The 144179-nt window shown below is 46.3% G+C and overlaps 1 protein-coding gene and 1 non-coding gene across 2 annotated transcripts; both read right to left on the bottom strand.

Moving 5' to 3' along the window:
- Nucleotides 1-29203: 29203 nt before the first annotated feature.
- LOC138526218 (lysozyme g-like) lies at nt 29204-143134 on the bottom strand. Its single transcript, XM_069636685.1, has 5 exons — nt 142998-143134; nt 91089-91169; nt 82961-83157; nt 72710-72848; nt 29204-30099 (listed from the first exon to the last, which is right to left on the bottom strand). Exons 1-5 carry the CDS (start codon nt 142999-143001, stop codon nt 29966-29968), a joined length of 555 nt encoding a protein of 184 aa, XP_069492786.1. The 5' UTR covers nt 143002-143134; the 3' UTR covers nt 29204-29965.
- LOC138526653 (U6 spliceosomal RNA) lies at nt 48320-48427 on the bottom strand. Its single transcript, XR_011283686.1, has one exon. It is a non-coding gene; the product is annotated as a U6 spliceosomal RNA (small nuclear RNA).
- Nucleotides 143135-144179: the final 1045 nt, after the last annotated feature.

Below are 144179 nucleotides of genomic sequence, written 5' to 3'. Positions count from 1 at the left end.
TGTAATTCGAGGAAAGGCCCTTAGCGCGTAAGCGCGTAAGCACGCATACGCAATTTCATTGGACAGAAGGCCCCTCAAGCGCACAGGCGTGCATGGGCATTTCAGCGTGCGTGAAAAACTGCACGTCCGCGTGTAATACGAGGAAAGGGCCCATGCGCGTAAGTGACGTGACGCGCGCGTGCGTTTCCCTCAGCACGGGTTAAAGGTGAGCGGGCCCAGCCGTTTGCTGTACATGCCTATCGTGGAGACCGACGTGTGTTGCTGCTTCCTGTTGTTTCGTGCGCCATCACAACTTCACAGCTATCAAGGACGTATCTCTTCTTTTGGCGGGGGTATTGGCTACGCGTGTTTTTCTGCATCGCGCTAGTCAGACGGTGAGTCGCACACGCTCTTTTTCCCACTGCGGGTGCCCCTGTGTATCGCACCCATTTTCGATGTCATAGTAGCCTGCGTGTCCCACGCGTACGCGTTATTCGTGTTACTGGGTGCCACCGCGTACTGCAGGAGGTTGAATCCACGCACGTAGGTTGCAAGGTTGCGTGCACGGTTTTACTGCAGTTTTGGGGTGCCTGAGCCTTGCGTGACCCGTCACTACATCACCGGGGTCACATACAGCCTTGCAGGTGCAGGGGGGCTGTTAACATCTTGCTTCCCACCCCCTTCACCCCAATTGCCCAGGTCAATTGTGGTGTACACCTCCCATTGGCCCCACTCCATCTGTGCCGGCACTACTACATCTGTGCCATGGTTGGGAGGCCACCAAAGGTGAGGGGCGCCTCAGCTGGGCGTCCTCCTCGTGGCAGGCGTGGTCGGGGACGTGGCCTTGGTGACCAGGGAATAGAGGGACTCCAGGGTGTCCAGGGCGGCCACAGAGGGGGAAGAGGCAGGGGTGCGCCACTTGAGCACAATGTTGTGCCATGTGTCGGTGCATTCATGCCACCACCCACTGTGGTTCCGGGGGATGCAGCTTCTGCATCTGGCACTGGCGCCCGTGTGACCAGGCAGTCCGTTCCATCGACTGCCACGGGCCCAAGGGTAGTGGTAGCTGCAGGTGCAGCTGTGGACACCGCCACCCAGGCTCGGGGTCTGCCAGCGCAGGCTGCGTTGGCACTTGAGGAGCCCTTGGTAGATCTCCAACAGGCCAGGAGGGAAACCATAGGAGCAGGCCGGACTGCTCAGGCCAAGACACATGTCCCTGGGGCAGTCATGTCATCTGCTGCTCCGAACAGCCGGGTGTTGGCAAGTTCAGGGGCAGATGCACCCAACAGCACCCCGGTTGTGAGTCTGCCAACCAGGACTTTGTGGTCAATGACCCTGCCACAGCTGATGTTGCTGCGCAGGGTCCATTAGTGGGCACCCAGCTGCCACTGACACAAGTCAGGCCTTTGGTCATCCCTCCACCTGCCACTCCCTTGGCTCAATCCACCGAACCCACTGGCCATACTGGTCAGGGCGGCATTAGCCAGCCAGGGTCTGCGCCACAGTCCAAGAGGAGGAAGGTTGCACCTGCAGCACAGGCTGGGAACCCACACACAGCCACGACCTCCTGCACGTCGAGGAAGAAGCCTTTCTGTAAGCAGGAACTGGACTTCCTCGTGGACTACGTGCGGGGCCACAGCCGTGACATGCTAGTGGGTGCCAATAGTCAGACTACGGCTGCCCAACGTGACACCCACTGGAAGCATGTTGCGGAACATGTCAGTTCATTCAGCCATGAGGTGCGCACAGCGCAAGAGTGCAAAAAGCGTTGGAATGACATCAAACGCAGCACTAAGGCTAAGCGTGCCTCTAATTACAACTTGACTCTGGTGACTGGCAGTGGGCCTGCACCAGAGGAGGAAGAGCTCACTCCTCATGAGGCACTCGTTGCGGAGTTCATACCACCTGAATTGTTCGAAGGAGTGGGAGAGATGCTGGACTTTGATGCCCAGTCCAGTCAGTGTTGATGCGTGTTTGTTGAGGACGTGTGTGTTTCACTTGTGGGATGTGTTGTGCATGATTGCCGCTACATGTGACGTGTACATGGTTCTGATGTGTAAGTAATGCAATGCGTCCGTCATGCATGTCTCCTCTGCCTGCATGCGGGGACTCCATGTAGGCATGCTCCCTTGCCCCTCCTCCGCCACTCTGCACCCCAGTTCCACCTTTGCACTTGTGTTCTTCAATCTTGCCAATGTGTACTTTCTTGTTCATGCGTCCTGTGTAGATGCTAACTTCCAGCGTAGAATCTGCAAAACATATGCTATGTGGTACAGCCTTAGTACTTGATGCAGGGTATCTCACTTGTACTGTGCATAGGTCAGATGTCCCACAGGGACATGAGTGCCCATTCATGCTCAATGTGCATTGCACGCATGCCCCTATGTGTCCTTGACTGGATGATCAATGTAATACAAGTCCTTGGTTACATACATTGCCTGCCATCTCATCAGCCTTCCCATGTAAACTGTGGCTCAGTCCTGCGTTGCACACATGTTTAGGGTCTGACAAACTGTGTGGCTCACAGGCCTCAGCCTGTTCAATGGCCAATGACTCTGTCCGACTGTTGTTGTGTCTTCTTCACACATGGGCGGAATCCAGAGTTTTCATCATGTGTCCTGCTTACTGTCCCAGCATCATTTGCAGTGTTGTCACTTGAATCACATTAAGCTGTTGATGCCAGTCAACACTGCCTGTCAATACACAGGTGTATGGTCAGCCTTTTGATACCATCCTAGGCATCCCTGCTTTGGTACTGGGGTGGAGGGGTGCTTGGCTTCTAGATATGGTACACATTGAATGCACAATGCACGTGATGTCTAAATTTAACATTGCACTGCCTTCACATTTCCTGGCACACACCATGGAGTCCTTGTACATGTAGGTAGTGAGTGGCATACACATTTTCTGCACTGCATAGACCCACTTCCATGTAAACTGCCACCTTTCAACATGTCTGATCACAGAAGCAATTCAAAGTTGACCCAGCATGCATGCCAGGTTATATGTTGTGTGTCACATGTCTGCCTGATGCGTTTGCTGTCGGTGTGTGTGTGTGTTGTGTGCTTCTGACATGTGTAGTGACCTTTTTTCTCTCTATTTTTCAGGTGATGACGCAATGGAGGCGGAGGATGGTGTTGTCATGCCAGACACAGGGTTGTTACCACTACATCAACCCGGCACTAGTGGGGGTCGTGGGGTGGTAGGCCACGAAAACCCCCAAGTGCTACAGTCCATCTTGTCTCTGGCTGCCTATGAGTCCAGCCTTGATGACTCTGACGTCCATGTTGAGTTGGATGAGCATCAAGTCCATGTGTCAGGGGTGAGTGATTCTGATGTGGACACTCCTCTGTCTGCAACCCCTGCACTGAGGGATCAGACAGTCTTGGTTCCTCCGCCCGTGGTGGATCGGGAAGCAGGTCCACCCTCCACACCAGTCACTGATGTGCCTGGGACATCACTACGACGGGGGCATGTAGTCTTGCAGCCGCGGGCGGTGCCAACACAGCGAGGACCCCCGGTCCTTGGGTCCCACAGGGGTCACGCCCGGCAACGCGGTCGCCGCGCGCAACCGCAGTATACTGAGTGGGAGCAAGACATGACTGCCAATTCAGAACGGCCGCTGAGAGCATGGAGCGTGTGGCCCGATCTGTGCTCCCCCCTGCTAGGCAGGTGCTTCTCCAGCAGCAGGCGGCACGGTCCACGGCCCGCTCGCTTAGGCTGGGCATGGCGGCCTCAGACAGGGCACGCCAGGCTGAAATGTCGTCTCTGCGTCAAGCAATTACTGCTCACGCAGAGGCGCACATGGATGCCCTGAGGGAGGAGTATGCTTCCCTCATATCCACTCTGGGTGTCCTTATGATGTCCCAGAGGCAGCAGGCAGAGGAGAGGTTTGCACAGCTTGAGCGTACCATCTCGGCTGAGCTACAGGCTCGCCGGAAGGGGCAGCGGTTTTCCAGCCAGGCCTTGCAGGAGGAACTCCGTGTTACACATGCTACCTTGCAAGAGGAAGCACGTGTATCACGTGAGGTTCTGCATGCAGACCTACGTCACATCGCCACATAGAACCAGGCTCACCCGTCCGGCAGACTTGCTGCCGACGAGGGGCAAGCTGCGGCTAGGCGTGGCCAGGCTACTGTGCCACGTCCTCCTTTACAGGATGAGCCAGACTCGGACGACCATCTATCTCCCACATAGGTCGGGCTGGGCAGGCGTTGAGCCCATGGAGGTTTTTTTTTTGGCTCAGCATCATCGCATGTGGATGTTGAGCAGCACCCTGTACCTCCCCCATCCTGGGTGCTTCCCCTCCCCCCTGGGTCGTATGTGGCCAGTTTTGATTTTTCTTTTAGTTTAGTTAGTTAAGTTTCTGTTTGATAGTTAGTTTAATTAGGTAATGTAGGTTTTCCATAGTTAGTGTAATTAGTTAATATAGTTTAAAATTGCTTGTCTATTGTGCTTTCATGTGACAGTGCGGTGCTTTGTGGCTTTTGAAGGCATCCACTGTCTGTTCCAGCTGGGCCCTTCAGGCTTGTCTTGTGTATGTGTTTGCTGCTTGGGGTCCTTGACTCACATATGCCACTCCTGCCTCCCTTATCCATGGGCTCGCAAGGATGGTTCGGTGTCACAAACTTTTACAAAAGGGCTTTGGACTGTCATATCTGTGGCATGTCTGGTGCTGTGTGACTTGTGTTTACACCCCTAGTGGGGATGATTTTGGGGTTATTGTCCACTGTTCAGCTTTTGCTAGATGGGGTGTTTCATGATTAATGTGTACATTAATTGCTATGCATTGTGCAGTATGTTTCTTATCTTTACTGTACACGTGCTTGTTGCAATTCATGCTGTAGATAGTGTTCCACACTTTGGGTGTGAAAGACGGACTGATGGTTTGATTTCTGATGTGACTCTCTGACATGGTCAAGTAATGAGATGCCTGAAGAGACACACACAGATGACTTTGAAGCATTAATCATGTGTTTCATGCCCTTTCTGCAGGGGGATGAGCCTCCAGATCACCTTTGCCAGCAGACATGGCCCATTGTACGATGGAATTCTGGACACGTTTGTTGGTGCCCACATGCACATGTGTGCACAAGCAGAGGCACAGGGATTGCAGACCTACATCCTAGAACTGCTGACGTGTTCCAAGGAACTCCAGGCAAGGTAAGCAGCACAGGGGGGCCACAACACAGCAAAGCTTGCACCAGGCGAGTTGCACATGCAGGCTTAGTCACAGCACTGAGGGTGAGCTTGGACGAATATTGGTGTTGAAGCACACAATGCAGCTCAGATGTGTTGGTGGACTGATGGCTGTTGATTGTGAGGTTGTCTGGGACACCTGCAGGGACAGTGGCACATACCCTCCGGTACACCAAGGTCCATCGAGACACTTGTATCAACCATGTAGCCTTCAGAGACATGGAAAGGGGCAGCTCACAGGGACATACAGCAAGGGACATACTCGGGTGCAGTGCATTTAATTTCCATGTACTTTATGATGAATGCACTGCCAACTTTGTTTCGGTCATGGTGGTACGCAACTTGCTCTGAAGTCATGGCTTGCTATATGGGTCTGTCTGCTTACCCAGGGAACATTGCATGCTCTGTGAATTGTGACACATTGGTGTTCCATTTGCCACGCACCCACCGGCGGCTGACTTACTGCATTGACTGTGTATGACCCGTCACAGGGGTAATGTTATATATGGGTACGGAGCATCAACCACAGATTGTCTGTTTGTAGAGTAGTTTGTTGCTATGGGGCATGTTTTATGGTGTGTTTTTGTGTAACTGGCGCATACAGGTTGTTGACTGTGGCTCTCTTTGCAGCATTGCAGTGCTCCTGTAACCGGACCTGATAGTGCGCAGGCAGGAGGCCAGCACTCAAAACCAGAGCTAAGTGTCTTGTTGTTTTTCTTTCAAACTGCTCTGCATAGGCCTGCTGGGGGGTGCACTAATGCATGGATGTATGTGTGATTCAATTTGGTATGTTTTTTTCCCCCTAATCACCCGGAATCCTATGCAATTTTGAACCCTGTACCCTCTACCCGGTGTTTCTGCTTCCCGTACCTATCCAAGCAATGTTCCCTAACCCTTTTTCCCCGCTGGGGTTGCGGATGCCTGTGTAAGCCCCGAACTTGCAGGCGCCAAAACCCTAGAGGGGGTGGTTGGTTCGTACCACTCCTAAGCCTGGACTGCAGAAGGCCATGACAATGATGTCCAGGTTTGTTTGGATTGTGTATGTGTTCATGCAGGTAGTACATTTTCGTGCATTACCTACTTTCATGTGTCATTCCTCCTCCCCTCTCGTGCCACTCATTCCAGTTATCCAGTGTGCCAACACCTGTCCCGACTGCATATCCCTGATCCTCCTTCCCCACCAGGGTCTCAGGGGCCTGTGTGAGTTTGACCTTGCAGGCACCCGGGACACAGTGGGGGTGGATGTTTCGTGACACTCCCGCGCCTGTACACGGGACCTGTGACAGTACACATCCGTTCATGGTGCATCATCCTATGTTATGTGCCACACATGGTTCACATCCTGTTGTGACATTATTTTACTGTGCTACATTGGTTGTTGCATCATTGTGGTAGTACTTGGCTTTTGTGAGGTACTGCTACGTCAAGTCTTCTACTGGAGGGTGTTCTGTTTCGTTTTTATGGCTTGGATTTTGTGATTTTGGAAATGAGTGTGGATTCTGAGGGTGCAGGCACCCTTTTACACACAAGGTGGGAGATGGTGACGAAGGGTAAAGGTGATCCTGTGGCCAGGTGGAATTGAGGGTTGAAGGCTCCATGACCCAGGTGCAGTTGTTCAGTGGGTCATGGTCATTTGTGAGGGGGGGGGGGTTGTTGTTGATAGTTGCCTTGCCCTGCAGTGTGATGGGAACCCTGACATTGTAATGGTGGTATCCTATGTACATGTTGTGTTCTGCTGATCAATGCCTGTTCATGTGTTGTGTTTACCTTTCAGGTGCAAGGGGATAGTTATGGTTTGACATGCTGGGGTGTACACATGGTGAATGTTCACATGTGATGTGTAGAGAACACTGATGGTCACTTGATTGCACATGCATATGTTGAGTGCATGTCCTTGCTGACCCACACACTTGCACTCTGATGCACTACATGTACTCCCACCCTTGCATATCCACGTGTACACTGTTTGCCTTCTGGTGCCCACTGTGTCCCTGCAGCACATGTTCTGTGACCAATTATGGATCCTGTACATGCCTAATTTGCTTTTTGATGTGGTCTGTCGCTTAGATGTGATGCTCAGGGTGTGCATCACACACAATGGCTGTTCACTGTGCTGTGCACCGAGCAGTGTGTTGCAGGAGTAGGACACAGCACACAGAAGCTGCAGTGTTGATTTTGCAATGCACAATGTGCATGTAGACAGGCATTCATTGTTATGTTACGTCTACAACTCTTGTAATGCATTTGGAAATGACTTATTTTGGGTGGGAGGTTGTTGGTCTGTCATTTCATCTGATTCCAGGTCAGCCATCATTGTCTGATGCCACTGTACATTTTGGACATGGCAATGTGTACCTTATTGTTACTGTGTTGGTGTATGGGTATTGCTTGCCATGTCATGTTGTGGTTTGGGAGGGTTTGAGTGACATAACAGTGATGGCCATGACCTGTTTTGCAGTTGTATGTGATGCACACCTTGCATGTCAGGGTCATCCGCTTCTCAGAGCAACTAGCTGGGGGTAGATCTCTCTCCGCGGCAGGGCCCTCCCTCTGGAACAGCCTTCCTGCCTCACTGGAACTTGAGGGGAACCATCTCCGGTTCGGGAAGCACCTCAAGACCTTCCTCTTTGCTTCTGCTTTCTCTCTGCCTCTCCCTTGCAAAATTCTTCACTGGAACTGCACTGGATCTGCAACTGGGCCACTCTCACCGACCTCAGTCCCTGGCCCAGCCACTCTCCACTTGCACTGCCTCCCTGGCAACCCCTGCACTGCGGTACTGTCTCTCTATCCCTACAGCCCCCCCTTCCCAGCACTTGTCTGCACTTACCTTTGCAGTTGCCACCAGCTGGCCTATGTATTTGTTTTTTGGTCTACTTCCCCTGTACTGCACTCCCCCCTCCCCTTCCCCTTGCACTTTTCCCTTCCCCCTACCCCTGCACTTGCACAATCTCAATGACACCTGGCCTAGTAGTACCGTTGTCTGTCTTCCCGTGTTCCCCCCTCCCTGCCTCATCGCACCTTGAAATACTTGTGTATAGGCCATATCATGTCATGTCATATGTGTGCCTTTTGGTCACACAGGAGAGCTTGTGTTTAAGTAGCTAGGGATGCAGACGATGCGGCACTTCCATGGCAACTATCTCAGGGTGGTAGGGTTGTGACAGTTGACTGTCTCTTTGTCATCATCGATTGTCACCTGGTATGTGCCAGGCCTGTGTGCACTCCGCATGGGTGGGAGTTTAGGTGAAATATGTGGCCACAAGCTGGGTCCGGGCTTCCTCGCCACGTGCCCTGTCCCCTCCCATGGGCAGCGCCTGTGCCTGTGGTTGGGGATGTGGGGGCACCACCATGCCCACCGGGACGCCCTGCCGTGTTGCAACATTGTGCAGGACACATGCTGCCACAATGATCCTGCACACTACTGGTGGTGCATAGAGTAGATGCCCGCCAGAGCGGTCAAGGGAGCGGAAACGTGACTTGAGCACTCCGAATGTGCGCTCCACTATGGCCCTGGTTGCAATATGGGCGGCGTTGTATCTTACCTGGGGTGGTGTGGTGGGGTTCCGGATTGGCGTCATCATGTGGTTGCTCAGAGGGTAGGCACTGTCCCCTGGGGAGGTGTAAATGGTTGTGATTATTGTGGTTTGTTTATTTGTGTGTGCCTGTGTGACATGCATGCATGTGCAAGGGCATTTGTACTCACCTAGGAGCCATGTGTCGCCATGCTGCCCAGCTTCCAGGGCCCGGCTCAGGGCGGACATTCTGTATATGAAACTGTCATGGGTGGAGCCAGGGTAGTTTGCATAGACAGAGGTGATGATTCCCTTTGCATCGCATAACACCTGTACATTGATGGAATGCCAGTGCTTGCGGTTTCGGTAGATGTGCTCAGTGGCCCTAGGTGGACGTAGGGCCACATGTGTGCAATCTATGGCACCGAGCACTTTGGGGAAGTGTGCCACCCTGAAAAAATCCAGGACAACGGCCTGCCTTTATGCAGGTGTTCTGGGCGTGTATATGTGCCTGCAGACTGAGGGGCGCGCTGTCATGATTGCCAGTACCTGGTGTAGGCAGCGTGACTGCGTGGCCTGTGAGACCTCCCCACTATGGCAGTAGTCCGCTGAAATGACCCAGTGGCCAAAAAATGCAGGACATTGAGCAGCTTCTCCAAGGGGCTCAATGCTTGGGAGCAAAGGGTGGGGGATGTAAGGTCATCTTCCCACTCCCAGACCAGGTATAGGATGATGTGGGGTGGAAACCTATACCTGCCATAGACCTGTTCGTCAGGCATCCCAAAAAGGCTTGTCCGTGGTGCGAAAATGCGTGCCCTGGCTATTCTCCTCCTCCTGCGGTGTCCCACGATCAGTGCTGCGACAAATGGGGCATTCATCGTAGCTGCATATACGTGTTTGTTGTTTGCGCGCACTTTTATACTGTGCGCGGGGACGCTTCCGCCTGCCTTTGTGTGGCGGATGAGTTGACGCCTGTGCGCGTCTTTTGCCGTGCGCGGGTTTCCCGTATTCGGATCCATGAATACGGGTTGTTCGCGTGCGTGTGGGCGTTCCGTGTAGTTCCCTGCAGTACGTCCCCAGTTACGCCTTCTTTTTCACGCGTTGTTCCCCGTGTTACGCCCACTGTTCCGCCCACTTTGGTTTTGTGCACTGCGCTATGTGCGCTTTTGCTGTGTGCGTAACGCACGCCGTGTATGCCTGCGTGCACCATGGCTGGATTGGGCGCACGGACAGCGGGAAACACGCGCAGCGTCTTCCTTGAATCGCACGCGTGCTCTGCGTTTCTCACGCTTGCGCTACCTTGCGCCTGCTTGCGCATGGATTTTCGGCGCACGTTTGTTCCATGAATCGGCCCCTAAATGTTGTATAGTGTTTATTTATAAATAGTATACCTGTTTAAGTAGGGGATAGTACAGTGGGGGATTATTTAGGGGGACATGGTAAGTAAGTATAGTATGTTAAGGTTATATGAAAGGAGTAGAGGGGATGCGCCCTGGCGTTAGGTAGCAGGAGGAAGTGGCAGCCGCCTGCCTGAGGCCATCTAGGTGGTGGCTGGGGGAGGGGTAATCCACGGAGACCATCACCTGGCTTCACACTTCATCGTGTGTTACCAGGAATTTTCTAGGGGAGCTGTGTTGCGTCAATCTCACCCTATGGGTCCTGAGACCCCTTTAAGAAAGGATTGGCTGATGGAGAAGGTCCGCATTTAGCTGGAACTGATGTCAGGGGAATTTTAGTAATGCAATAGGAAATTAGTTTAAAAGTGAATACATGGTTTTATAAATAAAGAGTGGCGTCCCTGTTGGGATCCCCTATGAAATTCACCTTTGTGTCTGTGTTCATTCAGTAAGGTAAGAATTCGGGGTACAGCTGATCTCCTGCAATTTTAATTTTAGGTGCAGCGGCCCTCCCTATCCAGCTGGCCTGTAGGGGTGGGCAAAAGCAGAGCACTCCCTGGCCCAGGTTAGGACCAGAAATCAAGGGCCAAATTTTAATCTGTGTTTAATTGTTTATAACTTTGTGCCTCCAAGATTTGCCCGTTGAAAAACTGGAGGCTACCCATAATAGCATGATAGGCTGCTATCTGCATCTTCGGTTGAACACCTGACAGAAGTTTCACTATAATCTCCATCTTTTGTGCTTCATGTTTTAATAAATAGCACAGCGTAAGATGATAATTGAAATCGTGGTGGAGATAGGTTTACTGCAAGTGAAGAAGTTCCCGAATCTTCACCGTTAATTCTGCTTTACCATCTCTAGAACAATATGTTTCTGTTAATTGTAACAAGCTCTTTCTTCTGGTTCCTTGTATTAAGACCTTCTGTCTTCGACACCAAGTGTGGTGTTCATTACATTAACAAATTAAATACATTTTAAATAAAAATATTTAAAAAAAACATCTGTCAGGATGTAGGGCCTGATTCACAGAAGCATTTTATCATTGATATTGATATTTTATTTCTATCGCGCTCGTACACAAGTGTTTCAAAGCGCGACAAGGCAGGGGAGGGGAACAGGGGAGAACAAAACAGCGATCTTACTAGGCCCAGTGACATTGAGAACGCGCAAGTGCATGGGAGAGGGGGAGGGGAAAAGTGCAGGAAGGGGGGAAAGTGGAAAGTGCGAAGCAGAGGAGAAACAGATAAATAATAAATAATAAAGGCAACAAACAGTGGTAGTGCAGCCAGCAATTTGCAAGTGCTAGGTTTAAGGCAGCAGACAGGGTAGCTCTGATAACTGCAGGAATTAAAAGGGGGGGGGGCTGTATGGGTACAGATACAGACCCTAGTGCAAGGGGTGGCCCGGAGGCAGTTTGGGAGGGTGGCAGGGGGAGCAGGTACCTGGGCCCCGGAGGACAGAGGGTGGCCAGGTGCACGGTGCCAAGAGAGAACAGATCAGCAGGGGATAGGGGGAGCGTAGGCAGAAGAAAAGAGGAAGGTCTTGAGGTGCTTCCAGAACCAGAGATCAGTCTCCTCATTGAATCGGGCCCAAAGTCTCAATCTACTGTGTTTGGGAATTTCGTATTTTGTTATTGATCTTTATATTACTTCAGATTTCAGCCCCAGAACAGTTTCTTCCATTCCACGCTCTTATGGTTGGTACATCCTGTGTTATTTTATCTTCGAGCATTATCAGCTGTATTAAACTTGCTAATATAGTTGCTCTACCTTGTCATTCCCCCTTGCACCTTCCTCTGGAGAGAACTGGAAGTTCATTTTCCGGTGAGGTTGCTGTCCCACCTGTTCTAAGATATTGGTTACACTCAGTATCACATTGGTTTAGTCAATGTTTCACAACTCCCTCCAGAATGATGGCCTTCTTTATACTTCATGAAATGTTTTGGGACTTGGGGCTCCTTCCCAAATTTTAAGAATGGACTTTGGTCTTGTTTTTCAAAAAAAGTCTTTCTTATCAAAATATATACTTGCAAATGCTTCCAATAAAAGCAGTGTGACCCTTCACATCCCCTTTCCCAGGTTGCCACTGGTTCTGGAATGAAGTATCAGTGGGTCATCCTCCTATCTCCTCTGGTACACAGTAAACAGACACATTGGGCTTCATTACAAGTTTGCCGGTCCGGTAACACCGGTGCTGGTAAGCTACCGGCACCGTTGCTACCGGAACGGTAAACTACGAGGTCTGCAAGAGGATGCCTTTTCGTCCACCAGGTCTGACCTGGCAGGCGGAACAGCACCCGCTCGCAGACCATGTCGGATGCACCGGCACCATTCACGAATGGTGCCGGTGTATCCAATCTCCCCATTCCCATTGACTCCAACGGGACTCAAATGGGAATGGGAAGTAATACTTTCCGTCGCCCGGGAATGGGCAATTACCGGGTCTGCAATGCCCCAGTAATTGCCCATTCCAGGGTGCTGGGAAAATAAATGACTCTGGCGGCAGCTCTGCCGTTTTTACTGGCACAGCTACCGCTGAACTCATAATGAGGCGCATTATCACCAGAGAGTGTGTTCTCTGGTTTCCCAGTTTCTCAGTGCTGCCGCTCTCAGAATTTTACTGTGGGTCTAGTAAGCCTCTCAGATCAGTGGACTACCTTTGACATCAAAGTCGACAGATGGACCTCCAAGATTCGTTGGATCTCCGTATCACTTGTCTTTTGCCCACACTCCACCATGGCGCACCCCTCTACTTGGATTCTTGAATAAGGACCTAACTGACGGGCAGTGCAATTATGAGGGGAGAAAAAAAAGACGGGTGTTCCTAGTCTGCTTTCCTGGCCAAGCATCCATAACACTATTGGTGAAGAGCAATTTTGTTACGAAACTCTTTCACTCTCAGAGGGATTCAGAGTTCCGAAGCCATATGTGAAAGTGGGCCAGCGACAGAGAACAAGATAACAAGATCATGCTCCACCATTTTGGACTTCTAAGACAAGCCCCTTATCCAGTAGTCCTGAAGACAGGCAAAATCTTGTTCCATAGTATCGTTAATATATTGTGTAGCTGGGTCTTTTCCCAGCAATCTTTCCTTCACTGTGCAGCCATGGCAGAGCACCCTGGCATCACTGAATTCCTGCATACTGACACTTGTGTCACATCTGGAGTTTAGAGATGGCAATATCTCTGCTGCCCTTCATTTGGCACTTCTGAGCATCTGAAGGTAGGCAATCCACAAAGGGCCAACAAGCTAAATGGCAACCAGGGCCTAGTTGAAACTAGTTTCCAACCATCCTCGAATGTGAACCTATCAGCAAAGCCAGTTTGCAGGAAGACTTCAGTGTGTTGCCTAGGCTCGCATACTGTCTCCCAAGGCAACATCCATTCACATGCACCCAAGGGCTGAGCTGTCGATATTTCCAAGGAATCCATCAAGGTTGTATGCGGTTGACCCGAAATACAGGGCACAATATCTTATGAATGCCCGGGTGTGAGACACTCCACATGATTTCCACTCTATGTGTACACATGGAGTGACATAGATGATACATTCAACTGTAGCACACTGGCAAAACAATAAATGCACACAATAGCACATCTATTTCTGATGAAATTACTAGTTATCACACTCAGATATGATGTCATTATTTTAGGACAGTGTTGCAAAAGGATTTCCCTTCATTAAAAAAAAAAACAAAATACAAGTATATGGTAAATATATATATGTATGTATATATTACACAGCCACGCTAGTGGCTGTGTAGTTATGGTTAAGTTGCTAATCCCATAGGAAGAGCACCTGAACGAATCCTCACCAAACTTTGCAAAAAAAGTATATGGCCCACTCTGAATTTTTTTGCAAGGTTTAGTAAGGTTTGGTCCAGGGGGGGAACTTATAGGGGGCCTCCCAAAATGTCTTTGTTTTCCATAGAGTGAATGGGGAAAAAACTTTGCGCACGCCTACAGCCCAAACCTCTGGACGGATTTTCACCAAATTTGCGGCAGGAGCAGCGGATTGGTCCCGAAAGCGTGCTTTTGTAAATTTGGTGACAATCCGTCCAGTAGTTTTTTTTTAAACGATCAAAAAGTAGGTCTACAAAAATTAGTGATATCTATGTCCACTCTGCAGACACACTTCCCTGTTCGCTCTGCGGACAGGACACCGATTGGTTGATTGGCTTGCGTCATGTCCGCGGACATGCGACGCATTCGCTGATTGGATGGTGAAGAGCGTGAAGTGCGTCAGATTGTTCCGATGCGCCCGCCATCTTGAATCCGTGTTTGGGTGTCCGTGGACATTGCAGCAAAAAAATATTAAAAAACACAACATTGCACTTGTTAAATTTATCAAATAATCTCTGGGGAGGTGAGATTTGATGAGGATGGGATGGGATATGGTTGCAAGAAGCAAAAAACGGATGTTTTTTGTCACGAAAGTCACACGGTACATTTGGAGGTGTTCCACAATATAATGTGCCTAAAGTACAGGCAAAAGAGATTGCATTTTGGCTTTCAAGGGATGGAGATGTATAATCATGGAATTCTGGACTTGTAAATATAGATTGTTGCTTCTGTAGTCTGCAACCTCTACTTTATCTTGTGGTATTACAGAGCAATACTACATTCCAAATGCCCGTTACTCTATTTTGTTTATATTGATTGCCGAATATTTATGAATATTAAATAGAAGCAATTTTGCGTTATTTTACACTCTTAATTAAAACGTTTGATGTTTATAAATTGATGTGCTGGTGGTACAATCAGAGCATGGCAAATAAAGGACTAATGTGTCTTTGTTAAAATGTAATTAAAATAATAATGGAGTCAGACTGGCGGCCCCTAGAGTCTGGCATCTGAGGCAGCCACGTGCAGTGTCTGATGCAAAGAGCGGCCCTGCATGTGTATGAGAATAACAATTGTTATGGATGCGGTGAGCAAGTTGTTGCAAAGTGAGAATGTATTTTGATTCTGAGTGAAGGTCACCAGCTTTGAATTTTTGGTTGCGAGCTAAGGAAGCCAACGCATGGGACACACAGTATAAGGTTCAATTGTTTTTTGACCTTGAGAGAAAGGGACCATTCCGTAAGGAATGCAATGAGAGGAGGTTTGTAATAGTGAAGATTTGATAAGGTTATGCATTCCAAGGTGTGTAAGGAACATGTACATTCAGTTTATGAAGAATCTTTGGTGCGAACGCTGTGAGCGTTACAATCTGACTTACGCCAAGAGAATGGAAATGGTGAATATAATGGAAGTTTGATTTTCGACGATTGTATACCGGAACAAGCATCACCTTATTATTATCTGAAGATTATTTTTGGGTTATATTCCATTCGTCTGTTCTGTGTTGCTTATTGCAATGAATCGCAAGTACTATCTTTGTGTATAGATGTCTTTTTGACGTAGTTATGGGGAGTACAGCATTGAGGAGCATGTAGCCCACCACTAGGTTCACCCAGGTTCAACACTAATATTTCATTAAAATGTCATGTATGACCATATCGAATTGTGCATCAGTTTCCACGTTGTTTTCTCTTTGTTGAGATTGTTTGATGTCTGTGCTAATCGTTAGTTTAAACTCTATGCCGAATTAATAAGTCAATAGATACATTGTAATAAAGTTTGGGTATTGAGACACATTTTCTGTTATGTTTTCGAAACAGATATATTCTGCCTTTCTGCGATTGTCATAGATTCCAGATGCCAACTGACGGCATCTTCAATCAGCAGCTGAACGTAGCTGTCAACGCCTGGATGACAGTGACTCTTTTTTGGGACGATCGGCCAGAGCCAATATGCACTTATGCTGTACATAGCGATTAGGAGTAACATAACATCCTTTACAGTGGTCTAGCCCCAAGTTGATGCAGAAGCACTGGAATTCACTGTGCGACCCAAGCAGTTGTGTATGCAAAAAGAACAACGTGTGCCTCACGATAAACATTTTGGATCGCGAGTGAAGAAACACATTTTTAATTTGATTGAATATGGCAATAGTCGTCTGTTCTCGGAGCGTTTCTTGTGAAATAATAGTACTTTACAAATTCTACAGTGTTATTGTTTTCTTTTAAAGTACGGTTTAATATTGCGAATTGTGACGTGCTGTGTTGTTAGTCGATGTGTGTTGATTTTCAGGTTCTGCGTCACGTCACTTAGGTGATTATGGGCGTGTTTGGCTACGCTGAGGAGGAATGTCACTGAGAAAGGTGTAGAATATCACTAGGTTTGGTGATGTGAGGTTCAGAGGCGGGGCATATGATTTAGTGACGTCAGGGCAGTTTTACCTTAGGCAGATGCAGCAATGGATAAGAATAGCAGAAGATGGACGCGCCCTGCTGCCGGATTTCGTTTTTTTTAAAAGAGGAAAAGTGAGGTAAGGTGAATTGGAAATGTTTCCGATAGATCAACGTATGCATAAAAATACATGTCCGAAGCCTCGGGACAATAATATTTTCTGACCATTGCACTTGTGAAACTTATGAAATAATGTCTGGGGAGGTGAGGGGTTATGAAGATGGGTGGGATATTTCTGACCTGATTTCGAATGAGTTTACAAAGTTTGGTGGTATTTTGTGAACAGGGGGTAGTTTATATGATGATTGTATGTGCATTCATTTGACACTTTTGCAAAAATAAAACGTGGGTGGATTTCCAGCAAACTTGCATAAGGCGTATTGGCAAGGATCTACAAGCATGGTTTTGCAAATGTGGCAGTGTTTTCTTATTTGACAAGTGTCATAATGTAGTTAAAAAAATAGCGGTGTAGATTTAGTGACTGAGGGGTAGCCTGTGGCCATGGGCAGTGGCCAGAATGTCCGGTTCATGATATAAGGTCATGATCCGGACAATCTGGCTACTGGCCATGACCAGAAGGGACAAAACATCGGATTAAAGTGGCCATGTCCACCTGGGACTGGCTTTGTGGTAAAGTTATTCGAAATTAGGATAGATTTGAAAGGGAAGAAAAATGTGTTCGTGGTAATATAGTCATAGACTGTTCTTTTTGCTCTCTGCAGGCTGCCATGGAAAGCGAAGAGAAGGGCCCTGTATGGAACCCCCGCCTTCCCTTTCCATGGTGGCCATATTGGAAAAGGCGTCCCGGTGTAGGACAAAAAATCCTCTTTTTTAGTACCACGGGTTCCCGCTTTGGGAACCTAGGCTGCTAATGGCCTTCACCCCCCATTTCAGGGGCTGGAATGGGGGGATTATGGTCCAGAGACCTCATTATCTACCCTTGCTTCGCTTGGGCTGATAACTTGGGCTGCTGGGGCCGGTGTCCACCGTTCCAGTCCCTGGAACAGAGGATGAACCCCCCAATATTGCCATTAGTATATCACAAAATGCAAATGGAAATGTTGGAAAATCTTATTGAGTCTATGTACTTTACAGAGAAATATAAAGTAGACAGAGTCTATACGTTTCTTTTAGTTCTATTTTTTAACTGTGAAAGCTGGTTCCTAAAGGAACATTTCTTTTGTTGTTTTTGGATGTATTTTTTTTTTTTGGAAGGAGAGCTAAGAACTAAAGGTGGGGAGGGAAATGAGAGAAGGGGCACCAAACACTATTATGGAGGGGCAGGTGGACAGGGGACAATGTTGCACATGCGTTATTTCTAGGGTAGGGGGCAGTGTTTGTTATGCCCCTTGATTACAGCAGTGGTGGTGTCTCTTGGGGAGGAGGGATGGCCTTAGCTGAGCAGTTTTGCTAAAAGTATGTGTACTAGATTGTTAATGGATGAGTAGGAATAGGTGTTGGAGCTGTGCAAGGGACATGTTGAAGTTGAAAGTTCCTAGATCAGTAGAAAATGCAGTTCCAAACTGTCCACGAAGCACAGATCTTATTGTGAAGTGCGTACGGGTTCTCGGACACGTCATCATGCTGCGCGTCAGCATATGGTCATGTGGTACTCTCCGGAAGGTCTGCAATGAAGTCAGACGTTCGTAAACATTATGGTTAAGTTGCACTAATAAAAACCTATGAAATTCAGTAAAAAAACTTTGTTAAAGGGATGTTATGGTTCCAAGTAAAACCGAAAACCCCCTCAAATTCGCCAGTTATGGTAAGCTAAGCAACCATAACTCGCGCCACCACTGTGCACTGCTAAGACTAACACCCATGACATCAAAGTTGACATCACAAATGTCATTGATGACATCACTGATGACATCACATGTCTAGCTCCCTCTTTTTTTGTTCACTGACATATCTAAGTCAGGTGGCTTTCTTCGCTGTCAGTAAGGAATTAAAAAAGTAAAAAGTACTATATTTGTACACCTTACCCTTCTCATATGTTCTTAAAATGCTTTCCTTAGGGTACAGTTACATCATATGATACATATAGATAGGAGAAGAAGGAATCCTGAAAAACAAGAATCTTTTCTGTGCATGAAGTTAATTAGTTCGGTTATGAACACTTTCTGGTAATACTGCAGTTTTTTTTTGCTTACTTTACGTTCCCTGTAAATGCTTCTATTTGTATGCATTGTGGTCTCTTTATGTTTTGTGTGTAATAGTACAATTATGCAGTAAGGGAAGCATTCGTAGATACTTATGTTTCACAGTATGTAAAATTCTGTAATGGAAGCATTTATCAATTTAGTATCCAACATTGGAAGATTTCGAATATTGCACCTCTATAGTGCATGTTGCAGACAATGCCTACATTTCTTTATGATTTCGTTCATGTACTGAAAGAACTCAGTAATGCAATGGAATTTATAGCAATGCATTGCTTAATGAACTATTTGGCATATGATAGTTCTTCAATGATCTCTGATACTTTTCTGCCAATATTATAATGACAATCCCTTGTGGAGGCTGTGCATGAAAACTAAATGCACATGTGATGTCATCAGTGATGTCATCAATGACATTTGTGATGTCATCTTTGATTTCCTGGGTGTTAGTCTTAGCAGTGCATGGTGGTGGCGCGAGTTATGGTTGCTTAGCTTACCATAACTGGCAAATTTCAGGGGGTTTTCAGTTTTACCTGGAACCATAACGTCCCTTTAACAACGTTTTTTTACTGAATTTCCTAGGTTTTTAGTAGCGCAACTTAACCATAACGTCCCTTTAACAAAGTGTTTTTACTGATATATATATATATAGCTGCCGAAAAAGTGCTCTTCCTATGGGATTAGCAATTTAACCATAACTACACAGCTGTGTAATATATGTATGTGTGTATATGGGCTCGCTTTGTTCGCACCCCCCATTTGGGGAATTGGAAAGTTGGACAGTATACCAGCAAAGTTTGATAAATGTGGGACTAAAACTCCAGCCAGTTACAACCAGACTGCCCTTCTATCACTAGAGTGGGTCATCAATATCTTGCATTCTACCTTACCTCCAATTGGACAACTAATCTTTAGACCACCAATGTTTTCCGGGGCAATACTACAAATCACATTTGGGGCTCAATGAATTATGCCTCTTGCTACTATACCTGCGCTTCTCATTGTTGAGCATTGAAGGGGAGACCACCTGGATGGCATAGCCGATCTTCTGAAGAGCATAGGACTGTTCCATTAACCAACACAACACATCCTTGGCTTTAAAAGTGAATTCTAGAGTATGAGAGGTTTACAGGGTCTGAAAACCCAACCTGCTCAATACTCTATGATGTTATCAGTCACAATTCAGGTAGGTTATAGAATCTTTCTAAGGCAGCTTCTCCTCAGAAAAGGGATTTTCACTGAGTCCTTAAATATGTCCTTTGTCACAATCAAGGAGTACAATCAACAAGGACAATACACTTTCCCACAAATAGGAGATTTGCAAGGGGATATTGTCAGATTTCGCTCTCACCTTTCTAGGCTTAAACCTCCGGATCTGTGTCTTCTTTCTTTTGGGGTCACCACGAGTTTGGCAGTAACCCTTAAATGCGGCAGTAACGCTATTACTGCTGCATGTAAGGGTCTGCTAAATCACGGGTTTGGCAGGATTTACCCTCACCTCAGTTACAAGTGTTCTGTGATGGATTAAAAACGTGACCACAGGACCAGTCTGGCAGTGCATGTTAAGTGGCAATATGGCGTTGCCCGTGGGGGAATTCTGCTTGTGAATTACTCCATAGGCGGCTCACCCCGTGTATAAACAGAGCGCCGGAGCATCGGTCATGAAACAATTGCATGGTTTAAAGCACAGGTTAAGGCAAAGCATTCTTACGTGAGCGGACTCCTATAACAGATGGGGAGCAGACTGCCGTCTCCCTCTATGATGGATGAAAAGTCTAAAAAAAAAGCTCCTATGGGAGACATGTCAAATATTAGTACCTCCAACACTCTACATATGCTCATCAATCTCACATCCTCATGTACTGCTTCTTTTCTTGCATAGACAAAACCCGTGCTCTATGTTTAGAAAAATAAATTTTAATTATATCATAAGAATATCAAAATATCTCAAAATACTACTTCACAGTTTCCTGTCTACTCCTAGGTGGACTGATTTTCACACACGTTTTGCGATGGGGGTAGGTAAAAAGGTAACACATTTTACACAGAGCACAATATTCAAGTACAGTACACTTTTCAATAACACATGTGGGAGTCTAGACTAAGTGCCTGAATGTCTTTTCTCAGGCCTTTCTCAATATTCACATTCTACATGGATGCATTCCTAATGCCAGATCTTACCGGCGCACCGTGACTAACTGATACTCTTGTTACGTGCATAGTCTCAGGCCACATTCATAACGTCAACGCACATTTTTGACATTCTCCCGAAAGTTCATAAGAGTGAAACATCTCCGCCTGGGAGACCTGTTGTGTGGTCGATTGGGTCGCTTCTAGAACCGCTCTCCACATATGTGGATTTCTTTCTAAAGTTGTTTGTATTTAAAACACAGGCTTATATTAAAGATATGACCAATATCATCAAGATATCATCTAGAAGGAAAGGTGGTGGAGGACAATGACCAATTAGTGTCATTTGATGTGGAATCCTTGTACACCAATATACCTCAGATGGAGAGCCTGCCGGTCTGGAAACAGCGGTGCTGGTAAGCTTACCGGCACCGTTGTTTCCAGACCGGCATATTACAGGTCTACATGCCGGAGCTGCTGTACCCGACAGGTCGGACCCTGCCAGACACAGCGGCCACGGTAAGCAGACCGTCACAGAAGCACCGGTATAGGTATTAACAGTGCCAGCGCTTCCGTGTTTCCCATTCCTAAGGGACTCTATGGGAATGGCGAATTACAATTTACCATTGCCTGATTTTCCGGAATGCCAGGGTTGTAATCCCTTGGTGTTTCCAGCAAGTCAGGCTCCGGTAAATGTTTACGGGTCCGGCGGCAACCCATAATGAGGGACATTGGGCCTCATTACAATGAGTGTTGTTTCGGGACCGGCATATTACAGGTCTGCATGCCGGAGCCACTGTGTCCGACAGGTCGGACCCTGCCAGACACAGCGGCCACGGTAAGAAGACCGTCACAGAAGCACCGGTATAGTTATTAATGGTGCCAGTGCTTCCGTGTTTCAATTAAGTGTAAGTGATTACAATTTACCGGCCCCTGACTTTCCGGAACGCTAGGGTTGTAATCCCCTGGTGTTACCAGCAAGTCAGGCGTCTGTAAATGTTTACGCGTCCGGCGGCAACCCATAATGAGGGACATTGGGCCTCATTACAATGAGTGCAGACCCGTAATGAAAGGTGCCGGTAAGGGACCGGCACCGTTCATTACGGGCCGCCTCATTACCAGGTCTGCAGCGGGTCCCGCTCAGGACGCCTGGCCACAGGAGCCTTTTTTTAGACTAATCTGACTCCTACATGTTGACTGAGGGGTCGCACTGGATTCAGTGTTGGCCGCCATATTTTCTAAGATTTAAATATGCCGCCTCTTGGGTACTGGTGATGACGTGTGTGGCGTCCTTTACGCTAATTGTGCACTGATTGTTCATTCAAAAGCTATTTTGCAGTACTAATGAGCTGCAAAGCAGCAGTGAGTCTCCCCAATTGATGCACACTAAAATCGACACTGGTTGGGCACTGATGGTTAGAAGCCGCAAAAAACCGGGGAGTCTCCCCAATTAGTGGGCATAAAAAAAGAGGACGAGAGTGTCAGGAGGAGGACAGCTGTCCTCTTGCTGTGTGCAGAGTGTTGAGGCAGAGATCGAAAGTGTATCCGGGGCATTGAGAGACTCGAGGATGGAGGAGATAAGAGGCCCAGATCAGGGCAGATAAGCGCTAGGAGTGGGGTGTTTATGAGCAGATGCTAGCGCAGGAAGTGGCCAACCAGTTGTAGTGCGGGATGGTCCAGAGTGCTTGTTTGGGGGGGGTGGATTTTCTTTGATATTCTTTGCATATTAGCTAATGGCATAGGGGAGGGGGCCCCCCCGTAGTTGATTATGTGTCATGTGTTAAGGGGATCCCGGAGTGAAGCTCATAAGGGGAGGGGCACTATGGCAAGTGGTATACAAGTTGATTTGAGGTAATGACTAGAAGGTACTGGTAGCCAGAAGGAGGGTAATTGGCCTGGTGAACTGTTACATGAGATGAACAAGGGAATTCGAGTGGGTATATGTTCCACACCAGTTGGGGGGGGGGAGAGTAGGAACTGCATATTGTGGGTATCAGATAATAATGTCCCTATATATATGATCGCGGTACATAATGTCGCTGGGAAAAGGTTGTGGCAACATTATAAAGGTAACCATATATGTAGGCACAGGGGGAGCTGACGGAGGTTGCAGGGGTGTCCCGCGCTCCCCTTGAAAAAAAAGGTTTTGGGGGTTCATTATTGAGGCCAGTGGTCACTAGTTTGTGTTTTCAGATAAGTCTTGCTTATTGCTGGCAGAGTTTTAGTTCCCTCTCACTGCCTCTGCCTCTCACTGCCTCTGTTGTCATCCATTTGATGTTGGGTCTGCCATTGATGAACAAGGGGATACTTGGTGTCCTGTAAGCCAAATAGGTTGAGGTGCTCCTTGATCATGGTGCGCAGCTCCCTTTTTGTGCTGCTTATGTATTTACGCCCACAAACACAGACAGTTACATACACCACAAATTTAGAGTGACAGTTGATAAACTGTTTGATTGCGTGTTGGTCTGTGTCCCTGAATTTAAGCATGTTGGTAGAATGAGCGTATGGGCACATCATGCAAGTACCACATTTGTGGATCCCTTTGGCTCGGGCAGAATGAAGCCAGTTGGTATGGGCTGTGGTCGTGGGTGTCATGAATGATGGGTTTAGCATGTTCTTGAGAGTGGTTGATTTCTTGAAAGAATAATGGGGTGTCTGGGACACACCCTTTGAAGTCTTTGTCTATCTGGAGAATGTGACAATATTTTTAATGGTCTCTTGAATCCTGTGGCTGTCTTGACTAAATCTAGTCACACATCTGGTTATGTTTTCATCAGTTTTCTTAGTTCCAACCCTGGGTGTCAGGAGGGTCACCCTGTCAATTTCACTGGTTTTGTGTTCTGCCTTCGATATGATCTCGTTGGGGTGCCTCTGACAGGAATCATGGTTTAAGAAGTTCACATTCAAGGTTGAATGCTCGTTTGTTCTTACAGTTCTGTTGCGCTCTTATAAATTCCCCTTTTGGGATATTGTTAATCATGCTTCTCTTGCCGCAGGTGCTCATAGGAAGCACTGAATTGACTTCTGTTGGCTTTCAAAAGGTCATTGTGTCAGGTTGCCCCTCGATAACATTGATGTAGATATCCGAAATGCAATGGCCGTATGGCTGTATTTGGATGTGAGAAGAATACCATGGGTGCTTCAGTTAAGATAGGTATTTAACTCAATTAGTTCTTCTGAACCGGACCAAATTAAGTTGACGTTGTCGATGTAGCAGTACCATTTCATAATGTTCTTGTTGTATTTATTGTTGGATAGCACATGGACCTTCTCAAAATTGCTCATGAATAGGTTAGTGATTGCTGGGGCATATGTGAACCCCATAGCTACTCCTTCTTCTGTTTGTAATATGTTCCATCAAAAAGGAACACATTATTAGAAAGTGAAAAGAGTAGTAGCTCCTTCAACATCTCTAACTGCGAAAAGAAGGAAGCAGACTCATTGGCACAGGTAAATTTCATCGGATCTAATGCTAGATCATGGTTGATGGAAGTGTAAAGAGCTTGCACATCCAATGTCACAAGCATGTATTGTGGTTGCCATTCGACATCCTGTAAGATGTGCAAGATGGGCATGGTGTCACGTATATAGGTGGAAATCTTGGTGACATCTCTCTGGATGATAGCGTTGATATATTGGGGTATCGGCTCTGTGACCCAGCCCATGGCACTTACTATTGTCCTCCCTTCTGGAATTTGAATCAACTATTTATGCACTTCAGACAGGATGTATATGGTGGGAAATCAGGGTTGGTCTACCACCAAGAAGTGGGCTTCTTCATCACACACTAGTACAATTCTGTGCCATTTGTCAATGATAATTTTCGCTTCACTGTTGATAGTCTTAATGGGATTAAGTAACAATGGCTCGTAACATTCTGGTGTACCCACGTGGTTGTGTGCCATCTTGATGTAGTCTGATTTGTCCAGGACAATGAAGTTTCCTCCCTTGACCACTTCCTTTATTATAATGTGATACTAATTTCTCAGTTTGTCAAGCGCTTTTTTCTCCATTGTGTCTAGATTATGATGTATTTGTCTTCTGCTTTTCTTCTTCACGTCCTCCATTCTATAGAGGTCCATTGTCACAGCTTTTTGAAAGATGTCCATTGTGTTTTCTCCTTGTAGGTTTGGGGTGAATCAGAACTTTTTTCTTAGTTCCTTGGTAGTTATTGATTGCTCATCTATTTGTAGATGATGTAGTAGTTCCTGTTTGGAAATGTTACTGGACTCCTCGTTTTCACCTAAGTTTAGTCGGAGGTGAGTATGATTCAGTTCTTCTATCATGGTCTCACTTAGTGGTGGTTTGGTCTTGGTTGGTCTCTTCCATGGTATCAGTTTGGCAAAAATGTTTTGAGTTTTAGTTTCCGTGTGTACTTATGCAGATCTATGTGTGCTTCATTATACTGGTTGGAGCATGTTCTCGTCAGCCTCAGTGAATACATATGTCGACAGGTTCAGTACTAAACTTCTGGTCTCAAGTCCTGCTGCTGCTTTTGGAATCTGGATCCTGTGATTCTTGGCTCTCATTCTGAGCTGGGTTTTGTGTATGCCACCTCTCTTTCCTCTGTTCGCCTTCTCTGAATTGCCATATTTATTTCTATGGGATCCGGGATGTGAATGTGCTTCTGGGTATTCATTTGTTTTTTCCGGTTTCCTTTTTTCTATCTCCGGATCTATTCTAAAAAAAACATTCCTGGTGGTGGGGTTTCTGTTGCTGGTGAGTTCACATTGGTTGCTACGTTAATGGTAATGTTGTTAGCGAGTTTGCTGTCAACATCTAAATTAACAGGAGAGGCATTTGGTGTGCTTTCTCTGGAGGTATTGCTGTTGATGTCAACAAATTTGGGCTGGAAAGTAAACACCCTGTCGTCCCTGGAGTCATTCTCATACCTGTAGAATTTCCTTTGATTTTGTTATTTTTACCTCATCCTGGTGTCTCTTTAATTCATCATACATGGTTCTGTACTTCTTTTCTTTTGTGGTTATGCAGCTGGATGGTTTTCGATTTCTTTCTTCATGATATCACTGTCTGTGAATATTCTCTGGTGCTCTCTTTCAGCATGCTCTATGAGTAAATCAAACATAACTCTAGAGCCTTGTAGTAGATTATCCTCCCATTTTTGGGCCAGATCTGCATCCTTCGGGTTCTCAAAGTCGGGAGAAATGAGTATTCTGAGACCTGTCAGGATTTTGTCTTGTTAAGTGTAGTTCTTCAAGGTTATCTTTTCCCAAAATGTATTCATTTCTTTTGTGCACAGAAATGTTTCACAATTTCAGCCAAGGCCAGTGGGGCGCTGTCCTTAATAGACCTGTACCATGCGCAGCAGGGCATGCAACAATTTCACATACATGCGCACCAGTCCTGTGTTTCTAGTGCTCCCACAACTAGTATACCAGATTTAGTCTTGTTATGCTCAAATGAAAGCCTAATTCAGGACTTTGAAATCTACAATCGATGTCAATCTAAATCTGCATCCAATCTGCTCCCAATCCCATTTTCCCGACAGTATAGCAAACCCAAATAATTTAAGTCTTGAGCAACACTTACAGCTTTAGCATTAGCAGGGGAACTAGTAGTGCCTGACCTTTTTCCCATCTTTTTCAGGCAACCCTGTGTGCTGCCTGCAAAAGGCAACTCCTTTAAATCCCCATGTTACAAATACAATTCGATAGAGGCATTTACATTCTGCAAGACATTCAGTTCAAGCACCAGGCCGAAGAATGGTCATGGTCAGTTAAACGCTACTAAATACAGAGATAACCCTAAAGAGCCCACAGCTCCAAAATAGGGTGTACAGTCTCCCAACTGCACATACAATCCAGTACAAGTGTCCCACTTCAATAATGTTCTTTTCCAACTGTTCAATACGATTCATGAAAAACTCACTGCTATAAAGGTTCTCCTTTCAGTCACCAGTCAAGTTCCAGCAATTTTAGAAGAGCTCCACTATCCAGGAAAGCGACTAGCAGGCCCAGCCGGCTTTGTCTCATGAATAGTGTACAGAATGTCACCATAGCAAGGTAGAAAAGAGCCTTTATTGACAAAGGAGGCTTCTTTAGATAGTTGGAATCCCCTTGTGTAGAAGTGGCACCACCAGCATGGACCAATAATTGATACCAAACAGTTAGAAATTATGTTAGTGAAGGATTGTGACAATAGCAGTTGATATGTTTCTAGTAGGGTTCACTTATTACATTTGGGACACCTTGCTGCAGCCATTAGATCAGGTCCAAAAGGTCTAGACGCATCCCTTTAGCCAGATTTAGTTTACAGAGGCTTCATAGGAGCTGGTAAATAAGGCCCTCACATGTCCACCTCTTTGCTGACGCACTGTGGATGGAGTTTTTAACCAATTCCTGGAAAAGGTAAAATCACAAGGCTCTTAAGGGCATTTTGCACAGGACCTTGGAGCAGTATGACCAAACTGGCAGCAGGGTCATTGGCAGTTAAACAGTCCTGGTTATACAGTAGAAGCAGGAATGAAAAATCCAACATATTAAGGCAGGAGATGAGAGCACATCGTCTCATGGTAATCCGTGAGAGCAGATGTAACTGCCTTCAAATAGTGGTATTTTTCTGGCTAGTCTGAGCATTGGGGATGCTTGCTGTCCAGGAAATATGTGGATTAATTCTTCAGTTAGTAGGATCGGAGGTAGAGCTACGTATCTTGGGTCTGCAAGTAGGGAATACACATTTAATACAGGTTTTCCCAGTAACAATATACAAGGTCCATCAGACTGGTATCATGAGACACAGGGAAGCTCTGCACCAATGTATGGCTACTTTGAGCCTGGCCAGCAAGGAGGAGATTCTCAACAACCTTTTCTGTATCTTATGTTGGTCTTCACACAGGATAAATACAAGGGAAGGAATCCCAGGGTGCACTTCTAAAAAGATAACAAAGTGCTCTCTATATCTATATCGGGAAAGTACATACAACAGTAAAGTGTAGATAGAGAGAAAAGTATGACAGTTCAAGAGTCCTAAATTATTTCAATGCTGTTAAGCAACACATATACAATAAATGTATTAAGAATAAAAACATTAATAAAAATACATTACAAAGATTCACAATCTATGAGAATCAACAATAGCAATTGTGATAGTGACTATGCGTAAGACCTAAATGGTTATCTGCTATTCAAACAGTTTCTGTCGTGTACTTTAGGTTGCAAACTCCATTTCAGGGTAATGCTATGCCCTCTGGATGATCTAACACCTGTGTATATATACAGAGGGTCAGGCTCTCAACATGTTTCTGCTCCTCGTCGTTTAGTAGTGAAAATACATCGGGGATATTTCCACTTATATGTCATTCTTAACTTTCCATATTAGTTTTAGATATCACCATAGTTTCAGTTATAGATTGTGAATCTTTGTAACGTGTTTTTATTAATGTGGTTTCTATTCTTAATAAATTCATTTTATATGTGTTGATTAACAGCATTGAAGTAATTTAGTACTCTTGAACTGTCACACTTTTCTCTCTTTCTACACTTTACTGTTGGGTCTTCACATAGGCCCAGCAGCTAGACTGCAGAGGAAACTGGCACTCAAAGGTACCCATTATGCACAGTATTTTATACCTTTGATCTGCATTCATTAACACATGGGCCTTACCAGGCCTGATCAGAACACCGGGGCTGGGGTGCATCTGTAACAGCTTTCAGGATCATCAGGGATACATCCAGGTAATTTCTTGAAGTGCAGAAATGCTGCAGCAGGAATTTGGTATAAATGTCTGCGCCTACAGTTAAATGAGACCTCTCTTGTCTGTGTTCCAGCAGTCAACCACTCATTCATTATAAGGATTCCCAATGCAGTTTGCCATCATGATCGTGAGATGGAGTATAGACGTATTTTACCAGTCTGAGCCATTTTGTAAAGTGTAAATCAGATTTATCTGGGTGGTGGGTTTCATTGCAAATTGGAGCAGTCAGGGTGTATTTCTCTTTGCATTGTTATGGTGTCTGTAGTACATGGCATATATTGCTATATTATGTTAAAGCATTGACCCGCGGCCCCCCTCGGGCTTCAGCTGTCCATGAGAAAAGAACCCTTCATGAACATGCCGTCTAGAGTAGAACAGCCAAGGGCCCACAACAGCTCTATGAAGCTAGTTTCAAATGCAACTGCTAGCCCGTGAACTAGGAACAGTAGAGTGTAGGGACAGATGGAAGACAATCCCTCCAGTTTCCATAGCACTTGCTATGCCTACCATGTCATGTGTGCAGTTTCTGCAGAAGGGAAATAGACATGGCCCTTTATCAATGCCCCAGGAGAGGCTGGGCACAGCGCTGCTATGGCTATATGCCAGTGTGCATGAATGCAGATTATTCTCTTGGGCCACCTGTTGCTCTCATGGGTCGAGACTCTAGGCCACTTTGATGGTACCAGGCAGTTAGGGTTCCATGTTTTCCATCCTCCACGCTCAGCAGATGTGTCAGGATGCTGTGTTTCCTCCCATACTCATCCTTATAACATTCTAAACATCCACTTTAGATTGACATAAAACGCTGATACTGTGGAGGGAGAAATATTGCTTTTATTGTGTTACTTCCCTTTTGAGTGTAGATTTATATGTAAATATGTACTGTGACTGCACTATACACGACAAGGCAATCCAGGGATGGCCCAATTGTAAAGAGATAGCTGTGCACACATCACACACTGCTATATATAATGTGAAACATTACAATTTACTACTTTTCAGTTTAGATATTTGCTCTTACAAGTAGAATGGGTATGCATGGCTACGTTTGACCAGCGGATTTAATAATTTTATGTTCATTATACTTTATAAAATGACTTGAATCTATTGCGATAGCAAATACTGGGTATGCTGTGATTTTAACAAATTAAATTATAGAGAATGCTGTAATAATTAACATTTTATAGCGAAAAAATATCGATTTTAAAAAAAATGTATATGGGGTGGGGTAAGGGGTTAAAACTGGGGCAATGGGGGGGGTTTAAATGCATAGTGAAACGAGGGGTTTGAGGGGGCCCTCCAAAGTAAATAAAAAATTCGATATTTGTAGTTTTCGTTATTACAGCATTCTCTGGAATTTAATTCGTTAAAATCACATGTAACCCAAATACTGCTGTTGATTTTAATTTATCTCCCGGTAGGCTCCATCCTTGACCCCTCCCCTTAAATATTTCTTTTTCCACAATCCTGGAATTCTAAAAAGTACACATTTTCTTCACTACATTTTCACTGCAGATTACTTTGCCAACATTGAAAGTAGCCTGATGAAAAAAATTCCAGCACAGAATGTGAACACCCTCAATATCCATTTTGTTTATAATATTGAGCTCGAGCAATTACATCATTGGAGTAGTCGCCGCCTGTCGTGCCACTGTCCACTTGGTCGTAGCTTTTAACAACTGCTGGTCCCTTGTTGTAGGCAGCAAGTGCACCTGATAGAAGAAGGAAGAGAAGAGAAGTGTGTGAAGACTTGTACGACAAGTAAACTTTACATCACAAAGCACTATCTTATTTTATTAATGCTGCAAACCTCACAAAAGTGCAATTTGAATATCAATGTCCACTGGAAGTGCATTCCAGAGAGGAGAGCTGGGCAGAAAAGGACTGCCCCCATCTTTTCAGTCTGACAGACTGCAAGGCCAGCATTCGTCCATTTGCAGATCTCAGATAGCGAAAAAGTTTGTTTCTAAGAAACCTTGGACCCAATTGAGAAGCTATGTGGTAATCCGACTTCAATTTATACTGCCAATTTCGTTTTTAAAAAAAGACTTTAATTTATCCATTTTGCAAAAGACAATATAGACTTTAAATGATAGGGGTGCAGTAGTGATGTATCAGAGCGAAATAAACCTCAAACAGTATAGAAACAACAAAATAAAGCGCCAATCAACGTATATCCATAATTGGGCCAAAACAGTGGTTTACAAACAAAAGTTTCTAAATCAGAATGACATGCTGCAACATTTGTGGCTTTACAGTGCTAGCTGGGCATTTTTCTCAAAATTCATGAAGGGGAAGACAAGCAGTGATGTGTCTGGGCAGATTACCCTGAACCAAGGCACAAACCTTTTCTGCCGCCGCAATCTCCCAGACCTTATACCAACAGGCATTCACTTGTAGCCCTGTCTATTCTTTCCAGTTCTTAGCGATTGCTGTGCATGCTGCTAATGACTGTGTAACAAGTGACCCACAAAGGATAAAAGGGAATCCAATAGCTCACCGGGAAGCACCACCAGTGGATCCATAGGCAACACTGAACCAGTGATTTCCCCAATGAAAGTCAGGACCTCTCACCAGAACGTCTGAGCTTTCATGCAGGACCACCACATATGCAGATAATCCCCCTTTTGACCACATCCCCTCCAACAGTAAGGTGAAATTGCTGGGTTGAAGTTATGGAGCCGGGTGTGATACAGATACCAGCGATACACCCCCTTAAAAGAGTTTTCCTTGTTCGTGACACATCGAGACGAGGTCGCTGCCATTTGCCAAATCCACCCCTAGACGCCTTGGAAAAAGGTCTGCCCCAGGTCCTGTTCACACTGCTTCATGTATGCAAGCTTATACGAAGCGTCAAACTGGTCTAAGATTTTATACAATCTGGAGATTTTCTTGAAAGGGCAGCCCTCTTGCAATGTGAGTTGTAATGCCGATGGGGGTGTGTGCCGGCCGCATTTTGGGATTAGTGATCCAATGGCAGAGTTGGCAGTAATGAAAGCGCTCCACCACTGGAACTCGAAAAGAGGTCTTGCACTCCTCAAAAGTGAAGGGGAACGCCATCCCAATACAATTGCTGTAATCTAAACAGACCCCCTCCCTCCATCGCATGAATGTGCTCCTACACAGGCCCAGGGTGAAACGAGGATTGCCCAAAACCAGGGATAAAGGTCCCAAACCTCAGCGAACTCCCCATATTCAGATCGCTCTATCCCAATATGACAATGAAACCCGTGCCGTTTATAGAAGGGGTCCACTTACCATCCGAGCCGCCGGGTCCATATGTGGTAGGCCCCATAAAGAGAGAGTTGTTGCTGATTTTTCCATACCCACCCAAAGGGCTCCCTCGTGCCAAGAATATATCTGAGAGATATTTTCCACCATTATGTAATTTTGTAATTTTGGAGAAACAGGCCCCTGCAGTATTTATTGCAGTATTTATTTGCGTGAAGCGCCTGTCTGCTGACTTGTGGTTTACGACCTCACCAAATAAACGTCATAATATTACAGTGCAATATCTGGAGGGGAGACCTAGGAATAGATACAGGCAAGGCTGTAGCATGATAAAGAAGAATGAGAACTATATTGATTTTAACCACAATACCCCAGCCCAACTAAGACATCTCCTGAGATTCCCACCTCGTCACGTCATCCGCCAACCTTTTAAACAAGGGCACAAAGTTCATCTTATATAAATCCGCCTGGGATGGGGTCAATTTTACCCCGAAACAATAGTTCAATGTGACTCCACTGTGAAAAACCTCAGGATTTTTCCCTTTGCACTCCCGGGATCTCCCAAACAGGTGGCCTGGGGAGGGCCATCGCTTTTGAATCCTGACCCTGGTGGCGGACTAGTGAGGGAGGATCACCTGGGTGGAGGGTACTATGGGATTGGGAAGAGATTACCTAGGGCTGAGACATGGTATCCCTCCTTTCTAAACACCCCCGTACCTGACATTCCCTCAGCCTACTGTCAACCAGACCCTGAACTCTCCTTGTTTAAACCGTCATGATACCATCCAGATAGAACAGCTACATTCAGAGGGACTCTACTATTTTCATGAATGTCCCGTTAACAGTCTTCAGGTGGCTACAAAGTTAATTCAGTGCCGTACTTTGCCTGACCTTGTTAATACTCCTCAGGTGTATAAAAGGAGTGAGCAAATGACAGACAAGGAATGAGTTGGAGCCGGAGAAGGAACCCGAGTCAGAGACCGAGCTAAGAGGCTGTCAAGAAGGCCTGAGCACCCTGATGGAGGCTGGCGGAGGACGGAGTGCCGAGGTGCTGAGAGGCCGTGTTTTGAGAAGGATAGAGATAGCGTGACGAGGGAGCCGTGTCTCCAAGGAGCTAGAAGGAGATGGCATGGAAAGTGACAGAGCATCAGATGGGTGAGCGAGGAGTCCCTGTACTCGACACAGAAAACCTGTAACAGCTACACTGATCACAACAGGTAAGTTCAAAGTCAGACGCGCAAGAGATAAAATGTAGCCAAGGAATGACAAGTGTAGGATGAGAGACGCGTGAAGAGAACGCTTCAATTGTCCATTGTGAACTCGAAATATTGTATGAACACAAAGGAAACAAAGTAATGGAATGGTAGCGTGTATGTTTAAATGTTGTGAAAAGTCTGTTGAAAGTGAAGATATCTCTCTGAAGTGCAGGGGAGCTGTGCAAAGTTCGAAGTGGAGCTAAAAGTAAAGTATGATTGGGGAGCTGCGCTAGAGAGGAAGAGAGAGCTGAGATCCCGAAATATTAGAGGAACTTTAGAGACAGAGTGCCTGGGGCACAATCCTATGAGAGCCAAGGTGTCGGAGTGCTCACACATAGAGGAAAGTAAACTGTGTGCATTCGAAAGTCTCCGATACGAATACTTGATGAACTGTGATAAATTGGGGAATTGTTGGGGAAGGGAACCTTTTGAGAAGAGGGAAGCCCCGTCCAACCCCCTTAAGCGCTTTAGAGTGAGATGAGATGCATTCGAAGCACTTTGATGGGCCAGGGGGTAGGGGGGAACGGTGAAAGGACCAATAAAAGGACCCCACCTAAATATAATAAAATATAATCAACACAGTGTAGCGCAGGGCGCGAGCACATTGCTATTTGTGCGTAGATGTTAGTAATCGTAGTTAAGAGACAAGGCCTGCATGGCGAATGCAGCATTGCATGCACTGGGCCCAAACTGCGAGACAAGGGAAATCTCCAGCCATGTCCGAGCTCCCATGAGAACAGCTCACACCCCCAACCACTGCAACGCCTATTCATTGTTCTAACAGTGTTGCAAAGATGTGCTTTTCACTCAAGAGTAATTTTCCCTACAAGGCCGCGATCAGAGACCTGCACCTGGTGTGCATGTTATCTCACACTGGCCAACGCATGACCCGGTCCATCCCCACACAACCATGTGTTACAGCCGATATAACTGACTGAGCCCTAAGACCCCAGAATTCCATGGCACCAGGTGCCCTCTGACCACCAACCCTAAAAGTAAAAAGTCCTGAATGTTCAAAGAATACAGAAATTGCATGTCTTTGAATTAAAATCATGTGATTTGTATTGCAAGGTGCTGGGAGGGCTACTTTATAGTTCAACGCGAAGGCGGAGACCTTGGAGCCAGATGGCTTAGAAGGGAGTGAGTGGAATGTGTGTGTGGAGGTCAGAGTGTCCCAGAACCTCTTTGAGCCAGCCCTAAAATCTGTCAGGTGCACAGTATAATGACAAAGTAGCATTGTGTTAGCAGTGTAGTTAATTTGTTCTTTGACCTTTGACATGAGAAGAAGATGATCACCGGAGCACCCACTTGATGGAAGACAGAAGGACTGGGCTGGAACCAATGCCCTGGCATCTCTTGTGGAGCAGGCGAATCATGTATAGGCACACACCAACCAGCCGTGCAGGTTTCTAGTGTATATGTTGTATCATGAGTGACAATGTTTTTCTTTTTAAGATTCTGCTTGTACTACTTTTCGGCAGAACGTTCTTGGCAGCAGAATCCTTTGCTGTTGCGCTCATCTGTGTACGAGATTAAAACTTGTTATCCTTACAAGATCGACTTGGGCCTTTCTTCTGAACTTTGTGAAACTTGTGAAACAGTGATTCAAAGCAAAAGCATCCAATGGGAACTGAAACTGTAAAGTGTGGTACCAAGAGGGCTGTTGAATCTGGGCAACAGGAAAGCCCGGAGGAGCCCGAAAGAAATGTATGAGTATCATTTAAGTCTATAGAAATGTGGTGATCCCGAGCAGTTCAAGCTTGGGGAAGGGAGCTGTGGGACAGCACCATTACGTTAAAAGAACATTGGAGAGGAAAGCTGTAGAGCTACTGCAGTGCTGTCCTGACATTACTTTGCTACAGCCCTTTTTATGTTGTTCAAACCCATTCACAGTAGCATTCTAGAAGGGAGGGCAAGCTTAGATTAGACGCAGACATCATTTTGTTTTTGACCAACAGACTATGGACTATTATTCTATTTCTTTTATGGTTGAGATTACTCCCATACATAATAGGGCAAGTTAGGAGTTATCCCAACCCCTTCTTTGCAAATAAAGGTTTTCGAAACTGATTGTGTCTGTGTCTACCTCTTTGCGCCATGCCATTCTCACATATGTTGTCTCGAGTGGGATGCAGCTCAACCAAAACAGTTTAGGGGACCCTCAACTCCAACTTTGGCCACAGAAGGATCCATTGGATTGGACCTCTGTAGTAGTAGAGAAGCCACCATCCCACCAGCGAAAAGAGGGTTAAGACCTACAGATCTACTCCTGACACCCCCCCACCCCTGGGTGTTACATCAGACTTGCACCCAAATCAGGACTTGCTTGGAAATTTGGACTTGATGTCCTAGCTGGGGTTATTGATCCAGACTTTAGAGGAGATATCAAAGTCCTTTTACAAAATCATGGGGAAACAACATTTAACATTCAACCCGGAGACAAAATAGCTCAAGGGATACTCGTGAGAGCAGTGATGCCCCTCTTAAAGGAGGAGACTGATAAAGGGATAACAGAGAGAGGGGATCTAGGTTTTGGTGAAGCTGACAAAAGAGCCGAGCCACCTAAACCACCAAAGATCAGTGAAGAAGAACCAGGTGTTCTTCCTGATTTAGCTTTTGCACAGAAGAACAACCCCTTACTTGCAGAGGCCTTTTTGCAAATAATATCTGAGCAAGAAGGAAGAGATCAGGGAAGTCCTTTCTTTTTCCTAAAACAAGGGCTATTGTATAGGAGAGAAGTCACTGGAGAAGGGATGATAAAAATACAACTAGTAGTTCCCAGAAGCCATAAATCCATTGTGCTTGAGATTGCCCATTCCCACCTTACAGAAGGCCTTCTAGGACAAACAGAAACACAAGTCCACTTTAATAATAAATTCTATTGGCGAGGGATCTACGCAGATATTAAAGCCTTTGTAAAAGCTTGTGATATTTGTCAACACAGTGGCACACATACCCCACCTCCAGCACCATTAAACCCCTTACCCATCATTGAGGTTCTGTTTTCTATAATCAGAATGGATATTGTTGGGGCGCTTCAGACTTCTAAACTAGTTTATGATAAAAAAAAAAAGTTGTCCGTCAGAACATTTTCCATCACACAAAAAGTGTCGGTACTTTTACCCACTTAAGATAATAAACTAGTTTTGAAATGGCATGGACCTTACTCAGTAGTAGAACAGACGGGTCCCTGTAATTATAAAGTATTCCCGCCGGATCTCTGGCAGAAGACTCATATTTATCATGTAAATATGCTAAAAGAGTGGAGAGAAAATCCCTTAGCGTCACATGCTGCCATTCTATCTTGCTTAGTACCAGATGCAGTGGGTAGCCAACTATTGATTTCCCCTGAACTCACGAATAATCAAAAGCAAGATCTGGGTGACCTTATAAATCAGTTCCCCAATGTATTCTGTGAAAAACACAGAAGAGTGAAGGGCACGTACTATGACATTCGTACCCCACCAGAGCAAGTTGTGCATTTAAGAGCATATTGCGTGCCTGAAGCCTGTAAGGAAATTGTTAGTCAAGAGGTGGAGCAGATGCTCAAAGCTAACATCATTGAGCCCTCCTTTAACCCCTGGTCCTCTTGGATCGTACTAGTGGCCAAACTGACCAAAGCTGGAGATTCTTTATAGATTTTAGAAAAGTGAATTCTATCTCACCTTTTGACGCCTACCCTATGCCCCGCATTGATTATTTAATAGATAAATTCAGTAGTGCAGTCTATTTGTCAACTCTAAGGGCCTCATTACGGGTCTGGCGGTAACCGTGCAGGTAAAACTGGCAGATTGCCGGCGGACCCGTAATGAATTACCAGCGGCTGACTTTCCGGTACCACCAGTGTATTCTGACCCCGGGGGCCGGGAAGTCAGCCGCCGGTAATTTTGTAAGTCCCCATTCCCATTCAGTCCCAGAGGGCTCCATGGGAATGGGGACCACGAAAGCAACGGCTTACGTGAAACTTTGCGGGCGCGTGCCGTTCCGCCCGCCTGGTCTGACCCTGGCGGAAGGGATGGCACCCGCCTGCAGAGTCATAGTGTGCCGGTGCGGAAACAACGGTGCCGGTAGGCTTACCGGCACCGACCTGCACAATCATAATGAGGCCCTAGATCTTACAAAAGGCTACTTGCAGGTTCTATTACATGGACCCGATAAGGAGAAAACTGCATTTTCGATCCCTATAGGATTTTTCCACTTTAAGGTCTTGCCATTCGTCTTGCATGGTGCTCCTGCAACCTTCCAACGATTAATGGATCGGATTTTAAGACCCTATTCAGATTTTGCCGAGCATACCACAACGATATAGTAACACACAGCAAGACCTGGGAGGATCACCTATACCACTTATATACCATCATGAGAGCCTTACGCCAAGCTGGACTAACTGCCAATCCGAAAAAAGTGTAAATTAGCACAACCCGCGGTAAAATATCTGGGCTTTTTTGCAGTTAATGGCAGCGTCCAACCCCAACAGGGAAAGGTATGAGTGGTCCATGAAACCCCTACACCCATTACAAAAAAGATCTAAGGGCCTTTACTAGGGCTGATATGATACTATTGTCATTTAATTCCTAAATTCTCTAATAAGATTGCTAGGCTAACAGATAAGTTAAAGAATGCCGAACCACAAAAAGTCAAATGGGGAGATGAGGATGAAGCTTGTTCTAACATTCTAAAGCAAAACCTGTGTAAGAGCCCAGTTCTATAGGTGGTCGATTTCTCTAAGGAATTTATTTTACAGACAAATGCCTCCCTGATAGGGCTAGTTGCCATCTTATCTCAGAACCATGACGGGTTAGAACGTCCCATATTATACACTAGTCATAAATTATTCTCTAGGGAGAAGAATTATTCAGTCGTAGAACATGAGGCCTTAGCCATCAAATGTGCCATCCTCCACTTAAAATACTGTTCCATTTCATTTCATTGCCGTATGTTTCAACGGCTGGCAATTAAACGTGTACATTCTAACGAAAATGTTAATCAATTTTTTTGTGGGGGGGGTCCGCCCATTACCCTCTTCCCCCACCTATTCTGTATCCACCCGAACCCTTATCTACCCTTTCCCACCCCCCCCTAAAAAATGTTATGAACATTTTCGTTATAATGTTCACGTTTAAAAGCCAGGCTTTGAAATGAAAGGATATTGTACCTAAAATACTATCTACTGGGGAGGCGATTTAGATTGATCACAGATCACTCCCCCCTTGTCTGGACCAGCCAACACAAGGAGTCCAAAACAATAGTTATGCGATGGGTCTTGGACTTGCAATCCTACTGCTTCTCAGATGCACATCGAAAGGGCTGGGAACAAGGTAACGTGGACTTCTGTTTGAGGTTACCATGCTGAACCGAGGTGTGCCTATGGCATTCTGCCTTTCTTGCTTTACTTTTTCCCTCTTTTCAATGCATTTCTGTTATTTTTGGTATTCGAATCCTGGTGTGTTTTTAATATCTCTACACCCCATTTTGCATTGCATTTCTGTGCTTTTTGGTAATTCAAATCCTAGTGTGTTTTTAACATCTCTGCACCCCATTTTGCATTGCATTTCTGTGCATTTTGGTAATTCTTATCCTGGTGTGTTTTTAACATCTCTGCATCCCATTTAGCATTGCATTTCAGGGCTTTTTGGTGATTCGTATCCTGGTGTACTTTTAACAACTCTTCACCCTATTTTTGGTACTAAAGTGTTTCCATTGCATCTGTTTTCTTGCTTTCTCTTGGCTACTAGGCCGGCTGGTGAATTTGTGCGTGTGCTGTACTGTGCAGTCCCTCCTCTATTTTCCATACTGTCCTTCACCGCCCCTATGGCACTCACAATCTACCCTATCTATTCTAACTGCTATACTATCACCTATCCTCCTTCTCTCACGAAGTCTGGAAGAAAAAATCTTTAAAAAAAAGACATCCTGACCACCAACCCCAGACTACCCATGGCAGACACCTATGTCAGCGCAAATTTCAGACAGATTTTCACTTATATATTCTTTTCTGTCCCCTCTCCAGATCTATGGACTCCTCATCTTATCTCTACTCTCTCTCCTCTCACATCTTCACCCATTAATAGTGGCACTAGATGGGAAGTACTCTTGGCAGACTTCTCATCATCCAGGTCATGGCTCAGGTTCCTCAACCCAACCTCCTCCCCCCCTTTGACCGGTGCTTGCCATCCCTCATCAACTTCCTTCCCACACTGCTACTCCTTGCTCCACTCTCTCTGTCCCCTCAGCTCTGATTGGTGTACCACGCCCATGTAGCCCTCCTCGGAAAACATTCAAAGACAGCTTCTAGCCACGCTTAATGCTCGCTCTGCTATCAAACACGCTGCTGACATCTGCCTCTTCCTTGAAGACCTTGACCTAGATATGCTGGCTCTTACCGACACGTGGTTCAATGCCAGCTAAGCCACTGCTTTTGACTTCCTTCTCCCTGATGGCTACAAGATCATCTCCAAGCCGCGCCCTAACCGTGCTGGCGATGGGTTGCCCTTATTTTACCTGAGTGGGTCCCTTCTTCCCTCATACCCACCAAGCCTTGCTCTTCCTTTGAGAGCCTTGTTTGCAAGCTGGTCATCTCTCCCACTTACTCCCTGACCATTGCCACTATCTACAGGCCACCTGGCTCTACCATCCGGTTGCTCTCTGAATGTGCTGATTTATCCTCCTCTCTCCTCACATCCACCTCTAAACTCCTTCAACATCCAAGTGACTCCCCAATCACGGCATCCACTCTCTTCTGTGATCGCTGCACCTCGATCTCCCTCTCCATTCTCCCCTCTGGTCCTACCCACTTGGCTGGACACACTCTCGATGCCATCATCCACACTGATATTTTGCTCTACTGCCCACTCACCACCCCACTCTCCTCGTCAGACCTTCTCTCCGCTCCTCTCATCTGGGTCCTCTATGCCGTCTGACCGCACCTTGACCACCCCTGCCAGCCTTGTTCACGAACATCCATCCAATGAAATGAGTGTCAGCTGCTGCCTTCGCATCTACCTTTACCCCCTGTCACATGCCCACTGCAGAATCTACCTTGGCTCCACTCTCAGCAACCTCCACCTTGCCATCACTAATACTCTTGACATCAAGCCCCAGTCATGAGGATCTGCCTGAAACATGCCTCCTAGCGTAACACCTGGTACGACTCTGAACTTGCAGCCCTGACACGCAAGTGCAGAGCTGCAGAACGGAAGTGGCAGACCTCAGGCTCACCCTCTGACAAACTGGCCTGTCTCCTTCTCCAAAGGCAATATTGACTCTCCATTCGCTCTAAGAAAAGTGCCCACATCCAGGCTTGCATCTCTGGTACATCCAATAACACAACTGAACTCTTTAAAATCTGCAAGGAACTAGCCAACCCTTCTGCAGTGTCCACCTTATCTCTTCCCTCCCAGGCCCTTTGCAATGCACTGGCACACACTTCACTGCAAAAACTCAGGATATCCTGAGCTGCCTTGCTTCCCTTTCCCCCTCCCTTTCCTGCACCCCCTTGCCACCTATGCCGTCCCATCCCCCCTCCGCCTTTCTGTCCTCCTTCTCTCCTGTCACATCTGAGGAGGTCAATAGAGTTGTCCGCTCTATGAAGGTCTCCTCCAAACAGGTCTCCACCTGTACTTCCAGAACTAATAAGGACAATATTGGCTCTCTTGCCCCTGCACTTGCTGATTTCTGCAATCGCTCTTTTTCTACTTTCCGCTACTTTGGGTCTTTCCCCTCTTTCCTCAAGCACTCTCTTGTACACCCCCTCGAGAAAAAACCTTCTGCAGATCCATCTTGTCCGGCTAACTACCACCCCATCCCCATCACCCCCTTCCTTGGAAAACTCTTGGAGAAGCTGGTCTTCCCCCAATTTACCCAGTATACTGAGCTTGTTGGTTGTCCCAGCGACAATCAATCTGGATTCCGAGCATCCTGAGGCACAGAAACTGCTCTTCTGAACACCTGTGAGGAATTGCTTGCATCTCTTGATTCTAACTCTCCAGCTGTTCTCATTCTAATTGATCTCTCCTCTGCATCTGACACGGTCAACCACTTCATCCTCATGAAATGGCTTCACAATACCCTAGGTATCTCGGAGCTGGCACTGGACTGGCTGACCTCCTTCTCCAATGACTGTCCCTCCCAGGTTAGCCTCTGATCTTTATCCTCTCCAGCTCTATCTCCACCCGTGGCATCCACCAGGGCTCCAACCTTTCTCCCTGGCTCTTTAACATCTATCTTACTACGCTTGCACACCTAATTTCCACCTTCTCCCCTTACTTTCAGTGTTATGCAGATGACACACAACTCTTCTTCAAACTCCCCTCTGTTCCTTTCTTTACTTCCTTCATCATTCCTGACTGCCTATCTGCCCTCCAGTCCTGGTGTGCCTCCAATGACCTCTGCCTCCATGCCAGCAAGACTGAGATCCTTCCCATTGGGACTCCTGCTCCCTCTTTCTTCCCCTCACTCTGGCCACCCTCTATGGGTTCTCCCCCTTCTCCTACATGTGAAGGCAACAACCTTGGAGTCATCTTTTGACTCCTCTCTGTCCTTTCTCCCTGACATCCAGGACCTTGTCAAGAAGGCCCACGTTCAACTCCACCTCTTCAAAGGAATCCTTCCTTTCCTCACTTTCCCCCAGAAGCTCAATGTCTCTAGAGCTCTGGTATTCTCTATGCTAGACTACTGCAATAGTTTCTTCCATAATCTATCCTCTTCCTCTCTACGTCCCCTCCAGCTAATCCAGAATAGGCCTTCAAGACTTATCCTTGGCCTCAAGCCCTGGGACCGCATCTCTCCAGCCCTAAAATCTCTCCACTTGCTCCCTGTTGCTGAAAGGACACAATTCAAATCCATCTGCATCATCCATAAGGCTGTGTGGGGCCGGGGACCATGCTAACCACAACTGGCTCTTACTAAATACTCTCCCTCCAGATATTTACATTCCTCCGGAAACCAACTCTCTGCGTGTCAAGCGCTTTGCTAAACAGCAAGCTGGTGGCCGATCTCTTTCCCCGGCTGGCTCCCTCCTACGGAACAGCCTCCCCCTTCCTCTTCATCTTCAGCCGGACCTCCTCAAATTCCAGAAGCTCCTTAAGACTTTGCTTTTCACCTCCTCCTTCCCCCTTGCCCTCCTTTGCTAATCCCCACAGTCACTAAGATTGGTGACGAGGGCCCTTATGTGTCCACCAGGGTCCTGGTCTCCCAATCCCAATCACCTTCAGCCTCCGCCCACTCCTAGCACTTCCCTTGGTGCCCACTGGCCTATGCTATCACAGTCCTGCACTTATTTATTTGGAGCTGACCACTCTTACCAAGCGATCTCTGCCAGTCACTTAACAGCTGCTTCCAGCATACTCCCTAGCACTTCCATGCATGGTAATCCTAGCACGTACTCTCACCCCTCCCCATCTCTCCTCTCTCTCTGCACTTGCACGCTCAGAATGCTCAAAAGGCCTATTAGGACGGCCTCTCTCTTTCTTTATTATATTTGCCTTTCATTCCGATGTTCCCTCCCTGTTCCCCTGTGGGCGCTTTGAATCACAATTTATTTGATGTATAAGTGCCTTACAAATGCACAATAACTAAATAAATGTGAAGCAGTCCCATCCAAATCGCATAGGTGAAGGCTATGTGAAAAACCTGAGGGTTTTTCCCTTCCCACTCCCGTGGGATCTCCCAAACAGGTGGCCAGGGGAGGGCTATCGCTTTTGGATCCCGACGCTGGGGGCGGACTAGCGAGGGAGGATCACCTGGGTGGAGGGTCCTCTGGGATTGGGGAGGGATTACCCAGGGGTGAGACATGGTATCCCCCCTTTCCAAACACCCCGATACCCGACATTCCCTCAGCCTACTGTCAACCAGACCCCTGTTTTTCCCTTAACTTTCCTTGTTTAAACCATCACGATGCCATCCCGATGGAACAACTACATTCAGAGGGACTCTACTATTTTTATGAATATCCCGTTAACAAGGTCAGGCGAAGTCAGGCACTGAATGAACATTGTAGCCACCTGAAGCCTGTTAATAATTCTGAGGAGTATAAAAGGAGTGAGCATATGAGAGACGGAGAACGAGTTGGAGCCGGAGAAGGCACCTGAGTCAGAGACTGAGCTGAGAGGCTATTGAGAAGGCCTGATCACTCAGAGGGAGGCTGGCAGAGAACGGAGCGCCGAGGCGCTGAGAGGCTGTGGTTTGAGAGGGCCAGAGAGAGTGTGGCGAAGGAGCTGTGTCTCCAATGAGCCAGAAGGGGATATCGTGGAAATCTGCTGTCTAAGGAAAGAATCCATGATGGTGTTCGTTCCCCTGGGCCAGAGAAGCCGACCAAGAGTTTTGGAGCGTCGGTGGGGCGAGCAAGGAGTCCCTGGCCTCGACACAAAAAACCCATAACAGCTATGCTGATCACAACTGGTGAGTTCAAAGTCAGAAGGGAACCCCATTGGTGAAAGACGCAAAGCGCAAGAGATAAAATGTAGCCAAGGAAGGACAAGCGTAGAATGAGAGACGCGCTGAAGAGAAAGCTTCAATTGTCCATTGTGAACTGTAAACATTGTATGAATGCAAAGGAAACAAAGTAACAGAATGGTAGCGTGTACATTTGTACGTTGTGAAAAGACTGTTGAAAGTGAAGATCTCGCCGAAGTGCAGGGGAGCTGTGCGAAGCTCGCAGTGGGGCTAAATGTAAAGTACTAATGGGGAGCTGCGTGAGACAGGAAGAGCGAGCTGAGACCCCAAAATATTAGAGGAAAGTTATATATGCGCATTCGAAAGACTCAGATATGAAGAATTGTTCAATTACAGGAACTTTAGAGACAGAGTGCCTGGGGCATGATCCCATGAGAGCCAAGGTGTCGGAGTGGTCACGCATAGAGCAAAGTAAAATGTGCGCATTCGAAAGTCTCTAATAGGAAGAACTGTGATTAGTTGTGGAATTGTTGGAGAAGGGAGCCCCTGTTGAATCAAGAGTTTGAATCAAGACTGAAACAATCTTGTGTTGAAGCCTTTAAATTCAACGCTGTGAAACTTGTGAAACAGTGATTGAAAGCAAAAGCATCCGAAGAGTCCTGAAACTGTAAATTGTGGAACCAAGAGGGCTGTTGAATCTGGGGAACAGGAAAGCCCAGAGAAGCCTGAAAGAAAGTTATGAAAATCATTTAAGTCTATGGAGCTTTGGTGATCCCGGCAGTTCAAGCTTGGGGAAGGGATCTGTGAGACAGCTCAATTATCATTGACAGAACTTTGGCGAAGAAAGCTGAAGAGCTACTGCAGTGCTATCCTGACATTACTTTGCTACACCCCTTTTTATGTTGTCCAAACCCTACACAGTACCTTTCTAGAAGTGAGGGCAAGCTTAGATTAGAGACAGACATCCTTTTGTTTTTGACTGACAGACTGTGGACTATTATTCTTTTTCTTTTATAGTTGAGATTACTCCCATACAGAATAGCCAATTTAGGAGTTATCCCAACCCCTTTGTAGTGATTAAAGATTTTTGAAACTGATTCCTTGTGTCTGTGTCTATCGCTTTGCACCATGCCAATCTTACACCACCTAAACTGGAATTCCTGCTTAATAAGCAACATATTCTCAGATGATTCAGAGACATTCAGGCCCTTGGATTTCCCCCAAATTAATCGTGAAACCCAAAACGCCTCTGAACCTTTCCTGCTTCTCCCATCATGGCCCGAAGGGACTCAGTCATATGAGACATCAATAGTAAAATGTCATCCATGTAGAGGGCTACTTTATGTTCAGGTATCCCCGTAAAAACTTGTCTAATTTCAGGGTTGGAACTGCTGCAAAGAGCCAAGGGTTCCATCGCGAAGAGACAAGTGGATAAAGGACAACCATTGGTGTCGCCCCCCTAGTAATTAGCACAAAACGAGGATAACTATCATTGATAATTCGGCTCAGAGAGAATCATAACAAGCCATTGCCGTAGCCACGTAATTTGGACCAAACCTGAACTCTTGAAGTATTAACCTAATAAAACACCAATCCACCTTTTCAAAAGCCTTGCTGGCATCCAATGCATACAAAGCCAATGGTCTCTCTTTTTTTTCTCTCAAATTCCAAAGCGTTTAATGGCCCTACTGATATTGTTGTGTACACTCCGTTCCCTCCAATAAAGCCTGTTTGATCAGGGTGGATCAGAGAGAGAACACATCCCGTCAAAATCGTGGCTAAAACCTTTGGGTACATTTTTGCATCCGTATTGAGGAGAGCGACTGGGCGATAAGAATCACAAAGGGTGGCATCCAAGCCTGTCTTTCTCCCATCAACCGCGTCACAACCTGTGATGTGAGAAATGAGTTAAAAAAAGGAGGTCAAAGGGGCCAATAATTGTGCTTTGAATGTGTTCTAGAAAGCAGACATGAAACAGCCGGGAACATGGGCCTTTTGATTATGGAGAGAGCTGGTAGCACGTCTCAACTCCTGCGTTTTGGGAAGTTCCAACGGATACCGTGATTCCATGGAGAGTCTAGGAAGAGGAGCCTGAGCCAAGAAAGAGCTCTGGGTCACTTCCTGCATTGGTTCAGATTCCAACAAATCTTCATGAAAGTGGTGCAAATATCTCGAGTTTCTCTGATTCCGAGTGCCTGAGAACCCTGTGTCCATTCCTGATCCTGCGACACCATTTCTTGTTTTCTGCATCTTTAATTTATATGTTAGCATCCTATTGGCTTTATTCGACTGTGAATATCAAAATTGTTTTGTTCGATTTAGAGAACTGGCTATCTCGGAGGCCATCAGGGCTTCTAGATTGGACTTAGCAACTCCTCATTCTCTCAGCGCCTTTGGGGTTTATCTCGTGCAAGCTTTTTCTCACTATCCATCACCTGTGACTCCCGCCCCCATTGTTCCCTGGTAGATAATTAGTTATAACCTTGACTATACCCCCCCCTGCAACAGCGTATCTTGAAGAGGATGGCAAAGCCTCTGTTCGCGTCTGGATGGTGGCTGGGACTTAAGAATCTTCATTTCAAGCGATACCAGAGAATGATCAGAGAACAGCCTGGGGCCTACAACAGTGTTCAAGATTAAGGGGATCAGCAAAGCTGAAAGCAATATGAGGTTATTGCGGGAAAATCTTTTGTGAATATAAGAATAAAAAGTAAATTCTGCCCCTCCTCCCACCCCCAGGTAGGGACATCCAGACATCTATCACATCTAACTCCTGTAGAACCCTCATAAATGGCAACGGCCGTTTGTAATTAGGAGACGATGGGGGAGGCGTCTTAGCCAAAGCCGGTTCCGGGATCAAATAAAAATCCCCACTTAAAAGCACCCCACTCACGATAAATACAGCCAGTATGGGGAGAATAAATTCCAGATATTTGCGCTGATTTTCATGGGGAAAATACAATGAAGCCAATGTCACTGGCTGTGCCAGTATAGTCCCTCTCACCAGGAGCTATCTACCATCCTGGTCCTTGGGAACCTCACCCAGCAGTATAAGGACCGCTTTAGCGATTGATATGCCTTATATTTCACCCTAAATTCATTTACAGGGTGTAGATGCGCTTCCTGGATCATGACAATAGCTATCTCAGATGTCTAGAGCCTCCTCAACATTGACCTCCTCTTAACCAGATAGTACAACCTGTGTGCATTAAGGGTGGCTATTCTAAGCAATTCTTCTCCCACTATCAATGTGAAAAGGAAATGTTCCTAACTTTGCTTCTGCGGCCACCAAGTGCACCACACAAGTTGCCAACACACTCGACAACTGCATCCCCAAACAAAACAGGACCCCCACAACTAGAGCCCCCATCTCTAACCCACAAGCCCACCTTCCCCCAATGAAACCTGTACCCCATTGCCTTACAGCTACAAGGATGCCTAGGCCAGGCTCTAACCCAGACCGGTCCCAGAACAACTAGGGCCAAGTGCCCCCGCCCCATCACAATATAATTCTTGAGTGTCCAACTGACCCGTAAAGACCAAATGTAAAGCGAAACTACAACGCCCCCATGTCCCAGCATTCATTTAGCGACCAAACTTCCATGGTCGACACTGCAACCCGCTCAGGAGACGGATGCTTGGATCTTGGAGGCGCCCCAACCCAGCGGTCTTTCTATGGTTTCTTTCTCTGCCAAACTTCGCCCAAGCTGCCGTATGGGCAGAGGTTGAGGGGTGTCCTTTGGGCTGCTATGATGGTGAAGAGGGGCAAGATGTATGGTTCATTATGAGCACTGTGTCCTGCTTTGAAGAAATTATTCACCTCTCCCCCTTCAAAGTAAAAATCATGGCACTGGGGAAACCCCAATGATACTTTATGTTTTTGTCCCGCGGCCATTGTGTGAAATCCCAGAGAGAATGCCTATTAGCTAAGGTGGACGGTGCCAGGTCTTGAAGAAACAACATCTTGAAGCCCCTGAATTCGAATGTTGCAAGAGTGCTTGCAGCAATTAGGACATCCTCCTTAACGCTATAAAAGTGCACCCTGGTCAAGACGTCTGGTGTTCAATTGTTGCATTGTTGCATAGTTGTATGGAGGAGTAGACCCTATGAGTGCAGTCTAATTCCAGTTCCTTTTCTGCCAGAGCGATCAAAATATAGCACTCACGTAGGAAGCCAGATCGGTGCCCAGAACCTGCAACAGGATCCCCCTGTTGCAGGTTCTGATGTTATTTCTTCTTGACCTATTCTCCAAATCCTCCTGTTGCAATAGTATACACTCCTTAGTGGATTTGAATTCCTCCCCTCAGCGCATGTGTTCTGAGATCACAGGAATATTCACAGGCCCAGTCCCCAGCTTGTCAATACGGGACGCAGTGGATTCAATTCATCTGCCTATCTCTGATACCTCCCAAGCCCATTTAGGCTGGCCATATAGCAGGGCCTCCGTGTGAGGCATTGAATTTCACTGATTCATCTAGGTGTTAACTTAAAGTTACGTGGATTACAAATCTGTACTGTGTAGCTATTATCATCATCATCTATTTGGGCCAGAACTTGTCAGCAGAGAGGTTAGGGACTGAAAGTATAGATCAAGAAGACGAGAAAGGGCTGAGCCCTGCAGAAGCCCACAATTGATGGATCTTTTGAATCCCATAGACATCCCAAGTGCAATGACTGAGAGTGATCAGTCGGAAAAGAAGGGACCCCTGCAGAGCCATTTGGGCAATTCCTGGCCTCTGCAGGTGATCCATAGGGCCGGGTGATCACCAAAAAAGCTTCAGAAAGGGCCAATAGCACCAAAGCCCCAGCACTCCTGTCATCCACCATCACTCTTACCGCAGTTGACAGAGGTAACTGCCTACTCTGCGCCCATACTTGGCTTGAAATGGGTCCAAAATACTGTTTGATTCAACGCTGTTTGATTCAACAATGCTTTGCAGTGGGTCAGCAACAGCTGATTGCAATAGTTTGCTTAGAAATGGCAGGTATCACATTGAAAGGGTCCTGTTAATAAGACTTACAAGTAAAGAATATTTCTGGCTTGGCAGGTGATAAAAAAGTACAGAACTCCACGATTTTGCGCGTCATCCTTAAGCAGGGGCCATGCTCATCTATTCTATATCATTCTGATTTTGCAATAAGTAACAAGCAAATCGAATACACCCCCCATCACCCACCCCTCAGAGCTGCCACCCCCATACACTCAGCATGCCATATTAAACCCCTAAAGTCAATATCTGGGCAGAAGCATCCGACTATGGGCCCCATTACGGGTCCGGTGGTAACAACGGTGCCGGTAAGCTTACTGGCATTGTTGTTTCCGGACCGGTGCACTTATAATGAGGGCCTATGTCTACAATCCTCACATTCTGCGGACACATTTGAAGCTGGTAGTCCTCCCGAAGGTATGCTAGAACCATCCCCCAATCTTCCCGGAATTTCGTGTAGCCCCCTGGATGTTATACATGACCCACTCCATTGTTAGGAAGTGCCAGATCTTAAATAGCCACTCATGGAGTGTTGGGGCCTCCTTACTTTTCCACTTCCAAGCCATCACCAGCAACGCCACCAACACCATAACCATAGATGCTTTAAACTGTGCCCTCCTCTGCGGGGCCCTTTCCCAAAGGCCCAGAGTGCACCTCCTCATCCCCAATGAAAGGTCAACATTCAGCATTTATTTGATGGACTTTTGCACCTGCTCTCAGAAGGGTTGTATGGCCGGACATGACCACCAGATGTGAGCACACTCCCCCCTCCCCATGCAGCTTCTCCAGCAGCCCTCTGATGCCTCTGGGAACATGGATTGAAGGCTCTCCGGGGTGTAGTGCCATTGAGTGAGTGCCTTGTACCACACCACTCTGAGCTGAATTGACCGGGTACGCTTGGGGATGTTGCCCCACAGAAATGCCCATTGCTCCGGCAAAATCTGCTGTCCCAACGTTTTCTCCCACTTCCCCATGTAAGGCCAAGTCCCCTTCACTGCCCCCTCGGCAATCATGGCATAAAGTGCAGAGATCAGGTGGGAGTCCCCTGCGTGGGATGTGATGAACCTCTCAAACGCAGTGAATTGTCTGTTTGCGGCCAGCTTGTTTTCTGGGTGCATCACCCAGTGCCGAAGGTGGTAATATCCAAGTCTGTCTCCTTCGGACAGGCTGAAGACCTGCTAGCACTGCTCAAAAGATTTAATTTCTTGTCCCGACATGATATCTGCAAGTTGCGTGCACCCCGCTGCTTTACACTTCCCAAACGCCCCCTTCCATCCCTAGGGTGAACTGTGGATTCCCAAACAATGGCGTGAACGGACACGATAAGGTTGATATCCCCCCTCGTTTGATTCAGCCATCCCACACTTTCCCAACCAGTGTTGAGATATGGGACACCCTCATGCTAGCCGGCCGATCTGGCTTGGATAGCCATAACACCTCTGCCAGGCAGGCCCCCACTACCACTCTATCCATGTGCACCAACAATTATCTTCCGCTGACAGCCACTGCTTTAACACCCGGAGCTAGGCAGCTTGATAATGTTGTCTGAAGTCTGGAACTGCCAGGCCCCCCTTGCTTCTCGGGGCCATCAATAGCTGCAGCACTACCCTAGGTTTTCTGTTACTCCAGATAAATGCGGAAAGGAGACGATTAAGCGACCGACAGAACCTTCGGAGGAGAGGAATTGTCAGGGCCTGGAAATAGTAAAGGAATTGCAGGAGGTTCACCATCCTGATCGAGGCCATCTGCCCCATCAAGGAGATATGAAGAGGATTCCAGCGCATTAACTCTCTTTTCAGATGCCTAAGCATATTGGGGTATTTCACCTCGCATAGGGCATCCAAGGACTTTGTTATGTGCCCCCTGGTACTTGATTCTCTCCTTTGCCCAATGAAACAAGGAGCGCCCCTGTTTCTCCCCCAGGGCTTCCCTCGACTCCATGAGATTCAGCACCTCTGACTTGTGCATATTGATTTTTAACCCTGACACTCCCCCAAAGGGCACAATTTCCGAGGCAATCATCTCAAGGGCGGTAGCTGGTTCAGAGAGAGCTAGAAGAATGTCATTGGCGAATGCCGTTTTCTTATGGACCACCCCCCCGAACCGAGCAACCTTCACCACTGATGTTCCTCTCAGGCACTGCAAGCAGGGTTTTAAGAAAAAAGCATATAACAAAGGTGACAATGGACAGCCTTGCTTGGTCCCCCTCTCTAGGCGTATGGGGAGCAAGAGCTGTCCATTTATAGATAGGCGCAAGGTAGGAGATTGATAATTCGCTTACACTCGTTGAAGGAACCGCTCCACAAATCCCATAATGTGAAAAAGAAACAACCACTCCACGCGGTCAAACGCTTTTTCCGCGTCCAATGCAAGGAGAACTGCTGGGATTCCCTATTTCGTCACCTTCTCCACCAGGTGGCACACCCACCTTGTGTTGTCGCAAACCTGTTGGGATCTTTTGAACCCTGACTGGTCGGGATGGATAAGGTCTGGAAGTAGGCCATCTAGTCTAGATGCCAGGATCTAAATATAAATCTTGGCATCAGTATTATAAGAGCTATCGGGCGATATGAGCCGCATTGCGTCAGGTCTTTGCCCGGCTTCGGGAACACCACTAATTTAGCTTGGTCCATGGACTCCGTAATGCCCCCTCCCTCCTTAAATGAATTATATAATCGCACCAGATGCGGGGAAAGAATAGATCAGTATTTATTTTATAGAAGTCGGCCGTGAAGCCATCTGGGCCCCGGGCTTTATGCGGGGGGAGCTTCCCTTTGACCATGCAGACCTCTTTCTCTGTTATATCCCCTTCTAGTGCCTTTCTGTCTGCCTCAGACATTGCTGATAGCATTACTGCATTGACATCATCTTTCTGCAGGCCCTCCTGAGGCCTGTCTGAAGTATAAAGAGCGGCAAAGAAGCACCCAAAGCACCTGAGAATTCCCTCTGTATCCACCACGTCATCTCCCTCTCCATCCTGAATTTTCAAGATTGTCTGGGCCGCTCCCCTCTGCCGCCTCTTCAGTAGCTTGCCCACCCTATTTCCCCCCCACATAGAATTTCCGCTTTGCATAGAAGAGACTCCTCTTCGCCCTTTTGGCCTTCAGCACGTCAAACTGGCCCCTGATTGCCCTGTAGCTTTTCAGCATGGCTCTCACTGGGTAGTTCCCCATTTTAGGCATCATGTTCTTAAATTGGGATTCTAAGTCTTCTTCAAGCCTCCTAGTTTGCTTGTCCCCGGTGGGCCTTTAGACCAATCAGCTCTCACCTGATTACTGCTTTGAACGCATCCCGCCAGATCCCCGGGGAGGTGTCAGACATGGCGTTGTCCTGAAAGGAAGTCTGAATTTTTTCCCCCACGGTCGCCGACAAGGCAGTTTCTGCGAGGACCGACTCCAGCAAGGACCATTGCCAGAGTCTCCTCTGGCCTTGTGGCATATCAACCATCGTGCCCAAGGGAGCGTGATCAGATAATGCTATCGCACCTAGAGAAACCTCCTGAATCTGCCCCGCCAGTTGTGCGGACACCCAAATATAGTTAATGCGAGACAATGTCCTGTGGACATGTGAGTAATATGTGTGTCCCACTTATGTGCCCCTGTATGTGCACCAGGCATCTACCAGCCCCAACCCCTTGATCCTCTCCATTAGCTTCTGATACAGAGCACCCTGAGTTGTATGTCCCTCACCACTGCGATCCTCCCCAGGACTCATGCCATACTCAGATCTCCAGTCAGTATAACATGCCCCTCAGCCATCCCTTCAACCTCAGCTAGGGCCTTCTGAGAAACTCGTCCTGCCCGGAGTTCTGGGCATATACTGTCGCTAGGGAGAATTTGTCAGTGTTGATAGGAAATTTAACAAATATAAATCTCCCCTCTTTATCCCCCTTTGAATCGAGCACCACCAGGTTGGGAATGTTCCTGAAGGCAACTAGAACCTGTGCAGTTTTATCTGCTGCATTAAATTGATAGACATGTGGGTATGTCTGCAGGCAGAGCATCAATTTGTCACTCTTTCGGATGTGGGTCTCTTGGAGGATGGAGTCTGGTTTCTCACGCCTCAAGAAATGGTCCACCTTGCACCGTTTAGCTGGGGAGTTCAATCCCCTAATATTGTATGTGAGGACCTTGAACCCGATGTTTAACCCCTCCGACTCCACTCTCAGTCCCTGCTCCTGGCCCCTTCCTCCTTGCCTCCACTAGTCTCCCTCCGAGTTCTGTCTGCACAATTTATGTGCTCTGACTGGTGCTTGGGTGCTGTCCCCCCTCATCCCCTTCCGCCCCTTCACCCCCTCCTCCCACCTCTGAGAACCCGACTGAGTGTACTGAAACGCCCCTCTCACCCCCCCTTAACCCCCTGCACCCCCAGCAACACCCCAGGCCGGTCTTTGGGTCCTAGAGACAACCTCAGGACAAACCGCTGACCATGTACCGGAAAACTACCTGGGTCTACGAACTGTGGAGAGACACCACTACTCCTCTCCATAAGATTCCAAGGGAGTGAACTCCCCTGAGCTAACTCCCCACCCCTTCCGGCAACAGTATCCTCCCCCAAAGCCCCCCAGTGCGATCTCCGCTGCAATCTTTTAAGTAAAGCCTTAGAATCACCATACTGCTGTACCCTCCTTCCCATCTCTGCTTGCCCAACTGCCCCTGCAGCCGCCACCAGCCGAGTTCCGGTTTCACATCCTCATCACCCCTCCTGCGGCTTGTCCTTGGCCCTGCTCCAGCCTTTTGGTGCAAAAGGCCACTTATTTTCACTCGCCACCATTGACCATTCTCACTGCCGCCTCCTCTGGGCACTGAGACCCATTTCCTCCAAGGCAGAAGCCCCCTAACAGCTCTCGGGCGGGACCACGCTGAGACCTTCCTTGCATGATGTCACCCTACATTGTCTCCCTTTCCACGTGAACAACAAGCCAAATGGAAAGGTCCACTTGTATCGGATCCTCTCTTGATTGAGTATTTTGATGACTGGTCCCATTAGCTTCCTCTTAAGCATCGTGGATTGTGCAAGGCCCTGAAAAAGTTGGACCTCAGTCCCGTTGATTTTCAGAGAGGTGGCATTACGGGCTGCTTTCAAGACTTCCTCCCTTTGGCCGTAGGATGCAAATGCGACTAGGACATCCCTCGGGTAGGCTCCCGGGTTCCTTTCTCACTGGGCCCCCCTCCGCCCCTCGCCTCACCCTGGAGTCTCTGCATAATTGGAGCATTCCCGCTCCCTTCAGGGCTCTCCTCATTGCTTTTTGTGTCCTCTCTCTTTCCCGCGCCATAGCGGGCAACGCGGCTCACATGGGGTGGCCAATGTTGCTCACCTGACAGTCAGTAATGCCCCACCTGGGCCACTGCTACGAAGACCTCCTGCAGCACTGCGGCGTGCTGTGGCCAGTCAGTGGCCTCCACAGCAGTGTGCCTTCCCTTCAACTCCTTTCCACTGCCGGTGGACAAGTGGCTCCTTCCTCCGGGAGGCCCTCTAGATCTTCGCTAGGCCCCTTCCTGCTCTATGGGCACCAACACCATGTTCTGCCCCCGAGTATCAGAGCCTAGCAGGAGCGACCATGGAGGGCGGGGGGTCCTGCACCTCCCGTTTACCTGCTCTGGGAGGGGTGGGCAAAAAGCTTCGCAATAACCACCTTTGCAGTCGGCCGGGGACGAGCTAAGCCTAGCAAGTCTTCCCCCAACTAATGGCCATCTTGGAATAATAATCAGTTTAATTTAAAGAAATAAGCGATTGCTTGAGCAGGGGATGGAAAGTAGAAAGGGAAGGAGCAGATTTAAGGGACAGAGGTACATTTGGCAATTATTTAGGAGCAAGGAGAAAAAGAGGTATAGGAACAGAAGGAAAATGAGATTGAGAATATAAAGGATGAGAGGGTGAGTAAAGAGAGACTAAAGGAGAGATGGGCTGGAGCAAGACCTTGAACGCATTAAAAAAATTCAAACAAAATTAAAGACAAGCCTCAAAAGAGCCAGGAGGAGGCTAGAAGTAGTTGGTTATCCTCCAGTACTGCTAACAGCACAGTTTTGTTTCCAAGGCCTGGGCAAAAACCCACCTACAAGAGGTCCAGTCTTCATTGTACCCCTGGAGATGCAGCTGTGCAATTTTCTCCATTAGTATGGCCGCCTATGGGAGATTAATTGTGTTAGTTGGTCAGTTCTTCCAGACTTACTATGAACTTCTTAAAAAGGTTGCCACCACCACTGTAAGAGGTATATGGCACTTGGGTATAGTGAAGTGGATTAACAGTAGATCAAACTATCTTCAAACCAACCAGTCTCATTAGGACTTGCTTGAACACTTGGAGAACAGGGATCGAAAGTAGATAGTTTCATAGATTTATGTGGAGTTACCAAGCCCAAAGGTGTCATTGTCTTGGCATCAATTCAGGATTATGAAGCATTACCTATGCAATGATCTACACAATTATCTCAGATTTAATCTCCGATTGAACGTCACCTAACACAAAAATCATGGTTATTGAGGTTTTAATCCCTCACACCTCTCCTCCTATTAGATGTGAATTTCAGAATCCATTCTCCAGCTGACCACCCAACGCAGTATCTACCGGGATGCCCAAGCACAATAGAGACCTTGATGCATCAAACACCACCAGAGCTGTTTTCTACAACTATCAAATACTGCCTTGTAACTCTAATGTATATATTAATACAACACATACTCTTCCCTACTGCCTCTCAAAAAGATTTCATTCATGGCAAAATAATGCATACATTGAATACAAGCATCGCATTCTACTCAAGTCATCAAGTCATTCCCTTCTCCCGCTTTGGCCTTCCCACTGACTTCTCCCTTGCTCATGCACTTCTTCCAGCAGACTAAGTTTAGTTTAATATTCATAACGCACCTGAGGCCCATGGGCAAATAGGTGCACACATAAGAAACAGAAAGCCAAAGAAAAACACACAGGGCAGAAACAGTCAAATTAACAAAAGGATGCAGAGGGTCAAGAAAGCAGGTTCAGGCCGTAAATGAGGAGACACGTGGTCTTCGATGCTTTCTTAAAAGGTGTCATGGAACGTATTTCTCCTAAATTATAAGGATGACTATTAAAGAGAGAAGGTAAAAATGAAATCAAAGGCCAGGCAACCGACCCTAGTGAGTTTGGCACAAGATTTAGCTACAAAGGTGATTTGTTTGTGCTTTCATATTCAATGAAGCATCCAGATACACCGCCAGTCTTATTTATTTGTTTATTTATTTGTATAGCGCCGAAAACCCTTGTGCATCAGGGCGCACAAGTAAACTGTGAGAGGAGGCAGTGAGGGTTAAGGAAGTTTAAAGCTGTCAGCTTCAACTAAAAAAGAACGTTTCAGTGATTTACAGAAAAGCTTTGTTTGTTTCTGATTGAATGTTTGGTGGGAGGGAGTTCCACAGTTGTGCTGCTAAATTGGGAAAGGACCTGCCAAGGCCATTTGTACCTTTGATCCTAGGGCACCCAACCAGTACCATTTTAGAAGAGCGTAGAGCTCTTCTGGGCTGGCATCTAGTCAGGCCGATTTTCAAGTAAGCAGGCGCATTCCCGTATAGGCACTTGTGGACAAGGGTGGCTGTCTTAAAGTGTGCTGGGGCTGAGACTGGTAGCCAGTGCATGGTCTGTCTCCTGGCCGAGATGTGCTCTTGCCGGGAGATCCCTTTGATGATGCGGATAGTGCCGTTTTGGAGCTTTTGCAGACCACATTTGTTGGCGCCTATCAATAGGGCATTGCAGTAGTCTATTCAGGAGAGTATGATAGCCTGCACTATCGTAAGGCAATTTAATAAAAAGCTATGAAATTCAGTGAAACACCTTTGTTAAAGGGACGTTATGGTTACAAGTACAACCGAAAACCGCCAGAAATTCACTAAGCAAAGCTAAGCAACCATAACTCGCGCCACTACCGTGCACTACTAAGGCTAACACCCAGGGCATCAAAGATGATATCACAAATGTCATTGATGACATCACTGATGACATCACATTCATTTTAATTGAAAAGTCCATACATGGGATTGTGTTTATAATGTTGGTTACAAGATGTCAGGGGTGATCGGGATACCTATCATGAACTACTTAATGCATTAAACAATGTACTCATCTAACTGAACATTATATTGGAGTGTTGTTGTTAATACAGGAACCTAATCATACATACACATAGGCAGTGTCTTCTAGCTCATCTTCATGATCGAGGTTATCGAGACTTGACTCACGCTCGGATCCAAACGTGTTGAACAAGCCAGGTGACATACTTAGTCTTTCTTCTCGAGTGACACAGGGGCCAAGCTCCCTCGCAAGGCTGATCCCTGCGGCAGAATGGGAAATACTCAATCGATGTTCGGTGTCGGTTAGAACAGGCTCAGAGATGTTGTAAAACGCCCCCTCCATGGGGAAGTCTTCTGGAGAGACAAAATCTGTAACGGAGGAAGGAGCTTGAGCTGCTTCACTGTATAGCCTACTATTTTTGGAATGGAAGAAGCTAAATATTTTACTCCTGTCGAGAGCTTGTCGCGTGGTACCCGACAATGTTACCGACAAGGGGGATTGGGAGGGAAGGTAATAACCCACCCGCTCTCTAGATGGTAGCGTTTCATGGAGCCCTTCATTAATGAAATGTCACAGTAATAATGCAATGCATGGCTGAAGAGGGCAAGTGATATTATGTAGCAGTTGCGGTTCGCATCACCCAGCTTGTTGTTGAATGATTGTAAAAGGGTTTGCCGCAGGGACCACCAGGGGGGCGCAGACGTGATGGACGCCTGATCCATCGTCTCCCTCTCCGGGCCAGAAACATGTCGGAGATAACTGCGTAAAAGAGCCCTCACATAATGAAGTGATGAGCAGCTGCGGGAACCACTTGTGCATCTACTGAACAGGTTTCATCAGAAACGGCAGAGGCGACAACATCGAAGAGCACACTTTAGTCTCACCCCCTCCGGCCAGGCGTTTGGTGCTAGAAAATGGCGGCCACTCTAGCAACTCTGGAACGGTGAGCGGCAGACGCACCTTTTCCCCTGGAGGGGCCCAAGCGGTTCGAGGACATTCCAAGGGACCGCAGTTCGTGAGAGCTCTACTCTGGACAGCGCTTCGGTGTGACGCTGTGCCAGGACGTCTGAGACCTGGGGCCAGTTGCAGCTCTTTGCCCTTCCCTGCAGCCCGCCGGCGCTGACACCGTGTTGACAAAGGCGCTCGTGAAGATAGGAAGGGGGGGGCGGCGTGGAGGCCCTCATCCCCTTCTCTGAAGCGGCCGTCAGCACAGTGGGGGCGGTTAATCTACTGTGAAAGCTGCACTCCTGTTCCCAGCCATTAGCGGCACACCGTTGGAGAACGCTCCCCTGCCCCTCGCCTCCGGAGGACGTGCCTGCTTCTTGGTGGGGTGACTGGCGGGGCCGCCGACTGACTGCACCCCCGCGCGGTCCCGGATGCGGGACGAGAGATCCAAAAGGGGCTGCAGCTGACGCCCCCTCACCGGAGCCAGGCACACACACAATTTTCTTCAGCAACCGGAACAGCAAACCCCATTGCCTCAAGTCTGGGGATTGGCATAAGCTCTCACACCATAAAAACATTGTATGATCTTTTGCACACTGATGCAAAGATCACAGAATAAGACACAGGGGCAAGACGGAGAGAAATAAGAAAGCCACCTTTGATGCCCCCGAACCAGAACCATTTCTTACTGCCAGTGCCACCCCCCCAATGTTAGCAGCCCCTGAAAACGCCTGAGAGAAATAACAGTGGCAGGTACCTTCCAGTGCACAGGCGAGGCAGCCCGCAGAACACGAAAACCGGTCTCACCCGAAAGCAACAGACAACCTCTACACTGGCAAGAGACTCGATTAAGACCGCTGCATCAATCATCGCAGACTCCTCCCAGGAGGAAGTAAAAGTCATGGTGGCAACTGGACGCTAATCTTGGAAGGGAGAAAGGACAGTGGCATAAACCCCAGTGGTGAGCCATACTGAGGAGCACAGCACTAGAAAACTTTTAGGAGCAGGACAAAGCCCTCCCCGCAGAGTAAAGTCAGCTGCGAAAGGGGCAATCAACACCACCCCCATCTGTCGAGTTAGCAGAGACCTAGCACCCTGATAATCCTCCAGGTGGATAGCTCCAATCTTCCCGGCACCAATAAAAGTTTGTCAACTTAATCAGTGGGAAGCTGGATTTGCGCTCCCTAGCAACACTACAGAAGTTTTGTCGCACAAGCGCAACAATGGAACCGGAGGAAGTCCAAACTTTTTCCGATATTGCAGGTAACGATCTAGACAGCGCCACTAAATCAGACATACGACTCCTCCTGGGTGAAATCAGGTCGATCAAGTCTAGTCTCACAGAAACAGTCTCAGACCTGCAATCGAGGATGGCCAAAGTGAAGGACCGTTTGGAAGCAGTCAAAGGCAACCAGCAATCGGGTGACATAGCTACAATGCAATACGACGCATGGCTCCTGGACGTGGAACAGAAGGAACGGGACATGGAGTCAAAGATCGATGATCTAGAGAACCGAGAGCGATGATCCAACATTCGAATTACGGGCAGAGCAAGGAGATACTCCGATGGGTCTGGAGAGTAAGGTCAAAGCCCTAATTCTATCTCTATACGACGGAGCGAATCCCCCCAAGCTGGAATTTGATAGGGTGCACAGTGCAGGGGGTCTGCCGAGGGGCCCCCGATCAGTCCTTATAAAATGTCACTACTATGTACAAAGACAGGAGATTCTACTGAAAGCCAGGAAAAATGATACGATAGAATTCAGGGGCTCTAAAATAAATCTGTACCAGGACCTCTCAGCGAGGACTTTGGTGAAAAGAAGAGGATGTTGTCCCCTTACGATCTGGTTGCAGGAGAGGGGGGTCAGGTACTGTTGGAGCCACCCCTTCTCTCTGTCGTTTGAGTTCGGGGGCGAGGACTTTCGGATAACCTCAGAAGAGGAGGCAGAGCGAGCCCTCTGGCATCTCCAAGGCCCCAACACAGGCTTGGATACCGAAGCCCTAAGAGAGCCCACAGGACCACGACGAGACCTGGTGCCCAAGCACCTCTTCCACGCCAGCCAATAACAGAAGAACACCTAAATGTCCTAAATGCCCCGATTGCCCCCTCAGAAGTACAAGGAGCCATTTCTAACCTTAGGGCAGGTTCAGCGCCAGGGCAAGACGGCTACACGCCAGCTTTCTACAAATCAAACTCATCCACCCTCACCCCATTCCTCACTAAACTCTTCAACTCAATATTAGAGTCTGGACAGGCCCCTAAATCGTTCACTGAATCTACAATCCCTAAGACTCTAAGACTCCCTAGAATGTGCATCATACCACCCAATCTCCCTCATCAACGTTGATGCAAAAATGTATTCCAGCATCCTGGTCTCCCGCCTAGCATTAGTCCTCCCCCAACAGGTCCATTCAGATCAGGTAGGGTACGTAAGAGGTAGGCAAGGGACAGATAACATCAGAAAGACCTTAGACCTCATGGCCACCCTTCGAGAAGCTGGTAACGGTCCCCTCCTGCTATCAGTGGACGCCGAAAAGGCGTTTGACCGTGTTGAGTGGCCTTTCTTATGAGCAGTCCTGAAATGGGCAGGATTAGGACCTATGTGGACCCAAGGAGCTAGAGCACTATACCAAACAGCTCAAGCCAGGGTTTCCATTAATGGTGTCTCTTCTGAAGCTTTCATTCTCACATGAGGGACAAGGCAGGGCGGCTCGCTTTCCTCCTTGATCTATGCCCTGGTTGTTGAACCTTTTGCCCAAGCCATTCAATCTAACCACTCAATTCATGGCATCCCTCGAGGTGGTAAGGAATATAAACTGGCCATGTTTGGCGATGATATTTTATTATACCTTACCCAACCAATAGAATCCATCCCTGCCTTCTTCCTGGAGTTATTACAATATGGAGCTCTATCGGGCTTTCGGGCAAACCTCCAGAAAACAATAGCTGTCCCCCTGAGAACAGATGTCGAACTATTGGATCTGTTAAAGTCAAACTGTGGTTTCCAATTTCAAACCCACTCTGTCAGATACCTGGGTGTCAATATTACTGTCTCCCTCTCGATCTCTTTGAACATCCGAGATGACGTCACTAGATGGTCCAAATTACCTCTGTCTTGGGCGGCACGCTTCACCTCTATAAAAATGAATGTCTTACCGAGATTTTTGTTCTTGTTCCAATCCCTCCCGATAGTCATTCCTAAGTCTTTCTTGGCAGAGCTAAAACGCACATTACTGAAATTTCTATGGACCGATAAAAAAAATCTGGATTCCGTATTCCACTTTGATTCAACCTAAAGAGTTGGGGGTATGGGATATCCGGACTTAGAGGAATACTATAGAGCATCTCAGCTTAGAGTTCTTCCGGACCACTTGTGGGAAAATTCTGACAAACAGTGGCTTGCCATTGAAAATGATATCTTCGTCCCAGTCACGTTAGGGGAATGGTTGTGGGTTCCTTAGTCAGTCATGACGTGAAGAATTCGAGAGCACCCTGTCCTAGAAGTGTTGTGGTCTCTCTGGCACCTATCCAAAGCTACACGGGGAGTCACGACTTGGCCTTCTTTCCTCAGCTGCATCTGGTCCCCCCCTATTCAAGACCTGATAAGTGATGTCCATCGTTTTCAACCTTGGTATGAGGCAGGGTTGGTGCGGGTGTGACAGATGTGGAAGAAAGGTGTATTTATTGCCTTGGAAGATTTAAGGGAGGCACTACATGGCGTCGATGTTGCTCCTATGCAATTTTTTCAGCTGCAAAGTGTCCTGGGTGACGCGCTTTCGGGTGACTCCCTGAGGCGTCCCCTCACTCGATTTGAGCAAATTCTCAGCGCCCCTCAAACAACAAAGGGCCTTATTGCACGAATGTATAAGTCCCTACTTTCCAGGAGCCACCTCAAGCGCCCTCCGTCTGAAACCAAGTGGGAAACAGAGTTGGGACTAATAAATCAACCGGAGGCTTGGAAGGCCATACACAGGGCGGTATGGGCATCATCCATATCGGTACAATACAGAATGCACAACGTGTGCCTACTGGTGAGGTGGCACTATACCCCACAAAGACTGTCTAAAATGTTTCCAGGCACATCCCCCTATTGTTGCAGTGGTTGCGGTGAACGCTGTGACTATTGGCATCAATGGTGGGACTGCCGCGAAGTGTCTGTGTACTGGAAAGAGGTTCTGGGGTGGATCCAGGCCATAGACGGGATACCCAGAGTATTTACACCATTGCTAGTGCTGTTTGGGCTGGAGTCAGATGAGGAAGACTCCTATGACACACATGCCGCAAAACCTTTTTTTGGCAGCAAGGGTTTGCCTCACTATCAAATGGAGGTCATCCTCCCTCGCAACAAAGAGAGAATGGCTGATTAAAGCACATGCCATCTACGAAATGGAGAGCCTCACAGCCGCAGTTCTAGAATCTCGGAGAAACATGGATTTGATATGGCTCCCTTTTTTGGAGTATTATACAGCATACTGGGATTCCATGAGACCAACTGCCTAGATCCACTAGCGTTAATAATATGTACAGTTAACGGCGGAGCCCCATATTATCCTCTTACCTATGTTTTCGAGACAGTAAACCAGAGCCGAACTTCATGCAATGTCAAAAGTGTATGACAGTTGGAGCTGTAGACAGCTCTGCTTGTTCTTTTTCAGTTTGCCTGCAGAGTCATGATGAGTGGGGGTGGGAGGTGGAGGGTGGGAAGAGAGGCAGGGAGGTAGGGTAAACACAAGTTTCAGTTCTCCTCTTTCCATAATTGCATTATGGTTGCAATATCTGTATATCACTGACCAGTACTGTGGAATCAACATGTATTATGTCAGACTTGTTGTAAAAATTAATAAAATTCATTTAAAAACAAAAAAGTTTGCTGCGAGCCGCAGACTGCCGACCTTTTAGGCCTGATCATATAAAAGGAGTTTCCAGTCTGACTTGGGGCCGTCAATAGCTCCAGCTGTAGGTACTCAGGTGGCCCTTATAATGAGACGGATGAATACATATAAACAGCTGAGTAATAGCTGGTTGAACTAACTAAGGAGGCAATTTGAGCCCCTATTTTCAGGTTAGAATCAATAGAACACCCACATTTGATTTAAGCAATAATAGGAAGGAACGGACATTTCAAAATGTAGCTAATGGGACGCAAGATGTTTCTGTACCTTTTGCTTGTGTTCCAAGAGTAAACTCTGTCTTCTAGTTATCAACGCTAATACAGATAGCTTGCATCCAGATTCTAATGGAAGAATATATTTTGTAGGCTCATTTTCATAAGTACTTTCTCCACAGAGTTGAAATAGACCAGAGTATTAGAGTAACAGTCAGACCTATACCTACATCCACCAATAGATTGTGGTAGGGTTGCAAATATATAAAGTGTGAGCACCCCATAGCCAGCTTCTGTTGGGGCGTGGAGGGACAGGACTGGATCTCTTACATTCATACCAATGCGATTCGTGCAATTGGAGGGGAAGGATTCAAGTATTGCAAGGTGGAGTCCAACACCTTATACACTGAGCAAATCCTCCAAATGATAATCTGGTGGTCCAGTGTGTAACAGCGAAGAGTGATAGGTCCATCTTGATTAGGGTGTCCTGGTGTTTGTCAATGTACCAGAGAAGTGTCTACCTCTCTTCCAGCAGGGTAATCTCTGGGCAACAGTGAGGCTTTGGCCTGAGTGGGGTTAATACATCTGAATGTATCAAAGCCCAGGAGCTGGCTAGTCACAGCTTTTTGAAGACTTTACCAAGGATGGTGCACTGGCGATTGGGTGATAGTTGGTTGGTCCTTCAGGGTCAAGTGTTTTCTACAAGAGGTCTGGGAGGATCTCCGGAACCGCACAGAGTGTGAGATTACTATTCAACAATGCTGTAATATAAGGGGTGTACCGTCTCAAAACATTCTTTGAGGATAAAGGTTGAACACATTTTTTCAGAACATGTGGGGTTTAAAAGTATTGTTCGAAATTCAAATTGTGTATTGTATGAAATGCAGTGATTGTTTTAGGGTTGGGGCACAGGTTTTTAATTGAAGCCATGGCTTCTAGTGGTTTACTCATCGCAAAACCTTCTGCATTTATTGTCAAAAAATTATGTATAATCAGAAAAGTGATGGATGGAACGTTTTGAATAAATCTGAACCACTGGCACTGCTCTGGCCACCTTCCACACCACCGTTTTAGCCCGTCTGCGCCATTGCAAAAGGGGTCCAGCCATATGCAAATCAGTCAGGTACTCCCACAAATGGGAGCAACCCAGCCCAAACTACTAGGCCAGGCCAGGCCCCTTTGCACAGAAGCACAAGCAACCCCAGACATGTTTTGTCCTTGTTGGGCCTCATCAGTGATGTGCAGCTTAGTTCCCTATGGCGCAGCGAGCAAGGGACCCACATCCGGGCATACCCTCTCTCACACAGGGAGACAAACTATAAGCAAAAGAGTGATGGGTGGAAGGGTTTCAATAAATCTGAACCACTGGTACTGCTCTGGGCAAAAAGTGTGTATAGTCTGCAACCAATCATGATTTCTGGTGTGGTCCAGGCTTGCCTGATATTTAGTGTGCCGACCAAATTGGTAATACTCAGAAGTAAAGTGTTATATAGCTCTGCTAGTTATTGTTGACCAGACAGACTGCATTAGGTAGGAAAAAAACAGTTACATTTGTTTTCAGAGGTTTAGCTGGGCAGATTCTTAAGAGTTGGTACTGTTGGTTTCATAGAAGATTTAGCAGTAAAGGTAACAGGAAAATGAATAGCAAGAGGATCTGCCCAAAGTTCTGAAAGAGAAGGCTTAAGTTTCCATCTTTCACATCATTTATTTTATTTTTACATTTGTAGAGCGCATTACAACCCAAAGGCATTGAGGCGCTGTTACATGAGATTGTAGGTAAGCAGGATTCAAGTTACATTGGTGGCAACACCAAGTGGGGTTCTTTGGTTACAGATATAGTTGGTAGCAGATAAAGATGAATACAACAGTGTCAAAACGATGACAGCTTACTTACAGTATTGGCAGTAAAACATTTATGAGGATTTCAGGACAGAGGTGCTGCGCATCCGGCCACAGTACTGCGAGACGAGCGGTGTGAGAAGTGCAGAATCTTAACAAGTCATACAAATAGCAAAGTTTTAATCGCTTTGCGGAAGGCCAGGTGGGAGTCAATCCTCCTAAGGTGCGTCGGTAATGATCCTGTCTAATGAATGGCCCTTTGTATCTTTCGGTCTCGATGAGTTAGGAATTCCGTGTATTATTGGATCATCCGAGCTCTCGGCTCAGATTCAAGCCACCAAACAGCATACTAAAGTATGAGTTTGTTTCCAAGGTGAGGAGGGGTTTGTTAATAAAATAGACTTTAATGGAATTAGAGGGGGCAGCTAAACTAAAACAAATAAGCATTTATTCACAGGTTGAAAGATTGCACAGCAGATACCTCTGAGCCCTTTACCTCGCTGCCGCCCCCCTGTCACAACCCAAATGCAACACGTGCCTTCAGAGGCGGTCCCCACCTTTTGTGCCCACGCAGGTGACAACCACCTCATCCCTACAACCATCCTGCACTTCCCCCGTCCCAATGATCCACCACTCACTTAATGCCAGGTGTCCTGTGTCTTCCTCTGTGTTCGTTGGCACATTCTTCCACACCCCCCCTATACACCCACTCCCTGCCTGCTCCCCACTCAAGCATTTTGAGCCCCAAAGTACACACGCCACCTTTGCATCCTGGTGTAAGTACCTGCACTGCTAGAACGGTGCAGCAAGGACATCCTGTAGATGGATAGCTTGAGGGTGGAATTTAAGGGCCACTTTGAAAATGAACAGCAAATCAATCTTTTACATGTGACCTGACACTGACAAGAAAAAACTGGAGATGAAGAAGTTGAGTTTGCAGACACATTGTTTAATCGAGTCAGTTAAAAAGCAATGTTCATTTCTGTGGTGCAATTATTTAGGTTGATCACACATGCTACCACAGATCCAACATTAATTTACAAACAGTTTAGCCATTCGTGGATGCGTGTAAAGAGGGCTTCACCCGTTTTTGGAGTCAGGCAGGTGTCGAGGTGTGGGTTAAGGTGGTCGTTACTGGGTAAAGTGTGTCATCTAGCCGCTGGGATTACAGAGGCTGGGTGGGTTTCCTCGGCGTCTTCTAATGCCTCAAACAGGTTCCTTAACTGTCCCTCAGATTTATTAGCAGTCCTGTCGGTGCGGTCCGGCCTTTAGGCTTGTGACATTTTTGAAAGCAACATTCAATCACTTGTTTAGTTGCGAGGGGCACTGCTTGTGTGCGAGTCTGGGACAGTATGCAGTGGCACCAGCAGCGAGGGCTCTCTGACCTATGAGATGGGCAGCTGTCAAATTAGCACTTGCACCTAGAAGCGCTTAAAAGCCCAGTCTGAATGGATTTGTGTTCAAAATCGTTATCATGGTTTGACATTAGATATGTGTAGAACAACTTTTAAACTGTAGGTTTATTTATTTGTCTACAGTACAGGGCCTTTAACACCTGCCACCATGCAGTCCACTGCAGCTTTCATAATTACACCTGCACAGCAGAGCCTTTCAGGCCACCATAACACACCGAAGCTGGAGGAAGAAAGGAGCCGCCCCCTCACTGATATGCAGCTGATATTTGCAAAGTGCACCTAATCTGTGAATTTGAGACATATATATCGATTAAAACTGGCCTCAGTCTTCTAAATTACAGAAGAGAAGTGCATGCTTCTCTGAAAACGTGCACAGATGGCTTCAAGGTTGGGATCACTGGACCAATTACTGCTGAGCAACAGGTAGATCAGGCGCCTGCAAAGTTTGGCTCTCCAGGTGAGGGATTGTTAGGACTATTTTTCCATATAACGGAGACAGTACAACTCTCCACTCTTAGTACACGGCTGTACCACCTGAGTATTTGGTAGCGTGGACAGAGCAGCCAGGCTTATTTAGGAGGGAGGGCTGTAGGAAAGTACAAAGAACCCGTAGCATACAAAAGGTTCAAACGTAACACGAACATCCAGAAGTATTATACAAAATAAAGGTTTATTATAAATACAAATAGGCCAAGGTAAATCTTGGTGGGTAAGTACTTTGTCATAAAATCATAAACACAGTATAAAAACACAACACAATGCTAAAGGTACTCAGATCAAAGCATAGACCTTGTTCAGAATAACTAACAGTATTTCTAGGCAAGTCAGACCTAATCATACACCTTTAGAATAGAAAACACGTATTCGGGGGGGAGGGGGAAGTAAAACCACAAGTTACTTTTAGATTACTTTCTGTAATTCAGGGGTGGTAGACTCTGTCAGTCATGCAGTGACACTCAGCTAAGAAATGGCGTAACAAACCAATCACGTGATAAACCAATTCTGTTACCAGGATACATTTCTGAATAGTGGAACACAAATTCATTCATGGAACAGTATAAACTATAACTACATTCTGGACAACCCTCAATTAAACCAGGTGAGCAAGATCTAATGTTGTAATAAACTATTACAGTTGCTTTTCAGATCAGTGGAACACAATTTAAGGTAAGCAATAACGCTCTAACTTATTTTAGGATGGCACACGGCAGACCAAGGTTAGTAAAACCCACAATACACTTACTAAGAATTGCACACAGCTATTCAAGGTAAGTAAAACCCAAGCAGACTTATTCTAAACAGGCTATGCAGCAAGTCCGGGGAAGCAAGACCCAGTTGGTAAACGTATACACTTATTTCCTGAAAGAAATAGTTAGGCAAAGCCAACAGCATTACTTTTAGGAAGTGGGGGAACCAATTCACAGGTGAGTAAAATAACCTTTTATATACTTTTAAGAATGATTCAACACATTCAAGGGATAGTAAGAACTTGTATAACTGCTCATAATTTAGAGGGACAGTTACCAAACCAACTGTGTTACAAGTAAGTAACTTGAAGGCCCAAAACTTATAAGCCCTTCCCTATTCTTGGAGCATGAGTGTTCTCAGTGGCAGGAGGAGGGTAACTATTCTCTAGTGGTCAACAGACAGGTCAGGATAGGCCACACAAATACATATTTTACTTTTGAGTTCGAAAAAGTTTCTAGAGGCTTCAGAGAAGACACCCTAGAGGGATTCCAGCATTAGTCCTGGGTGAACTGGATGAGGGAACTCCCAATCACATGAATCAACCCCAATGCTTCACAGGAATCACAAAAGGCTTAAGGTAAGTAATGCCACAGCCAACACAGTACCTCAGCACAGAAGAGGAGTTTGCAGCTGGACATCTTCAGCCAAAAACTAGGTCAATTAATTTCTTGTCGTGCAGACTGAAGACAGGACACTTTAAGGGAATTTGCAGCAGGGATCGACGGGGAAGACTCCAGGCAAGGGTTTCTTCATGGCTCCATGTGGTTCTGTGGTTTTGGCGCCCTTTTCAAGAGCCAGGAGAAGACTGAATATCGCTGGTCAGATTCTCGTCACTTGTTGGGTGCCGCACTCTGGTGAGGGGACTTTAAAGATTCAAATCAAGTCTCTGGAGGTCCAGCAGGAGGCCACCAAAGTTTCAGCAAGATTCGGAATTCGGAAGACTGTGAACCGCACAATGGCACGAGGTCCCAGGGTATTGGGATATTGCAGCCTAGCAATATGTTAGGCAAGAATTGATGTAGTAACTGTTATGCTCACCTGATATCCACTGGGACGCCACTCAGCCCTGGCTGGAAGATTAGCACTCTTGAACCCTCTCCCTTGATAGTGTGTTGGACGTGGATAGCGCCTGCAATACAGGATAACTGGATATAAGGCTTAAATGTCTCTCTTGGATTGATTCCCACCTCCCTCAGCCTCAAATTCCTCCCTTAAGTCTAGTCTCTCTCCTCACCTTAATATGAGGTATGGTGTGCTCTCTGTCCTGCGTCTCTGTGCAGGGGCGCGTTGCAGGTGTGGCCGTTCGGTGACCTAGTTGCTTCACTGGTGCGTTGCCCCGTGTTCGGGTCCAGGCCTGCTGTGACTCTGATTAGCTTGATGAGGTAGGTACTACTATTTTAGTCTTTTATCTTCCCCTTTTCCTCTTTTGCCTTTTTGTTGTTATTAATGTCTCTAGTTTCTTTCCCTCAGATGAGTTGGAGAGTTTTGGTGTTGTGCTTTATAGGATGAGAATCCCAGCAAGGTAAGTGAATGCATGGTGCGCGGCGCTTTCTTGCCTTTTCTTTTGCTAAACTGTGCCTGTGCCGCTTTCTTTGCAGGTCGTTATGATGTTCTGGAGGCTGTGATGTTCCGAGATCAATGAGAGACTGCACCTGGTAAGTGGTTTTCGGTGTCCTTGCATGGCCGTGAGCGAGCGCTCACTAATAATGTCTCTCTTTGTCTTTCTCAGGTTGCTGCAGCATTCTGAAGATGGATGCGGCGTTGTGATGAAGAATCCCTGGATCGCGTGTATTCAGGTGAGCAAGTGGTGGTAGTTTGAAGATGGAAGATTCAAGACCAAAGCCAGGCTGCTACTTACAGGTAAGCGCTGAATAATGGTGTTCTTCTTCTACCAGATACAGGATTCAGCATGTGGCAGGATGCAAGAAACACTGGAGATCAGAACTGGACACGGTGAGCGTTACGCTGCTAACTGCAGAATAACGCAAAGCATGTGCTGCTGTTTGGGTGTGGCTTATATAGCCCAGGTAAAGTAGTTCCAGGTAAAGTAGTTCCAGGTAAAGTAGTCCCAGGCCCGGCCACACCCGAAACACTAGACAGCATAGCTCAGTTCTTTGGAACTGAGCTATGTGAGTGCCTCCATGTTAACTGAAGTCCCAATCCAAATGTTGTCCTTCACATAACAGTATGATCCTGGCGCCAAAAGCGCCAGGACTGGCTCCAAGAGAGTCCCTGATGGTGTTTTGTGGCCCTTGAGGCCACAATGGAAGCCAGTAACCTGGCCCCAGCCGAAAGGCTGGTTTGGCCATGATGACCAGGGACATGAATCATGACAGTAACCCTGTGGGTAACTACACAACCCTTGTCCTCTTGGTATTAGTTAACCCACCTTTTGGTATAGGCCTGTACTACACAAGTTGGGAGTGTGACTGAGCATCCAGGCTTATCTCAAGAGGGGTAAATGTGAAGTGTAGAGCTGTAGCAATGAAATCCACAAATACAAATAGCCAAGTAACACTTACTCAAGATTTTTGTTATAAATATTTATTTATTTAACAGTAGTTTTTAAATAAGCATTCTTCAAAAAGGGCAATATATGTAACAATACAATATACTTTAAAATACTTTTCCAGAATCAACACAAAGCTAGTAGATACTCTTTAGAGATGCTTCTTACACACTTCCTACACCCTGAGGTGACTTCACTAACTAGGAAAGTAGTTGCATTTATATATTACTAGTACACATTGTAGATTCTGAGGTATCGCAGAAAGGAAAGGTTAAGGGAAGGAAAAAGGTTAAAACAGGTTCTCAGGGCATGTGAGCACTTTACATCTTCCAATGAAGTCTAGATAAAAACCTTTCCAACAGAGGCATTGCTGGGGGGAGGGGTGAGGGGGCTGTAGCTCCTGGTCTTTTGGTTGTAGCCCCGGATAGAATCTCAGGTGCTACAACCAAAAGGCTAGCTAGCCCCCAGGCCCGACAGTTCCAACATTAGCGTAGCCCCAGGTCTTTTTCAGACCTAGCAACACCCCTGCTTTCCAAGCAGTATTAGTTTAAAACCAATGTATCACCTATGAAGGACACACTAAGTACCAACGTTAAATGGACTAGAAGAGTCTGCAGGGAGTCAGGACAACCAAAGTCAATGGGAACACAGTCTATGGAGCTGAGGCACTTCTTAGATAGTAAAAGTCTTGCACAAAGTCAGAGTTTGTTGAAGAAAAATCACTGTAGGGTCACAAGCTGTTACACTTGTGAAGGGTAGGGCTGAAGTCAACTCTAGCAAAGCAGCTACTGCAAGTCTCAACTGAGAGGAGCGAGCTACAGACACTGAGGTAAGTACCCCAAGTCCGAACAGTACCTTTGGTTAGAAGAAGAGTGGTCCAGCTGGCTTCTGTCTGGTTGCAGCAATGCAAATCCTAGGATCCTGGGCCTCAGTCGTGGGGACAAGAGAGAGGACGTCTGGGGACTCCTGCGGCAGCAATATGGAGGTCGTCGGCAGCTATGGCTCTTTTTGGATCAGCAACACTTTGTGGTTTCAGCGCTCAGTAAACAGCATCACCGTGGAACTTGGACACCGGTTGGACTTCCTTCACTCCTTGAGTCCTACACTCTGGTGAGGGGACTTGAGCTCTGGTCGTCCTGCTTCTGGAGGGTGCTGGGGAGACTCCTGGAGCTTCTGGCTGGATTACAGACGTTGCACTCCACTACGGATTTCTCGACCCATGGCACTTGGCTCCTGCAGCAGCGAAGAAGTACAGCCAGTCGGGGAAGGTGGTCCAGTGGAGTTCGCCTCGGGGTTAGTTGGTCCCACTAACTCAAGGGAAGAAGTTGTCCCTTCCAGAGCTTCTTTTGACAATTATAAAAGCACAGCACAGCAGCAGGGATCCACCGGGCAATTCAAAGGTCCAGGAGGATGCAGCAAGCTTTGTTTACGGTTTCTTCATTGGGTTGTTCTTCCCAGTGGTCGACTTTGCCTCTAGTGCCAAAACCCTTGCCTTTTAAGCAGGTTTCTCCCATTCATACACAGCTTAGCTGTCACTCAAACAGCAGGGTGGCTGTCCTGAAAGCCAGCCAATCAGGACTGGGTGCATTCAGGTTTCCCTAGAGACGAAGGACAGGGGAGTTTCAGGCACCTCCCTCACTTCTGCCCTTCCAGACACACTGGAGCGAGAGGCGGGTTTCAGTACTGAAGCCCGCCAAAGGCAAAATGAACAAAGGGCTTAAACCTAGCTTGGTGCGCAGAGTAAAACCCAAGACCGACCTCACAAACAGAAAATGGCGAAAAAGGAAGACCAGGGCCATTTTGACAAAATGGTCACCCACGGGTGCTATATTGCAGCTGAGGATTCAGCCTGCGGTAGAAACGCACAATGGTAGGAAAGGTAAACCACTGCCACCAGTCATTTAAAGTAGTGAGGGTAACATACAATGTTTTACATGAGTAGGTATGATAAGGGGCTACTAGGTAACCCCCCAGCATGCCACATAAAATGGTGTGTGCTGGACCTACAAAGAGAAAAGGTAGGTTAAGCCAATTTCAGTTTACTATTCTTGGTAACAGTAGTTCACACAAGAAAAGGTATGTAAACCTTAAGAGAAATCTAAAGGATTTCTCTGTGACACTGCACTGAAGGTGCAGTGTGTCACCGTAGAAAAAGTAGATGCCTATGGAGTTTGTCAGACTCCAAAAACAAAGGAAACAAAATCCAAATCAGATAAAAATACATGAAAGAATGAGAAAATGGTCTCACTCACTCCAGGGTTAAAATGAAGTCCTAAGTCCAGCAAAAGAGCTGGGGGTCTCTAAGGTTGAAGGGAATTAGCACAGAAATGAGACTTCTCAACCTGCATTTTACAGCAAGGGACGGTCTGGCTGTCGAATCAGGCCAGCCAGCCCCCCATTGGAAGTTATTTCCTTTCTTGCAAGCAGGAAGACAAACGGCTGCAGAGTTTTGGACTCCTCCCTCGCTTCCTGCCTTCTCAGACACTCTGGAGCCTGGGCGGGGCATACAAAGGATTCCCGCCGAACACAACACTTCCACTGAGGTCGTTCCTGCCTAGAATGGCAGAGGAAGACCTCAGAAGCAGCAAGCACACAAGAAGTGGCAAAAAAAGAAGGAGCCCACCATTTTTGCAAAATGGTGCCCTTCTATGCATTACCAGGGCTGAATTACGGCCTGCGAGTAATAAAGACAAAAAGTCATAAAGGTAAAACCACTGCCACCACCCATTTATGTAAACTCGCAACTGTAACAAAAATGTTACCATGTAAGTAAGAAAGGGGATCCATTGTATCGCCCAGCACTCTACAAAAGGTGGGGTGGTCTGGTTCACTTACACAAAATGTATAGGGAATGAAAATCCCTCTTTACTACCTGGGAACAGTATTTCAGCTGAGTACATGAAAGAGAAATTAACAGGACAGCCCAATGGGGCAACCCAGCCTAAGCCCATAAGTTGTAGAAAACTACAACTACAACCATACACTATGGAGAGACATATAAAGGTCACCCCTGAAAAGAGTAAAAGACTGGGTGAGAGGGGAAACGAGTCCCCTCCACCTAGGGACAAGGTAAATGAGTTACCAAATCAAGCAAAATGTTATGGAGTTGACACAGGTCAGTAAGATTTATCATAAATATGAAAATCTTACCTTACAGGGATCGTGGGCGTCAGCCCTAACATCTGCAGGGCCACAGGTTGCAGACCCCTCCAGCAGATTTTGGAGAATGCAGTTTTTCTATTTCAGATTGCAGTAAATGATTTCTTCCCGATTCGTTTTTTTTTTTAAATTAACAGTCAAGGTGATGCAGTGTTGAAAAATCAAGGTAAGTGTTCTACCTTACATACCTTTGAGTTGCTGTCCACAATTCCAAGAGCTGAACTTTTTCTTGATTTCACCTAACATGTAAATCAGAATATCAATTGCTTGCTTAAGATGCTCCTCGCTGTCCCAACCTCCAACAACAGTGTGCCAATTTTTATCAACCTAGAAGTTCGGGAACACATTATGAATACATTTATGTGAGAATTAAAAAAATGTAGTACAATTGCAATTAAGACTCATTTCACCAAATTCCATGGCTTTCCACAAATGTAATAGACAATTATAGGATGGAAATTACAATGTCCTTCACTTTACAGCCTTTATTAGTGAAAAAACTATCACAATATAAGGCACGCTGGCTGCAAATCCCTCGCCACCACCCTGCACTCGAGAGCAGAACTTGAATACAATACAAACACTTCATAGCAGTGATTTCTTTAGGCAACATGTGTTTAATGTTCATCTAACTGGAATGAACATGATGGTCCAGGTGTCAGCTCAGGCCCTCACTTCTCATTAGTGTAGGAGCGTGATATCAAGGACCTCAGTCTCATGGGCGGTGAAGAAAGGGCACCAATTCCATATGACTGCCTTCAGTCATTCGATACAACTGGATCACCAACACTTTGTGACAAATTACAGAGTGAAATAGAGGCCTTTTCCACGCCAGGAGGCCAGGCAACAGTTTGTTCTTCGTGGTATTCGCTAATGGTAGGTACTCCTTACTGCCAAAGTGAATATAACCAGGGCTCAAAAGGCGCACTTGTCACTAGCAAATGGTGAGTGGTAATAAACTCTTAGTAAGAAATGTGGTGCCATTTGTAGATGACCATGAGGGGGAAAGTGGGACGATTGAGGGGGCAAGTGACCATGTCCGGCTAGTGGCTTCAAACTAGTAGCCAACAGACCCCTTTAAATCTTATTGTGGTACCCGGCTGTAGTAATTAAATGCCTCACTAGACCTCACCCCGAAATGGCTTGAGGTTTAGCAACTTCACTGGATAAACATGGAACCTCCTACCCTTCAGTCTCACCCTTGCTTAAAGCTCTGCCTTTAGTTTCATGCAGGAAATTCATGGGAGCCGGGTGCAATAGATGGGAGTATGTAAGAGCTCTGTTAGTTGTGCACATTAAAGAGATCGAACAGTTCTGGCCAATTCGTCTTCCCTGGATATAAACTCGCTGCCAAGCTCAGGCTTTCATCTTTTCTGGTAAATCAACCTTCCACTTTTTCATAACCAACACTTAAATACACCATGCTCGCCACCTGTGCAACACGACAAATGCCTAGCAGTGGTACCAAATACAAGGACATAAAAACGGAGGTGTACTTAAGAAGAAGAGACCGCCGGAGCAAGCAACAGAGATTATGTAGGGAGAAAGAGCACTGCTTTGCCAAGGTCTGAGGCAAAGCAGGAGAGGGCATGAAGGGAAGAAAACATCTGGGAGCTTGTGTGTTGAAGGGGAAAGTAAAATCAAAAGGATGGGCAGGGTTTTCCTCAATTCCTGCCTCCATCTAATCTGGAAATATCACACAAAAGCCTCTGAGCCCTGGAGGGCAGGTTAAGGTCACAGGACACTATGGAAGGCTAGGAATAGCCCACTGTGAAAAGCCAGAGAGAATGGGGATGAGGCTGTAAATTGCCACTCACTCTACCACAGTGCAGGTTGGACCCATGGGTTCCACGCCCTTCAGAGGTCTGCAGAGCTTCAGTGCTCAGTCACTAGTCTTGAACGGTTTTTAACAGAGTAACAGAATGGAAAGTAGTGTTTTTGTAGACACCTCCCAATGCTGTGGTGGTGGCTTCGTAGTTGCCAGTGGCCAATGCTAGTGCTGGTTTGCCAACACAAAGTGAATCACTGATACGTTATACAGTGCCACATTTAGTTGTGTGGGACCTGTGCATTACAACAAATGATTTTACATTAGGTATGCAGGAATAAGACTGACATTTCTGGGTCTTTTAAGGGCGTACCTACCAGCCCCACTAGGGTATTACTCGGTATAGTGGCTGGTGAAGACACCTTTGAATCAAATTAAAGATCGCAAAGTTACGCAAGCTTAGAGGGACTTTCCAAATTTTCGCAGAGTTGGTGTACTGAAAAAGATCAGTTTAGGGCAAGGATTACCGGCCACCTGTGAAAACTGATGCATTTGTGCCAGCATGCCATTTATGCTGGTGTCAATGCATTGAATTCCTATGGAAACGGCCTGTTTTTAGTACCTGTCCAAAGCATTTAACGAATTCCTAATGTTCATTAACAATCTCAGCAACGTCTGGGATGCCCCTCTCCCGCTGGCACCATAGGTTATAGCCATTCATGTCCCACGTGTTCCCCTTATCTAAATGAGGGAATTGGAACCCTCAGTGAGTAAAATGGGTTATGGAAGGAATAGCTGAAAAGAACAGGAGGCATGGAAAGATATCCATCAGTAACCTTCCTAGGTCAGATGTGGACTGGAAGCAAAGAAACATGTGCCTTCAAGACAGTGCCCCACTGATCAGGCTATCAATACTAAAACAGAGGCTATTGGAAAGCATCTAGAGAGACTTCGTGGTGGGCAGGATACAAGTCGAGAAGTGCACAGGTCCAGTACAGCACGGCACAGGCAAGCCATTCGACAGGGCTAAATGAACAGTGGCCAACAGAACATGCCCAGGTCACATACATGGAGAGCCAGTATTAGGGCCGAAACAGGAGGCAGGCCAAGCACTGGATCTCCAAGGCAGAATCAGCATGCAGGTCAAGATGAGACAAGTGGGTCTTGATAGAGGAGGAGCACTAAAGCAAAAAAGGCACAGAAACTGGAAACGACCTTTCTGTGCAAGAAACAGGAGCATCTGAGGTGTGTATGCGTGGCATTATCGGCTGCGTGGGATTGTGATATCAGTGGTGCGCAGAGGCGTTGCTGGGGAGTTCTGGGGGGGGCTATAGCCCCGGGTCTTTTGGTTGTAGCCCCAGATAGAAGCTCAGGTGCTACAACCAAAATGCTAGCTAGCCCCGGGTCCAGCCAGTCGCGACATTAGCTTAGCCCCTGATCTTTTCCAGGCCTAGCAACACCCTGGTGCGATTAGAAGTTTGAAGCTGAAAGTGAGTGCAGAGTTATGAGGTCAGTTGACATGTACAACACAACAGCTTACCCAGCAGTCTGGGAAATTAAATGCAACTTAATTCTCGCACATTCACAGCAAATGACAGGATGACAAGAGTGCCCTATAATGGATGCCAGACACGGTGAAGGGGTTTTAGGTTGCCATTTTCATCGTTGCATTCTGGACAGTTGGGAAGCCTGGTCCTGGGTAACAGAGGGCTGGAGTTGTATGCCAATTTATGAGAGCATGCTTCTTCAATAGATGGGTATTAAAGGAAGGGAATGTCACAATGAAATAGTAGGTTATTAAATTGGATATTAGAATTCAATAAAAACACACAATTACCTCTGGTTCTCCGGGCAAGTCCCTGGTCGAGAGACTAAAACAATAGTACACAAAGGCTCCTTGAAACTCAAGGAGGGACCCGGGCACTCTTGTAGGAAAACATCCTTTTACTACTTCAATTACTTTTCAATAATATTCTCACTAAACAACATGTCATACGAGAACGTTATATAGTGTTCAAAAACATGAATTAAAAATTCCCTGAACATGAAACAAACGAAGTCCGTATAAATGTTGTTTAGCACCCTACATAAATCATGAACAGATGTTGCTCCCTAGAGCTTCAATTCTAAAAAGATTGACAGAAACCATGATTCAAGATAAGATTAATAGACATCTGTCTAGTAGGTCTTGAAACAACTTCTCTTTACTTCACTGCGCGTTTCGGAAAAAGACTCCTTCCTCAGGTGATCATGTACTGTTTTCCTGTACCAACAAAAAGAGTAGTGTAACTATGTTTACATGGCCTACTTTAATAATTTGTAGACTTCTTCCTAGTAGTCCTCTTATGAAGCCAAGAGGAATGGGTGGGAGAATCTACTGGGTCACCAATATCCTCCTCCGATTGCTGAGCGGATGAGATTTACCTCCCCCCAAGATTGTGGGATCTAGTATAGCCGGCAAGACCTGCCTGGACTTTGTCCCTGAAGAGGCCCCAAAGGCTCTGGCTTCAATGTGCTTGTGCAGGACACATAGGTTCTATGTGGAGTCAGAGCTGTTGGTCCATAGAATGGTATTGGCACATCTGGCGAAGCTGAGGAGCCATTTGAGGGTGTAAAAAAGGCAAGGCTGAACATGTCAAATACACTTTTTACAGAACAAAGTAGGGAACCAAACCTAATCAATGCGCTAAATGCTAGGTGATATTGAGTCAAAGTGTCGCATAGAACCAAGAATGTGGAATGCTTCCCTAGCCTCCCATACAGTAAACACAATGAAAAGAAAGAAGTAGGTTCCTGATGCGCTGAACCCAAATTATGAGAAGTGGTGTTCTTTAACAATGATAAGAAAAACAGAATATTGGTTTTGATCACTATGATCTTTATTAATTGCAGATCACTAAGATTCTTCATATCACATGAGCCACCCCTTTTTTCAAGCCTTGAGGTCTTCTTCAGGGCTCTAAAATCATCTAATAAAAATCACCATTCCAACATACATTTATGGCTTGACATAATGAATACCAAGGTGATGTTAGTAAACAGATGCGACCATAATAGAACCAAAACAATCAATATACATAAAATCAAATAAATTAGGATTCATAAGAAAGATGTGTCTCACATATAAAGTCAAACAAGACCACACAAATCATAAATGGAATGAAGTATATTTGAATGAATGGAGAAAAAAACTATTTTTTTTATATAAATACCAAAGAGAAAGACAAAGAACAGTAGATAACGAAAAACAAATGTTATAATTTGAAGTAGTCAATTGCATCAAATTTAATGTCTCGAAGAACGTAAATGAACGGTGCCACACGTGGGCACAACTACCATAACCGTGCTGGGCCCGGGCGTCACACATAGCATAAAGCACCCTGTGTTAATATGTGCAGTTGGAACCAATGCATGACTGCTAAGACCAGAACCACCAGTAGGTTTTACTGCAAACCTAAATGGACTTTTAACATGCACTGGCGTGCTGTTTTAAGTAGCAGCCCACCTAAGGAGTTTCCACCTTATACTCTTGTGGATTACTTCCAATTCAAATGAATTTAATTCAAAATACATGTTGAAAAAAATTAAAGTGCCGCAAAGCAATCTTGCACTAACACCATAAAATGGATGAACTAGTGCAGTTGAGAGAACACGCTAGTGATGCGTCTCCACAACAATGTGCAGGATAATAAAATTCAAATACTAATAACTAATACCTTTTCATGCAAGTAATGCTGGTCTACCGGGGCTACAATAATAAAATGTAACAGATTAATTATCTAAATAAATTAGCAACACGTGATACGGCTGGAGCCAAATCAAATGGAATGAAATAATAACTTACTGAAAACGCTAAGTAGTCTTTTCACACATTTTGCTTAATAATCTTCTCAAAACTTCAAATCTGTGATACATTACATACAATACATTGCATGGTAATGCAATTCACTTGTCAAGAGCCCTTAGACTCATACAATATTCACATGGTTCAAAGAGAGACAAAGCGCATGATAACGACGCGTGTCTGCTACCCTTGGAAAACAATTTTATAGTTACTGTCAGATACTATGCCTAGACCTATCGCAAATCCACTTAACATACCATTTGCCCACTTGGAGTAAAGCCTTAACCTATGAATGGAGAAGCTGGTCTCCAAAATAATAACTTAAAATAATCACGAGCCAGCTGTGTCATGCTTCTAATATACAGACTGTGCGTCCACGTCAGATCCAGCGGGTCGAGAATAAACATAAATGATGCACTGAATTCAAATCTACATCTATTAAACTTGAACACTAGCACCATTTTGGTTGCTCAAAGCAAACATTGTGCTTATGGCAATACATGAAACCAATGAAAACATTTCCTGGTGAACAAATTGAGTAATAACCACTGCACACATAGGCTGAAGACATAATTGTATGAAATAAAAAAACATCTGTAACTGAGATAATTATTAGGTGTTTCGTGTACATTATTACCTTTATATTATGATCAAATCAATGTATAAAGCACTGTGCAGATTGGGTTATAGTTATACTATATTTGATTCATGTTAAAGATGAGCCATTGAACCATGTGCCCCAATGTATTGGGTGGGTCACTAGATACAAATATATTGTGTATACTGCTAAATACATTAACAATGAATCTCATAACAAATTAGATGTTTCCAATTCGTCATTCAAGCACAAAGCAACAAAATGCCCCTTTAAAACTTAGTTAATGAAGGATATTCGGGTGGGCCTGCAAGAATTCACCCGGGACCTATCACAATATGCATGCTCCACCACGCTCAGACCAAAAATATACTGAACTGGCAATTGTTGCAAAGAAATCTACCATTACAACTGATTGAATCATCATGATCTATGTCCACACACTTCAGCGTTGCCAATTTTATTGACCGTACAGTCTTGCTATCAGTGTTGTGATCCTCTAAAAAGTCATTTAATTCAGTGTCCCTATTCAGTCCATCTCTGATCGCTTTCAATTCAAAGATGTCTCTTTCCCCCTTTCTTCTCATTGTCAATTCTTTGTTATCACATCTTAAGTTCCGCTCAAATCTCTGGATCCCTGCAAATCGAATATTCTTCAAATCCTCTCCATTATGTTTATTAAACCAGTGCTGTGCCCGGGGGCAATAAGTATTCTGAGTTCTTATCGCGTACAGATGTTCACAGATTCTCCATCTCAATTCAAGTTTAACCAAATGTACATATTTTTCATGCACCACATTTAAAGAAACCTGATGGTCTACTCAGCCAAGACTTTCGAGTGGTCCAAGTCTGAATGTCCATGTAACTTGGACTGATTTAGTGTCCTGTTGTTTGGGCTGAAGTTAGCACTAGCATTAAAACATTCCAGTGTCTTTTTGGTATCCTAAAAACGTCTTTATTGTGAGCTGAAAATTGAGTGATAAATCTCACACATTCTTAATCTACTGTTGTGTTCTTAGTTTTGGGTATGAAAAGTGCTTTTCTCTCACTGTCCCTAGCTATTTTAGCAGCATCTGAAATATAGTTTTCATTGTAACACCTCTGTTTGAATTTGGGGGTGACAAGGTTGACTTCTTGTTCAAAAGTTTAATTTCTGCTGCAATTCATTCTTGCTCTCAACATCTCCCCTTTAGGAATATTTTTAATAACATAGTGCTTATGTCCACAAGTTGCATGTAAGACTGTGTTTACCTCTGTAGGTTTGCAGCATGTATTCCTCTATTCTGTTATTGATTATCCTGATTTCTAGATCTAAAAACATTATCCTTTCAGCATTTTGAGTACAAGTCAATTCTATGTGAAATTGATTATTGTTCAATTTGTTAGAGAATGATTCCAAATGAACTGTGTCGCCTTTCCATGTGACAAAAATGTGATCTATAAACCTTTTCCAAAGTTTCACCTGGCTTTCGCTTTTATCTGAACTGGGTGCCAAAGCATGCACAATCTCAAGTTGCCCCATAGAGAGATTTGCTAATGTAAGGGCACACTTGTCTCCCATGGCAACTCCTATGGTCTGATTATAGATTCTCCATTGAAAATAAAGTTGTTGTTAGAGTAAACATCTCTATGAGCATCTCTCAGAAATGGTAATGTGATGATGATCTCTGTTTTAACCAAAACTGAACTTTAACAAGTGCTAAGTCATGCCCAATGGAAGTGTACAATGCTTCAACATAATATGTCACTAATAAGGAGTCCTGTTGCCATTGAACACAACTCAAAATGTCCAATATATGCATTGAATCCCTGGTATATGAATCGAATTTGTAGACAAAATGTCTTAGATGTGTGTCAATGAACTTGGACATAGATTCAGTTACCCAACCAATCCCTGACATGATGGGTCTCATCTCTGGGATTGTCTCAAACCTTTTGTGGACCTTTGGTAGAAAGTATATTGTAGGTAATTTGTTAGCCGAGTTAATCAAGAAATCCTATTCATCATCATCATCATCATCTAGTAGTCCATAATTGTGCCATTTGAGGACCAACATATGTGCTCTCTGAATAGTGTTGCTGGTGGGATCTGAGTTCAACTTTTGATAACAACCTGGACTGTTCAAATTATTAATAGCAGCTTGAATTAAAGTTTGTTGATTCATAGCAAAAATATTCCCACCTTTGTCCGCTTTCTTGATAATGGGGGATTTATTATCCATAATCTCTTTAATGCCCTTGTCTCATCTATATTTAAGCTATCTGTGAATGGTTTAGAAACATTTTTCTTATGAATCCTGATCTATTTGATTTTATATATATTGATTGTTTTGGTTCTAGTGCGGTCACATCTGTTTACTAACATCTCCTTGGCATTCAATATGGAAAACCGTAAATGTAGGTTGGGAATGGTGATTTGTATTAGATTATTTTAGAGCCCTGAAGAAGAGCTCAAAGCTCGAAACACGTGCCGTCTCATGCGATATGATGAATATTAGTGATCTGCAATAAATAAAGATCAACACCATTATCCTGTTTTTCTTATCATTATTAAACAACACCACTTTGCATAATTTGGGTTGAACACATGAGGAACCTAGTGCCTTCTGAAGTAGCTGAGGACTTCATACAGCCCAACACATGATTACAATCTGAACATGGCCCAGTATGATTTTTTTATTTGGGGCGGACCCTTTTTACAAGAATTGGTGCAAATTACTTGACAAAGGTTTTAAGCAGGCCAGACATGATGTGGCTTGCCAAGATCTAGTGTGGCACAGAACTTAAGCCAATTAGTTAGGAGCAGACAAATAAGTATGTGATGCCAAGGGCATATGGTATGATGGGGTTCACCGGATGACTTGAGAAGTACCATGACCAGAAGGATTCTAAAGCATTTAATGTAATATGAGATCAAAGGGTTGGCAAGACAACATTTGTCCTACAGTTAAAAGTTAATAAATGTGGAGACTGGAAGGCTCAAGGTTTCTACAATGGTGCACATGGTGTGAATCTTAGCACAATTAGGAGGTTCTGCATGAATCGTCCGTTAGGCCTAGTGCCTTCAGGTCATTTGAGGATTACTGGAATGATATCCCTAAACAGTTTGTTGGGTAAAGAAGAAGCCTAGCCCTGTCAGTCATTTTTCTAATATTCCCAGCCCTGGATTGGTATAGAACAAAAATGAAGTGTAATGCCTATTGACTGTACAATTCCCAAAGTATACATAGGTTACATGTATTGTCGGTTTAAAATTGAATAATATCAGGATTAAGGTTTTTTTTTATCATCTTTGCTTTCCTACTCTTTACTTAAATGTGCAAGGATGTTAGTAATCTTTTTGTACAAAATAAAACTCCTGGGTTTCACCCATTAAATGAGCCCATCTCTGAGCAATGTGCTTCCCACCTTGGTAGCTACTGGGGAAGTGTTGCACTGCTAGGTGCAACCTAGCCACCTCATTTTGGGACAAAGTCCCGAGAGCCAGTATCATCCAATCTGGTTTGGCAGTTAAACATGGGTATGTGTTTTATCAAGATGGGACAGTGCAAGATCTTCTGGCAAATCCTTGTATTGGCTGCTTGCTTTGGAGGTGGTGGGAGAAGATTGGAGCTGAAGTAGTGAACTTTGGCCCAGCAGTGAAGATTAGGATGGTATTGATAGGCCCAACATTGCTGTGTGCAGGGTGGTCTGTGTGTAGTGTAAAGTGGTAGGAATGGGGAGTGTCCGCTGGGAAGAAGGAGAGGGTTGGGATAGATAACTGTTGGGTCTTATGACCATAGTATATTTAATGGTTAGATTTCCAGTCTGATGTTGGTCTGAAGGGGTGGGGGGAGAGGGGTAGAGTTAGCCACGCTGTTCTTCGGGAAGCTGATTGCTTATCATTGGAATTTGTATTGGAAGAGCGGGGTAGACAAACCAAACTGAATTTAATCAGAGTGAGCTCTTGTGCACATTGGTCTGGCATGTGTTGGTGAGACTAACCAGAAAGGGAACTGCCTTGGTCGAGTCACACTTGCAAGGATGATTTTGGTCATTCTTTGTGGAAGGTAGTTTTGGAACAAGGTCTGAGATTGCTTCTGGCGAGGATTTAGCTCTAGGAGGAAACAATGATGCTTAAGGGCTGTAGCCATACATAGGATCCCAGCCTGAGAAGGAATATGCAAAGCATGTAAATCCATACAACACCCAATGCTGGAGAATTGGGTTTCTTAATTTTAGAAAAGAATTACCTGCATCAGTCCCCATGCGTTGCCGTGATCTCCCCATCCATTGATGAGCCCGGTTCCTGCACGAGTCTCACGGGAAATGATGCCAGCAATCAATGCAGGATCCATGCCTTTCTCCCGGGAAACCTTGTTAATTCGGCTTTTGTATTTGTCCATTTCCTTCAAGTCTGTCTGTGCCATAGTTTGTGAAGCTTTAACACCTGCATCATTGGAAAAGACAAACATTGAAAAGTGCACTTGAAAAATGATGTATGAAACGTATGCCTTTAAAGCAGATACATTCCCAAATGTTTAAGTGTTTGGACACATTATTCATTACATGCAACACATTGGGGAAATATTGTGGCTCTGTTCAAAATGCAATTTCTGAGCAGTAGGAACTGCTTCTCAGTGTTTACATATGTGTCTGCTTTTCTAATTGAGTGGCCCTTTAGATCAAGCGGCCATGCAGAACTGAATTCTTTGTATACTTCTTCCTGAAGCCAAAAGGGGTTTTAATGGGAGAATCAGTGATCTTTTCTTTCTATGTAAAAGTGATGTCCAGCTCTGTGTGCATTTTTCTTTGTTGCTCATTTATCATGTGACCACCATCTGATGACGAAGTCTCTGGGAGTGTTGGTTTGCAGCAAATAAAGGTTGATAAACAGGAGTACGCGTGGATCCTTTAATGGTATGTATAGCTAGTGTTTGGAGATGGTTTCTACTCATTGGGAATAGTTTGGAAACTTGAAGAAAGCAAGTGTGAAGGGGCAACAACTCAAGTGAAGCTTTCCTGGCTAGATGCAAGCAAAACCATCCTTAAAGTTTATAGTTCTACTGATGACCCATCCATTTCACACAGGAATTGGTGAGGAAATGCTGCAAGCAGCTTGATGCATTCGGCAAGGAACACCATGGACATGGGAATACCTACGTAATCTGAATTCTCCAATCTTAATCACCAAATACATCTTCCTCATACTAGTGCTTGCATTCATGGAGCGAAAGCACGCACACATTTTTTCTTCTTCAGAGTGAGAAAAAATGTGTTAATAAGCAATGAGTCATATCACCGAATCAAGTCTAGCCTCCTACACTGCCTGGCGTAATGGACTCCTCAGTGGGGTCAGTCCAGTCGAGTTCAGGCTTCCCACCCATGTTGGCCCTATAAGAAACTCCAGTCTTTGTAGGAGTTCACGGGTCAGGAAATATCAGATACCTGAGATCTGGGATGAGAACCTTAGGAGGCTTGAGACCAACAGGTTTTGAATGAAGGAAAGCCCTCAGGAACAAACTGCTGGCATGGCTGCGCTAGAAGAAAGGACCCCGAATCATAAGAACGTCTGACCTAAAGGTTGTTCTAAGGATCCGTGAAGATGAGTGGTGTTCCCAGCTCAATAGAGACTGTGTCTTGGTGGGCTGTAGTATTAGCAACTTGCCACACTTCTTGAGCATCTGCAAAGACTTTCCTCATGGATCCTCCAAACTGAAATTAATAGTTGACTTGGTAGAGGACTCATATTAATGTGTTGAATGTCCAGCAGAGGTTTTTTGCTTTCTAACCCTTTGTTCATTTTATTGTGGATGGTTTTTCCTTGTAATGGACTCGTTACAGCGTAGCCTGGAAACGTTGTAGTGTGTATTTTCTGTATGTTATGTTTGTTGTCTTATTGCTGGGTGTTTTCTTATTTATTGTTGTGTTTGGTGTTCTTGTTATTTGTATTATTGTATATGTTATTATATGCCGTGAGTATTGTATTGGTTTGTTATTTTTGTTAGCGCCCTGATGCCTGCGGGCTAGTTTGCCGCTATATAAAAAATAAAACTAATTTCTCTGCCAACCAAACCTCTTCTCAAAGAAAGCCCCTCTCCTGTGGGACGATCCTTAAAATCCAGCATTTCCCAGCTTCCCTCCTGTATAGAGCCCATTAATAGCTAGCCTTGAATCACAGATCTTCTGCCAGTGGAAGGAAGAGGTTTAAGCACTAGGGCAAGGAAGAGAGAATAATGAATAACTGGTAAGTATTTGAAGTGTTAACGGCTTTATCGTCCTTATCCCAGAGCAATGCAGGCTCCATTCTGCCCAAACTAGGACATCAGAGTGAGATGGCTAGCTTCCACGGGTGACATTGTTTGACTCCATATATTGTAAAGGAAAAGATGATTAACTTCAAGGACGTGTGGAAGTTTTGTAAATGTCAAGTGGAACCTCTATGGTACCAAGTTAGAGGAGGAAATTAATCTGGGTTTTTCCAGTTTATCACAGAAGCAATGACAAAGCTTTAAGCCAAAAGCAAATACTATTTTTGTTGTTTAAGGAATGAAAGGCACCAACTCTAGATATGGCCACTTCTCCTGCTTAACAGCTATCAAAATAATTAATCCCTTGCCTTGCACATGGGACTGAGGTATGTCTGATTAGGAATCAAAATAGGCTAACTTGCATTGAAGGCCTAATTTAGAAAAAACATATTAAATTTGACATTTTTAAGGCAGACTGGTAGTTTGCCATGAATTAGAAATGCTTTGGTTAAAAGCAAGACTTGTAGACAATAAACTGATGGTATGCGCCTATCAGGTAAGATTTTCATATGTATGATACATCTTCCTGACCCGTGTCAACCTCGGAAGCTTTTGCTTGGACTTGGTAATTATTTTACACTGTCCCCAGGTGAGTGGGAATCTTTTCCCCTCTCACCTAGTCTTTTACTCTTTTTATGAGTTACCTTTTTATGTCTCTCCATAGTGTATGGTTGGAGTTATAGTTTCCTATGACTTTTGGGCTTAGGCTGGGTTGGCTGTTTTGGCACCCTTGTACATTTTTCTTTCATGTACTTGGGTGAAATACTGATCCCAAGCAATAAAGAGGGATTTGCATCCCCTTTACATTTTGTATAAGTGAGCCAGCACACCCCACCTTATTTGGAGTACTGGGGGGATACTATGCATCCCCTTTCTTACTTACCTGGTAACATTTTCATTACAATTGCGAGTTTACATGAATGGCTGGTGGCAGTGGTTTTACCTTTATGACGGTACTGCACAGAAGGAATACCATTTTTGCTAGAAAGGTGGGCTCCTTTTTTGCCATTTCGTGTGTGCTTGCTGTTTCTGAGTTTTTCCCCTTTCATTCTAGGTGAAAACAGCATAAGTGAAAGTTTTGTCCTTGGCAGAAATCCTTTGGATAACCCGCCCAGGCTCCAGAGCGTCTGAGAAGACAGGACGCGAGGGAGGAGTCCAAAACTCTACAGCCCTTTGTCTTTCACCTTGCCTGAAAGGAAGAAACTCCCAGTGGGGGGCTGGCTGTCCTGATTGGACAGCCAGACCACCCCTAGCTGTAAACTGTAGGGAGAGTTTGCAGAAGTTGTGCTGTAGTTCCTGTTAAATACTCCGAACCTGGAAGCTACTGACAAGTCGACCACTGGAGCCGAAACTGACGAGGAAGATGAATAAAGATGGCTGTTGCTATTTCCAGCAACCGGAGAGCCTGCTGTGTAACCAGGGACTGCTGTTAACCTTCCTTCCAAGCAACCTGCGGACCCTGAAAAGGACGACACCGAACCAGAGTCTGGTAAGACCCACTGAACTCAAGAAGACCTGGACCATTTTGAGACATCCCTTGGCATGCTACAACCTTGTAGGGCTGCAATACCCCCAATGCCCTGGGACCTTGAGCCATTACGTGGTGCATGGTCTTCTGAAGTCCGAATCATGCTGAAACTTTGGTGGCATCCTGCTGGACCTACAGTGACTTGATTTGAATCGTTGAAACCCCCTCACCGGGGTGCTGGACCAGATTAGCGACAAGGATCCGACCAGCGATATTCAGTCTTCTCCTGGACCCTGAAAAGGGTGCCAAAACCACATAACTGCATCCAGTTGCAAATCAGCTCTTGCCTGGAGTCTTCCCCATTGACCCCTGCTGCAAACTCCCTTCCAGTGTCCTGTCTTTGGTCTTCAGGACAAGGAATTCATCAATAAGGTTTTTGGCTGCAGATCCTAAAGACGTTCAGCTGCAAACTCCTCTTCTGTGCTGAGGTACTGTGTTGGCTGGGGTATTACTTACCTTAAGCCTTTTGTGATTCCTGTGAGGCATTGGGGCTGATTCATGTGATTGGGAGTTCCCTCATCCAGTTCCCCGAGGTCTAATGCTGGACTCCCTCTCGGTGTCTTCTCTGAAGTCCCTGGAACCTTTTTCCATTCTAAAGTAAAATACTTACTTGTTTGAACAGCTTTCCTCAGGAACTCTGACTTTTCCTACACCTGTGCCTATCCTGACCTGTCTGTTGGCCGCTAGAGAATAGTGACCCCCTCCTGCCACTGAGAACACTCATGCTCCAAGAATAGGGTTTGAGCCTTTTGTCTAGAAAATGTAACACGTGCTTAAAGGTTACTTACTTGTGAAAGGTTGATAACTGCCCTTCTGAAATTTGAGCAGTTGCAAAGGTTCTTACTAGCCTTTGAATGTGTTTTGCCATCCTGAAAAGTATATATACGTTTTTTTTATTCACCTGTGAATTGCCCCTCCTTCCCAAAAGTAATGCTGTTGGCTTCACCTATTTCTTTCAGAATATAAGTGTATACGTTTGCCAACTGGGTCTTGCTTCCCCCAACCTGCTGTATAGCCTGTTTAGAATAAATCTGCCTTGGGTTTTACTTATCTCGAATAGCTGTGTGCAATTCTTAATAGGTTTATTGTGTATTCTTTTAGGATGGCTGCCTTGTGCCATCCTAAAAGAATTTAGAGAGTTATTGCTTAACTTAGTCTGTGTTGCACTGATCTGAAAAGCAACTGTAATAGTTCATTACAACATTAGGTCTTACTCACCTGGTATAACTAAGGGTTATCCTGAATGTAGTTATAGGTTTATACTGTTCCATGAATGAATTTGTGTTCCACTATTCAGAAATGCATCCTGCTAACAGGGTTGGTTTGCTAAGTCATTTCTTAACTGAGTGTCACTGCATGACTGACAGGGTTTACTACCCTTGAATTACTGAAAGTAATCTAAAAATAACATGTGGTTTTACTTCCCCTGAAGAGGTGTGTTCTATTCCAAATATGTATAATTAGGACTAACTTACCCAGAATTACGGTTAGTTACTCTGAACAAGGTTTATGCTTTGGTATATGTACCTTCAGCAGTGTGTTGTGTTTTCATACTGTTATGTATGATTCTTTGTACCTTCCTACAGCCCTCTCTCCCTCCTAAGATAAACTTGGCTGCACTGTCTACGCTACCCCATACTCCAGTGGTACAGCCTTATACTAACAGTAGAGGTATGTACTGTCTCGGTTGTATGGTTTTGTATGGTTTTACTAAGCCCTTAGTTGGACACTAGAAATACTGTCCTAACAGGGCCAAAAGTGAGTTCCTAGAAATATTCCTTGTACATTGATTAGAATCGGATCTCATACAGTAATCCTTGAAAAGGTTATTTTGGCCTTTTTAGATCAATGTGAAACAACACTTTCTTTTCTGGGGTTGCTAACAAGACAGGCTAGCCATCGAATTTCTCTCATTTAAAAAAGCTTTGGGATGCCGACTGGCGTTTGGCTAATAGGCACACATTCGGAAACATGCGCATTATGAAGAGTCTGCACAGATAAATAAGGAATGGGACATTTGACCTAAACACGTATGTTAGTTCCAGATGAACATGTTTTAATGATGTACCTAGGTTAGAAGTTGTGTGGTGCACAGAAGGAATTTAACCTTTTTTAAGTCACCTCGGTAAGTTATTAGAACTATAGATTTTAAAACATCGAATCCTGAACTGTTGCAAAAAAAAAAATATATATATATATACGATCCAAGCAGTAACACTTAAGAAAGTGTGTGCATAATCCTTCATTTACAGACACTTTTTGGAAATGGATGATGTCTAGTGAACAGGTTACCTTAGTCTTTGCACGGATTGGATTTAGACCCTAAATTACCTGAATTATTGGGGGAAGTGTACTTCGATTCTGATCAATGGAAATGCATTTTTGTTACAAAGACTCTATATTGAGTGAATTCTATTACAACTGTTTTCGGGGATATTCGTTTTTTCTCGCCTGCCCTCTCATTTTTACTGCATTTTAAATTATAAAAGGTATATATTAAAATCAAACAGAATACACTGCTAAGCCCCTGGATTTAGGATTCCAGTTCACCCAGGAGGAACATTGAAGAGAAAAGGAACGGATGGGAGAAGAAATACGGAAGGGAGAAGAAACGAGGTAAGGACTGAATTGGTGGGTTCCCTTGGGTTTATGCCATCGGTATCTGAATGCAGCTTTTCCTGTTCATTGTGTACGACCAATTGCCACCATCATGCCCTGGGGGTATCTGCACAGAGATTCCAAGCACCTTACAGGAGGGTCCCCAACTGCAGAGGATTTTGTCTTGCAATATAGGCCTTGCCTTGAGGCCCAAGCAGTGTATTTGAAGAGAAAGAATCTTGGTGTGAAAGCAAAAGGAGGTACAATTGAGAGGAAGTGAACCTGTTCGGCAAACTGTGCTTTGTCATAGAAGATGAGACTGTGTGTATGGGATTTATAAAGCGCAAACCTAGCTGGGAAGCCACTGAGCCCTATACAAAGGGGACACACCCCTAGGTATTACAAGTGAGTGCTGGGGTAGTATGGGAGCTGGTATAGACCAGTGGCTGCAAAGGGGACCTCTAGCACGTTTAATTCTCTGAGGTATAGTCAATGCACACATCCAGTGCCCTCAACACCCCAGATTCCTTTTCAATACACACCCTGAGTAAATATAAGTTATAGGTTTCCCACAACACTACAATCCATAGACCCCACATTTATCATCAAAGCCTGCTTCATAGCAGTGCACAGTGCCAACCTGAAGGCTGTGTACGTATCTCACCCAAGCGAAGGTGACGTGTGCCTTGGCTGCCACGCAAATAAGTCTGGACCTGGACGTTGCTCCATCTAGGTTCAAATCTATAATTGTGTAATAGCCACCCTCCATAATTGTATAACGATTGATGAATTACTAAATTATCTAGAATCTTTTGAAAGAACAATCAACATAGGGGGTTAATAGATGTTCACTAAACTCACTAGAGCCCCACGGTTCTACCTGGCTGAAACATGTTTGGGGACGCTTGTGGTCTCGTGCAGAAGAGATGTGACCTAGCAGTTCTGGCTGGACTGTCCCTTTTGGGGTGGGACCAAGCTTGATTTGCATATGGTCTTTCCCCTTCTGTATTGGCTTGGCAGGCGAAGAACGGTGATCTAGAGGGTTGCCCAGAACAATGCCAGAGGTTAAGATTCATTCTAAACCTTCCAGCCATCACCTCTTTGTTTTTGCTTTGTCACCCGGAGTGGGACGGGTATGCCCAGACGTGGATCCTGTTCCTGCTGGGCCTAGAGACCCAAGCTACTCGTCAATAATGAGGCCCAACAAGGCTGAAACATGTTTGGGATGCTTGTGGTTTCGTGTAGAAGGGATGTGACCTAGCAGTTCGGGCTGGACTGCCCCTTTTGAGGTTGGACCAAGCCTGATTTGCAAATGTTCTTTCCCCTTCTGGATCAGCTTGGCAGGTGAAGAACAATGGTCTGGAGGGTTTCCAAGAGCAATGCCAGAGGTTAACATTCATTCTAAACCTTTCCGGGCATCACCTTTTTGTTTTTGCACTAAACTGACACAACAATGTTAAATGGTTCTGTAGCATACAAGAAGTCCCATATTCTGCTTACAAACCTATCCAAAGAATGTGTTCCATCCCTTCAAAGTGACCAAAACAACCCTCTGCAGCCAATTATTGATGAAGAGGCACTTAATTAGTAGGAGGTGCTTGCAAAGCTCAAAGGAATATCCTGGGGCAATATCTTGGAGCTGGGATTCCCTTCGCAATCCGCTGGATGGCTCTCCTGGGATAAGAGCTGAGGTATCTAGTCTTAGATTCCTAAATGATGAGAGACTACGTGTATTGCCTGCCAAGGCAATTCCCTAGGGCCCCAGAAGGAGGATACAGTGGGCATACATTATGTATCCTAAACCAGGAAGACGATGGCTCTACAAGCTCGTTATTGCGAATCCACAGATTGTTAATAAGGAAAGAGCACTAATTGTTTGTACAAACTATAAATACATATCTAGACAGGCCACATGATATTGATACAAACATTAATAAGGCTTACCGTGATAGGGTAACCTGTCGTAGGATGAAGTCAGCTTTGAAGCACCAGAGGTGTCAATCCTCATAATATCACAGCGGGCGGCTGATGAACAAACGGAATAAGTATTTGGTGAAATATGTGTCAAAGATCATTCTTTTACTGCAAGATCAGTTACATCTTCCATCATTTTTAGCATTTTCTAAATAGGATAGCGTTGATGGCCTATTGAACGTGTGGAAGGCCACGGTCCTATGAAACTGCACATCTCCTCGGCAAACTGCATAATGAACATACGGGTTAAGGCTTTGACCTGAGAAAGAAACATTTGGTCAAATAAGTTTGTGCAGCCAAATCTCTACGGAGAGGTTTTGATCAGAGTGAAAACACCGGATTAGGAAACTGAACCTAGTGCCCAATGAACGTCCCTGGACATTTGTGCAACCTTTTGTAATGGTAATTCATAATACAATGCATAGCACCATGCAAGGGAGATGTGAAACTTAAGTTCACAATGAATTCCCAGGATACCCTTTTCTACATAAAGAACCAGAAAATAGATCATATTGGATCCCAGTTACCAGGTGCAGACGAATGTTGGTGATCTGCTGCATCCCACGGGTGGGGGGAGCCAAAGTGTACAAGCACGAGTATTGTGCCATTACCCAGAGGTCAGGGGGTGTTCTGCAAGAACCTGAATGCACCCGGCTTACTTTATCTTAATGACTTTTGCAAGAGTTTCATTGTGTGAACCCTGAAAAACCCAACTAATCAGTACTGTAGGGCCATATGTTTGGAGGGGATGGGGGTGGGGGGGCAGGTGAACGCTGCTGATTTCTCTGCAGCGGTATTGAAATGGACTGGCTCTTGCCAGCTGCAGCTGGCACTGATTTGCTGCTCCAACAACTCTAAATGTACCATGGCTTAGGGAAGCCTTCAAAAGTGCTAATAAATAACGAAACGTATTTCTGATAGTGTGGCCCACGCGGTCCCGCTCCGCTTTGAATCCCTTTTTCCTGTCTGCAGAAAAGTGTGTGTCTGGTGCCTTCCTGTGCCCTCGCTCGCTGTGCCATTGGCACAACAGCTAGTTTTGGCTTATAGCTAGAAGTCGAAACTATGGTATTAGGTTACAGCTAGGGGGAAATGACGTGTGAGAAGGGACACATCTTGTCGGGGTTTGGTCATTTCCTTACCCATTGACCGCCCCTGGCCATGCACGTGCCCCTGAAATAAGGAATGGGTGGGAACCACTATTTAAATCAGGTTCATGAAGGGTAAAAGCGACTTCCAGGCGTCCTCCAAGAAACCCGATCAGCACCCACCCTATCGGGAATTATATCTACAAAAAGAAAGTCTAGTGAATCTTCACCAGGACTGAGGACGCCTTATGCTAGCCCCCATTGCCATTTCCACCCACTACCTGCCCATTCCCGCCAAAACACATTCTACTGGGTCCCCTTTGAGCTGCTTCTCTTAAGCAGTAACATCAAACGTTGGTCTGCCAGTGTCATTTCCAAGCAGTCTGAAAGTGCCATTGGTGTGATAAAAAACTGCTAACCAAGTGTCTTCCTCCACATGATTTATATCCGTTCCTTTTCATCGAAGTCCTCTTAAAAACGAACATTGACTAAGCCAAAAGGTTTGGGTTGTACATAGATATTAGATGGGCATTTGCAGGCACTGCCATCATATGCCCAGGTAACGTACAAACACTGTTTTTCATCTGTCGACGTCTTATGGCCAGGTAGTACAATTACGGCAATACCTACACAAACGGCACAAGTGTTGGATTTGCCAATGCTGCTTTCTATTATTATTGCTGCACTATCACTACCTGTTCACTATATGCACTCACTCATCCAACCATTTCAAGCATATCCTTTGATTCATCTGTCATGCAACCACATTCAACCACACATCCATCCATGCATATTAACCACTCATATTGCCCTCCAGCCTTACTACAGCCATATTTGCCCACTTATCAATCAATACTGTATTCACCAACATCTATCCCTATTCACTGGTGGACCATATTCACCCACTCATCTATATTCACCCAAAAATCATATTTATCCTCAGCCATCCATCTTGCAACTATATTAACACACTTATCCATCAATCCTGCATCCACTCACATCCATACCAAATGCACCATATTCACCCACGTATCCATCAATACTGCATTCACCCACATCCACCTCCCTATTCGCCTAGATGTACTCATAAAACCATACTCACTGATCCATGCAACTATATTCACTCACCCATCAATCCATACAATCATTTACCCACTTAGGGCCTGATTCATGGAATTATTTGCATGGGAAATAGGGGCCTGCGCACCAAACTGCGTGCAAAATCCCATTCGTGAGTGTTAGGGAGAATTCTCCAGAATGGCTAATTTCCCTTACCTACTGAGTCCCTCAGCAGCTTTGCTGGATTTCTAGGGTTTCATCTTTTTACCTGGTGAGAGTTTGAGCCTTTTTTCCCACTCTTACATGTGTTTTGCTGTGTGTTGTACATTTTTATGCTCATGGGCTATGGAGTCCCACCCACCCCAGAGGCATCATCTTTTTACTGTGTGTCACACAGCATCTTCATTGCAGTGACACCCGGTTGTCTTTTCAGACTTCACACTTTTAAACTCAATTTTCTGGGACTGACTACTATCTCCCAGAACATGTAAAGTTGCCATTGACTTTACTAGTCTTTTTAAATTTACAGACCCAGTACAACCTATCTTCCAATAGAGTACTGGAGGGGTTAATAGTTATCCCCTTTTGTCTGATTCTCATGGAACATTAGTATGTTCCCCTTTTCTCTAACATCTGGCTGGTGCCAGTGGTATCTATGATTTTCATTCTACCGCGAGCTATGAAAATAGCCTCAGTACTGTTCGAGGCTATGGTGGTAGCCTCAAACTCTAACCTGCTGGACCCCTTTTATTTTTATTTGGTTCCGGTCTGGTTTATTCGCCATTTCTTTTTGTAAAGGTCTTTCTCGTGTTTTACTCTGCGCGCCAAACCAGGTTTGGTTTCTTTGTTAGCCGTCCTTTGGCGGGCTTCTGCACAGGAGCCCTCCTTAGGCGCCTGAATGTCTGGGTGGACAGGATGTGAGGGAGGGGTTTGAGGCCTCCTGCACAGGGTCTCCTTGGAGACCCAAGTCACACTCTAGTTTGATTGGCTAGGTGGCTGTCCTCCCAGGACAGTCTCCCTGCTGTGTGATTGACAGCCAGGCTGTGTGAATGGGGGATTTGGTGCATAAAAAGCGAGTCTCTGGTACTGGAAGGCAGAGTCACCACTGGATAGAGAGAACCGAAGAGAAGCTGAAGGAAGACGACTGCTGCAACTACTGGACATCCCAGTGAAGCCCTGCTGCAAGTCTGTATCGCCCCAAACTTCGACAGAGAAGATCTGCAAGCAATCTTCTTCCCTTGAGCTTGGTGGGACCAACCAGCTTGCCAAACACCAAAGGCTGGCCTCCCTGTCCTGGTCGAATTTGCTGTGTATCGCTGCAGTGAACCGGATAGCCTGGGGGAACGGGACCTGTTTGGGTTTTAAGGAGCGCACTTTTATTCGTCGTTTTGCTCCGCTGCTGCCATCTTTGCTGGGCAGTGCAGGACCCTCCAGATGTCCTCCTTCTTGTCACCACGACTGAAGTTACAGAAACCGTGAGTCTGCAGGAACTGCCAGGAACAACTGCCTCAGCTACAGCATTCTTCTACATTTAAGGTACTGTGCAAATCCGGTCGTTCGTTCCTTCCGACCACGGTGAAAGTGCTTGAAATCTTTCGCCTCTCCGAAGGCTTGTCCTTCTCTTCTCCTTTGAATAACTTTTCCTCCGACCAGCTTCGTTTTGAACTCTTGGCAAAGACTTAACTGCGAACTACTCTGAACTGTGTGATCCTCTGCAAAGAATCTGAACCATTAACATTGGCACACGCCTATTGACTTGAATCCTAGTTGTAGTAGCCTTTTCTAGATTGCCTTGCCTATAACTTGTTGGTGTTGTTTTGAATAACCTTTTCTTTTCTCCCTTTTAAATTGCTGGAGTGCCATTTTGCTCACACTTCATTTTGAGCCTAACTTGTCCAGAATTGATTGGGGGTTGTTGTAGTATATTAAGATTGTGACTTTCTGCTGCTTTATGATAGTGAACTGTTTTATAACTGATGGTGTAAATAAATGTATATTATTTTACTCAGAAACCTTGAATCAGTGTTTGTTTGAACCATAGCTATTGTTGTCCTTTGTGTAACCTCTTGTACTGCTCACTTTACTCTTGAGATAAGTCTGGCTGCTCAGCCATCACTACCACTTTACTGTGTAGTACAGGCTTGTACCAAAGGTAAAATTGTACTAACAGTTGTAGTCTTAATTGTGTGTGGTGGTTCCAAAGTGTACTGCATATCATTTTGCCTAACAGGGGATTCATGGAATCAAATTTGCTGGACTTTTCCAGGACTTGCATCAGTTTAGGCAGGCTCAGCACATCTCTAAGAGCCGTCGAGCGCATTGCGCGAGACACCACGCAGAGTGTGGGTGTGGCTTGCGCAGAGGGCTGGGAAGGCGGGGGAACATGGGGAAGAACATGCGAAAAAGTGGGCGTTATGAGGGACGGGCTGCAGGCAGTTCATTGAATGCCCACAAATGTGCCAAACGACACGTATTCATGGAACCACCCACGCAGCCTCTCGGCAGGGAAATGACCACGCAAACCCTTCGATCTCTCTGCGACCCGAAGGCAGGCATAAAGACACTTGCACATAGGATTCACAGTGCAGAGGTAAGATCGGAGGTCAGATTTAGGGGTGCGTGTACGCAGCCGGAGTTCCGATCTGACTTAGGGAAGCGTGTATGCTGTGTAGCAGGGTGCAGGAACAGTTTATGGGGGTTTGTAAGCAGATTTTCCGAATTTTACCTGAGTTACGATGAATCGTATGCATTTTGTCAGGGTGCTGGTAACAGTTACGCAGGGTCCCCGAGATGCATGCCTGCTTGCAGGGGACACCACGCACTGTTTGAAGGGTGCATGTATTTGCGCCCGGGGAGTGTTAGGCAGGAACCTGTGCAGTTCCCTTAGGGACCACTGCAAAAGGCTTAGGACTACAGGTGTTGGCAGTAAACCCAATTGGTAGCAGTCTGTACCCCCAGATTTACCTGGTAGCTGTGGCTGAGCAGCCAGACCTCTCTCAAGAAGAGTTAGACAGTATATAGAGTATACAAAATAGGTACAAAGATACAGTAGCACAAGCAAACACTGACCAGAGCTTTGGTATAAAAGTATATAATTATTTATTTAAAAACACACTTGTAAAATACACTAACACTAATATGGCAAGCAAGTTCAAACAGAGTCACTATCAATATATATACATCCCTGATTACTTATTGAACAAGTCTTAGTTGAAACACCACTTATTTGCAGACAGAGGTGAGCGCTTAACCTAAGATGGCACTCCAATAAGTTAGTTAAAAAGGGAGGGAAAAGGCAGAATTACGAAAGCACACAATACCAACACTTTTAAAAGAACCACAGCAAGTCAGGAAATGCAGAGTCTACTGTAGAGCAAGAAAGTTCATAGGCCAGGCCGACTCTTGGAGAGAGCAAGGCGGAATGTGTCCAAGATCACACAGTTGAATTATACTTTAAAAGTCTTTGCAGATAGTTCAAAAGAGTTGGATCAGTTCAGAGAAAGTTAGTTAACAGGTCCCAGGTCACCCCAGGATAGAGAGTCTAGGATTTACGGGACACCTTGAACAGTCTGTTGCAAGGGAGATCAGGCGGGACACAGTACCTGAAATGGTGAAAAAGCTCCAGCGGGGGCAGTTGTTCCTGGCAGCGGGTGCAAGTCAGTGCTTCGTCCAGGGGAAGAGAAGATCTCGATGTGGAGGAAAGCTGGAGGTTGTTGCACTGCCAGGGAAGAAACCAGCCGCGGAGTATCCCGGTTAAAAGGTACTACCTTTTTATTCGCGGTAGTGGTGAAGCGTGGCTATCCAGCCGCCGGGGTGCTTGGCACGGGCGATTCGACCACGAGACGATCCAGGAAGGCGAAAAGAGGGCGAACTGGTTATCCCCACCAGTTCAAAGGAAGAAGACTCTCCGGGATGAAGATCTTCTCTGTCGTCGGGAAGTGGTGAGGCAGTTCAGCAGGGCTCCACCGGTGGTGTCGTCGTTGCAGGTCGGCTCAGCTTCTCCCTCTTCGGATTCTTTGGTCCTGTGGCGACTTCTGAAGTTCCAGTCCCCAAAGCCCTGCTTTTATGCAGAAAACCTCCATTCATCAGTCCTAGTTGTCACTCAAACATGCTAATTGGTGACCCGGGCGGCTCACCACTGGGCCAATCACACAAGAGTGCGACTTGAGTTGCTGAGGCAACTCAGTCCAGGGTGCCTAAATGCCCCTCCCACACATCCTGTAGACCCAGACAGAGTGGCACCACTTTTGGTGGCTTCTGTGCAGAAGCTCGCCAAAAGTGGAACAAAGGGCTCGTCTTGGGTTGGAGTTACAGAGGCGAACACAAACGCCATTTTAAAACTGAGTCATGGCAAAAAGACCCAACCAGGGAATAAATATTAAATAAATAACCCGGCGGTATCTTTAACATTGCACCAAAAAAGTGGTGCGTTTAAAATGAATGGGAAAATCCCACAGGAAATATTCTGGTGGAATATTTCGAGTGGTAACCACTGCCACCAGCCAGAAACTCGACGAGGGGGGACTGCACAGTGCCCCCTCGAAAAACAGACCCAGGGGCAATCGAATTACCCCTACCAGTACTTCCACAATATGATGGTTTGTACTGGTTCTGTTCACAATTTAAGACTAGTAAAGTCAATGGTGACTTTACATGCCCTGGGAGACAGTAGTCAGTCCCAGGGTATGGAGTCTATGTTTGGGGGTCACTATGACACCCCTGTGTTACTGCACTGAGGGTGCTGTGTAACACACTTACCAAAAACACATGAAACCCTATGGAGTAAAAGACCCCATAGCCCAGTAAACACATTACAAAGTCAAAGGATATCTCAAATCATGTCTAAGAGTGGGAGAAAAAGAGTCTCTCTCTTAGCAGGAGAAAAAAATAAACCCCAAATATCCAGCAAAGCTGCTGGGGGACTCACTAGGTTTGGGAAATTAGCCTATACAGAGAATTCTCCCTAACAGAAGGTAGCTGTTCTGGCTGTTTTTGCTTTGCGTGGGGGTATGTCGGGGGCGTTCCGGGCGTGAGTTGCATATACGGTTACTTTGCGCAAGCAATTCCATGAATAAGGAGAGTGCACATTTTTTATTCTGTGCGCAGGCTCGCCGCTGTGTCGTTCTCGGTGCACGGCCTTTCTGGGATTTATGCACACTATTCCATGAATCGGGCCCTAAATCACTTAACCATATACATACACATTCAGCCACCAATATTCACCCACTCACCCATACCAACATTCAATAACTCACAGGTACAAACAAGGCTAGCTCATTTTGCTTGGTCAATGCCCTAAAGTCCCCACTTATGGAATTAACATGTGAACAAATACAGTTTCCCCATGAAGATGCTTTTCCTGAAACTGTAGCATAAACGAATGCTCAAGTAAAGGAAGCCGGTGAATAAGAGCTTGCTGAGTAACTTATGTTGGCAAACCTTCCCGTGTTTTGCGGCACTGTTCCGTTTTCATGGGCTATGTCCAGGGCCTCTCCAGGACGGGTAAATGTCGGACATTGTCCCTCTGAATCGGTATTAGTTGTGCAATGCCTCCCCAATTTAGCAGGGAAGCAACTCAGCTGCCCCTGAGATGCTTTGTGTCAACAAAGTATTAGAATACAAGAGATGAAAGCTTAATGGCCTAACACAGTGCTGCTTGGGGAAGGACTGTTATCAAGAGGTTCTAATAGTGGGTGACAAATGGGAGGAGAGCATTACAATAATTGTTGTGGAATAAGGAAATGTTCTTCTTCACTGCGAACACAGTTTTACAACCCAAATGCGATATCTTTAGGCTTGCATACCTTTGGAGGCTGCTACTGTAATCTTGCATTCAGAATGGGAAAAATAATCCTGTTCTTATTGGTTTTGTGCATGTATGTACGCACATACACACATTATCTCGGGTTCCGGAAGCACCTCAAAACCTTTCTCTTTGCTTCTGCTTTTTCTCCTCCTCTCCCCTGCTGACTTCCTGGCTGATACTGAAACTGCACTGGTTACCTGGCCACCCCCTGATCTCCGGCCCAGGTCCCCCCACCCTGCCAGTCGCACACCTGCACTGCCTTCCTGGCAACCCCCGCACTTAGGGACTGTTTCTGTGTCCCTATAGTTCCACTACCAGCGCTTGATACCTGATGTCTGCACTTACACTTGCCACCAGCTGGCCGTAGGTTACTTATTGTTTATTATTCTTTATCCCATGTACTGCACTTTCCCCCTCCCCCTTCCCATGCACTTGCGCGATCTGAAGGACACCTGGCCTAGTAGGATCGTTGTCTGTCTTCCCTCTGTTCCCCCTCCCTTGCAGCGTCGCGCCTTTAAACACTTGTGTATAGGCGCGTTATAAATGCTATATCATATCACATCATGTATCATATCACGCACACACGTGCACAATAGCTAAATTATGGTGGGTTTAAAAAGGCTCCAAATAAACCTTCCACCTGAAATGTGTAATTGTAATATTCCATTTGAGCCAAGACAAAGATTCCACAATGCCACCTAGTAACCATCACTGGAAGTACACCTCCAGTTCAGAGGCATATCAGCAAGGCATTGTGGGTATTCAAATTAACTCAGAAGCAAGTCGTTTGCTCAGAAAAGTGTCTTTGTTTTACAAGGCACTGCTACTTTACCTATACCTTAAATATATACATCAGTTTAATTTATGTGATCATTTTTGGACTCTTCAAGGCATGGATACAAAAAATGATTCTATCTCTTGAAACCAAAACCCAATCAAATACTCATAAGAGCTATACATTTGAAGATATGAAGTCAAGTACTTACATCGCAGACTGGCTTTCTCACTTAAGCAACGTGTGTGATCCTGGGCACATCATTCATTGCCACTGTGTCTGATCTGACAAAATTGGGAGTCCCTAGAAGTGATTTAGTATGGATCTTTTTAATATTAAATATCATCTCTCAAGGTTTACTAAACTGTTACAAGTGCTGGAGTAGACTGATCGAGGAGGGCCTTGCCCCTGTAAGACTCATAAGGGACTAGGCAACCAATCGGAGCAGCAGGGAGACATAAGCAAGGTAGGGAGAAAGGGAAGGAGGTGGAGAAAAGGAAGGCCTTGAGAAGCTTCCGGAATTTAAGAAGATCCAGCTCAAGTCTGAAAGGGGCAGGGAGGCCATTCCAGAAGAAGGGTCCTGCCAAAGAAAGAGATCTACCCCCCACTCTTTGCTTGGAGAAACATCTGATCTGCAGTTTGTAGCTAAAGGCCCAAAGGACTCTAGCAGGGAGGTATTTAGGGAGAGAAAGTTTGATGTCGCGAGGTCCCAGGCCCCAGAAAGCCTTGTAGATAATGCAGAGGGTCTTGAATTTGATCCTTGCAGCCACTGGGAGCCAGTGAGGAGGATCTGGCATTAAGGCAGAGATTGTTAGCAGCACACCATGCCTGAATAGCAGTCAGAGAATTGGCAATGGGAGAGGAAGGAGAGGTGATAGAGGATTGAAGCTTAAAGGATATCTGTGTGTCATCCACATAACACTGGAAATGATGAGAGAAGGTGGGGATCAAGTGGACAAGAGGGGCAAGGCAGATGCTGAAAAGCCATGGCGAGAGGATAGAGTCCTGAGGGACGCCACAAGTCGAGAGTGAGGTGGAGGAGTGAAAATGGCCCAGTTGAATCTGGGAGGGCCGATCAGAAAGGAAAGGGAACAACCAATCCAGTGCCCGGTCCGTGATCCCTAGGGTATCCTGAAGTCGATTTATGAGGGGGGCATGATTGACTGTGTCGAAGGCAGAGGACAGATTGAGGAGGATGAGAACAGATGGAGAGTTGGAGTCGAGGTTTGAGAGCAAGTCTTCACGGGTGTTCAGGAGAGCAGTTTCCGTGCCTATGCTGCTCTGAAGCCAGACTGGTGGTCGTGGAGATAGCCAACAGATTCAGTGTGATGGATTAGTTGGGAGATGACCAACTTCTCAAGAGTTTGTCCAAGACAGGGGCAGTGAAGATAGGGTGGTAGTTAGCCGGCCAGGAAGGGTCCGCAGGTGGCTTTTTTAGGAGGGGTGCACAAGGGAGTGCTTGAGGGGTAGTGGGAAGGAGCCAGTGGCAAAGGAGTGGTTGCAGAACTCAGCCAAGGAGGGAGCAAGGGAGGCAATGCTGTCCTTGATAGTTCTAGAGGAGCAGGGAAGCACCTGTTTGGAGGAGACTTTCATAGAGCAGACTGTCTTGGTGACCTCATCCATTGATATAATGATATGGGTGGGCAGGAGGGGAGTAGGAGGGAAGGAGAGAGGGGGGCCAAGGGAGGCCTGCAAGCATATGGCAGAGGGAGGGGGTAGAGAAGAGTGAGGACAGGATGGCCTGAATGTTGGTTGTGTAGTGGGAGGCCAAAGTCGTGCAGAGGGCCTGGGAAGGAAGAGGAGAAGTGGAGACTGCAGAAGGATTGGCAAGTTCCTTACAGATTTTCAAAAGTTCAGCCATGTTGGTCCCAGAGATGCAGGCTTAGATATGGTCCTGCTTCTTGGAGCAGATGGAGAGTCTGTATTGTCTTTTGAGCTGGAGACTGGCCAGTTTGTCAGAAGATGTGCAAGAAGTCAACCACTTCCGTTCTGCAACTCTGCACTTGTGTTTCAGCGAGGCTATGTCGTAATCATACCAACTGTTGCACTTGGAGGCAGGCTTCATGCAGATCCTCATGGCAGGGGCAAGGATGCAAACGGAGTTGGAGATGGAGAGGGGGAGGTGAGCAAGGGCTGAGTCAGTGAGAGAATCAATAGCAGGGGTGGTGGGAATAAACAGGCGGCAAAAGTGGCTACTGACACTCGCTTCATCAGTCGAATGATGGAGAAGAAGACTGGCAGTCTGTCCAGAGTCTTAGCCGGGGAGCCCAGGAGCTCCAAATGAGAGTAGAGGAGAGCATGGTCAGACCAAAAGAGAGGTGTAGTGAGAGGGTTAGAGGAAGAGATGTCCGTTGAGATGAGCGCATTCAAGGTGTGCCCGGCTCAGTGGGTCGGGCCAGAGGGAAGAATGGGGAGGGAAAGAGAGTCACAGAGGTTGTGTAAGAGTAAAGTGGCCGCATCAGGAGAGTCAAGATGAATATTAAACTCTCTGAGGAGGAGAAGCTTAGAGGTATAGGTCAGGAGAGAAGAGGCAAGGTTGGCCCACTCTTAAAGGAAGAAGGAGACAGACCGACCCAGGGATTGTCTAGATGGTGGCGAGAGTGAGCGAGAGAGAAGGTAGGAGAGACACAAAGCTTGCAGACAAGGCATTCAAAGGAAGAGCAGGATTGCGTTGGTATGATAGAAGCAGTTACCCATTCAGGGAAGACAAAGGCCACTCCGCCTCCAGACCAGTTAGGCCTGGGCTTGGAGAGGATCTTGTAGTCCTCAGGAAGGAGAGTGTCAAAAGCAGTGACAGAGCTGGCATTGAACCACGTCTCAGTGAGAGCGAGCATATCAAGGTCAAAGTCTTCAAGGAGGTGACAGATGTCAGAGGAGTGTTAGACAGGAGAGTGAGAGTTGAAGATAGCTAAGTGAAGCTGGTTGCCACTTTTGAAGGTCTTCCGAGGAGGGGTACAGGGATGAGGTACACCCATCAGTGGGGGCAAGATGCCAGAGGGGTGGCAGACAGAGTGACAGGAGAAAGAAGGAAGTTAGTGAGAGATGGGAGATGCCTATCGAGAAGGAGGAGGATGGGCTAAGAGTCCTGGGCCATGATAGTGCCATTCTGGTAGACATTAATGATGCAACTGGATGATGGGAAGTGTGCCAAGAGCACTTCCTATCTGGTTCCACTATTACTGGTCAAAGAAGAGAAAGGGGAGAGGACTGAGACCATATGGGGAGTCCATAGATCCGGAGAGGGAACAACAAAGAGAATATCAATAATAGTCTGCTTAAAGGAAGCATTGACAAAGGTATCAGCAAGGCCTGGGTTTGAGACCAGGAGACCCTTCTTAAACTATTTCCTTCCTATTTCCTTCCAGGCTTCGAAAGAGAGGGAGGATAAGTAATAGAGTGGCAATTAGAATAGATAGGGGAGATGGAGAGCACCATAGGGGGAAAGGGTAGAGGGATACCCAGGAGAGAGAGAGGACAGAGAACTGCACAGTGAATGAAAAGAACACACCAGGCGGCCTAGCAGCAAAACAGGCACACGTGAATTAGGTGCAGGCCGTCCCACAGGTCGCCAAAATGGGAGAAGGGGCTTTGCAGGTGCCTCAAAGGACTTTGGGAGGTTTTGTTCTTTCGGGTCGGTCTCCACAGGATCTCCCAAGCGGGAACAACCAATACTTCATGAAGATACAACAGTGAGGCGGCCTTGTAGCAGAATAGGTGGCGAAGAAGGAAAACAGACAGTGTCTATTTCGTGCTCTACAGGGACGCACAGTCAGTCAGCCCTCCTTCCAACCGAAGCAGATGCATAGATGAGGACATGAGGGGGTTAGGAACTGAAGTCAATGCATTTGCGGGACATGACGACACACGCAATTGTGATTCAAGTCTCTGACTCCGAAAGTTCCCTTTGTCCGAGGCTATTAGGGGGATCAGTTTCACCCAAGCAGGCGGCCTAGCAGCAGACAGAATGTAAGAGCACACAGGGGTGCAGGAATGGGCGAGAAAAGGCCCAGAGGAAGTCAAACTGAATAACCCCTTCTTTGTGGCAGCAAGAGAGATTCCAGCCCGCTAGCAGTTTTGTATCCGCAGAGCCAGGCGGAAACCATGCAAAGCAGTTGTAATGGCCAATATAACTGCTAGGAGGGTCTTTCCCCCAGGCCCATTACCATCCCTCCTCCTCCACAGCTGCTCAACTAGCAGGCAAATGCCCAACCAGGTACAAGGCACCTGAGCTGGGTCGAGTGGTGCTCTTGCACCCAAAGGGAAGACCTGTGACCAGCAAGGATTGGCCCAGGCCAGCTGCGCGAATCCCTCACTGCGGCAATGCTCCGAGGCCCATATTACACTCACCAAGAATATTTTGCTTCACAGTATCTTGTTGTAGAGAGAATTTTGATTTGTGATGGATCAGATAATCGCTTCAATCCTCCCCATTCTACTCACTCATCTTTAATGTAGCGTGCCCCAGAAAGGCTGGGTCCGTACTGCACACACTGGGTAGGTGTGGCAATCCCTATGGGCTTTCCCTGTCTCTCGTACCTGTCCATGTATATGACCGTTGTGTCATATCACCTTCCTCGGCACCACAAAACGTACGTAGTGACGCTTCAGTGCTCTTGCCAGTTCCATCACCACCGTTCTCGAGAAGGGGCCTGATGGCATTGCTGGCGCAGTCACACCCTCAAGGATTCTTCAGTTACTTGGCTGTTTTACCAGCTAAGACCGGCCATCAAGATACTCAAGCAGCGCGTGCTGGCTTCCAGCTATAGGATCTCAGGTCAGAGCGCCCCAGGTCCGATATTGGTATCTGGTGCTGCCAGGTCTCCGTCACTGCTCTGCTAGACTAGTTTTCGGCTGGGCTTTCCGATAGGCTTCAAGCACCGTTGCCAGCTGGTTCTTTAGATGCATCTCTTTCTTCAGCTGGGGCCTCCCTCTGGAACAGCCTCCCTGCCTCTCTGAAACTTGAGGAGAACCATCTCTGGTTCCAGAAGCACCTCAAGGCCTTCCTCTTTGCTTCTGCCTTCTCTCTTCCTCTCCCCTGCTGATTTCCTGTCTGATACCGCACTGGTCACCTGGCTACCCTCTGATTTTGGGCCCAGGTCCCTGCCCGCCCAGTTGCACACCTACACTGCTTCCCGGCAACCCTTGCACTTAGGTCTGTATCTGTAACCCTACAGTCCCCCTACCTGCACTTTTGGACACCTGCTGTCTGCACTTACCCTTGCATCTGCCACCTGCTGGCTGCATTTCTTGTTATTGTTTTGATCCATGTACAGCACTGCCCCCTCCCCTTTCCCCTGGCACTTTTCCCCTCCTCCTCTCATGCACTTGCGTGATCTCAATGTCACTTGGCCTAGTAAGATCGTTGTCTCTGTTCTCCCCCTGCTCCCACTTCCTTGCCTCGTCGCGCCTTGAAACACTTGTGTATAGGCAGATTACAAATGCCCTATCATATCATATCATACACGGGTGTAAGTGGGTGCATGGAGGGTTTAGGGGAAAGTCGAGCGCATAGTTGATAGCTGAACACCGCCATCTTGTAATGTTATTTTCTATGTCACTTCTGTTCTGATGATGTCAATACAGATCCAAATGAGTGGGTCTGCATGTAATGTTGCATAGGGCATCGATCTAACCGGTCTGTGCTATTATGCATAACAGTCCCATAGTCTTGTTATTTTTGTGCAGTGCTTGCGTTAAAATGCCTTTAAAAACTAAAGGTACCTTATATGTGGATGGGGCGTTTGAAAGGGGAGGGCTCAAATGATGCTGCCTCGAACTGTGTATGCCACCAATTGCTTCTTATGCACCACCGCATCTGAAGTATCATGCAAACCATTTTGGTGGCCACCCTATGAGCAACAAGATCTGCATCAAGTAACTTTGGCGAGGTTGCTGGAGAAGCGTTGAGGGTGTTCCCACCCACAGCTAAACCATTACAAAATGGAAGCAGCCCTGTTGAGTTCCATCCGATACAAACACTTCTCACTCACTGCCATTTATTAGTTTTATCATAAATTACGGTGCAATGTGCTACCATAAGGTCAAAGCGAATGCTACAGATAAGAGAAAAGATAATGGAGTTGGGATGAACATTTGGTTGCAAAGGCAACTTGCATTGCTTATGGCATGAAGTGGTATCAGTACTATTTGTTATTTGTCCTGCTGACCCGAGGAGAAGGTCTAGCCGTGACAATACAGGGCCCAGTATTTGTAACTATACCCTTCCTCTACCCCTGCCACACACACACATGACCATTTTGTCAATTCATTGTAGACTTGAGGAATGGCGAGCGTGGGGCGGCCACAGGTAGACAAGAAGCGACTGACTGGTGGCCCTCCGACGACTTAACCACACCATGGTGCATTGCAGGGCGAGATCGGAGAGCCATTGAAAGATCCCCTCACCCCACCCTCTCCTTACTCCATTTCACATTCAATGTGAGCTCTCATGAGTGCGTCCTACAGGAGGTTATTACACTGCTGAAATATGTTATTTTGAAGAACCTCTGAGTGAAGCACAATGAACTCCAGCCATGCACTATCCATTGCAGTGCCTTCCTACCCAGCTAGGCCCAACACTGCAAGCACTGACACACACACGGGTATGTTAGTTTTGCTGCACCAAGTCCTGCCTAATGTGCTCCATGCTACTTTATTCCCCTCGCTCTCTTACACACATCATGACGCTCTTCTTCCTTTCCTCTTTCGTTTACACCACATCCCTCCCCCACTTGGATTAAAACAGACACTACTATCAGTCGCCCAATGTTCAGCTTACAGTTCAGTGGCAGACGCCGTGTAGGACGAACCCTCTCAGCTTCGTTGGCGGCTTGGGTCGTTCTCTCAGCCTGTACTTCGAGATGGTTTCCCTGCTGACTGCAGGGGGCCTTCCTTCAATTCCTTCTTCTTTTAGGTGTTTCGGTTGTTGCTTCTCTTCCCCCTATTTTCTTCTCTTCCATTTCTCATCACTGTCTCGCGATCTTTCTTGGCTGCAACCATTCCATGTTTATTTTCAACAATCGTCCATGTGTGCGATTCGTAAGAGAGATTCATCATCTTTACCAGTGACCTGGTTTTCACAAATACATTATCGCCTGGCAGTAGGTGGCTTAGGCAAGCTCTTCGAGACTGGCTCCCTTTCACGTTTCTTGCCTGCCTTGTCCGATTTACTTGACCATGATCCACCTCAGGTGGTGTCCAGTTCGGGTGCACAGAAGTCCTACCTGGATCGGTACCCCGAACATCAGGGCAGCCGGCCTCACATGCATTGATGAGTGTGGTGTTTGGCGATACGACCGTAGAAATCGATATACTTCTGGCAGAAACAAGACCTGTTGGTGTTTCGCTATTCTGCTTGCTTTATTCAAAGAGGCTATAAATCTTTGTGTCCCTTCTCGCCTGGAGCCAGCATGGGGTAATTCTATGATGTTGTATGTTCATGTTCTCTAGGAACCATTGTATTTCCCTCCCTCTGACGGGTGGCCCATTGTCGCTCTTGACTTTGTTTGGTAATCTGTGTACCGCAACACATTTTTCAAGTGTATGATCACAGAAAGTGCATCCGTGGATTTGACGGGTTCAACCTCAGGGTACCTGCTGAACTCATCAGTAGTGACCAGTAAATTCATCTTGTTAGTAATGGTGCAAAAGTCAGGCTTATGGCATCCCATCTCAGTTGGCTGCGTGGGGGATTGGCGATGGGTTCTGGAGGGCTCTGACGTTGTGACGACTGGAAGGCTGCACAGGGCCCAACTAGCTCATCACCTTCTGTTGCATTGTTAGGAAACAGGCTTGCGTTTTTATTATCCCTTAATATCCCTTGTGGGCTAGTTTGAGAGTTTGTTCCTCCAGGCTTGCCGGTAGTACTATCTGGTGGCCCTTGAGGATCACCCCTTCCGTTGAAATGGACAGTTCTGTCACAAGTTTCTCTCTTTCTCACTTGTTTTTCCTTGCTTGTGACCTTCTTAGGTTCGACTTCCTTTTTTTCACTGTCCGAGACTTGTACAGGCCGGGGGCGAGTCTTCGGGTCCCAGCGTGAGGTAGCCTGCTGTCCTTAGCTGGATGGCGTTCAATATCCAGGAATGTAGTCGTGAATCCAGGAAGGAGGTAAGAGTCCCACGCTCGGAGAGTGTCCGGGACACCGCAGGACCGAGCACAAGACGAATCCGGAAAGAGGATATGGGCTAGCGGGTAAGGAGAGAATCGGACGGTATTCCAGGAAACAAAAGAAAAAAGGAAAGGGAAGGAACTGGAGATAGCACGGGAAGCGGACTCGAAACACACGTCTAGCAACTCCAAGCAGTTGCGTTGAGATGCGCAGAGCCGCGGGGGCGTGTCTGTTTTCTAGGAAGTCGAGCATTGCGCGCAAAGGCAACAGCGCAGTGTTTCAGGTCCGTCGGCCGTGTTGGAAGGATCACTGAATTCATGCCGCGGTGCATCATGGTCCATGAAGTCCAAAAAGGGCGAATTCGGTGGTTCATGACAAGTTCATGTCAAACTCTGAACAGGCCTTGTAACATCTCCTGTGCTGTTACTGCAGGGAGAGGGACCGCTTTGAGGAAGTTCTTCCAGTCCCTGGTCATTATTGATTCCTTTGCTAGCTACAAAAATGTGTCTCGGCTTGTTTCCTTCTCTATTTCATGTGGTTTCATCACTCTTGTTCTGATGCTGTTGCTAGTTGAGGGTGCCTTGAAAGGTAGTCTGCCGAGTTATCAGCTCCTGCCCAATATAGCACCTCAATCTCAAACGGCTGTAACTGCAGCATCCCTCTTTCTAGGCTGCCTGGGGGCTGAGGTGCAGATCCTGTGAAGATGGGCTTGAGGGGTTTATGATCCATGTACACTTTGGCGGGATGGTCCATCAGGTATACTTGAAACTGCCGGCAGCCCAACAGAATAGCCAATGCTTCTCCCTCATGTGTGCATAATTTTGTTCCGTTTTAGTCACGGCCTTACTGACGAACGTGGTGTGGTTGGAGATGCCCTTGTGATTTGTTTGAGTGCCAACTGCTCCTGGCCCTACTGGGCTGGCCTTCACGAGGAGTTCTGTTTCCCATGCTGTGTTGTAGAATGCCATTATTGTTCTTGTTATAAGTGAATCTTTTATTGTCTGGAATGCCTTCATGTTTTCCTCTACCCAGGCCCAAGTGTTTCTTTGCATGTGAGATCTCGTAGTGGTGCGCCACAGTAGCTAAATCCAGGATGAACCGACCACTGTATGTGGCCATTCCTAGGAAGCTCCAAATTTCAGACGCATTTGTCGGCGGTTTGGCCTTCTTCACATCCACTACTTTGGTCGGGTCTGGTGAGATTCTGCTTGTGTTAAAAATAATATACCCAAAATATTTGAACTCACTATTCCCAAATGCACACTTTCCGTCTTGTAGAGTTAGCCCGGAATCTTCCAGTTGTTGCAATTCAGCGGCTAGCCGTTTGTGGGGTTCATTCTCTTTTGTGTCATTCACTAGGATGTAATTACTGACATTTGTAGTGCCTGGTAAGTCACGGAGAACCTTCTGTATCTCATTCTGGAACACCTCTGCCCTCGAAGAGATACCACATTTTAGTCATCACTATCTTCTCCTTACCAGGTGCAAGGAAAATGTAGTGATGTACTTGGACTCCTTCGCCAGTTTGATCTGATGGTATCCATATCGGAGGTCCAGCTTGCTGAAGATGGTGGCTCTCTTCAGGTCCACTATTAGGTCCTAAATCATGGGGTAAGGTGCCGTTCTCGGCCAATCGCCACGTTCACTAGGCACATGTCTATGCAGATGCTTATAGCAGTTTGTTGTTTGGGCTTTTTGGTAACTACCATTGCGGCTACCCATGGAGTTGGTCCTGATGTCTTCTCTATTATGTGCAGATACTCTAGTTTCTTCAGTTTTTTCTGCACTGCTTCCTGCATGTGGAACAGGACGCATCTGTGTCTGACTGATCTTGGTTACACTGTTGGATCTATGTGAAGCATTACTAAGCTTCGCATTGTCTGTACTGCTTGCGCCCTGCTACCCCCGGGTCCGGTGCGCGTCATATAAATGAATAAACTAAACTAAACTAAACTAAACTAAACTAAACTACTGTACAGTTCTTCATATAGCTGATCCCTTTGATCAGTTTTGTGTATTTTTCTAGTAGTTTGTTGATCTCAGGGGTCTGAACACTGAATGCAAGTGAATAAGCTTCAGTTTTGATGGCCGTTTGCAGCTGAGCAATGTTTAAATTCCTGCATCTGCAATGTATATGTGGGTCCGGCATGTTTCGCCATTGAATGTTACATCCACTTTAAATGATCCTCTCACCGGTAGTGGCTTCTTACAGCCGTATGCATGGAGTTGGACGGCCTTCTGTTGTAAGCGGGGACCTGTGGTCATCTTCTCAGATCTTGCTAGGGGCATGATGTCAAAGGTGGCCCCTGTATCAATCATCATGAGTGTTGGTGTCCCATCTGCTAATATTACACATGTTGGCTGAGCTCTGCGTCTGGTGTGCTTTTTGCTCCTGGTGGGTTCCACCGCTGAAATCATGTGTACTCGTTCACGGCATGTCTTGTGGCATCTTGACTGCCGCTCTGGAGATGATTCATCTGTTTGGTCTTCGTCATCGCTCTCGCTGTCGTTCTGGAGCCGTTCCTGTGCTAACTCTGGCCTTCCCTTGGCTGTTCCTCTGGTAGTGTTTCGTGTTCTGGTTTGTCTTGTCCTGTTCACATGGCCCCGTGGAGCTGAGGCAGACGGACACAAAATGATTTAGTGTGTCACATTTCCGGCAGGTTATGCTTATGGCTGGGCATGCTTCACTTATATCATTGTTTTTTTATAACACGCTTCTATGCCATGCTCCTCTGCAATGCTTGCAATTTTCCTGTGGTATTTCTGATCGTCGCGGTAGGTGGGCTTCCCGTTCCGGTGTTCTTGTGGCGGTCTGGCGGTCTGCTGCGGTTTCCTGTCCACATATTCATTGCTGCCACATTCTCGACTAGCTTTCCACATCAATGGGCAAGAGGCTCATGACCACTTCCATGGCCGCACCTTGCGATTCATTCCTCTCCCTTTTTCGACCCATGGCTAGAATTTTATCCAGGATCATGTTCCGTTCTGATAAGATCGCTCTGTGGAGTTTGTCCGATGATATCCCGGGATTACTTGCTGCCGAACAGCGAACTCTTCATTGGGAAATTTGCATCCTACTGCCATCTCTCGTATCCTAGCATGGAAATCATTGATCTTCTCCCCTGGCCTTTGTCTGGTGACACTTAGTTGGAGGTGTTCATGATCTGGGTTTAGCTGGGGTTGGAACTTACTGTTAAGGGCCATCTTTGCTGCTTTGTAGTCATCCTCCTGTCCTTTGTTGCGCAGGGTGTTAAACAGACGCCGCACCAAAGTTCCTAAATTCAGCATTAGGACGTTTTGCTTGTCTTCTGCTGTTGTGATTTTCCTCAATTTGGTATGGAGCTCAAATTGTTGTAGCCACAGTTCCCTCCGGAGGGCGGCTCCTTCTGCATAGGGGTCAAATGCTTTTATGAATGCTTCTGTGATGAGTCCAGCCACATGATCCCATCTGCCTGTCGATTTTGGCTTCCTGGCCTCTCTTGTGACGTCCATGTGCCACCTTCTCTTGCTGACGTCGTTGGCTGTGCTTCCGACATCTTGTACCACACAGCTGATGATGTAACTGGCTGATGGGCTGCGTTCCAGCTGGCTTGCTGAGTTGTCTCTCACGGTAGCATAGATCGCCTGCTTTGACACGTGTGCGTTGTTACTTGTTTCGCGCATCCGACCAATTCGCGCCAACTGGTAAGTGCGCCCCATTATGGTGGTGTTCTGTTTGTCTCCCCGCATCTTCTTTGCATACTTTGTCATGGTGAGGTGTTGTTGTAATGCACACAGAATGATTTGTGTCCCCAGCTTTTTCCTGGCTTATTGTCGCACCTATTAAAGTAAGCACCCTCCTCCTGTGCTGTCGTTCATCTGCACTGCTTTGCAGCTGTTCGGGCCAATAACTCAGTTGATGCCAGCATGCTTTGATCTTGCTCTCTCTATGGGGAGAGCACGTCATGGAGAGTGATTGTGCCATTGTGATGTGGGCTCAGTCAGGGTTGTGGGGGTTGGCCAGCTAGGCCCAACACCGAAAGCACTGACACACTCACATGTCTGTTAGCTTCACTATTCCCCTTGCTCTCTTACACACGTCATGGCACTGCCGTCATGCCTTCATCCTTTCCTCTACACCACAACTAGGTGCACAAAGTGCGGTGAAGAAGTGCATTCTGCAACACAACCTTAGCTCTGGGAGCTGGCATTTCTGTAGGAGAATTTTGAATATGACACCAGACTTGGAGAGGCTGAGTCCTTATTTAAAAACACTTCCCAGCACAGAGCATAGCGCAGAAGAGCAGTCTGTGGCAAGAGGAGCAAGAGAAGGGATAGACTCTTACAATCTCCTACAATCTTAACTTGGTAAGCTTATTTGGAAGCTTTATTAATTATTACATAATTTCCTTTCATCTAATGCAGACTCTGGTGCAATTATTGACTCCATTTTTTTAAATGTTATGTCTACAAGACCTAAAACCATTTACGTAGAAAGAATGCTCAAATATCACATATAACGGATTTAGCCACCGCCATTCCCATTTATGAGCATACTCTCCACTCCCTCTACAGATTTGTCACAGATTCATCTGCAGGAGGTAGAGGAGTTCATGCCAAGGGGTGACTTATAAAAGAAACATGAAGGCAAAATCACAGATTTCTTTTAAGGCAATCCTGATAAGCCTACAACACCAGAGCTTGCCTCCTCTACCATGGTAAACAATATTCCTCCAGACTCTCAACACTTAATTGGATGACTTTTTTGAAAATGTGCAATGATGTGGCGAAAATCAAATGGTCCATCAGAGATAATCTGCACTTATCGCAACAGGGGAGTTAGAAGTTAAGGAAATGGGTTTTGAATGTCCCCAAATCCGGTACTCCCCAGATTTTCCCTCCTCACAGTCCACATGCAACCATGAGTCTGTCAGTACCACATTGTTAGATACGCTGGGACCATTGTCCATCGCGGCACTCCATTTGATCCTACAGTCATTAGATTGTATGATAATAAAGAAGCCATTCAACACAATACAAATCTATCAACCAATGAGCATCCTGCAAAGCATACTAACAATCTACCTTTCAATATTAATTCTGAAGGCTCAATTTTAGTCGACCAAATGCAGGGACGTACTCCTTCAAGAAAGAAGTCTATGGGTTGTTCAAGAAATTGAAATTTTTAGACAGCTGAAAGACTTAGCATCACTTTGTACTTATTCAAACCGGAGGCATCCTACCTCCTTCAACATATGATAACATCGGTGAGTTCTCTGAAGCCATCTAAGCACAAAGAACTGTGGATGAGATCCAAAACAAAAAATGGACCATCTAAAGACAAATCAAAGAAAATCTAAACAGAACTCAAGGACATTTTTAAAAAATCTCACATTTCCGATTGAGAAGTCCCTTAATCTGGGTGGCGATTCAGTTGTGATTCTGGAGACTAACAATGATAATAAATCCAACTAGGACAAACCCACTAAGCCAACTAGAAAAACAGAAAATCTAAATTCTTTGATCCGTTAACTCCGGTTGAGGAAGCAGAATCAATTGTAGGGGAGATTGAAGAGTCGCAAATGGAATCATGTGATGTTGAAGAAGTTCAATTGGAACAAACCAAGTGTCATGAACCATCGGACTCGTCCCTTCTGGACTTCCTGGTCCCTGACCCATATAGGCTTACACTCAGCAGTACATCCAACATGGCTACCGAACGCGGAAAGCTGCGCACCAGTCTCAGTATCGCACGCATCACGTTCTATAAAGTGGCCATGCCCCCGCGGCTCTGCGCGTCTCAACGCTACTGTTTACTGTGGTTGACGTGTGCTGCCAAAGTTCGCTCTCGTTAACTTCTTGTTCCTGGTTCCTTTGAACCCTCCACCTTCCTCCTTTCCCTTACCCTCCTTATCATCCCGGATCTCCGCGTACACTCTGCCGAGTGTTAGCTTCACTGTTTCCAGGAATTCCCAGACATTCTGAACGATCAAGGACTAGGATCGCGGAACGCACGCTGGAAGCCAAGGACATTCGTGCAGGCTTATATAAGACCCGTACCGTGCGCAGGAAGACTCCATCGAAGAAAGAACACAAACAGGTGAGAAAGGGGGAAACCTCTGACAGATTGAGACGCAGACAAACCGACAGTGATACAGACAAGGAGGCGGCTGTCCAAGACCTCATGCGCGGCATGCAGGAGTTAACAACAGAAGTTCAGAATCTCAAGGCCGAGAATGCCGCATTAAAACAGTTAGTCCTATCACGTGATTCCGCGACCAAAGAGGGTGTACTGTTGGGCAGCATAGTGGATAAATATGATGGCTCATCAAGAAACCTTCGCGCATTCCTTGGTTCGTGTTTAGTCCACTTTACTTTTAAGCCCTATTACTTCTCTACCCCCAGAGCAAAAGTGGGCTTTATGATTTCGCATCTTTCAGGGAATGCACTAACTTGGGCTACGCCCTTGGTTCACTCTGGAGATGCCCTCCTGGATGACTATGATGGTTTTGTACAAGCTTTAAAGGCCCTGTTTGACCGCCCAGAACAGGTCTACAGTGCCCAGGAGCAGCTACTGGACTTCCAACAAGGTTCCCAGGATATGCTGACCTATGTGACACGCTTTAAGCAACTGGCCAAGGATGCAGATTGGTCCCAGGAGGCCTGCTTTACCCTTTTTCCAAGATGATTGAATGAGGAAATCAAAGATGAGCTAGCAAGGGTAGCTCACCCGGTTCCTTCCAGGCTCTTATGGATCTCTCCTTAAAAATAGACTTCCGTATCCAGGAAAGGAAGGCGGAAAAGGAGAAGACTAAAATGACTTGCCAAAAAGGTTCCATAGAACCTTCCTCTAAACCTGAGCCATTTTCTGCCCCCTCTACAGACCCAGAACCTATGCAATTGGGGGCCTTCCGTGGACCCATATGCCGCAAGAAAGAATGCGACAGATCCACACTGGGTTGTGTATGTATTGTGCCTCAGTCAAACATCTTGTGAGAGAATGTCCCTTGGCTCCCCAACGGCGTTCGGGAAACGCCAGCTCCCGATCCTAGATGGAGCGCAGTTTCGGGAGAGATGTTTGCTCCACATCCATTCCATCCTTGAACTCTCCTGGACAAAGCAATCTAGTGATCTTACAGGCCTTCCTATCGCCATCCAAGAAAGAAAACTACCCTATTCTGGCATTGGTGGATTGTGGGGCCATGGGGATATTTATAGATCAAGATTGGGTCACTACCCACCACATTCCATATGAGACTCGGGGTATCATGCAGCCTGTAGAAGCTATCGATCGAAGACCTCTCTCTTCAGGGCCCATCACCTTACAAACCAAAGAGATCCAGCTCTCCATAAATCATCATCGAGAGAATATCAGATTTGACATCATAAAGTCTGCCCATTATCCAGTGGTGCTGGGTATGCCCTGGTTGCAGAAGCACAACCGATACATCAATTGGGCAGCAGGATCCTTGTTTCTTGGTTCTGAACATTGTATATCTCATTGTCTATCTATGGATTCCTCGCCATCCTCCCCAGAAGACGCGCCCACAAAACAGCAAGGCCCATTCACAGTCTCAAATATTATCCAGGTTCCTCGGGCCCATCAGGATTACACGGATGTGTTTTCACCTGCTATAGTTCAGTCTCTACCCCCTCACAGACCTGAAGACTGTGCTATAGATACTGAGCCTTCGGCAGTAATCCCCTTGGGAAGGATGTTCATACTATCCAAGCCAGAGAAAAAGGCCCTACGAGAATACTTGGATACCAACCTAGAAAATGGCACCATACGACCCTCCAAATCTCCAGCAGGAGCTTTGTTGTTTTTTCTTCCCAAAAAAGATACCAAGGGTTAAGGCCCTGTCTTGATTATCGTGGCCTAAACCAATGTACCCTCAAGGACCGTTATCCCTTACCCTTAATCACGGATATCCTGGAAGCGGTGAGAGGAGTGGTAGTCTTCACGAAACTGGATCTCAGAGGTGCCTATCATCTAATCCGTATAAAGGAGGGTGACGAATGGAAAACAGCCTTTAGAACACCCTTTGGACATTTTGAATATCTGGTTATGCCCTTCGGACTCGCCAATGCCCCGCCGGTCTTCCAACGTTTCATGGACCGAGTGTTCTCCGATATGCTGTTTCTCTTCGCCATAGTTTACCTGGATGATATCCTAATATACTCCAAGGACCATCTCAAGCATGAAGAGCATGTTAAGGAGGTCCTACAGCGGTTACGTGGACATAAACTCCTGGCTAAACCCGAGAAATGCCTTTTGCGTGTCTCTACTGTTCATTATCTGGGATTCGTCCTCAGTCCTGAAGGAATCGGAATGGACCACTCAAAGGTAAAAGCCATACTATCCTGCCAGTCCCAACCACCGTGAAACAGATTCAATCCTTCCTGGGGCTTGCCAACTTTTACCGGAAATTCATACGTCCTTCTCGGAGATAGTTCAACCAATCATTGCACTGTTGAAGAAGGATACTCCCTTTGTCTGGTCAGCAGCCGAAGATGAAGCCTTCCAACGACTGAAATCGGAGTTTACACAAGCCCCCATCTTGGCGCAACCAGACATCAATCGACCTTTCATAGTGGAGACTGATGCCTCTAACTACGCCATCGGAGCAGTTCACAAGCAGGAACTCGAGGAAAAATTAGAACACCCCATTGCTTATCTCTCGCGAACCCTAACTCCCAGCGAGACTCATTATTCTGTCCTAGAAAATAAACTGTTAGCCATCCGTCAAGCCTTTACAGAGTGGCGTCATCTACTTTTGGGGGCAAAACATCCTGTTCAGGTCCGTACGGACCATCGGAACCTTCAAGTGCTACAATCCCTGGAATGTAGGAATAGTCGTCAAGCCCGCTGGGCCTTCTTCTTCGCACAGTATCAGTTCAAAATACAACATGTTCCTGGAACTCACAACATAATCGCTGATGCCTTATCCCGACGTACCGACTATGAAACTCTTGAAGATCAATCCTTTCCCAAGATGTTTCCTCACACAATTTTTGTAGCCCAAGCAATCAGCCTCCTGGAAGACATTCGAATTCAAACCCAGTCCTCTGGAAAGAATCGATGGAATCTCAGAACAAAGGATGGGTATCTGTTTAAAGGCAATGACCTGGTTATTCCCATTGTCAGAAATGATGATAGTCACAATAATAATTACAAACTTTAACTGCTGGCAGGTTACCCCAAAGACTCACCGTTACCTCTCTTCCTATCCTGTGACTGGCACCTTCCAGCAGGGGAAGAATCTCCTTGTTCCAAACGGGGAGATGAATGTGAAAGCCTCCCAGGTACCTCTTCCCGCACCTAGAAAACCAGATAGGAGAAGAGATCCCAGGGAAACCCTCTGGGGAAGAAAACCCTGTGTCGAAGGTTGCGGGAAAGATGTCTTCAATGCAGCGGAGATTCAGGTGAAGTCCGGAGAACGTTCGTCTTGAAAGAGAAAGAAACTGGTAAGTATAAGCAGGTAAGTGAAATATGGAAATGTAAGAGGTTAGGAATGTAGATTACCCTTAAACAGGAACAATGTGCGGGAAAAGGTGCCAGTCAGAAACTCCAGAGAACCTCTACGATAGTAAGGAAAGGTTGTGATTAGAACTAGTAAGAGAACTAGATAGAATAAGGGAAAGCCACAGGGGAATCTTTACCTGAGAGGCAAGAAGGGCGGAGTTGTTTCGGTAGTGCAGGGTTTTGCGCAGGCGGTTGCAATACCGGTGTAGCATATGCCTGTAGCTATGAGAAGGAAGATGGAATAGTGAGTCGGAAAAGGTGGAGAAACGGGAAATCAATATGCCGGTTCTCGGAGAGTTCTGAATGAAGCTTACCGCGCTCCGGAACGGAACCGGCGGGCAAACTTAGGTGAGAAAGAGATGGAATCCGTGGAATCGGGAGACAAAGAAGCGGTGAGGAATGCACTGAAATTGAGACAGGGTAGGAATGTTTAGAATGCCGAAAGATTAGTGATTAGCAAGACGTATCAGGATTACCTAGATGCGAACTTACGTAGCGTTGTTGTAGCGGAGTAGCAACGCATTCGTGTGCTGATCACAGGAACAGATATACCTACACTCGGGTAGGGAGACGGTACTTCCTGGATACCGAGGCGTGCAGAGGCTAGACCCGCATCTCTAGTTGTGGCGGCCATGTTGCTAGTAAAAATGGCTGACACCCGCCGTCCTAAGGTCCATCGATGCCACAAGGACCACCGCCTTCGGAGGGGCGTGACAGTATGCCCCCTCGAATGCCCCGGCCCACCCGGTTTATTCGGATGAGATCGAAAAAACCGGCGGACCAGAGCCGGAGCATGAACAGCTGATGCAGGTTCCCATGAGCGATCAGCCGGAGAATACCCCTTCCAGTCAATCAAGAACTGCAGACGTCCCCGAAAAAGACGAGAATCGCAAATACCAGCCACTTCATATTCGGGACCCATCGGGGTGATGACAGGAGGGGGTGCACCCATTCGTACTCGGGAAAAGCGATCCACCACGTCTTTCTTCAATTGTGACACATGGAAAACAGGATGAATCCTGGACCAAGACGGAGGGAGTTTGAGCCTGTAAGCAGAGGATCCCAATCGTTGCAAAACGGGAAAGGGACCGAAGTATCTTGGGAACAATTTGGACGGCACCAGATGACGAGGCAAAAATCGGGAAGCCAACCAAACTAAATCCCCCGGCACCAATCTCGGAGCTGGAGTGCGATGTCTATCAGCAGAGCGTTTGACACGGGCCTGGGCTTCCAGAAGAGAGGTCCTGGCTGTGTGATGTCCCGTCTGAATAGTATTGATGAGATTGTCCACATCGGGAAACCTGGATGCAGAGATGGGACCACTGGGAAAACACATAGGGTGATATCCGTAGGAGCAAAAGAAAGGGCTGAACCCCAAGGCTGAGTGTCGAGAGTTATTATAGGCAAACTCAGCCAAAGGTAACAAGGGTCACCAGTTGTCTTGCGAGGAAGAGATGTAAAAACACAAATAACCCTCCAGAGTCTGATTTAGACGTTCTGTTTGACCATTCGTCTGTGGATGGAATCCTGATCTCAACGCTCGGGAGATATTCAAACTCTTGCATACCTGCTGCCAGTATCGAGACGTATATTGTGAACCCCGATCAGAAACGATGGTCTCAGGAAGTCCGTGAAGAGAGAAAATTTGCGAAAGAAAAATCTTTGCCATCTGGGATGCGGTAGGAATCCGCGGAAGTGGAACAAAATGTGCCAATTTTGTAAAGTAATCGATTGTGACCATGATTACTGTGCAACCGTCCGAGATTGGCAGTTCAACAATAAAATCTGTTGAAATCATTTGCCAAGGACGGTTAGGAACTGGCATTACTGAGAGGAGACCTGAAGGGGCAGATCGCGGGCATTTAGATTGCAAGCATATGGCACAAGCGGAAACATAGTCTATGATGTCTCGAGTCATTTCCGGCCACCAGAAATTTCGCTGGATCAATTCCTTAGTATTAGTCACACCTCTGTGACCAGCTAGGTAAGAGTCGTGACAAAGATTCAGAACCGTTCTTCTTAGTTCACTCGAAGGGAGAAAGAGCTTCTTGTCTTTATAAGCACATCCTTGGACCAAGGTAAGTTTCCAGGTTGACAGAAATTTTGGATTCAACTGGATGAATTGCAAAGTCGAGTTAGCCACATTTTGAAGAAATGTGGTAACTACCTGCACAAATTTGGCTCGGGGAAACAGAGGCTCTGCTCAGAAGGGCGTAGAGGAGTTATAATCCTTTCTAGACAAAGCATCCGCCTTGAGATTGGCTCTTCCGGGAATAAAGGTGAATACAATCTCATACGGTGAAAAGAAGTGTGCCCAACGTGCCTGTCGGCTATTTCGGGTCTGAGAATATTGTAAGGCGCGTAAATTACTGTGATCTGTTCGGACCTCAATTGGGTGTCTTGCTCCCAATAGCAGGTGTCTCCACTCTTCAAATGCCCTTTTTATAGCCAGTAGTTCCTTTTCAAGCACTGAATAATTTATTTCAGAGGGAGACAGTGTTTTAGATAGATAGGCTATAGGACATTCTATTCCTTGATCATTTTCATAAAGCAGAACGGCCCCAAGGGCCTGATGAGATGCGTCTGATTCAACAATGAATCTTTTGGCTTGATCTGGAGTAATCAGGATGGGTCCTGTGAGGAAATGTTTCTTCAGTCTCTCAAATGCTAGTTGTGCCTCTTCTGACCAAAGGAACCATACATTCTTTTTAAGAAGAGCAGTCAGTGGGAGAATCTCTTGAGAATAATGTGGGATGAAACGTCTATAAAAATGTGCAAATCCCAGAAATCTCTGCAGATCCTTGATGCACATCGGTATAGGCCAGTCAGTAATAGCTGATACTTTCCTAGGGTCCATGGCTACCCCATTTGCAGATATTATGTATCCCAGATAGGCAACCTGGTTCCTGTGAAACTCACATTTCTCCAGTTTGCAATAGAGATGATTGTTAAACAGTCTCCTTAGGACTTCCTTCACATGCTGACGGTGTTCCGATGGGGATGTAGAGAAAACCAGAATATCATCTAAGTAGACAATAACTGTGTGAAGAAGAATATCTGAAAATATGTGGTCCATAAAGCGTTGGAAGACTGCGGGGGCGTTGGACAGACCGAAAGGCATTACTTTATATTCATAATGTCCCAAAGGAGTACGGAACGCCGTCTTCCACTCATCGCCAGCTCGTATACGAATGAGATGGTAAGCCCCGCGGAGATCTAGTTTTGTGAAGATGGTAGCTCCTTTAACGGCTTCAAGTATATCTGGTATGAGGGGCATAGGATAGCGATCAGGGGTAGTGATTTTATTCAAGCCCCGGAAATCTATACACGGTCTGAGTTCCGTAGAATCTTTCTTGGGGATGAAGAATAAGGAGGCTCCAGCTGGCGAGGTGGATTCTTGAATAAGTCCATTGCGAAGATTCTTTTGGAGATATTCCTTAAGGACTTCACGTTCTCGTCTTGATAAGACATACATGCGACCGAAAGGAATCGGTGCATCTGGAACTAGTTCCAAGGCACAGTCATCTCTCCGATGTGGGGGTAGTTTGGCATATTCTGAATCGGAAAATACTGTCTGAAATTCCCTGTATTCGAGGGGTAATTCCTGAATATGGTTCAACATAGAGATGGAACCCATATTTTCTAACACAGAGATTGTAGGACGAAACCCCACAGCTCCGTCCAAGAGACAGTGCGTCAAACAATGTTCAGAACCCAGAAAGACAGTGCCCGCCTTCCAATTGATATAAGGATTATGGGCTCGAAGCCAGGGTAACCCTAAAATTACTGGATAGTGTGCTGTACCGATTACATCAAAGACAATGGATTCTTGATGGGAGGAAATATTCATCCGCAAGGGTATTGTTTGTTCCTTTATGGGTCCTGAAGTCAACTGACTACCATCCACCGACTCAACTGGTATTGCCAAGGTCTTCACTGAACACGGGATGTTATGAGTGGTCTTCCAGAAGGTATTGACAAAATTCCCCGCGGCCCCACAGTCTATTAAGGCCGTGACCAGAATGGAATCTGAATCTCCCCATTTGATTTGGACTTGCAAGGCCAGCATAGTAAGATCGGGGATCTCTGTTACTTGTGATGGTAACATTGTGGATGAGGAACCTGTTACTGACTCCCTAGCCGCGGTTCCCCTTGCGGTTGGGAAATGGCGTTTCCCTGTCTTTTGACTGGGATGAGAGGACAATCTTGAATGGTGTGTTCCTTGGAACCACAATACATACACAGCCCCTTGACTCGACGTCTATTGCGCTCTTCCGGGGTAAGACGGCCTCTGGTAGTTCCTATCTGCATAGGTTCTTCAGTCCGAGTTTTCCCTACACTAGGAGAGTATGTAACAGGTTGTCTCACGGGACGGCCGCGACGTCGTTCCTTTAATCTTTCTTTCAATCGGTAGTCCATCTGCATGACCATGGTTATTAATTCTGCCAGATTTGGAGGTCTGGGTACTCGTGAGATCTCATCTTTTAACTCCTCGTTTAATCCCCTACGGAATATAGTGATCAGAGCATCGTCAGCCCATGATGTGCCAGCTGCTAACTGCTTGAAAGTGGTGATATAAGACAACAGATCTTGGGATCCTTGTTTGAAATCCAATAACTGTTCTTGGGCTGAAACCGTGATTTCTTGACGGCTAAACATGGCTCTGAGACTGTTCAAAAAGGCGGAGTAAGAATCTAACAAAGCATTATTTGTAGTAACAAGAGGCGTGGCCCATGCTAAAGCAGGACCTGTTAAATTTGCAATCATGTGTCCTACTTTATCACGGTCACTTTGAAAAAAGGCTGTCTTGAATGAAAATTGAACGGTACAAGCCTCAATAAAGGCTTTGAGTTTATGAGGATTACCATCGTATAAACCCCCCGGAATTGGGCCAGGAGGTATCTCAGAACAACTAGGGACTCTGCCTACCTGTTGTCGGAGAAAGGCATTCTCCTGTTTTAAAGCCTGCACTTCAGCCGTCAACACTTGTACAGCAGTAACTAATTGCTGTTGTTGGGCTGGGTCCATATTCCCTTGTAACCCTGAACCCCTGAGATAACCTGCTCAGAACTCCTGATAATTCAGGATAAATTTCAAAACATATGATTTGGGCGTTGCTAACTGTCAGAAATGATGATAGTCACAATAATAATTACAAACTTTAACTGCTGGCAGGTTACCCCAAAGACTCACCGTTACCTCTCTTCCTATCCTGTGACTGGCACCTTCCAGCAGGGGAAGAATCTCCTTGTTCCAAACGGGGAGATGAATGTGAAAGCCCCCCAGGTACCTCTTCCCCCACCTAGAAAACCAGATAGGAGAAGAGATCCCAGGGAAACCCTCTGGGGAAGAAAACCCTGTGTCGAAGGTTGCGGGAAAGATGTCTTCAATGCAGCGGAGATTCAGGTGAAGTCCGGAGAACGTTCGTCTTGAAAGAGAAAGAAACTGGTAAGTGTAAGCAGGAAGGTGAAATATGGAAATGTAAGAGGTTAGGAATGTAGATTACCCTTAAACAGGAACGATGTGCGGGAAAAGGTGCCAGTCAGAAACTTCAGAGAACCTTTACGATAGTAAGGAAAGGTTGTGATTAGAACTAGTAAGAGAACTAGATAGAATAAGGGAAAGCCACAGGGGAATCTTTACCTGAGAGGCAAGAAGGGTGGAGCTGGGAGTTGTTTCGGTAGTGCAGGGTTTTGCGCGGGCGGTTGCAATACCGGTGTTGCATATGCCTGTAGCTATGAGAAGGAAGATGGAATAGTGAGTCGGAAAAGGTAGAGAAACGGGAAATCAATATGCTGGTTCTCGGAGAGTTCTGAATGAAGCTTACCGCGTTCCGGAACGGAACCGGCTGGCAAACTTAGGTGAGAAAGAGATGGAATCCGTGCAATCGGGAGACAAAGAAACTGTGAGGAATGCACTGAAATTGAGACAGGGTAGGAATGTTTAGAATGCCGAAAGGTTAGTGATTAGCAAGACGTATCAGGATTACCTAGATGCGAACTTACGCAGCGTTGTTGTAGCGGAGTAGCAACGCATTCGTGTGCTGATCACAGGAACAGATATACCTACACTCGTGTAGGGAGACAGTACTTCCTGGATACCGAGGCGTGCAGAGGCTAGACCCGCATCTCTAGTTGCGGCGGCCATGTTGCTAGTAAAAATGGCTGACACCCGCCGTCCTAAGGTCCATCGATGCCACAAGGACCACCGCCTTCGGAGGGGCGTGACACCCACACAAAGACTGCGACAAAGGATCATCAACCTCTGCCACGATACCCTACATTCAGGACATCGTGGCATCTTCAATACTCTCCGTTTGATACAAAGACAGTTTTGGTGGCCTAAAATGAGAGTTGATGTCCAACGCTATATCCAAACCTGTGCAATCTGCAATCAAAACAAGCATGACAACAAGAGACCGGCGGGCCTCCTACTCCAACCGACACTACCAACAAGGCCCTGGGAATTCATTGCTATGGATTTTATTGTAGAGTTGCCACCTTCCAGGGGATACACAACTATCATGGTTAGCATTGACTTATTCACTCACATGGCTCATTTTACACCCTTATACAAATTACCATCTTCCTCAGAACTTGCTGGAATCTTCCTGGAACACATATTCCGACTTCACAGACTCCCTTCCAAAATCATATCAGGCAGGGGACCCCAATACATATCTCAATTTTGGAAACACCTATGCCGTAGACTAGGAATCCAACAGGCCCTCTCCTCAGGTTATCATCCCCAGACCAATGGAGCTACTGAACGTGTGAACCAAACCCTGGAGCAATATCTTTGTTGTTTCACCACCTAGCTCCAGGACTACTGGTCACTCTTAATGTCTGTGGCTGAATTCGCCTACAACAATTCGGATCACTCGGCTGTCAAAACCAGCCCTTTTTTCTGTAACCAAGGGTTCCATCCTTTGGTTTTCCCATCCTTGCTTCCACATCCTACACCAGTCCCTACACTCGACGCCTGGATTGAAAACCTCATCAACGTGCACAAACAAGCCAAGGAACACCTTGAAAAGGCCTGTGCTACTACCAAGCTCTATGCAGACTCCAAACGAAGACCAGGGTCCTCCTATGCAGTAGGTGATAAGGTCTGGCTATCCTCAAAACTACTGCACCGACATTTACGACCGAATAAGTTGGCCCCCCGGTACTATGGTCCCTTCTCCATAAAGGAGATTATCAACCCAGTGGCCTTCCGACTCAAACTACCAGACTCCTGTAAGAGAGTCCACCCAGTGTTTCATACATCTCTACTGAAACCATACGTTCGTTCCTCCCGGACTGCTCCAAGGTCTACACCAGTGATTGTCAATGACTAGCTGCAATACGAAGTGTCCAGAATATGTGACTCCAGGTACAGACGTGGTCAGAATATGTGACTCCAGGTACAGACGTGGTCAGCTGCAATATCTGGTTGAATGGAAGGGGTACCCTCCCAGTGAACACACCTGGGAACCATTCTCAAACCTTTATACCCCCAGATTACTCAAAAGGTACCACACGGGACATTCTCTCACAAGATGTTTGTCTGAGGCACAATACACCCTGGCAAACCCGGAGCAACAGGCCTTCGGAGGAGGCATGCTCTCATGAACCATCGACTCGTTCCTTCTGGACTTCCTGGTCCCTGACCCATAGAGGCTTACACTCAGCAGCACATCCAAAATGGCCACCGAACCCGGAACGCTGCGCACCAGTCTCCGTGTCGCACGCATCACGTTCTATAAAGCAGCCACGCCCCTGTGGCTCTGCGCGTCTCAGCGCTAATCCTAGACAAGACCAGGAATACAGTGGAGGGTGTTCAAGCCCTAAAGTGAATCCTTCTGGGTACCACATTACTCTGCCTCCTGAGCGGAAGAGTAATGGGGTACTTGATGCTAAGGACCTGGGCTGCGCTATTGGCTTTGAGTTCCTCATTTGAGATGTGGACTTTCTTACTTTGAATTGTTCCAAAATATTCTTTGCTTTCATCTATTCCTTTTCTTAGGTTGGTCAACTCAATGGATATTGATTTGGTGGAATTTAAAAATGATCGAAGGAGATAATGTTGTGGTATATTTTTACTCCAACCTTATTACATGTCTGATTTGGAACCAGACTGACAGTCTAAGATGCATAGGTTTTCACCTCTATCCTATACAGGTAAATGTATTACCCAACAATAAAAAGTATACAGAAAGGGTGACAAGAACAACTTCTTTATTCCTCTTACCGTTATTTGTGACACGGAAGGGGGGGTTGCTAAAATTACAGTTAAAGTTTGTGGCTCTGACGTTATGAGCAAGGTGGGAGAGAATTGGTCTTGGATGCCCAATATTCTATCTTATTCCTAGCCATATATGAATGCCACCTCTGATCTTTAGCATGAAATATTTCTGCCTTCTTTCTTGGAGCTGTGAAGGCCATAGTAATATTCTAAGCAATTTCGAAGATACTTTCTAGATTTCGTGAATATGGCCTTATCATGCTCCAGGAAAGTTGAAGGACTTCAGCAATGAATATAAATGGGTATACTACCTTCATCAAAGCAGCCAAACAAGGCCCCAGAGGAAGAACTAGTGAGGGATTACTGACTGTAATTGACATAAGAATGGGTTTCTCTGGGGTAATCTTGGAGATTCTATGCAACAGCCTTCTAGAGGTTAAGCTTTCTTTGAATATGTAGAATTGTGATTTGTAGATTCTGGTGATCAACATCTGTTTGAACCCAGAGATTAAAAATCACTTAAGCTCCCTTGATGAATTGGGCAATATACTTTATCTCTGGTTAAATAATGGTCACACAAATATCTTAACAGGTGTCCTAAATTGTATTTGCAAACTGGAGAGTGAACCATTTAATAAAGCAGGTTATGAGAGAAGGACAGCATAAGATTAATATTGAAAGGGGATTATTATGGATGGATCCAATGGACAGCTGGGGCCTTTCTCTACTAATACCTAAAGTTAATGTTCAACCTGATTGCTATGCGTCATAGAGCAGAGGCCCAAACCTCTCCTTGATTGATTATGTGTTTGTATCTTCAACCTTAGTTGAAAAGGGGACACCTTGAACAATGATGTTAAAGGAATTAAGCTATCATGTTCATTTTACATGTGAATTGGAGATGGTGTCTCCCATGCTGTCTAAGGTGAAGCACTTGGCATTTCTGTCCGTAGATGGACACGGTAGAAAGCTATTCGCTGGAATTGCATAGCACCAAAGCCATTTTTCAATCTGTTGGTAACTATGTTTTAATATGACATTTATATTGTTGAAGATCTGTTTGGCATTAACCAAATTAATTCTATGATGAATTAATGTATTACTCTACTAACAACCAAAGAACAATGTTCCATCCCTGCTTCAGTCCGACATTTGTATGATGCTAAAATAGTTAGTACTAAAAAGGCAAAGTTATGCTTAGACCTCTCTCTATGGTTTGTGGTGATGATACACAGTGCTAGCAGTGTGGAACATGTAAAGTTTGTCAATCTTATCGAAATTGGGTACTTTCTTAAACACATTGGAAGGCGTTATATGGAATCAACTCTTCCTCTCTCTTTCACTGTTCCCAACTGCTTATTACGGCATTAATTGTGGGTCTAATCAGGAATTGGAAAACTGCCCCTCTTTGAAGCGTTGAAGTTTTGCTTAATGGAGAGATCAGTTCCAGCTTTGACTCATTTTGCAGAAATGAATGTGAATATCCTGAATTAATTAGGTTACTATGATAATGATCTTGTGTAAAAGGTGAAGATCAAACTAAAATGGTATGAGTGGGATTGGTGGATTACAACAGAAAAGAGGTTTGCCTTTGCTTTACACAAAAAGTACTCTTACCTAAAATGACCCAAAACCATAACCTGGGAGACTTCACAAACCTCAAATCTCTCTGCGTAAACCGTGGGATTCTGATTACCGAGGCCAAAGCTGCCTACTACTTGCTATCCACTGTGGCAGCCTCTAACAGGAGCAAAGCCCTCTTTGAAGAAGTAAAGCATTGTGCCAAACCCTCACCCGACCCAGAGGTACCAACAAATCAGGAAAAATGTGATGGAAACAATACATTTTTATTGAAAAAATAGACATAATCAGAGAGACAATCAAATCAACCTCTCAAAGCATTTGCATCCCCTGCACACTGCCCCTCTGGACTGAATTCTCCCCTCTCCCTCCTCCAGATCTTCTCCTTCAAACCTACTTCTTACTCTGATGATATAAACCCGTCCTCCATCATTAAACAATTGGCGGCCCGGGCGCTCAATGCGCTCCTCAGAATCATCAATGCCCCCCTCACAGAAGAGTCATTGCTGGACACCCTCATGACTGGTCTCATATAACCTCTTTTGAAAAAACAAACCTTAGATCCAGACGACTTGGCCAACTACAGGCCCATTATGAACCTCCCATTTATTGACAAAATCTTGGAAAAACTAGTTGCTTCACAATTACTTCCCAGAATCGATCAACTCCACCTCCTAAATGTCTATCAGTCAGGGTTCCGCCCCAAGTGTAGCATCAAGACAATCACCATCCAGGTGGTGGATGATGCCCTCCAAATCATGGATAAGGGCGATGCATGCCTCCTCGTCCTCCTTGACCTCTCAGCTGCATTCAACACCATCGACCTACTTGCTGACAGGATGGGATTCTCTGGCACTGTCCTGAATTGGTTTACCTCCTACCTCTCAGGCAGACACCAGGCTGTCCAGATGAACTTGTTGTGTTCTAACATACTCCAGGTCTCCTGCAGAGCCCCCCAAGGTTCCGTCCTCTCACCAATCCTTTTTAACCTTTACATGGAGCCTGTGGGCACTCTCCTCAAAGATCCCAATATCGCCATCCACCAATTTGCGGACAATACTCAGTTGTACATGAGAGTAAATAGCTGTCAGGACATAATTTGTCTCTGCGATTACTTAGCCATCATCCATACCTGGAGATCGACTGCCTAGCTCAAACTAAACCCATCCAAGACTGAATTTGTTTTCATAGGTCCGCCCCTAAAAAACAACTTGTCCAGAAGTGGCTCAATGATATGCGCCTAGAAGGATTTGTTCCACAACTCCCAGACTCATAAAAAATCCTTAGGCTCCACCATTGGCAGCAATCTGTCCTTCCAGAAATGCATAGTCATTAAGGCCCAAATAGCCTGGCTCAGAATCGCTACCCTTTGAAAAATCAAACCCTTCATCCCACTGCAAGACTTTCAGACAGTAGTGCAGGCACTGGTGGTCTTGCACATCGATGGGGGAAATGCTCTCCTGACAGGGCTCCCAGCTGTTCACTTGGCTGCCCTAAAAGCAGTCCAGCACGTCTTATTACGGGAGCATGGAAATTTGACTGAATCACCCCATCTTACGTGAACTACATTGGCTTCCACTCCAAGCCAGGAGACTGTTCAAGACTGCATGTATTATTTACAAAGCAGTCATGAGTAGCACACCAGCATACCTGGCGTCTAAGCTCCACATATCTGGTGGCACACCCTCTTCGCACAGCAAATTGACCAACCGGCATGAATCAAAACTCGTCCTCAAAGAGTGGAACCGCAAACAATCCTTTTGTCATGCATCGACCCTCTCGAACTCTATACCACTGTTGGCCTGGAAAGTCCCCACAATTCTCCAATTTTGCAAATCTCTCAAATCATGGCTCTTTCCACAACACCTGACCAGGGGCTAATTCCAATGGACGGGCATACCAGCGCACAGACCTCACAGTATTGCGCTACTGTTAAAAGATGCCAGCCCAAATGCTGGCTACCCACATTCTGTACAGTGCTCCATTTCTCTCAAGCTAGGGCTGCACTTTAAACAATAAGGAACCTCTCAACCTGCTGAGCTACTTCACCGGCTTGCCAGCAAGGACATGTTTTTTTTACTGGCATTAAGGCAAAGCCAACAGGAGTATGTTCTTATACTCGTATTTATTGGCGCAGCCAGTGTTAGCATGTTTCGTTATAGAATCATTATTGCCATTATGGGCAAAGCAACATGAGAATGTTCTTACGTGGGAATACTGACATATATAGGTACACCAAAATGGACATGTGTGGGAAAAATCAATTTGAAATGTTTTATTACACTGGCAGAGTACTGGCATATAATGGACAAAGGCATTGTAAAAATGTCTTGGAAAAAGCTCATATGCATTGTTCATAACTTGGCATCTAATGGACTTTTTTCACGTATTTCCCTACAAAACAGACTAAAAACAGTTTAGGTTGTTAGCTAATTCATCACATGTGTGATTGGTCAAAAAGGATGATAATCCCAGAGCTACCGGCTCAGAGTGAACAGTGTTTATTGGTGGAGTGCTAGCCAGCAAACTGTGCTTGATGGGAAGGTGTCCATTATGAGAAGCATGACATGGGAACACATGTCAAATGTTAATGCCAGGCCACTGGAACGGCATTGCGCTGGGAAATAAATACATATAGTACTGGTTCAGTCTGCGTGGAGTCAACATAGAGTCAGCAGTCCTGCAGCAGAGTCTGCCTTCCAGTTTGTTTTCCTGTGGGCGGATCCACATAACTACAGCGTTTACCGCGGAGTGGACCGCGGAGTCTGCGTGGAGTCAGCAGTCCTGCAGTCTTGCAGGGCGATGCAGGAGGCCACTAAAACTGTGGTCAACATCTCTACCCCCCTAGAGAAGAGGCACAAGGTGGCGGCAGTAACAGAATTTGCCGAGACGATGGAGATGGCTGACCTCTTTGACTCGACGGAACCAGAGCAGGAGCTGGCGAGGTGCCTTAGGAGCAATTCGAAGCTCTCTCTGGTGGATAGAAGTTTTCTGCCCCCGAAGCGTGGTAAGGGTGTTGCAGCCACCACCACATAGGACACAGAATTACCGTCTGAAGTTGATTGTGAGCCGCAGTGTAAAACAAAGAAACCGTACATTGCGCCCACTAGCGGATTGTAGGAGACAGGAACCTCCATTTTCAAACTCACGCCAGCAGTGCGTACAAGGCCAGCATTGTGTGAAGATGAAATGGGCCGGAGTTCCGCTTCGGCGAGAGGTCTGCAAGCCGAGACTGCCGTAGGGCAGACTGGGCTGCTCCTTCCTCCGGCCCCTGCTGAAAACACACGCGGTATGCACACCGCGAGTTCGGCCACAAATAAAAACATATCGGGGAAAACTGAAACTTTTGAGACACTTAAAACCATCATACCAGTGGCAACCTTGACAACTTTGACAACCCTGAGTGAGGAGCAGAGAGACCAGCCCTTCTGTGAGGAGCAGGGAGGAAGGGACCAAAATAAAAACTTCCTAGAGCCCCGGATAGAAGAAACTGAACAGCACCCGCCCTCAGAACATAGTGTTGGTGAAATGGGCAACAGGGATAAAACGGCAATATTGATCACAGCCCAAATTCATACCCACACTCAACCAGACCTATTGAAATCAAACCACATAACCAATGACTCAACAAAGAACCATAACACTCCACCTCTCCCTAGTCCAGCACAAGGACCTTGTAGCACGGAAGACAAAACAATCCATGATCTGTCTACTATGGAGGCCATTTCGATGCTGGCCACAAAGCCCTGCTTTGACACGGACCCTTGTGCCCTGCCGGAAGCCGACAGTGCCACAATCCCAAGCACCAAAAGGGGGTCCTCTGCGAAGAAAATAAAAACAACTTACAATAAAAGGCAAAAAGGAAAAACACTGAAACCGAAAGGATTGGAAAAAGTCAACCTCAAAGACCTGGCCAGTACAAGACATACAGACTCAAGCCTTGGATTAAAAGACCAAAAAAAGCCAAAACAGCCGGCAAATAAGAAGCCGGCGGCCCGGACATACACTTTACCAAACCCTTTGATTTCAAATGCTCTGCTTAACTTTTTCAAGAAACAACAGCATAAACGGAAACTAAACTCAGACATAGAACTTTCGGACGTAGAAATGTTGGAAATAGTAGATGAGATCTTGCCTGCCAACAAAGCAAGGAAAACCGATGAAGCAAAACCGCATACTGAGGAAGAAGCAGAGAATGGGATCGAGATGAATACTAATCCAACTGAGGATCACCAAGAAAAGGACCTCAACCATATGCCGATAGGGGAAAATGCCATCCGCCCTCTAATGGAGCCCACAGACATCCACCACCAAGACAAGACGGTGCAAGTAATCCCACATGTGACGGACCTACCTCACCCAAATGCCTTTGCGACGTCAGAACAACAAGATCCTGCGCAGACAGATATATTACAAAACTCTAACCTGAATCAGCAAAAATCTCCAGACTCCACAGAGCAGAACCAACTTCCAGAAACTCTGAGGTGCAACAGGTTGCCCAAGGATTGGGTGAGGCCACATCCCCTAGTGCCAGGGGGAATGAGGAAAATGAGCGAGCAGCCCTGGACAAAAATCCATCTCCAACTCCTGGACAGGAGAGAAAACACTGTAAACCACACTATGGATGGAATAGCGCCAAAGATGAGCTACACTGGAAATCATGGGGAGTTTCGAACACAGCTAACCCCCCCTCAGTTGCCCCCCCGTCCTGAAAATTCAACACAGGCCCGCTGCTGATCGCAAAACATAGATGCGCAACAAGCGCCGGGTAAACACAGAAGATACAGTGAAATCTCGATGGACACGTCAAGAGCCTCACCCAACAAAAAAACAGATATGACAACAATCATGGCGGCAATCACGATCGCCCTCTCCCCCTTCGGTAAACTTTATGAAACGAATTAATTTGAATTAATTGAAGGATACTTAACAGCTGTAGAACTTAAAAATGAAAAACAGACAGCGATATGGGAGGCTAAATAGAACTGTATGGAGGCAGAAATGAAGGAAGGTATTCAAAAGAACAAAGGCCAAAAAAAGACAAAAGAAAGAGCATTGCAGACAATGCAAGGGACGGAAAAAGGTGAAATGGAACCTATTTTCACCAAACCCAAATCGACACTACGACCAGAAGGTACATCAGGGCAAATGCAAAAACCAAATGCCAGACAAAAAACAATAACACTGTTACCCAACCAAAGAGAAAAAATAGGTTTGCAGCTGGCAACACAAACAGGATCCTTGAAAACTAAATCTCCTCTAACAGATGACAACAAAGATAAGAACAAGATCGATTTGACTAAGAGTCCAACCTCATCAGCTCACAAAGCTCTAAAATCTCAACAAGAGATCAACTCTAAAGAAAAATCGCCCAGAACAGTGGAGGAATTTCTGACTTAATGGACGTATCCGTGCGCCCGGAACCAGAGACATGGAAGGAGGACACGCAAAAAAAACGCATCCAGTCAACAGTCTTAGAAGGACCCATAAAAACACAACATACAGAGGCAGACACCTGTGGAGAAAATAAGACACAGAAACTGAGGCGTAAAACGCCTCCGAAGCAGCAAGGAGATTTTCACCTCGAACAGAAAAAAACTGAAAATACCCCGGAAAAACTTGAAACGACCAAAAGAAATGATCACACCCGTGCGTCTACCCCAAAACCTCATAAAATAAGAGGAGACTCAGAGGAAAAAACAAAAAGGACCCATGGGCCGGAGAGGCCTACCACACGAGAAAACCAACTAGAAGAAATCAGAGTCTTCAAACTGGAACAAATATCAAGCAAAAGCAACTACATGATTCTCAACAGGAAAACAGTTTTCAAAACATTGAACAAAATTGATTCCCTTCAACATCTGAAAACGGACAACTTCATCCTAATTGAACCCTACCACCGAGAGCAGAAAGCAAAAACCTACTTACACATTAAAAGCAGGGCACTTAAAGGACTTACAAACGAGCCATACAATGACCTAAAAAAAGCAGGATTCATTTTGACAGAAATTGCACAACCAAAGCAAAACCAGAGGGGTGGGTCCAGCATGGACAGTGGGGACCAAAAACGCCACTATAAATCAAAAACCGAAGCTCTCTACCATCGGAAAAGGCTTGACTCGAGTTCGAAAAACACGGAGAAAAATGATAGCCACAGGGAGCAAACTAACCAAGGGAGCAGACGGGAGCACAGTAGGCGGAGAGAGATCCACACCAGGGAGAGAAGAAGAGAAGCTCCAGTCTGGAAGAGAGACCAATTTCGCAATCATAGAGTTCGTTCAGAAGCCGAAGATCACCATCAGAGAGCGACCCCACATGTCAACAGATTGGAACAAGAGAAAGAACAAAAAAATGACCATGAAAGAAAGGAGCACCACCCAGAGGGCGGCGACACAAGAATACCAAAGGGCCCATGGAAGTGGTTAAAGGCAGCCCTCAACCAAAACAAGACAAATAGCAATCACCGGGAGGAGCCCCAGGAAAACAATCTCCTCCGTTGCACCTGATAAAACTGCCACCGAAGAGTCGTGTGACAATGGCCTCATGGAACACGAGAGGCCACCATCACCTAACGAACCCAGACAACCAAGATCTTGGAGCCTTTGACATACTTTGTCTCCAAGAAACATGGCTAATGACAAAACCTTCACTAGACGGTTTTGAGATAGCGTTCTCTCCGGCAACAAAAGGCCTTTTTGGCCGCCCATTCTCAGGGCTCCTAATAGCAATCCGACTGGGGTCTGGGATTGAGATTACAAAACAAATAACGGAATCATACGGCATTCTTGCGGTCTTAACAACATGGACTCAAAATCACAGCGGAGGGAGGGGAAATGAAACAGCAAAGATAGCAATCATACCGGTCTACCTGAACCCGCAGACAATATCAAGCATGGATTTTTGTAAAAAACTAGAAAAAGTAATCGCTAACATTTCAGTTGAAGACTCCCAGACACACATAATAATATGTGGTGACCTAAACTCAAACTGCAACATCAAAATGGGCAATGCTAGGGCGAAGAAAGCTATATCACAAAGAGGAGCAACATGGATGTCGCTGATGAAATCAAGAAATCTGCACAACGTTGCGGCACTGAAAGCATGGGAGAGGACGATACCTACCTGGGAGAGAGGTGAATTGAAGGCCACCCTTGACTACTTCTTCATCTCTCACAGTATGCTCCAATTCATAGAAGACTATGCAGTATCCAGAACTACGGAGAGTGATCACAACCTGGTGGCAATAGCTTGGTCATCGGCACGTCCTACGACTCAAAGCTACAACCACCCCATAGAGGCAAATAACCAACTCACTCGCCTACGGCTAACGGCATCAAATATCGAAAGCATTACAGAGGCTTACAAAAAAGGAGCACGTCTACCGGAAGCAAAAGCTGTACGCCTGGACTACCTACCTTTCCTGCGACAGTACAAAAAGAAAACAAAAAGTGGTAACCTGACCGTAAGCAAAAACAACCACGCGTATGATAAAGAAGTGGTAGAAAAAAGAAGAGCCCTAAGAAAAAGAAAAGACAAGCCAAAACAGAGAACTCGCCCAACTGCTTGGAGCAACTTGCAATCTGAAATAAAGAAATACAAATCATGGATCTTAGGTCACAGACACGCACTTTACTAGAAGGATGCGGAGGCAATGCTTCGGGCATTAAGCACAAAGAAAACTAGCGATTTTTGGGCACTTATTAAAAGGCCCAACAAGGCGACAGCTTCCCGAACCACAAACTCTGTAAGTGAAGAAGCGTGGGCCACATTTTTTTAAAAGCTCTTCAAAGCCCCGGAGTATAGTAAAACGCCGCCTCAAATAACCTCAGGTTCCTCATGGATTGACCTTTCTGACAAACAAGATATAATGAGGGCAATAAAAAGACTAAAAAAATCAAGAGCCCCAGGCCCGGGTGGCCTTAGTAACTTAGACCTTAAGCAAAATGTGGAAGAATGGTCAGATTTCATCAGCGTCCTATTTGACCAATGCAAAGCAACAAGATCCATTCCAACATCTTGGACCGAAGCAGTAATTGTGCCGATTTTTAAACAAGGAGACAGTTAAGAACCAAGGAACTACCGTCCGATTGCACTTCTTGATATAATAGGGAAAATCTTCTCAACTTTACTCTTAGGCCACTTCCGTACCTGGGCGAAAATGTCACCAGCAAACAACCCATTTCAAATGGGCTTCCTAAAAAACGGAAGTACTACCGTCAACATCCTTATGCTAAGCCTTATAAAATCAAAGGTAAAGCAAGGTGCACTCCCGGTATTTATGGCCTTCGTCGACCTGTCACAGGCGTTCGACAGAGTGGACAGGCAAAGACTATGGTCCAAACTGAAAAAATGGAGATGCCCGAAAGAAGTGCTTGACCCGGTGACAGCCCTCCACGAGAACAAAAAACTAAGAGTCTGCCTTAACATCCAAGGCGGGTTATCTCTCGAAATACCCTCAAATCGCAGAGTGAAGCAGGGCTGCCCACTAGCGCCGGCCCTGTTTACTGCCTATCTGGGGGACCTCAAAGAAACAGAACTCACCGTCAGAGCCTTCTGGCCGAAGCTGGGGAATGAGAACATCTCACGTCTATTATATGCAGACAATCTCATCTTCTTAGATCAGACACAGATAGGACTCCAGCGCCAACTTACCAACCTGGCAACATATATGGAACTAAACAATTTGGAAATAAACAAAACAAAAACAAAGATATTGATACTTGAAAAAACGTCCTAAAAAAAAAAATACAAATGGTCCCTGGATAACGTGAACATCGAGGTAGTGTCTACTTACAAATACCTAGGAGTGTTTATTGACTCATCTGCCAATGAAGCCACTATGCAAGCAACGCTTTGGAAAAAAAGCAAAAAATCTGGCAGCCCAAATGAAGACAGTGGATAGAAAATATGGGAAATTTTCAGTACTACCAGTTATGCAATTCTACAAAGGGAAAGTAGTCCCCACTATCACATATGGAATGGGTGCAACTTTGAACATGCCAATTACCATCTGGCGAAAACTAGAAGGCTACCTCTGGAATTCTCTACTAGGTCTTCCAAACTCGGTCTCAATGGACCTCATCAGGCGAGAGCTAGGCTTGCTTTCCCTAGAAGCCACAGTAACACTCATTGCTATGCAACTCCTTAGAAACACCTCAGTAGCTGACTCCCCGCCAATCTACAAGATCATTGAAAGAGAGATATCAAACCGTAACCTAGCCACGTTAAACGGTTGGGTAGACTAGCTAAGAGGAAAGCTGATGGAGATCGCATGTACAGAAGACCTGTGAGAGAACCCAGTAAGAGTAAAATCCAAAATGGAAGCTCAGGATTGGATCAATACTCTTGAAAAAGCACAGAGTAACAAACTCACAAAACATCTTCCGCCTACCTTCAATAGACTGAAGGTTCCACTTCCGTGCTGCATAAAGTTCCCAAACAAACTAAGAACAACTTACATGTGAGCTTGCTTGAATCTCTTTCCAACACGTGAAATTCAGGCTATTAGACTAAAAACAGCCATTAAAGAATGCAGATTATGTGGAGAATCCAACCGATCGGAAACAGTAAGACATTTACTAATGCAGTGCTCTGAGCTAAGAGAAGTACGAGCAAGCTACTTGAAGAACCTGTGCACCGACTTGGTGGGATTCCAGGGAGAAGAAGAATCAATTTGGTGGAATAGACTAATGTCAGGAGAAAAGAGGAACTGGTCGATAGCAACGGCGAAAATTCTGGAAACCGCTTTTCACAAGATAAATGCACAAACGGCCGCACATCCCACGCACTCAATCAGAGAACTAGCTGAATGATTGCGGTGGAAACTGACTCTACATTAACAAGAAGGGATCTGGTTTAAAACTCTGGTTTAAACTCTGCTTAAAGTAACTCTAGTTTTCCACCCTTGGAACGCAAATTGACTCTTCTCTCTTTGTGCGTGTCCGGCTTTGTCTACTTGAATTTTAACTATTCTCGGTCTTATCTCCTGTACACTTTCTTCCTTCGACTCTTTCCTTTTTGCCGCTACTTCTCCGTTCCTGCAATCTTTTAGCTCTTAAGGAACAGTCGTCAGTTCTTGTAAAAATTACTAATGTGATTATAAACAAGTAAATAAAACATTTTTTTAAAAAATTCATCACAGAAAGTGTACTGTAAAATAGACCATTTTAACCCATGATTTCTAAAATATTCTCAGGGGAGAACACCACTGAACTGCTTTGTTTGGTTTGCGCTCCCTCACTATGCTCTGTCGTTTCTGGGGGGCAGAGGATGAGCCCTACTCCATTAGCTGCAAGCCCCACTTGCTACACAATCCTGGTTTTGCTTCTGGTGATTTGGGGTGAAAGATACATCTATTGAGCCAGAGAAAGGCATAATATCTACTGAGCCTTATGGGCTTGGTGGGGTGGGGTCAATAGCGCAATAGGTTTAATGGCCCTGCTCACTACCAGCTTTCAAAACTGCCATCCAGTCCCCCAACAAAATGTTTAGGCTGTCTCTGCCCCTGGATCTCTCCCTCCTCCCATTTCCCCATAAACTATTGGTGTTTGCCAATTCTCGTGAACCCCTTAAGTGCCACCGCCGAGCCGGCTCGTCAGTGGAAACCGCTCCAGGTTGCCACCGACGAGCCGGCTCGTCAGTTTTGGCACCTTGTTTTGAGCGATCCCTGCAAAGCAGGGATCGCTCAAAACTGTAATCCAACACCCGGGCTATGTGAGGGGGAGGTCCCCCCTCACTGCCAGGGGGCTGGATTACCTTCAGTTTCACGTCGGCGTGCGTAAAGCACGTCGGCGTGAAAGTAATTTTCACTGCAGCAGCCATTTCGGGCTGCTGCGGTGAAAACAGAAGGTGAGTGTTCACCTTTCTCCGCTTCGATCTCTGGCTGTATTTCAAGCCGGAGATGGAGGCGGGTATCATTGGAAAGGGGAGATTCTCCCCTTTACAACGATACCCATTGTGTGGCATTGCTGCCCGCGGATCGGGCGCAGGGCGCGCGATCCGTGGGCAGCAATGTCACCGGATCAATACAGATCCGTTTGTGACGCAGGGGGAGGGGGGGTTGCTTACTAGGTAAGCAGCCCCCTTCCCCCGTGGCCCCAAAGCATGTGGCCACAGCGCCAGAGACCCCTGGGGGCAGATGATCACTGTCCCCAGGGGTGAAAAAGAAAAAATGAAAAAGAAAAAAAAAAGGCGAGGGAAGGGGTAGGTGGGAGAGGGTTTGGGGCCCTGGGGCCCACTAGGCCACCAGGGATATAGGAAAAAGTGGTGTCCCTGGAGAGGGGAGGTTCTCCCCTTTCCAAGGACACCACTTATATGACGGATTGCTGGTCACGGATCAGTGCAGAGCGCTCGATCCGTGACCAGCAACCACTGGACCACCATGGAAACGTTTGTGACGTGGGGGGGAGGGGGGCTGCTTCAAGTAAGCAGCCCTCTCCCCCCCCTCGTCCCCAAAGAATGGGGGCACATATGTGCACAACCCTGGGGGCAGATGGCTGATCATCTGCCCCCAGGGAAGGGGGGCAAAAAATAAAAATAATAATAAATAGAACGGGGGTGGTGGCCCTGGGATTTATTTGCCCCAACAAACGGTGGTGGCCCTCCCCCTCCCACACCAAGTGGAAAGGGGGGGCACCCCTTGTAGCCCTTCCTGGGGGCAGATTTATGGCCCCAGGCAGGAGTACATGATGTGGCCCCCATCCAATTGGGGGGTGGAGGTGAGGGCTACCAGGAATTAGTGTGCAGACCCCCCAAAGGATGGGGCCTGCAGGTTAGCCCCCCTTGGGGGCAGATGGCTGATCATCTGCCCCAGGGAAGGGGGAAAAACCAAAAAGAAAAAGAAAAAAAATGAATATTTCAAAGGAGAATTTTGGGTGGGATTGGGAGGGCCACTAGCCACCAGGGATAGATTTTTACAGAAATGGGGGGTGGCCCTCTCCCCCCGCCCCAAGGGGAAATGGGGGTACCCCTTGTAGCCCTCCTTGGGGGCAGATATCTGCTCCTAGGAAGGGGAATCTGACCCTAGGGAGGGCTGCATGAGATGGCCCGCTTTTATTTGCCCCCTTGGAGGGCTGAATGAGATGCCCCCCCCTGCATTTGGTGTGGGGGGGTAGAGGGTCACCCCCATTACATTAGAAAATTACCTGGCAGTTTAGGGTGCCCCTCAGACCGCCCTAAAGTGTAGTGTACCATTTCCCATTTTTTTCTTGTTTCCGAAACTTGCCTTGGTGCAGAGGGTCACATTGGTGTGCCAATCTGGCGCCGGGGGGCCCAAACCTTACTGCCCCACCCACTGGGGGGCCTGTCCCACCATTTTTGGGGGCCCTCTCCCCCCACCCCAAATGGAGGGGGGGTGTACCTCACGTAGCCGTTTGTAGGAGGCCCAGGGAGGCATGCATGAGGTGCCCCTGCCACCCATTTGGGGAGAGGGGGGAGAGGGCCCCCAAAAATGGTGGGACAGGCCCCCCAGTAGGTGGGGCAGTAATGTTTGGGCACCCCGGCGCCAGATTGGCACACCAATGTGCCCCTCTGTGCCAAGGGGAGTTGGGTTACCAAAGGAAAAAAGTGAAAATGGTGGAACGCTTTTTAGGGGGGGCGGTGGGGCATCCCAAAGGGTCGGGGAATTTTCTAATGGGATGGGGCATTGATCCCCCCCCCACCCGCAATGGAGTGGGTGCCATGTCATGCTGCCCTCCCTGGGACCAGATATCTGCTCCTAGGAACGGACGCCTGAGCCCAGGTAGGAGAGCAGGACAGCCCCCCTTATCTGCCCCTGGGGAGGGCTACATGAGATGGGCCGCCCCTCCAATTGGGGTGGGGTGGAGAGGTGCACCCCCCTTCACGTTAGAAAATTCCACAGCGGTGTAGGGGGCCCCTCCGCCCACGCTAAACAGCAGCCTGCCATTTTTAATTGTGTTCTTTGTTTACTATACCTGCCTTGGCGCAGAGGGGCACATTGGTGTGCCAATCTGGCCCCGGGGTGCCCAAACCTTACTGCCCCACCCACTGGGGGGCCAGTCCCATTATTTTTTGGGGCCTTCTCCCCCCCACCCCAAATGGAGGAGGGGTTACCTCACGCAGCCGTTTGTAGGAGGCCCAGGGAGGCCTGCATGAGGTGCCCCTGCCACCCATTTGGGGTGAGGGGGGAGAGGGCCCCCAAAAATGATGGGACAGGCCCCCCAGTGGGTGGGGCAGTAAGGTCTGGGCACCCCAGGGCCAGATTGGCACACCAATGTGCCCCTCTGCGCCAAGGCAAGTTTTGTAAACAAAGAAAAAAATGGAAAATGGCGGAACACATTTTAAGGGGGGCTGTGGGGCACCCCAAAGGTCAGGGAATTTTCTAATGGGACGGGGTGGTGACCCCATCTCCCCCACCCGCAATGGAGTGGGTGCTATGTCATGCAGCCCTCCCTGGGACCAGATATCTGCTCCTAGGAAGGGACGCCTGAGCCCAGGGAGGAGTGCAGGACAGCCCCCCCCATTATCTGCTCCTGGGGAGGGCTACATAAGATGGGCCGCCCCTCCAATTTGGCCATGTGTGGATTCCCACGGGTGTCCTCTTTTGGGAAATGCATGGGGTTCCCTGTTTCCCTTGCTGGCTTCGACACCCTAGGCCCAAATCTGTAGGTTGCCCACATGAACAAAATGGGCAGTGGCGAATGGCTTGGGGTTACCAGTGGGTTACCCTTTTCCTTTTGCGCCCCCGGTAGGTGCACCCACACATGTGAGGTACTGTTTTCATCGGGACACGTGTGGGGACGCGGGAAGGTAGGCCATGTGTTGTTGGCGGTGTGTGTCGGTGGGTGAGCCGAGTGAAATGTGCGGAAAATGCATTTTTTTCTCCCACATTTCGGACTTTGCGGGTGTGTCTGGGTAATAAATTCCGGGCCGATTTGCACAGATGATACCTCTGCGGATTCCCACGGGTCTCCTCTTTTCGGAAATGCATGGGGTTCCCTGTTTTCCTTGGTGGCTTGGACACCCGAGGCCCATATCTGTATGTTGCGCTTGTCTGGAGAAAGTGTCACATTCAGGTGTCGAAACAGACTTGGGGTTACCTGTGTTTTAGGCTTTCCCCTTGGCGCCCAGGTAGGTGCACCCACACATGTGAGGTACCGTTTTCATTGGCACACTTGTGGGAATGCGGGAAGGTATAACATTTGTTGTGTTTGTGTGGTTTTCATAACGTTTTGACCCATTTGCTGGTGCCCTTTGTCACACAACCCTTTCATTTCCCAAATGTGACCTACATTTGGTCAGTGCTTTAGGCACATACACTTTTGTAACCTGCACAAGTCACCTACCCTTCAAAAGGCCTGCCTGTGCTCTTTCAAAAAATGTGTGCTTGCCGTTCCTCACCACATTGGTTTTCCCGATTTACACATGCAAAGTGCATCTGTTCAGGCCGTGAGCGTAAAACTCCTGTGTACCATGGCTCAGTGTTTGGCTTGTGGTATTGCTTGTTTTGTAAAACACTACAAAAATGTGTGCTTTCCTAACTGCAAGAGTCGGGGAATGTAACAGAGCATTGCTTTTCTCAAAATTCATAGAAGCCATTGCCGTACCAAGCCAACCATGTCCAACACATACCTCTTTTTTCGGTCATTTTCCTGCTTTTCCCCCAATCTATGGCATTTTCCCCTACCTAGTGTTTGCCTGACCTACGCAAATCACCCCTTCCTAAACTTGGAATTTTGTCTACTTTTCAGAAATATATGCCTTTCTGTCCTCCAATTCGGCTTTCCTACCCTTTTCTCCCATTCCGCCCATGCACGTCCAATTGGAAAAAATAGCCAAAGTCGCCTACCTCTCACAAAACAGTTGATAACCACATCAAAATAATTGTTTTCCGTTTCCACTCAACCTGTTCTTGAAAGCCAGGGAATTGGGGAATTCAGCTCAGCAAACCATTTGTTCTTAGCTCTTACAAGGAAAAAACCACAGGCTTCTTTGTACATCATTGTATTGGCATTTATTTTTTTTTTAAAACAAAATGTTTGCCCTTTTTGCTTATTTTCTCTTACCCCCCTACCGCAACCTAGGATTCCTGGGTGGCATTACGACCGTCTACATGTGGGGAAAAAAGGAGTCAAATTTGCCCGAGATATCTCATGTAACAAAAACGTTACAAGGCTTTAAATGGCCACATACCGAAATCACGAAAAAAGGCCCTGGCACTGGGGGGAAATACCCATGGCACTTTAAGGGTTAAGCAAGCAACCGCAGAGTACTTTCCACCGGAAACCGAGAACAACAGTGCATCCTGGTGCACGCTGCGAGAGTACGTTCCACTGGAAACAGAGAACAACAGTGCAACCCTGCACGCTGCGGACTCACCCAGACTGTCTGAATCGGCCAGAAGAACTTTCTACAAATAAACACTTCATTTCCGATTCCTCAGGTTATTTGTCGCAGTTTAAAGGTGTTTGCTGGGTTAAACCTGTCTCTGGCGCCAGAACGTAATGTATCGCTGTTCTTCACATGTCAAAGTGCAAAGATAAAAGTACAAGCACTTAAGTAAACAGCGAAGAGAGTGCTTTTTAAAATGCCAATGCACGCGTTAATAAAAACAAAACTCTGGCGAAATAGTCATTGGACCTTTTGATTCCCGTGGAAATGTTAAGTTTCAAGTTGTAGCCAAATGTGTCAACGCCCAAATGTGCCATCACACCAGTCTACCCCCAACCGCCCCAAAACGAAAGACTAGACTATCCGAGGTGATATTAGGCCTCTTACCCATTTTCTCTAACAGATCGACTGCGTGTTCTGCGGCACTGGCTCCTCTGGCGACAATCAATGCAAACGCTGTTCTGCACTGCCTGCGGCTAGAGATCCCTATTTAAACAATAAGCACGGCTGGCGTACGAGCCAACATGTGTCCTCTCACACGTGATTTATTTACAACGATCGTCCCAGAGACCGAACCGTGTGCAGGAGCGTCCATCCTCTGGTCTGCGATTTCCTATAACACAAGGGTTTCCGAGAAACGAAACTAATACAGGAAAAGGGGATGGGCTGCTGGCGGAAAGGGCAGTGTTTATCAAAGGCTAACACTTGCAACACCCAACGCATGCAAGGCTCACAATATGTAGAGTCTCCAATGCGTGTGAAGCCAAGTGCTTTTAGCGATAACAGCTAAGGCAGAACAGGGTGTGTATAGACCCTTTTGTACATTTTCAATGTTACCCCTGAGGACATTTTACTAAGCAGTGAGTGGGGTCGCCAGGAATCAAATTTAGCAGGGGCACAGAGGTGGCCAAAGACAAAAGAAGGGGGCCACAGACAAAAGTAGGGGGGACCTATGAAAGGGAATGTGTGACGTCAAAAGCACTCCTGCAGAGAAGTTTTTGTGCACACCAACTACCAAACCCCACTACACCTCCCTTCCCATCAGAATGTAGGCACAAAACCATTAAGTCACTAATGACCCATCAGTCACAGTTTTGTGCACTACATTCTGATTGGAGGGGCTGGTCTTGACGGAAGATGGAACTTAACAGCTCTTCATTGTTGATTGCAGCCCAATTTAACAGCTCTTCATTGTTGATTGCGGCCCTGTGTGTGTGCCATGCGGGCGAGCGCAGCACTGCAGACAGTGCAGAGTGAGTAGCACAGCTGACGTGGGGGAGGTTGCAAGGGGGACCTAAGATTTCAGAGGAGGGGCCCAGGCCCTCCCGCCCCCCACCTAGCACTCCACAGCTTCAATACACTTGGTGATGCTTTGAACTCAATTGAAGGCCTTTTATGGAAAAAGGTGTTGGGTTTACCCTTAGGAGTGCCCAATGCAATTGTACATCACAAACTGGGTCTCTCCTCTGGGTTGCCTAGTAGTTTGTAGTAAAATGAGATTCTTAGCCAAAATTATGGATCCGGATGACCATAAACGCTATTCTGATTTTAAGAAAAATGTGTTGGTCT

Source organism: Ambystoma mexicanum, chromosome 7p (genome assembly GCF_040938575.1).
Source record: "Ambystoma mexicanum isolate Mex_15411 chromosome 7p, UKY_AmexF1_1, whole genome shotgun sequence".
Lineage (NCBI taxonomy): Eukaryota > Metazoa > Chordata > Amphibia > Caudata > Ambystomatidae > Ambystoma > Ambystoma mexicanum.
The sequence above is the reverse complement of the archived record's forward strand: the minus strand, read 5'-3'. Positions and strand labels throughout refer to the sequence as shown.

Coding starts and splice junctions, on each gene's coding strand:
- LOC138526218 (XM_069636685.1), bottom strand. Junction 83,158..91,088: donor CGACAGGTTACCCTATCACG/GTAAGCCTTATT, acceptor CCAATGATGCAG/GTGTTAAAGCTTCACAAACT. Junction 72,849..82,960: donor ACGCATGGGGACTGATGCAG/GTAATTCTTTTC, acceptor CCGAACTTCTAG/GTTGATAAAAATTGGCACAC.